Source organism: Eschrichtius robustus, chromosome 4 (genome assembly GCF_028021215.1).
Source record: "Eschrichtius robustus isolate mEscRob2 chromosome 4, mEscRob2.pri, whole genome shotgun sequence".
NCBI lineage: Eukaryota > Metazoa > Chordata > Mammalia > Artiodactyla > Eschrichtiidae > Eschrichtius > Eschrichtius robustus.
The window spans coordinates 87550735-87672630 of record NC_090827.1 but is presented as its reverse complement, the minus strand read 5'-3'; the positions used below and the strand labels follow the sequence as shown (position 1 = coordinate 87672630).

The 121896-nt window shown below is 36.5% G+C and overlaps 1 protein-coding gene across 7 annotated transcripts; it reads left to right on the top strand.

Annotated features, from left to right (window-relative positions):
• The first annotated feature begins 3349 nt into the window (after positions 1–3349).
• N4BP2 (NEDD4 binding protein 2) lies at positions 3350–84934 on the top strand. 7 transcript variants are annotated; one of them, XM_068543071.1, is made up of 21 exons: positions 3350–3645; positions 9120–9183; positions 17329–17428; positions 30479–30561; positions 32234–32573; positions 36580–37717; positions 41073–41197; positions 43796–43818; positions 48513–48589; positions 53000–53152; positions 54700–57077; positions 57703–57788; positions 58307–58352; positions 59909–60105; positions 62197–62292; positions 62895–63013; positions 71226–71364; positions 75728–75916; positions 76819–76987; positions 83402–83525; positions 84716–84934. In XM_068543071.1, exons 5-21 carry the CDS (start codon positions 32348–32350, stop codon positions 84759–84761), a joined length of 5331 nt encoding a protein of 1776 aa, XP_068399172.1. In that variant the 5' UTR covers positions 3350–3645; positions 9120–9183; positions 17329–17428; positions 30479–30561; positions 32234–32347; the 3' UTR covers positions 84762–84934. The 7 variants fall into 7 exon arrangements, with proteins under 7 accessions (XP_068399172.1, XP_068399169.1, XP_068399171.1 ...); XM_068543068.1 differs by having other exon boundaries at positions 43796–43884; XM_068543069.1 differs by lacking the exon at positions 3350–3645 and adding an exon at positions 8903–8944 and having other exon boundaries at positions 43796–43884.
• The last annotated feature ends 36962 nt before the right edge of the window (positions 84935–121896 follow it).

Genomic DNA, 121896 nt, shown 5'->3' with positions numbered 1-121896 from the left:
AAATTACTTTTTCTTCATGATTGAATCCATAATATCTGCAATTAATAACTACCATCTATTGAGCCTTTACTTTTACATGCTTTCATTATTTTAATTAATCATAAGTAGATATAATGAATGCATTAGAGAGATGAGAAAATTGAGTTTTAAAGGGCTTAATTTTCCCAAGGCCACAAGCTTGCAGCTCCTGTTGAGTGTGGTAAAGAAATCTTTTATAAAGATAAGCCCACTGATACTATTTACTTTAGATAACAGCAATATAACTCACTATCCAGTTTCTACCAGATTTAAAATTGAAAAACACAGGAGTTCCAGCATATGTTGGTTCTTACTTTCTTTTAGTAACGTTCTTGCAAAATGTTATTCTAAGTTTAATTGGGAATGAAAACAAGTATTTATCAGCCATTATGTAAAAGAGGAAAAAAATCCTGAGACAGATTTTCTTTTGATTTGCCATATGCTGTGTCATGGAGTAATGCTCATTCTTTTACTCATCAAGTGTCCAAGGAGTGTTTTGTACAAGGGTCTGAGTTTGGTAATGAGGAATACAAGACTGAATGGGAAACAGAACCTATCTTCAAGGAATTGATGATCTACTAAGGGAGATTATAAATATGTAATTAATTAAATTAAGTGGAATGCTCCAAGTCAAATTCCAAGAATAGAAATGCAAAGGTGGCATAAATTATTTTCGACTGAGAGGAAATCATACTTATGTTCTAAACATAAACAAGCATGTTTAAAATTTAGCCATTAAATAGACCGAAGATGCTTTAGACAAATATCAAGGATTTGTTTATAATAAATTACAAAATTTTATTTATTTACAAAAATCCAAGACATTTTTAAAAATGTAAATTTTATTATTTCCTTAAAGGCCAGTCTTTCATCTAAAGAAATGCCAGCGTTCATCTTATTTAAAGTGTTAAGTGGTAGCATTTTGCCATTCTACAGATTCATCTGGCATTTTAGAGAATTAAATTTTGTAACATAACCAACTGGAAGATTATAGAGAGCAGAGTGTGATCAGGAGTAGCACCTTGGTATTTAAGGTACATCAAGATACTCAATAATTCAGATATTCTTAAATTTCTTCTTTAAAATTAAAAGATACCCAATCTCAAATGAGAATGAGCATGCTAAACAATCAGTTTATCCAATGCTTTAACCTAATGCTTATGTCTCACCCTTTAAAAGATGTGTTGTACTTTTCCTATTGGCTTAGAATTTAAACCAATAGGAAGGAGGAAATCTTTATAAATATTCACAAAGAAGGCTGGCATTGTGAATGTTGAGTAAAGATTGCTTTGTTCTTCATTTGAATCTGACTTTAGAACTTTATAGTATTGATGTTTTTCTTTTATTGATATAGTAAGCAAACACTATTTTTTCTTTAAGTATTCAGCCTGGGTGATGTCTTGCTGGCTTGAAATATATTTTCCAGTGTTAAGAATACTTTATTTCTTTTTGTTCAGACCTAAGATGTGATGAATCCTTAACAATGTTCAAAGGAAAAATCAAGAATTTAAATGCCAGTTTTTATTATCATGCTGATATTATCAGCATGATAATCATTTTATTATCATGTTCATATTTCATATGAATGAAATTAATATTAACTTGCTAGATTTCTTTGAAGTTTATAATTACTAGGATTCTTTCATTACTAAAGTGGCATGTATCACTGTTATTAGTCTCTTTTAATGGCTGTTCAGAGGCAGAGATAATGTCAGGGTCTCAGCAATAGTTATTTATATCTTGAGATTCTGGGTACTTTGTTAAATCTCTGCTGCTTCAAAATTAATAAAAGCATTGATAGGGGTGTTTGTATCTTAATTTCTTAACAGGGGCTCAAGGGACTTTTAAAAATACAAAAATCATACAAAAGGAAAAAAAAAACAGACCTTTTTCTCCCGTGTTGTTGGTTTCATTAGAACATGTACCAAACCCGAAGTCTCTGCTTAAATATTTCGGGTTTCTAAAAAAACCACTAGAATGTTTTCGTGAGTTAGCGTTCCAACTAGACCTAAATGAAGATAAAAATTCACTTGCATTTTCCCCAAATTTCCACTCAGTTTATAGCAATTACTAAAACAACACTGACAGTCTGTCTCTTCGATGCAAAGGAATACTTTGTCAGGGGGCTACTTCGTTTCTCTACGAAAAACACTGATGGTGGAACAAAAAGTAATTGCAAAGGGAGGGGAACAGAGGGAGGAAAAAAACAAATAAGCATAATCACCACCCCCAGAAAGCAAGAGTGAAAAAATTCGTGTGCCTGAAAACACTGAACATTTCACGTCAGAACACAGAAAAAGCAAACAAAGGAAGGCAGAGTTTAGGAGGACAAAAAAATGGAGCAGGTTTTGGGGACGGTCTAATAACACAGTGAATGCAAAAGGGCAGAAAACCTCGCTGCTTTTTCTCGGCACCTGAAAACTGAAGCTCTAAGCGGGGCAAAGGTCAGCGCCTGCGGTTCTACGTTGCAAACGTGGTCTCGTTTTATGGTGCTTCCGCCAGCGTGTTCTGACCGCATGTCGGCGGCGCCGGTGGGACCAGGCAGCCTCGGTCCCCGCTGCGGTCGTGGCTGCCGCCGACCCCTTTGTGTCCCGGCTCCGAGGCGGCCGCGCCGTGTCCGACGCCCGAGCGCGCAGAGGGGCAGCGGGCCGCGCGCCCGGAAACCTCCCGCGGACAGCGCGGCGCGCGCGGAGGCGGGGCTCGCGCGCCGGCCGCCGCCGTGGCCTTACACGCCTCGAGTCAACAGCTCAGGCTAAGCTGAGGCCGCCTGGCTCGCCCCGCGGTCCCTCCCAACTTGCTGCTGGGACCCGCGAGCTGGCGGGCCCGCCCCGGCTCCCATTTCCTCCCCCGCCTCAACCAGCGAGTACGATCTAGTGTTTCTGTTTTGCTTTTGAAGATTGGGAGAGAGTGAAGAGGCTTATACACGGCTGTGTCTAACACGGTTACCGCGCAGCTTGTTTCGGCCGAAATTACGGGCCCCTTATTGCTACGTTCACCAGCTCAAAACGGCTCCCGCCTTCCCCGAAAACCCGACGCATTGAAAAGGGCTTGCTTCTCCGTGTGACCCCACGACAAGGAGAGGGGGAAACACGTCAGGCTTTCGGGCGAGCTTTTTTCGGGGGCGGGGAGCGGCTCAGATGCGGCAGAACCGGCCAGGCCGGGACCCGCTCTCAGTGGGGAGCGGGAGAGGCGGGAGCGCCCGCGGGCAGGGGTCGCCGGGGCCGGCCCTGCGGGGCGGGCCGACGCGCCCCAGCGGAGCTCGGGGACGAGCCAGAGGTCGTGGCCGGGAGCCGGCGTGGATGGGGGAGGCGGAGAGCAGCGATCCACCTGGGCTACGTGGCAGCCATTCCCTACTCCCCGAGACCCCTCCCCATTCGGCCGCCCACCCGCCCTCTCGCGGCTGGTTGCTGCGAGGCTGCTCTTCCCCGGCCGGACGGAGAGTGGCAGTGTCTCTCCGCCGGGCGCCCGCCGCGCGTCTTCCCCCGCGGCCAGCGCTGCTCGCCAGCCCTGCGCCGTGCCGGAGAGCCCAGTGGCGGCGGCGGGAAAGGGCTGCGGAATCGCGGCGCTGCGTCTCACACTCGACGACGCGGCCTCGGCCTCGACGCCCTCCGCCCGTTCCCGGAGCAGGTAAAGGCGGTGGGCGGCGGGGCCGGGCTGAGGGTCCGGGAGGGAAGGAATCTCGGAGTCCCTGAATCCGAGCGGAGGGCCTAAGGTAAGCGGCGGGAGGCGCTGCCACCGAAACCCCAATCCCCGAACGTGGGGGGCCGGCGCGGGCAGTCCGGCCCGCGGGCCCGGTCGCCCGGACGGAAAGGAAGTGAGGCGTCGGTGAGAGGCGGGCCATGGCGCGCCGCCCGAGGTCGGGCGAAGGCGGGGGCCGCGGCCGCTTTCCCGGCCCCCCAGTCCCTGGCGGGCCTCCAGGCCCTTGACACACCCCTCTCGCCCCCAGTAGCTTCCCTGTCAGTTCCCGCCCGGACTTGACCTCGAGGCCCTCCGAGCGCCTTCGGCTTTTCCCAGGCGGATCCTTCTTGGAACTTCGGGCCACCCTCCCGAGCACGTAGTCCTAGCAGAGCTGTTTATTTACTCACTTCCAATCCAAACACAGCCTCTCCGCACGTTCCGAGTTTGGATACTGCGGGGAGGCATTCCCGGTTCCCGGTGTCTGTGCCGCTTGGATCGTCGTCCACACCCCCTCCCCCACGGCAACTTTGATCTTCGCTGGGTCCCTCCTAGAGCCCTACCGTGATCCGGACCCTCTCCTAGAGGTCCGTGTGGAAATCCGTCTTGGGTAGAGTGAGTCACTCGACCTGGGGCAGTTTATTTCTTAAGCTCTTGGTTAAAACGTGGTGTTTTTTGTTTTTGTTTTTTTCTCTCCGAAAGAAAGCTAGAGTAATTAAAAAAAAAAAAAGTGTAAACACCCGATCGCGCTCACTGTTGGCTTTAAAGAATCTTCTTTTCGGCAACAGTCTTTAGAACTAGGATCTGATGTTTGTGGCACGGACAGGTTTGTACACATTCTCGCCATGCAGTGGTTGTAATGTCTCCATAGCACAGTTCTGACTTGAAGGTAGGATTGGCTGGTTTTTCTACTCGACATCTTTAAGCCAATCAAGAAGCGCTGCTTGCCTGGAAACTGGATAACTCAGAAAAGGTGGGGATTGGTTGAGCTCAGAGAAAAAAAATCCTGGACATGAACCTGGCTTCTCAGAAGAAACTGATTTGCAGCTGCCTCTCTTCCCCCACTTAAAAAAAAATGTTACCTTTTCATCTCAACAGCAGCCTTTTCATTCTGTTTTTATTATTTCCATACCTGTTTTTCTATCAAACGCCCAGCTCTCCTTTTAACTCATTTTAACTTTCATCCTTCAGTTTTCAATGAAAGAATCCTTAAACGGCTTAAGAAATGTAAACATCATGTTGTTTGTGTTTTGATAATAAGCGTAGTTTAATTTTCTTACGTTGTCCGTTGTTAAAGGTCAGAAATTAAATCAACAATTTTTTGTTCCTGTGCCAGAGCCTTTATTATTCAAGTGGCTGTGCTAGGATGGGGGGCTGCCGTGATGGAGATTGTGAAAAGAATAGGAAAGAAGTGGCTGCTTTTCTACATGAATGCTACACTTTAGTTCATGAAAAAAGACTAACGTATAAAACAAACAAAACCCAGGACAAATCAGCATTTAGTACTTACCAGTGTCAGTTTGTGCACCTGTTGACTTTAGTTGCTTTGAAGGGGAGAGTAAAGAGGACCGAGCACTGGACTTCATAGAAAAAGTGGGCTTAAGTTATGGAATGTTTTTTTCTTTATTAAAGTAGGCATAGTATCTGTACACCATAGAGGCTAAATAAATATTATCAATGTAGGTGCATGTTTTTTTAATACTATCTGAGGATTTTCCTTCTCTTAAAATCTCCCCTTTTTTTCTTGATTATCTATGGTTATGCACGTCTTTTGATATGTAAAGCAGTTAGAAGAGAGCTACCATCTTTGTCTTCCTTCTATTCAGCTTTTTATATGCAAACTCACATTCTAAGTCTTGGGAATAATCTTAGTGTGTCAGGTCAAACATTAAATCTTAGCAGATCACATTAAATGCCTTTAGTAGTAGTTTTATTAGGAATTAAAGAAGAGATGGAATTTTTTTTTTATATTTATCATGCCAGTCTATGAGTAAGCCAAACGTCATTAGAATTATATCTGGGGCTTCCCTGGTGGCGCAGTGGTTGAGTATCCACCTGCCAATGCAGGGGACACAGGTTCGATCCCTGGTCTGGGAAGATCCCACATGCTGCGGAGCAACTAAGCCCGTGCGCCACAACTACTGAGCCTGCGCTCTAGAGCCCGTGAGCCACAACTACTGAAGCCCGCGCGCCTAGAGCCCGTGCTCTACAACAAGAGAAGCCACCGCAATGAGAAACCCGCGCACTGCAACGAAGTGTAGCCCCTTCTCGCCACAACTAGAGGAAGCCCGCGTGCAGCAACGAAGACCCAACACAGCCAAAAATAAATTAATTAAATAAATAAAATTTTTTAAAAAAGGAATTATATCTGGACTCTTGACTTTTAATAACAATTCTTCCATCTTTTATCGGATTTTTGTAGCCATACCATTTAATTTTATAATGTTACTTTCATAATACGATATAGTATTTAGTAGAATGAATTTCCCCTATGTGTCTTTAAAATTTTTTTTTAATATATCTGCTCTATTTATTAAATTTAAGAATTAGTTTGGGAGACTGACATGAATAATATTTAATTTTTCTGTTCTGAAGCAGGGTATCTTTTAAAAATTTTTTTCTTTTGTCTTTGAATTTGTTTCTTCCGCCTGTAGTGTCTTCACTGTTCTCCGTATCCTCCTCCCCCTAAACTCTCTGCTAACCTACTTCAAGATTTAGGTGGTACATGTTGTAAAGTCTTCTTTCCTTCCTTCCCCCAGCAGAGATAATCACGTACTCATTGTATTACCTCTGAACCGTTATATACTTACTGCTATATTGAGCTACCTCCTCCCTAAAGTAACTGAGTTTCACTGAATTTTACTCAATTTTTTTTCCCCTAACACTAGTCCCAAAGCTATAGTTGTATAGGTATTAAATAAATATTGGCATGAATAAAAGAGATATTTTACTTTAACAAATATTTCTCCCAGTTACTATGTGTATGCTGATAATTCTTATATCTCCAACCCAAAGCTCTTTTCTGATAACTGACTTGTATATCATCTACCTTCATGACATGTTCATTTGTATGCTCCCACAGGTAACTCAGACTGAGCATATCCCAAACTGTAGTTATTATCAACCTTCCCTTTCCCAGCCTCAAACCAAAAATATGAAACAAACTGCGTCTTCTTTCTAGGGGAAGATTAAATGAGATAATGCATGTGTGCTAAGAATTCGGTAAATAGTAGGCGCTGCTAATAATAACTTGGCAGAAACATAGGCTATTCCTTTTCCTCTCTTTTTCGCTTCATATTCTGATTGATCACTGAGCCCTGTTGAATTCTTTCTCCTTAATATCTCTTGAATCTGTGCCTTTTCCTCTATTCCCAAGGCTAACATCCAACTCCGTGGTTAGCATCATCTCTTACCTGGATTGCCGCAATAGCCTCCCAAGTGGTTATCCCTTCTTCCAGTCTTGCCTTCCAATCCACTTTTCCCACTGTAGCCAGAGTAATTTGTCTAACACATTTAAACCTGTAACTCCCCTGCTAAAAACTTCTTTTTGTTTTTTTTTTGGCCACACCGTGTGGCTTGTGGGATCTTAGTTCCCCAACCAGGGATCAAACCTGTGCGCCCCTGCAGTGGAAGCGCAGAGTCCTAACCACTGGACTGCCAGGGAAGTCCCAAAACATTTTTTTTTGTGACTTTTCATTGCCTTCAGGATAAAATCTGAACTTTTTAAAAAAAATTTATTTATTTAATTAATTTATTTTTGGCTGCGTTGGGTCTTCGTTGCTGCGCACGGGCTTTCTCTAGTTGCAGCAAGAGGGGGCTACTCCTCGTTGCGGTGCGTGGGCTTCTCATTGCGGTGGCTTCTCTTGTCGCGGAGCATGGGCTCTAGGCGCGTGGGCTTCAGTAGTTGTGGCACGTGGGCTCAGTAGTTGTGGCTCGCGGGCTCTAGAGCGCAGGCTCAGTAGTTGTGGCACACGGGCTTAGTTGCTCCACGGCATGTGGGATCTTCCCGGACCAGGGCTCGAACCCGTGTCCCTTGTATTGGCAGGCAGATTCTTAACCACTGTGCCACCAGGGAAGTCCCTGAACTTCTTAATTTGGCTTTCAGGATCATGATCTGGCATGTTTACTTCTTCATCCTCTGTCACTTTCTCCTTTTGCCCTCAATGTGCTGCTAGTCATAAACAGTTATTTGGATTTCTCCCTCAAGATGCCACGTTTGTTAAATCTAGGCCTGAGTACAGAAGCTTTCCTCTTGTCTGGAATGCCTTCCCTAGCACCCTGCTTCCTTCCCCTTTGGTTTTGTTAGCTCATACTTACCTTTCAGGTCTCCATAGAGGTGATAACCTCTCTAGGGAAGCCAGCCCTCTACTTGTTTGCCTAGCATTCTACATTCTCATTGTAATTGCTTATTGTTATCTCACCTTGTAGTGGTTAGGGTGTAACAAAGAAAGAGGTAAATTGACTATCTTAAAAAATGATGTGAGGGACTCCCCTGGTGGTCCAGTGGTTAAAACTCCATGCTTCCACGGCATGGGGCACAGGTTTGATCCCTGGCCAGGGAACTAAGATCCTGCATGCTGCGTGGCATGGCCAAAAAAAAAAAAAAAAAAAAAAAGATGTGATTTGCATAGAGTGTATTAAAAAGGGAATTAAATAGTAATTTTGGGGTTTACCTAGTAGGGAAGAGAAAGACATTATATCTGATAGATGAAAGTTTTCTAAGTAGGAAAGGCATACTAAGTAGGTCCTTTTACAGTTTCAGTGAAGTATACCTTTACATATAATTTCCATCTTATTCAGTTTCTCCGAATATTAGTTAGAGGTTATTAGTTAGGACTTTTTGGATTGCAAATAACAAAGATACAGTTTGAAATGGCCTATGGATGGAAAAGTTACTGGTTCAATAACCATATAACAGAAAGTGTATGGATAGAGATGGCCATAAGGAGCTAAGGTGGGAACTTGCCCATAGTTAGATCCTTCCTATAAATTTTTTTTTTTTTTTTGGCTGCACCCCGCGGCACGTGGGATCTTAGTTCCCTGACCTGGGACCTGGCAGTGAAAGCGCTGAGTCTTAACCACTAGTCCTAACCACTGGCGCCATCTCTCCTACTGCAGATACGCTTCTTCACAAAGTGGGACCTGGTTCCTGGCGCACAGGCTTACCTACTTAGAGACTCATGTCAGAGGATCTACATAGAGTTGCTCACATGCCTGTCCTTTGACCAGTTCCTGCAGCTGAGGGGATGAGGTACTATGCCTAGTTCAACCTACATCATGTGATGTGCTTACTTATATAGCCAGGGGTCTATTAGCAGGAATCAGGCCTCTGGTGGAGTAGGAGAGGAGAAGGAGTTCTGGGCAGACACAAAGAATATCCATTCTAAATCTTAACCACCCTTCTGACTTTCAATTTATTTTCCTAGATATTTTATTCATGGGAAAGAGATACTCTGTATTATGGACCTGAGTATTCCAGGTACCGAAATGGTAAGTCCAGTATTTTAAAGAACTAAATTGACCTTTTGGTTTGTGCTGGCATATAACAAATATTTGTTAAGCTTTTGTTTGCTAAATAGAAACACATTGTGAGATGCTTATAGACTAGTAGTCTAAACAAATAAATACAAAGGTGCTAAGGTAGAGGTGTATCTAGGATGCAGTGGCAGCTCTGTGTAAATCAGACTTTGGGATAGTGGAAAACTTTCCTGAAAGAAAGTTAATTGAGGCAAGAAATACGGGTTGGGTGGGATGGAGTAGAGGGACTTTTGGGTAGAACATGTGTGAGGCACAGAGATGTGAGATGGGCCGGGGCCCATCTATCTAATTATTTGGGAAACAAATAATTACATACAGGAGGAGTAGAGAGTACCTGGGGAGGAGTAGAGGAAGAGGACGGTAGGGGTAGGTAAGGGGCCAAATCATAGAAGTCCTTGAATGGTTTACCAAGGAGTTGGAACTTGATCTTGAAAGCTGTGGAGTCATTGAAACATTATAAGCTGGAACTCTCAGGCTTGAAGTGCCTGTGTAACATCCAAGTGGATATGTCTGTCAGGCAGATCTCGGAGAGACAGCAGTGAGCGGTCCTGAAGAGAGATTTTAGTTCTCTGCCCAGGAGTTGAATCTGGGTAGCCTGGAAGAGAACCAGGAATCCTAGCTGCTAGACCACCAGGGGCTAGAGGCTAGAAGCAAAGAGGTCCTGACTCTTGCCCCTGTTTGAAAGCAGGAATGTTTCAAGGAGGCAAAAACTGTAAAAACCGGTACAAATTTTATTATTAGAGACACAACACAACAAGTGGGAGAGCACACAGAGAAACAGTTTGTTTATTTAAGCCTGAAGCAAGGCAGAAATATACACCTGGAGAGAAAGGGTATGAGTCTCTTCTTTAATGAGGAGGAGTGTAGTAAAGAGGTGATTTAAATCACTTATATAGGACAGTCCTTGCAGGTCTTTGTTTACTTTAGGCCAATAATCTTGTTTCTTTTTTCACATCTGACCTGTCCTAGGACTCTCCCCAGCATGGGTGCGCAACTTTTTGCTAAGGTGGATTCCACCGCAGAGGGCTGTTGGGGGTATGTCCACACTTATTATGGGGTGGCGCCCCCTCCCTTTTTTGACCCCTCAAGGAGCCTTCCTGTGCATGTGCAGACAGGGAAGTTTTTGTCATCCTCAGGAGCGGTCATCTTATCTCTTTACTTCAGCAAAGCTTAGCTCTTGCCACTAACTTTGTCCTTGGAGTGTCTAGGGAAAACAAAGCTTCAATTTTACTCCACTTGACAAACACCAGCTGTCTAGCCCAGGGGCCCATCTATCTCCTATCTCAAGGCAGTTAACTATATTGGAGTTTGGGAGAGAATTCTTGGCTGGAGTCAGAGGGACTGAAGCCATGGATTTGGATGGGCCTAGAAAAAGGTGGTGGAGCAGAAGGTTGGGAACAGAACCCAGGGTAACAATGACACTGAAAGAGTGAGCAGGAGAAAAGCAATCAATGAAGGAGACTGAGAAGGGGCAGCCAGGGAAAAACCAGTAGATGTAGGCGTCAGATTGCCTTGGATCAAGAAGTCAACAGAAAGTGGGAAGTTGAAACAATAAATTGTAAACTGCTTTTATTTTAAGGAACTGAAACTGTCTAGGAAATACTGGGAGTTTGGATAGTCTGAGTTAAGAATTCTCTTCATCTTTATCAATTGATAGTCTGAGTTAAGAATTCTCTTCATTGTTATCAATTCAGGGTGTATTGAGAAACCAAATTTCAAACAGTTTTTCCGCTACAGGAATTTGAACTTTTTAGAATTAGAATTTTTAAAGATAGGGAGGAGAGGATGGAGGCTTTTTGGAGGGTGGTAGTTGGTAGGAAAGAAGTGGCTGAATAGGACATGGATATGGTTTATGTACAATCAGTCATATTGGGGTGTGCAGAACACCTAGTAGAGTATTCTGCGTATAGTTTCTGGAGCTATAAAGATTCAGTAAATCTATTTTATCAGGAGACCTAGAGTTGATAAATGATGGTGTAATTGTAATTAAATTTATACTTCTTGGGATTTCTATTTGTGATTTTCTTTTCTGTTCTATTTCTGACTTCACCTCTCTTGAGTGAACATTTTCTTTCCCTTCTCTTACATTTGTTTTTCTTTGTAGTTAAACCCCTTATAGATTTTTTTAAAATTGTAACATATAACAAAATTTATCATCTTAACTATTTTTAAGTGAACCGTATAGTAGTGTTAATAATACAGTAAGTCCCCTACATATGAACAAGTTCCATTCTGAGAACGTGTTCATAAGTCCAACAAAGTTAGCCTGGCTACCCAACTAACACAATCGACTGTATAGTACTGTAATATAATAGATTTATAATACTTTTCACACAAATAATACATAAAAAAACAAAAAAAGTAAACATTTTTAATCTTACAGTACAGTACCTTGAAAAGTACAGTAGTACTGTACAATAGCTGGCATACAGGAGCTGGCATCGAGTGAACAGGCAAGAAGGTTTACTGACTGGAGGAGGGGGAGGAGGTGGGAGATGGTAGAGCTGAAGGATTCTCAGCAATAGGAGACAGAGGGCAAGCTGTAATTTCACTCACGCCTTACTTGATTGGACATGCGAGCACACGTTTGCATCTTTGGAAGTTCGCAACTTGAAGGTTTGTATGGAGGGGACTTACTGTATATACATGGTTAATACAACAGGTCTGTAGAACTTTTTCATCTTGCAGAACTGAAACTCTTTACCCATTGAACAACCCCGCCTCCCCCACCTCACCTCTAGCCCCTGGCATCTGTCATCCTACTTTGTAAGAGTTTGACTACTATATTTGTTTATTGAGGTATAGTTAATGGACAATATTATATGTTTCAGGTGTACAACATAGTGATTGACCATTTTTAAAGGTTATACTCCATTTATAGTTATTATAAAATATTGGTTATAGTCCCTGTGTTGCACAATATATCCTTGTAGCTTATATATATATATATATTTTTTTTTTTTTTTTTTTAACATCTTTATTGGAGTATAATTGCTTTACAATGGTGTGTCAGTTTCTGCTTTATAACAAAGTGAATCAGTTATACATATACATATGTTCCCATATCTCTTCCCTCTTGCATCTCCCTCCATCCCACCCTCCCTATCCCACCCCTCTAGGTGGTCACAAAGCACCGAGCTGATCTCCCTGTGCTATGTGGCTGCTTCCCATTACCTATCTACTTTACATGTGGTAGTGTATATACATCAATGTTACTCTCTTACTTCATCCCAGCTTACCCTTCCCACTCCCGTGTCCTCAAGTCCATTCTCTACATCTGCGTCTTTATTCCTGTCCTGCCCCTAGGTTCTTCTGACCATTTTCTGTTTTTAGATTCCATATATATGTGTTAGCATATGGCTTGTAGCTTATATTATACATAGTAGTTTGTACCTCTTAATTCCCTACACCTATCTTGCCCCTCACCCCCTTCCCTCTCCCCACCGGTAACCACAGATTTGTTTTCTATATCTGTGAATCTGTTTCTTTTTGTTATATTCATTAGCTTGTTTTATTTTTTAGATTTCACATATAAGTGGTATCATACAGTATTTGTCTTTCTCTGACTTATTTCACTTAGCATAATATCCTCCACGTTTATCCACGTTGTTGCAAATGGCAAAATTTCATTCTTCTTTATGGCTGAGTAGTATTCCATTGTGTACATCTTCTTTATCTATTCATCTGTTGATGGACACTTAGGTTACTTCCATATCTTGGCAATTGTAAATAGTGCTGCTGTGACCACTGGGGTGCATCTATCTTTTCCAATAAATGTTTTCATTTTTTCTCACATATACCCAGGAGTAGAATTGCTGGGTCATATGGTAGTTCTAGTTTTAGTTTTTTGAGAAACCTCCATACCGTTTTCCACAGTGGCTGCACCAACTTACATTCACGAGGGTTCCCTTTTTTCCACATCCTCACCAACATTTGTTATCTGTGTTTTTTTTTTTTTAATTAAAAAAAAATTATTTATTTTATTTATTTATTTTTGGCTGTGTTGAGGCAAGCGGGGGCTACTCTTTGTTGTGAAGTGCGGGCTTGTTGCAGTTGCAGAGCACGGGCTCTAGGCGTGAGGGCTTCAGTAGTTGTGGTGTACGGGCTCAATAGTTATGGCTTGTGGGCTCTAGAGCACAGGCTCAGTAGTTGTGGCACACGGGCTTACCTGCTCTGCAGCATGTGGGATCTTCCCGGACCAGGGCTCGAACCCATGTCCCCTGCATTGGCAGGCAGATTATTAACCACTGCACCACCAGGGAAGCCCCTGTGTTTTTTTTGATGATAGCCATTCTGACAGGTATGAGGTGACATCTCATTTTTTTTTTTTTAAGTCTTTATCAAATTTGTTACAATATGGCTTCTGTTTTATGTTTTGGTTTTTTGGCAGCAAGGCATGTGAGACCTTAGCTCCCTGAGCAATCAAACCCGCACCCCCCCTGCACTGAAAGGCGAAGTCTTAACCACTGGACCGTCAGGGAAGTCCCTCATGTGGTTTTAATTTGCATTTCTCTGATGATTAATGATGTTCCGTTGGCCATCTGTATGGAACTTGACTACTTTAGATGCCTCATATAAGTAGAATCATACACTATTTGTCTTTTTGTGACTGGCATATTTTACTTAGCATAATGTCCTCAAGGTTCATCTATGTTAGAGCATATGACAGGATTTCCTTCTTTTTAGAGGCTGCATAATATTTCATTATTTATATGTGTGTATGTGTATCCCACATTTTCTTTCTTTTTTTTTTCTTTTTCTTTCTTTTTCTTTCTCTTTATTTGGCTGCATCGGGTCTTAGTTGTGGTACGCAGGCTTCTCTCTAGTTGTGGCGCGCGGGCTCCAAAGTGCGAGGGCTCAGTAGTTGCGGTGCGCAGACTTAGTTGCCCTGTGACATGTGGGATCTTAGTTCCCTGACCAGGGATCGAACCCGCGTCCCCTGCATTGGAAGGCAGATTCTTAACCACTGGACCACCAGGGAAGTCCTTCCCACTTTTCTTAATCCAGTTTTCTATTGATGAACATTTAGGTTGCATGAACTTTTTTTAACATTACTTATATGTTCTTCTGTATCAACTAGTCTGCTGTCAACTCCTTGTGTGTATTTCATTTCAGTTATTGTATCTTTCAGCTCTTACTGGTTCTTTTTTATATTTTCTTGTTTCTTGTTAAAATTCTCACTGTGTTCATCTCAATTTTTTCCAAGTTCAGTTAGCATTCTTATTACTAATGCATTGAACTCTTTATCTGGTAAATTATTTGTCTGTTTCATTGGCTGTTTTTTTTTTTCCCCAGGGTTTTTTTTTTCTTATTTTTTCATTTGAAAGAAATCCCTTTGTCTTCTCATTTTGTTTAACTCACTCTGTCTCTATGAAATTAGGATACCTATCCTGGTCTTGAAGGGGTGTCCTCTGCATGTGAGTATGGGTCACATCTTCCCCCAGGGTGTGCTGGAAGCTATCACCTTGGTGTGAGGTGGGACTAGAGATTGAGAGGCTAGAACCAGAGCCAGGTGTGAACTGGGGCTTCTCCCATGTTCAGTGGCCATCACCACCCTATTATGGGCATTGTCAGGTCCCAAGGTGTTGGAGTTAGAAATCCTGAGGGTCGGGTCCTAGCTGGTCTGTTCTCTCTAAGTGTGCACTCTCCCCATGCTTGGCAATGGGGAGCAGCACTGAAGCAAGAGGAGCTGTATCGTGTGCCTGGTCCAGGCTGGGACACACGCTGGGACAGTTCTAGTATGCCAGTCACAGCTCAAGACAGCTCCCTATCCACCATCTCCATGAGCACTAGCAATGGCTGCCCTTACCCCTTTCAGTACAGTGCTGGGCCCAAGTTGGCTCTGTCCCCCAAGTGTGAGATTGCGTGGACTTTTAATTTGCCTCTACCTCTTGACTATTGTGAATAATGCTGCAGTGAACATGGGTGTGCAAATATCTCTTGGAGATCCTGTTTTCAATTCTTTTGGACGTATGCACAAAAGTGGGATTGCTATTTTTACTTTTCTGAAGAATCTCCATACCGTTTTTCATAGTAGCTGCACCGTTTTACATTCCCACCAACAGTACACAATAACTTTATTTGTTCATTTGGCTGTGTTGGGTCTTTGTTGCTGTGCGCAGGCTTTCTCTAGTTGCGGCGAGTGGAGGCTACTCTTCGTTGCGGTGCTCCGGCTTCTCATTGCGGTGCCTTCTTTTGTTGCAGAGCACGGGCTCTAGGCGTGTGGGCTCAGTAGTTGTGGCTCGCGGGCTCTAGAGTGCAGGCTCAGTAGTTGTGGCGCACGGGCTAATTTGCTCTGCAGCATGTGGGATCTTCCCGGACCAGGGACTGGACCCATGTCCACTGCATTGGCAGGTGGATTCTTAACCACTGTGCCACCAGGGAAGTCCCCACAATAACTTAAAACTTTTTTTTTTTTTTTTCCCTCAAGGTTGCTTTGGCTATTTGGGGTTCTTCTCTTGATTTTTATCCTTTAAAAAATTTTCTTTCATTTTCTTCCTTCCCTTACCACATGATTGAATTTTTCTTTTTCTTAGAACACATATGTAACCAGATATAACCTTTAAAATATGGAGTGTGCCCTGCTTTTATTAAAACTTGGTATATTTGAATTCAGAATTTCAAATTAAGGGTTGGTATTTGAATTTAAAAAGGATTTTTTACTTTGTAGAGGTAAACAAACCAGTTTACTTGAAGCATGGTACATATTAAAAATTTTATTAGCAAAATACATGGACATATATATAGAAAAGTAGACTAGTACATTGAACTCATGTAAACCCACCTCCTAGATTTAATGATTACTAATATTTTGCTACATTTGCTTTATATATTTGTATATTTCTATGTATATATAAATTTCCTGAGCGTTTTAAAAGTAAATGGTGACAAATGAGGGTTTTTTTCTTTTTGTGTACTATACATTTGTGTTATAAATGTTATATATATTTTGAACTTTGATAATTTCATTTAAGGATTTAGCTTGAAATTTACTCTTTTAAAAATTCATAAGACGTATTATCTTTGACATATCTTCCAGAAAAAGGATATTCTCCTATATAACCACAAAACCATTATCATTCCTAGCAAAATTATTAATAATTCCCTAATATATAATACTTGTACCATATTCAGATTTCTCTAATTGTTCCAAATACATCTTTTATTGCCTTTAAAAAAAATAGAAAATCTAGTCAAGAGCTACCCATTGTATCTGGCTGTCTCTTGAGTCTTTTTTAATTATAGAACTGTCTCTAACCTACCCACACCCTTTACCACCCTCCCTCCTCCTCCCCATAATATAGATTTGTTGGCTCTGTTGAGAATGTCTGACATTTTGTATTGCTGTTAGTTTCTTCATGGTCAGTATAACTTTTTCCTCTATCCCCTATATTTCATATAAACTGGGAGTGAAATTTAAAGGTGTTTCAGATTCAGGTTAAACATTTTTGGAAGAGTAGTTCATTTAGCAATGCTGTGTACTCATATTGTTTCACTTACAGGCATGTAATGTTTAGTTGTCCCACCATTTGGATGCTGTGTTTGATCACCAGGCCAAGGTGATGACAACCAGATCGTTTTATTGTAAAATTATGTTTGTCTTTTTATATCTTGCAAATAATCTGTGGCATGGTACTTTGGCACCAGGTATGTCTCTATCAACCTTTCACCTAATGATTTTAGCCTTCATTGATGATTGTTGGTGATTCTTGATCAGCTATTTAATTATGGTTTACGATATGGTAATTAGTTTTAGATCCTATTACATAGTAGTCTTCAATAAAGAAGGTTTCCCTCATCAATTAGGGCTATTTTGTTGCCTTGAAATAATGTTCTACTTAAAAGGCAGAATAAATGCTTAGTTCTTTCCCTTTATATAACCATTTCCAGAGTGTAATAGTCACCTCTAATGGCGGTGGATTAAGTCGGTCTTTTTTCTTTACTTTGTGGTTTTTCTCTTTGGAATATGATATGTATCTATATTATAAATATTGTATATATTTTGGACTTTGATTTCATTTGGGATTACTGTTTGATATAAATTTGCTTTTGTTACATATGTATATAATATATCATAATTTACATTTTTTTTAATAGTAAGAAGACATTATGTTGGATAACAGGAAGAGCTGTAGAGTTTGCAGGTGTCAACTGTGGCCTTAATAAGCACATTGATAGCATCAGTGATAGACAGATGGTAAGTTTATTAAAGTCTAGAGTGAGTATATTTTACACATAGGTTTTCAAGCTTTTATTTACATATTTGAGTGATTAAAGAAATCTCTCATAAGAAGGAAAATGTAATCACATATTTTGTTACTAGAATTTCTCAAAGAGCTTGTGGTTGCATAAAACATGCTGACCCAAGAAGTCTAAAGAACTGTATTATGGTTTTCCCATTTAATGTGTGTTTTGGTGTCTTTGCTTCTAAAATACCACTTCTCACTCCTTCATATTTTACATATTTTAGCCATCCACAAATATTTTTTGTGCACCTATTTTATGGATGGGACTATGACTAAATCCCAAATTGGAGTAGTATGTATCATAATCTGTGTTCTCAAGGAACATGGCTAATTGGGGAAATAAACACATACAGATGAAAATATGTCAGTAAAACCAACAATGTGAGAATCTAAAATATCTAAGGAAGATGAGTACTGGTAGTAAGTAATGAAGGAATATAGAAAGTGTTGAAGAATTGTAGAGAAATACACTTCCTGACATTCTTTGGCCCAAAGCTGTATACGGTTCAGCAACTGGCTTTTCCCCTTAAGAATATGTCTCAGAGATCTTTCTGGTTTCTACATTATACCTTCAACTTTTTCATAGCTGCATAGTATTCCAAAGCATGATTTTTGTTTGTTTGTTTGTTTGTTTTTTTGCCATGATTTATTTAACCATTCTTTATCAATAGTATGTCTTCAGTTATTACTTATAATAGTTCTTATGATGGGTGCATTTTAAGATTATTGGTTACCTTAATTTGGTTACATTTTCTATAAATACTGTCTTTTTTAGTGACACACCCTTTGGTACCTTGATGAGATTTAGTATCTACCTTCAGCTTATCAAGCAGTAGACTTAAAATCATCTTGTAGGTAACTTAATCCCCAGTAAAGATTGATTGTATTGGCTCTTGGTAGCAATTGTTTCTGAGAGAGATGTTTTCTGATCTTGTCTGGGATTGTGCCATGTTTGAGTCTTCTGACTTCCCTATATGTTCCTTATAGAGAGATGATTTTTGTTTTCGTTCCTTTTATGGTGGTTTTAAAGAGCTAAAATACTATTGATATATTTGATTGTTAGTATCAGTTTTCTTAGGCCTGTTATTTCTAGATGGTTGATATTGAGTATTAAATAGAATATCTTTCTTGACTGTTATAGAAATTTATTTCTAGATATTTTTCCATAAAGGTAAGTTCTTTAAAATTACTAGCCCTTATAATATATGCATGTAACAGATTTATTCATAAAATGATACAGGAAAATTTTTAAGTGTTTGGACTGTGTTGATGATGTAGTTTTTAGTAGGAAAGTTTTTTCCTGAAGTGGTGTTTATTGGTGTATCCACTTTAATGGCAGTACTGACCATTACCATACCACTGTTAGAGTTCATGTTCACTTCTACTACTATTTATAGAGTTCATGTTCACCCTGAATTTTTTTTTAATGGTTAAAAGAACATATATCCTTATCTGTTAAAAAAAAAAAAAGAACTAGAGTTAATAAGACCTCTGCTTATCATGCTGAAATATTTTAATGATAATCTGTGAGCAAGTATGTATTGGTTAGCTTCTCTCAGGTTAAAACTGAATAATAGAGGTAGAAGAGCTTGGAAAATGTGTATATGAAATTTATATATATATTCATGGTATCACTATTAATAACAATTTATATTATTTGTTTTTAGGTTCTTCATTTGAGAACCAGCCCTTTCACATTTCTCCATAATATATCAAACCTTCTTACCCATCCTAATTTCCCATATCCTTTTAGAATATTTAGGTCAGGTATGTATATGAAGAAGCTACACAAGCTTGTTTAAACTAGTGTATTAATGAGGCCTTCTTTATGGAAAAATGAAGATATATAAGATCAGGTGATAAAAGTTAAGTGTGAACATTACTTAAGTGAATAAATAGGATTGAAGTAAACTGAATCTACAGAGCGATTGGGAGGTAGTGTCAGCTATGTATGTTTTTATACTTAAGAGTTTCTTCCCTATACCGGTTGGTTACTTAAACTGCCTATATGTTTAGATCCTTTTCCATATAGGTAGGCACAATAAAAAAAGGGGTGGAAGGATATATAGTTTGCAAGCTGGAGGAAGTGTATATGGAAGTCCAAGATTCAGCTTTAATTGATAATAGTGGTTGTTTTTTCCCGTGATGATGAAAGAATGTATATATTATAGATTATTTGGAAAATGCAAAAAGTAGTTTATAAAAAGTAGATTAAAAAAGTAGTAGTTAAAAATAAAGTTACCATTACCCAGGATTTCCTCTCCAATCTAATATAGTCCAGTCCCATTTAGGTGTCTGTATAAATTATATTCAGTTTTGGGTCTTGCTTTCTTTTTTAACATAGTTTTTAAAAAAAGTCTAGTTAATATTATCCAAAATATAGTCTTTAATGGCTGTATAAAATTCCATCTTATGAATCTACAGGGATATTGTATCTAGTAGAGTCTAACAAACCTGGGTTCAGATCCCAGTTTTGCTACTTAAGAGCCTTAAGCCTGATAACTTACTTTTTCTAGTCCTTAGTTTTCTTACTTGTGAAATAGGCATAATGTTAATTACTGTTTTAAGAATTAAGTAAAATCATGATCTTAACATTCTAGCTGGCATATGTTAAGTATTTAATACATTGTACTTACCATCATCAGAAAGTTTTTTATCATTTCTTTCTCACCAAATATTTAGTTGTTTTCCATTTTTCTTTGTAAAAAGTTACAGTATTTTGAACATCTCTATATAAATATTTATGTAAATCTGTGATCATTTTTTATGATGAGTTCCTAGAAGTAGAATCAAAAAAATGGGTCAAAAAATATAAGTAACCTAAAATTTCTTGATACGTAGTCAGTGCCATTTTGCTTTTCAGAAAGGGTATACCAGTTTACACTCATCACAATGTATAAGAATTTTTATTTTACTCTAGCCTTGCTAACACTGGCTATTGTCATTTTAAAAAATTATGTTTTATTTAATAGGCAATATAAAAATGTTTTAATCCTATATTATCTCTTTTAATTTGGTTTTATTAAGGGGTTAAACTTTTTAATGTTTATTGAGTATTTCTGTTTCTTCTTAGAATTCTGTACATATTGCTTTCTTGTTCTTGGTTCTTTTTCCCTGCCTTAATCCTTTATTCATCAGACGAAATTTATTGAGTGCTTACTATGTGTTAGACATTGTTTTAGTATTGGTATTTAATTTTGATATTTACTATAGTTTAGTGATGGCAATGCAGGAGTGAACAGAATTGACAAAAACATTTTTTTTCAAAGAGCTTACTTTTAGTTTCAGGGTATACAGGCATTAAACAAAATAAACATCTAAATTATAGAGTGATAACTGCTTTGAAGCAAAAAATAATGAAAGGGAGATGGAGAGAACTCTTTGTGTGCGCACGATTTTACACTGGGTGGTTAGGGAAAGCCTCATTACAAAGGTGCCATGAGTAAAGTCTTGTAAAAAGCAAGTCAGATACATATCTGGGGGGTGGGGAGGAGTGCATTTCTGGGTATGAATCAAGTGTAAGGGCAGTGAAGCAGGAGAGTACTGGGTGAGTTTAAGAAAGAGCAAGAGGGAGAGTAGCAAGAAATGATTAGAGAGAGTTATTAGGGAACCAGACTGTTTAGGATTGTAACTAGGCCGTTTTAAGAACCTGGGCTTTTACTCTGCATGAGATGCAGAGCTATTGGAGGTTTTAAAGCAAAGGAGTGACCTGATTTGACTTATGATCTACTGATTCAATGCAGTCCCTGTCAGTGTACTGTCTGACTTTGCAGAAATTGACGAGCTGACTCTAAATTTCACATGGAAAATGCAAGGGGCCCGGAATTGCAAAACAGTCTTGGAAAAGGAGAACAAAGTTGGAAGACTCACATTTCCTAATTTTAAGACTTACTGCGAAGCACAATAATCAGGACAGTGTGATACTGGCATAAGAATAGACATATAGATGAATGAAATAGAACTGAGAGTCAAGCAGTAAACTCTTATTCTCATGGTCAGTTGATATTCAGCAAGGGTACCAAGACCATTCAATGGGGAAAGAATAGTATTTTCAACCAATGGTGATGGGACATCTGGATATCCACATGCAAAAGAATTAACTTGGACCCCTGTCTTACACCATATACAAAAATTAACTCAAAATGGATTGAAGACCTAAATGTAAGAGCTAAAACTACAAAATTCTTAGAAGAAAGCATGGCACATATCTTTGTGACCTTGGTTTAGGCAATGGTTTCTTAGATAGGACACCAAAAGTGTAAATGACAAAAAAATAAATAAATTCATCAAGATAAAAAATATGCTTCAAAGCACACCATCAAGAAATTGAAAAAGACAACCCACAGAATGGGAGAAAATATTTTATATTTGATAAAGGACTTGTATCCAGAAATATAAGGAACTCTTAAAGCTCAGTAATGTAGACAAGTAACCCTTAAATTTAAAAATGGGCAAAGGATCTGAATAGACATTTCTTCAAAGAAGATATGCGAATGCCAATAAGCACATAAGTGATGGTCAACGTTAGTTATTAGGGAAATGCAAGCTAAAGCCACAATGAGATACCATTAGGATGGCCATAGTCAAAAAGAGGGACAATAACAGGGGTTGGTGAGATTGTAGAGAAATGGGAATCCCCATACAATACTGGTAGAAATTGAAAATGGTGCAGCCACTTTGGGAAACAGTCTGGCACTTCCTCAGAAGGTTAAACATAGAGTTACCACATGATCTGAATATACATTGCATTTAGAAATGGCAAGATTTGCTGAATGATTAGACATGAGGTGTGAGGGAAAGAGGAGGCAAAAATGACTCAGTTTTTTTGGCCTCAGCAACTGGAAACTGCTCTTGCTGCAGTTGAGAGGATTGTAGTTAGGTGGGTCTGCAGTGGAGGATCAGAAGATCACTTAGACACGCTTGGCTTGAGATGTCTATTGGATACACAAAGTGGAGATGTTCAGTGGGTAGTTTGGTGTGGGTATGGAGTCAGGGAAGAGGTGCAGATTGGAAATGTAAATTAGTTAGCATTTTGTTAGTGTTTAAAGCCATGGTGAGATCACCAAAGGAGTGGGTAAGCCTGGAAACGCTCCACTGTTTCCAAATTGAGTGATGAGGAAATCCTGAGAGTGGCACTGTCCTGAGAAGAAGATAATATTGTTAAAAGGTTCTTTGGAGGAGGGATTTATCAGCTGAGTAAATGCAGCTAATAGGTCTAGACCATTAGATTTAATTTTATTTTCTCAATGTAAAGAGATCTACAGTCTGGCAACCTTGCTAAATTATCTGGGTAATCCAACAGATAATCTGTAAATTCTTTTGGATTTCATATGCACTCAATTTTAGTGTCTGTGAATAACGACGGTTCTATTTCTTCCTTTCCAATCTTTAAAACTTTTATTTCCTTTTCAAGTCTTAATGCTCTGGCCATGAGCTCTGGTACAATGTAGTTGATTATATGACTTTTCTTCTTTATTTCGTTAATATCAGGAATTGCATTGGTTGACTTTCAAATATATTTTTAAAATTAATTAATTAATTAATTTTATTTTTGGCTGTGTTGTGTCTTTGTTGCTCGCGTGGGCTTTCTCTAGATGCGGTGAGCAGGGGCTACTCTTCGTTGTGGTGCATGGGCTTCTCATTGCAGTGGCTTCTCTTGTTGTGGAGCACGGACTCTAGGCGTGCGGCCTTCAGTAGTTGCAGCGTGTGGGCTCAGTAGTTGTGGCTTGCGGGCTCTAGAGCGCAGGCTCAGTAGTTGTGGTGCACGGGCTTAGTTGCTCCGCGGCATGTGGGATCTTCCCAGACTAGGGCTCGAACCCATGTCCCCTGCATTGGCAGGCGGATTCTTAACCACTGCGCCACCAGGGAAGCCTGACTTTCAAATATTTTGACAACCATATATTCTTAAAATAAATTCAGATTAATGATGCATTATTCTTATCAGTCACTAATATAATTTTTGTATTTTATGTAACATCACTCATAATTTATGTATTACTACTTTAATATTTTGTTTAGGAATTTTGTATCTATTTTCATGAGTGAAATAGGCTTGTAATTTTTCTTTCTTTTAATAACCTTGCAGAGTTATCAGGTTATATTGATCTCATAAAATGAGTTGGGAAGTGTTTCTTCTTTTTCTAGTCTCTGGAAAAGTTTGTATAAGATTGGTATTAGATTATTTAGTGGAATTTATTTTATTTATTTATTTATTTATAAATTTACTTATTTATTTATTTTTGGCTGCGTTGGGTCTTCGTTGCTCCTTGCGGGCTTTCTCTGGTTGCGGCGAGTGGGGGCTACTCTTCACGGGCTTCTCACTGTGGTGGCTTCTCTTGTTGCAGAGCACAGGCTCTAGGTGTGTGGGCTTCAGTAGTTGTGGCATGTGGGCTCAGCAGTTGTGGCTCTCGGGCTCTAGAGTGCAGGCTCAGCAGTTGTGGCTCATGGGCTCAGCCGCTCCGCGGCATGTGGGATCTTCCCGGACCAGGGCTCAAACCCGTGTCCCCTGCATTGGCAGGCGGATTCTTAACCACTGTGCCACCAGGGAAGCCTAGAATTTATTTATTTTAAAAAACTAGAAAAAAATTTTTTTGGCCATGCCACTTGGCATGCGGGATCTTAGTTCCCAACCAGGGCTGGAACCCGAGCCCCCTGCAGTGGAAGAGTGGAGTCCTAACCACTGGACCGCCAGGGAAGTCCCTGTAGTGGAATTTATTGATGAAGCCATGTAGACCTGGAGTTTCTATATGGGAAGGTTTTAAGTTACAGATTTCATTTCTTTAATAGATACAGAAGTATCAGTTGTTTTTTTTTTTATATCTGGTATGGTATGATGTTTGTTTTTTAAAAAATAATATGTGCATTTCATTTAAAGTTTAAAATTTATGGATGTTAAATTGTTTACGATATCTTCATCTCTTTTTTTTTTTTACAACCAAGACAAAGAATTTATTCATTAATTTCAAACTAACAGGTGACAAGGAAGCAAATTTCTTCCATAAATTGTATATAGACATATACTGGACTCCTAAAGAGATGCATCAGAGTCTTAAGATAATGAGAGTCTTGTAAGACAAGATTCATCTCTTTTTTTTAAATGTCCGTGGGCTTGACATTGATGTCTCTGTTTTCATTTCTGGTATTGGTTGTTTGTGCCTTTTCTCTCTTTTTTTGATCACTCTTGCCAGTGATTTATTCTTGTGTTGTTTTTTTTTCCAGGGAACCATCTTTTGACTTTTTCGATCCTCCGTACTGTATAGTTGTTTTCTGTTTTCTCTTTGCTCTTTATTATTTCCTTCTTTCTAGTTTCTTTGGGTTTGATTTGCTGTTTTTTTCCCTCCAACTGTTTTTTGGATGCTTAGATCATTTATTTTTTTAGCCCTTCTTCTTTTCTAATATATGCATTTGTATGCTCTTCTTCTATGCGTGACTTTGTTTCTCACAAGTATGGATATGTAACATTTTTATTTGGTTAAAAATATTTTCTAATCGATAATAATTATTTTTAAAATTAATTTTAGTTAGTATGTAATCATCATGAATTCTTCTTTGATGTATAAACGTGTATTTCTTAATTTTCAAGTAATTGGGTTTTCTAATTATAATTTTGCTACTGATTTCTAGCATAATTCCATGTGTACTTGAAAATAAAGTGTATTCTGTGGTTATTGGGTCCAGTGTTGTATAGATATTAAGTCGTTATACTTATCGTATGGCTCAAATCTTTTATGGCCTTACTGTTTTTTCTCTCCCTTTTTCCGCCTCCTCCTTCTCCTCTGTGTGTCTGTGGTGGGGACCTCCTTGTTCTAATAGTTACCGAGAGAGGGCTTTCACTAGTTGAATGCAAACTTAGAATTGCTGCATCTTCCCGGTGGATTAGACCTTTTGTCTTTGACTTTTATCATTGACGTAGGTTACTGGTGTTTTAGATATGAGCAGTTGTTAGTGTAGTGGTGGAAATGGTGGGGGCAAAATCCTGTTTAAGAAGGAATGGAAGGAGAGGAATTGGAAAGAGTTGCCATTTTCCTGTAAATTTTTTTTTTTTTTTGATATACAGGTATTTTACATTTAAATGTGGCTAGATGTGTTCGTACTTCTTTTTCTTTATGACCTTCAATTTGTACTTTTCTGTATATAAAGCTTCTTAACTTCCTAAAATGGGATATTCACTTGCCCCATGGAACTTATATTCTAGAACAGTGCTGTCCAGTAGAACTTACGGAAAAGTTAACTGTGCAGTATGATAGTCATTAGCCACATGTAGCTATTTTTTTTTTTTGTGCTAATGGGCAAGTATTCATTTATTACTATGACTATTTATTTATTTATTTATGGCTGTGTTGGGTCTTCGTTTCTGTGCGAGGGCTTTCTCTAGTTGTGGCAAGTGGGGGCCACTCTTCATCGCAGTGCGCGGGCCTCTCACTATCGCGGCCTCTCTTGTTGCAGAGCACAGGCTCCAGACGCACAGGCTCAATAGTTGTGGCTCACGGGCCCAGCTGTTCCGCGGCATGTGGGATCTTCCCAGACCAGGGCTCGAACCCATGTCCCCTGCATTGGCAGGCAGATTGTTAACCACTGCACCACCAGGGAAGCCCCACATGTAGCTATTGAGCACTTGAAATGTGACTAGTGTGACTGAGGAACTGAATTTTTAATGTTACATCCTTTTTTTCAAAATTAAACTTTTTGAGATTGTAGATTCACATGCAGCTGTCATAAATAATACAGAGAAATCTCCTGTGCTCTTCACCGAGTTCCCTCAATGAAAGAAACATGTTTGCAAAACTTAGTATGGCATCACAACCAGGATATTGACATTAATACAGTCAAGATATAGAACATTTCCATCACCACAAGAGTCCCTCAAATTACCCTTTTATAGCCACACCTACTACTACCCTCTCCTTCCTCCTCCTTAACCTTTGACAAGCGCTAATCTGTTCTCTATTTCTATAATTTTGTCATTTCAAGAATGTTAAATAAGTGGGGACCATTCAGTATATAGCCTTTTGGGATTGACTTTTTGTACTCAGCATAATTCTTTGGAATTTCATCCAGGTCTTGTGTATCAATAGTGTATTTCTTTTTATTGCTGACTAATACCTCATGAATGGAAGTAACATAGTTTGTTTAACCATGTTACCCATTGAAGGGCATCTGAACTGTTTTCTAGTTTTTGGTTATAGTGAATAAAGCTGCTACAAACATTTGTGTGCAGGTTTTTGGGTGAACATAATTTTTCATTTCTTAGAGATAAGTGCCCAGAAGTGCAATTGCTTAATTGTATGGTAGTTGCAGGTTTAGTTTAAGAAACTTCCAAGCTGTTGTCCAGAGTGGCTTTACCATTTTACATTCCCATCAGCAGCATATGAGCCATCCAGTTTCTCTGCATCCTTGCCAGGATTTGGTGTTGTCATTATTCTTTATGTTAGCCAACTTAATAGATGTGTAAGTAGTATTTCATTGTAGTTTTAAATTGCATTTACTTAATGGCTAATGATGTTGAAATCTTTTATGTGCCTATTTGTCATCTGTATATCCTTTTGGTGTTATGTTTTTTTCTGTTTTTTTCCCCCCATTTTCTAACTGAATTATTTGTTATTTTTTCCCCCCTCTGATTTAATTAATCAATTTATTTATTTATTTTAAAAATTTATTTATTTTTGGCTGCGTGGGGCCTTCATTGCTGTGTGTGGACTTTCTCTAGTTGCGGCGAGCGGGGCTACTCTTTGTTGTGGTGCACGTGCGTCACATTGTGGTGGCTTCTCTTGCAGAGCATGGGCTCTAGGCACACGGGCTTCAGTAGTTGTGGTGTGTGGGCCCAGTAATTGTGGCTCGTGGGCTCTAGAGCACAGGCTCAGTAGTTGTGGCACATGGGCTTAGTTGCTGTGCGGCATGTGGGATCTTCCCAGACCAGGGATGGGACCCGTGTCCCCTGCATTGGCAGGTGGATTCTTAACCACTGTGCCACCAGGGAAATCCCTGGTTTTACTTTTGAGTTTTGATAAAGTTCTTTTATATATTTTAGATACTAGTCCTATGTTAGATACATGGTATGCAAGCATTTTCTCTCAGTCTGTCACTCTTCTTTTCATCCTCTTAACAAGGTTCTTCACAGCAAAAGTTTTAAATTTTGATGAAGTACAGTTTATCAGTTTTTCCTTTTATGGGTCATACTTTTGGTGTTTTTGCCTAGCCCTAGATCCTGGATTTTCTTCTTTTTTTTTCTAAAAGTTTTATGGTTTTATGGATTTAAGTCCTTGATCCATTTTTTTTTCTTTTTTTTACTTTTTATTTTATATTGGAGTATAGCTGATTAACAGTGTTGTGATGGTTTCAGGTGCACAGCAAAGGGACTGAGCCATACGTATACATGTATACATTCTCCCCCCAACTTCCCTCCCATCCAGGCTGCCACATAACATTGAACAGAGTACCCTCCTTGATCCATTTTGAGTTATTATTATTTTTTTTAATAAAGTGTGAGACTTAGGTCAAGGTTTATTTTTTTTATCCGTGGATGTCTACTTGCTCCAGTTCCATTTACTGAAAAGGCTGTATTTTCTCTATTGAATTGCTTTTGCACTTTTGTCAGAAGTCAGTTGGGCATATTCATGCTGGTCTATTTCTGGGTTCTCTCATCTGTTTCCAAATCTATAATCTGTTCTCAGATCTATATGCCTGTCCCTCCCCTGATACCATACAGTCTTGATAAGTTTAGCTTTATAACAAGTCTTATAATTGAGTTGACTGATTCCTCTGACTCTATTCTCTTTCAAAATTGTTTTAACTATTCTAGTTCCTTTGTCTTTCCATTTAAATTTATGAATAATCTTGTCCATATCCACAAAAAATCTTTGCTGGTGTTTTGATAGGAATTGAGTTAAACCTGTATATCAATTTGGGGAGAATTGACATCTTTACTGTATTGAGTCTAACAGCCCATGAATCCATTCATTTACATTTTTGATATTTTTCGTCATGATTTTGTATTTTTAGCATACAAGCCTTGTATATGTTTTGTTAGATTTATATCAGAATATTTCATTTTTTGGAGCATTTGTGAGTCATATTGTATTTTTAATTACAGTGCCCATGTATTCATTGGTAGAATATATAAATACAGTTGCTTTTGTGTGTTTATCTTGTATCCTGCGCTTTGCTGAACTCACTTATATGTTGGAGATTTTGTCAATTCTTTGGGATTTTCAACATAGATAGCTATGTCATCTACAAATAGGGACAGTTTTATTTTTTCCTTTTGAATCGGTATGTCTTTTATTTCCTTACCTTCTCTTACTTCACAGGCTAGAACTTCCAGCATTATCTTTAATAAGAGTGGTGAGGGTAGACATCCTCGCTTTGTTCTCAGTCTTAGGAGGAAAGCATATCGTATTTTACTATTAAATAAAATGTTATCTGTAGAGTTTTTGTAGATGCTCTTAATCAAGTTGAGGAAGTTCTCTTATATTCCTATTTTTTGGTAACTTTTATCATGAATGGGTGTTGAATTTTGTCACTTTTTTCTTCGTTCATTGATACAATTGTGGTTTTTCTTCATTATCCTGTTAATATGGGTGGGATATTGATTTTTAAACATTGAGCCAGCCTTGTATCCCTGGAATAAACCTCGCTTAATCATGGTGTATAATTCTTTTAAAATAAATTGCTGAATTCTATTTGTAATATTTTGTTAAGGATTTTTATGTCTGTATTTGGGAAGTATATGGGTTTGCAGGTTTTTGTTTTTTTTTAACTGGCTTTGTCTGATTTTGGTGTCTGGATAACAATACTGGCTTCATGAAGTGAATTAAGAAGGTTCCCTCTTCCATTTTTGGAAGAGATTATATAGGGTTAGTTAATTCTTCTTAAAAATGTTTGGTAAACTTCTCCATTGAAGGTATTTGGGCCTGGAATTTCTTTTTTGGGAATTTGTAAATTGTGAATTAAATTTCATTAAAAATCATAGAGCTTTTATCTATTTCCTGTTGGGTGAATTTGATAATTTGTGGTTTTTGAGAAATAAGTCTATTTCATAGAAGATGTCAAACTTTCACATGTACATTTGTTTGTAATATTCCCTTATTAGTCTTTTGATGTCTGCAGGGTCTGTAGTGATTGTTTTTCTGTTTCTAGTTTTATTCATTTCTTCTCTGATCTTTATTATTCCCTTTTTCCTACTGGCTTTGGGTTTATTTTGCTCTTCTTTTTCTAGGTTCTTGTGATGGGGGCTTAGATTATTGATTTGAGACTTTTCCTCTTTTCTAATGTATGCATTTAGTTATAAATTTGCTATAAATTTCTGCCATTGCTGCTTTAGCTGTGTCCTACAAATTTTGATATCGTATATTTTCATTTTTATTCATTTCCGTGTATTTTAAAATTTTCCTTGAGACTTCCTCTTTGACCCATGGATTATTTAGTATATTGCTTATGTTCCAAGTGTTTGGAGATTTTCCTGTTATCTTTTTTTATTGATTTCTAGTTTGATTACATTGTGGTCAGAGAACATACTTTCTATGATTTCAGTTCTTTTAAGTTTGTTGAGGTTTGTTTTATAGCCTAGGATATGGTCTATTTTGGTATATGTTCTTTGGGCACTTGAAAAGGATATGTATTCTGCTGTTGTTGAATGTAGTATTCTATAAATGTTGATTAGATCCTTAAAGGATGGTGTTATTGAGTTCTTCGGTATCCTTGCTGATCTTCTGTCTATTTACTCTTATTGAGAGAGGGGTATTGTAGTCTCTAACTATAATTGTGAGCTTGTCTCTTTCTCCTTTCAATTTTGTCAGTTTTTGCTTCACTTATTTAGTGGCTCTGTTGTTTGGTGCATACACATTTAGAGTTGCTATGTGTTCTTGGTAGACTGATCCTTTATAATTATATAATGTCCTCTATCTCTGCTGATTTTTTTTTTTTTGCTCTGAATTCAACTTTATCTGATATTAATATATAAAAATGTAATTTTATTTAATTTTAATTAATTTAAATTTAAATAGGCTCATGTGGCTGGTGGCTGCCATATTGACATTGCAGTCCTGGAAGATGGAGAGAGCTATGACACAATAAATTTAATTAAAAGGTAAATTTTATAGTATGTTAGAAGGTGTTAAGGGCAATGGGTGGTTAGCAGGAAAGGGAAATTGGGGCAGAGAAAGTGATATGGGTGATATGACTTTAAATTGGGTAATCAAGGAAGAAATCATTGAATGTGACACTTGGGCAAAGATTTGAAGGAGTGAGAGAGTTAGCAATGCAAATATCTTGGGGAAAAGTATATTAAAGGCCAAAAGGGAGGCGGGCCATAGTAAGAACTTTAGCTTTTACTCTGAGTGATATGGAGAGCCACTTGAGAATTTAAAGCAGACCCTGATTCATTCTGACTTATATGTTGTATGAAGATCATTCTGGCTGGTGTGTTGAAAGTAGACTGTAGGGGACAAAGGGTGGAAACAGGGAGACCATTTAGGAGACAGGAATACAGGTGAAAGATGACAGTAGCCAGACCAAATGGTTAGAGCAGGTTTTTGAGAAAATATCAGACATTTGGTTTTAGATGTGTTACATTTGAATTGTTTATTAAATAGATCCAAGTGGAGAAAGCAAGTAGATTGTCAGAGTTCTCCAGATCTATCAGCCCCTGCCCTTGTGGAGCTTACATTTTACTGGAATATGGGTAGTAAATACAATACATAAATAAAACAAATGGATGAAACATACACTATGTTAGAAGGTAAATCTTAGGGAGAAAATTCAAGTAAGGAAAAAGGGATAAGTGTTGTTGGGCGACTGACTTGCTGAGAAGGTAACAATAGAGTAATGATAGTAGTAATGATAGGAGGAAATACATCTTTTAGATACCTGGGATAATATTAGTTTAGGTAGAAGGGACCAAATGTAAAGGTTCTGAGATGGGAGCATGGCTGATGTTTGAAGAAGAAGGAGGCGAAGTATGGCTGGAGTGACATGAGCAAGGGGAAGAGGATTAGGGATGACAACACTGAAGTAAAAAGTGTCTGCGTTATAGGCCCTTTTAAGGGCTCTGGCTTTTATCCTGAATGAGATGGGAAGCTAGTGGATAGTTTAGCAGAAGAGAGGCATGATCTGACCCTGTGGTTTAACTGAGTCACTCTAGTTGTTATGACTGAAGGGGCAAGGGTGGAAGCAAGGAGATTAGTTAGAGGAGACTTTTATACTAATCCACTGTGGTAGCAGTGGAAATGGTGAGGAATGATCATATTCTGGATACATTTTGAGGGTTGCATTGACAAAATTGGCTTACTGATTGGATGTGGGTTGGACAGGAGTCAAGAATTATTCCAAGGTTTTTGACCTGAGCAGTTGGAAGGATAGAGTTGCATTAATTGAGATAGGAAAGACTAGGAAGAACAGGTGTGAAGTAGGTAATCAGGAGCTCAGTTTTGGACATGTTAAGCTTATGATGCCTATTGGACATCCAAATAGGTGTTCAGTAGACATTCTCATTATGAATACTGTTTTTTTTTTTAATGAAATAATTGTACTAAAACAGTGTACTCACTGTTCTGAAAATATATTACATTTGTTAATATCTTAATTTTTAACATGTTCAATCCTGAAAAACTTGAATATTTTGGAGAGAGAAATTGTTTGACTGCTTTTTGGCTTTGCTGCCACCAGAGTTGATGGTACTTTCTTAAATAAAGATGTCATTCCGATTTTAGACATGGAAATATAACTATAGTCTGAGTGTTTCAACTTGCTTTCTATTTTAGGTCCTATTACTGCTGGATTGTGCAAGATATTTAACCCTATTTTCTTTGAGGTATGACTTAAATATCAAACATCTTAAATAAGAGAAGGGAAACATTTTAGTTTTGGAAGTCAGAATGCCAAGGAGAAGGAAAAATCTTGGGGGAAATCCTTTTCGGAAGACTACAAACTCTAAGGAAGTTGTATCCAGTGTTGCTAGTCATGAGGAGCCAACCACTACTCTTCCTTCCATGTGTGAGACAAAAGTTGATCAGGAAGAACTCTTCACCAGTATCTCAGAGATGTTTTCTGATCTGGATCCTGATGTAGTGTATTTGATGCTTTCTGAATGTGATTTCAAAGGTGAGAAAAAGTTTAGTTTGAACCCTTTGCATCTTATAAGAAGATTTCATGTACTATGCCATGACCAGTAGTAATATAGAAAATGACTACCTTATTTCTATTTTGTTCATCATTTTTTGAATATCTGCTGCGGGCAAGGTATAAGTTGGGTATTACGAGGGATATGAAGAAGAATAAAGCTTAGCTTCTTCTTTCAAGAAATGTACAGTTCTAAGTGTAAGATGTATATGTAGATATCATATTCTATGTTTTATTTCTTTTTATCTTCCCTCTAGAACAGGTTGGCACTAATGACGTTTTGGACCGGATAATTCTTTGTTGTGCGTGGCTTTCCTGTGCATCGTAGGATGTTCAGCAGCATCTTTGGCCTGTACCCACTAGCTGCCAGTAGCACATTCCTCCCTGCTACCCCAGTTGTGACAACTAAAAATGCCTCTATATATCATCTTATGTCCCATGGGGGCAATATCATCCCCAGTTGAGAACCATTGACCTAGAATGTAAGCTCCTTAAAGACAGGGATTTAAAAAACTTTTGTTTTACTGTTGTGTCTCCAAGCCCCCAAATACCAAATGACTCAGTAGGATCTCAGTAAATATTTTTTGAGTGAAAAGGTAATTATAATTGTGGAAATGAGAGCTGATTAAGAATTGAGGCTAATAGAGTAGTGCGGTTTCAAAAAATTGGCTTTGGAGTCAAGAAAACTAGGTTGGATTTCCAGCTCCGTCACTTAACCTCTCTGGTTTCAGTTTTCTTATCTGCTAAGGAGAATAATAAGAGTATGTACCTCATAGGACTTTTTCAGTGAAGGTTGAGTTTTCGTTTTTTTGGTTTGTTTTGATAAAGTCTTCAGTATAGTAAGTTATTAATGACTTGTAATAAATTGTTTAGATGTATGTTTGTAGACATACATATCAAATTTGACTGATGAGTAAATTAAATATTGATGTTTAGTATTGCTATTGGCCATGATTAGTATAAGATAAAATTATTCTAGGTTTAGGGAGTTTTGGTAATGTGATAAACTTCCATTTTTTTTACATTCCATGGTCTGTGATGTGAGCATATCTTATCTATCCTGTTATGATACATATACAGAAAACCAGTTTTCAGCAGTCCACATGATGCTCAGAAATGATAGTGTTTACAATTTTACTTGTGGCTTCAACATTTATTTCCTAATTTTGATGTGTTTAAACTTTATTTGTTGCACATACACTAACATAGCAATGAAGAATTACAAGGAAAATATATTACCCTTACATCCTAACAAAAAACATTTCTCTTTTCCAGGATCTTCTCTACACCTTGTTCATAAATACTGATGTTTTGAGTAGTTTGAATAATAATATTGATGAAATTGTATATTCTACTTTTTAAAGTTAACCTAACATAAGCATTTTTTTCAGTGTTGGCTGCAGTCTTTATATTTATTTTTAATAGCTTTCTAATATTCCATTGGGTTGTTGTGCTTTAATTTATTTAATTATAATTAAGTTTTACATGGATAATTAATATTGCAAAGAACACCTTGGTACAAATAACCTTTTCTGTCTTTTGGCTTTTTTCTCAGTCCCAAAGTTTTATTTTCTTCTATCACAGGGTTAGGACAGTTTTTGGCTCTTGGAAACATACTGCTCAATTGCCTACTAAAGAGGTGTGCCATATGGTATCAGTGTGGGAAAGGGTGGGGTGGGGTAAATTGGGAGATTAGGATCGACATATTCACACTACTACATATAAAATAGATAACTAATAAGGATCTACTGTATTGTACAGGGAACTCTTCTCAATACTCTGTAATGACCTACATAGGAATAGAATCTAAAAAAGAGTAGATATATGTGTGTGTATAACTGATTCACTTTGCTGTGCAGCAGGAACTAACACAACATTGTAAATCAACTATACTCCAATAAAAATTAATTTAAAAAAGTAAATTTACTTTACTAAAAAAAAAAAAAAAGGGTGTGCCAATTTGTAATGACACCAGCACTGTATAAATATAGGAGTTTCATCACAGCCTTTTGAGCATTGAGTGGTATTATTTTAAGATTTTAGGAATAAGATTTTACCTTTTCTTAATGCTATTTTTTTTAAGATAAAGAGAAATGTTGAACATGTTTGTGTATGATTGTTTATTAATTCTTGTGTGAATTGTTCATGTGCTTTTCATTGTTTTATACCATTGTTTTAATTTTTTTCAACATTCTATGAAAGAACTTTTCTTTTGTGTTATATAGATATAGTTTGATCTTTTACTTATTTTTACTTAATACTGTTTTTTTCATTATATACACATTAATTTTTTTGGTTGATATTTTTCTTTTGTGATTTTCCTATTACATAGATTTTTTTCTTAGAAATACCTCTTATATTTGCTTTTTTTCCCTTTTCTTTTTTCTTTTTTCCATGTTTAGGGCTTCTAGCTTTTGTAGTATTGCTATAGTCTTCTAACTGGTCTCTCTGTCAGGCTTGCCCCCTCCAATCCCTCTTTGTTTTTCTTCTTAAGGGAACATAAATTGGGTGCTTACTAGGTGCCAGTCCTTGTGCACAGCCCTTTTTCATGGATTATCTCATTTAATCCTCACAGCAACACTATGAGGTAGGTACTTTTATTATCCACACATTGCAAATGAGAAAATCAAGGCTTAGGAAAGTTAAGTAACTCGTTCAAAGTGTTATTGCCAGCAAGTAGGGATTTAAATGTCGTTCTGACTCCTGACCAGAGCTTTTACCTACTGTGCTGTGCTGTTTCCACATTTATCTTCCATAAAACAAAACAAGATAAAACACAAAAATAATATAAAAAAGCCTCAAATTTCTGATGCTTAATAATTCTAATGGCTCTGTATTTATGTTATAAGGGAAAGAGCTCAGCATTGGAGTCAGACATACCAGTCCTGGCTCTGTCACTTACTATCTGTGTGACTTGGGCTAAGTTAATGTACTTTCTGAACTTCATTTCCTTCATCTATTTGCTAGGAATACTGTACCTCATAGTATAATTTGAAGATTCAGTGAGATGACAAAGCATCTAGCCCAAATGCTATGACAGGTAGTTTCCCTTCAAGTTCCCTTAGAAAATAAAATTGATATTTCTTACCATGAAATACAGGACCCTTCCCAATTTCCCTTTCCAGTTTTATCTCCTCTTACCCACCATACTACTGTGTACTCGCATTCCAACAAACTTCTCTTAATACCTTAAACATGCTTTGTGTTTTCAAGACTGGCTTTGCCTTTCCCTTCTGTGGCTGACAAGTTCCTTTTTGATCTTCGACTCCCAGTTCACATATTACCTTATGTGAAATCTTTCCTTACTCTCCTATAAGGCTGTTAAGGCATTTGTATATTATTAAAAGAGTGCATTATTTAACCTATATTATATTATAGTGTGATTGTCTTCTAATGTAATTATCTGTAATTGCCTCAGTTAGACTGCAAAAATCCTTTGAGTGTAGTTAAAAGCTGTCTTATTCATCTTTGTACAAAGTATGTCTGATACGTAGTACATGCTCATACGTATTTTTTGTATTAAGTGAAATTCATAGCATGGACCATATATACAAATTACATTTACTAGGAGAGTACTTAAAATACTTCATACTTAAAAGGACATGCAGTAGGTAAGTATTTGTTGAGTAAATCAACTGATTTTAGGATCTTTATAAACAACCCTAATGTATATAATTACAGATATTTTTACTTTTAATCAATAAATTCATCAGAGAATATCTACTTGATGGCAGTTCATTAGCCTAGTTTATTACTGTTTGTTTGAAAGTAACAACATTGCATGTCTTCATAATTTAAACCTTTCACTAATACAGACTGATATATTAGTAAAATATTAATTTAAGGAATGACTTGAATATTTATAAATTTCTCTGTATTTCATTCAGTGTGAATTCTAGTATAATTTTATGTGGATTTTAATTAAATTATATTTTACTGTTTTCAATACATACAGATATATTTTGTTGTCGTTCTTGTTGTTGTACAGTTGAAAATGCCATGGATTGTCTATTAGAATTATCAGCCACTGATGCTAAAATAGAAGAATCGCCTTCAAAAAGCTTCGTTGCTTCTGAGAACCAAGTAGATGCAGTGGGATGTGAAATAATGGAAAAGTGTCCTCCTGAAGAAGAGAGTGAAGATTCAAAAATGGATTCATTTTTGGACATGCAGCTAACTGAAGACTTAGATTCCTTAATACAGAATGCTTTTGAGAAATTGAACTCTTCTCCTGATGACCATGCATACTCATTTTTGCCTTTGCGAGATGTTAATAATTTTAGTAACCCCAGTGCATTTATAAATTCAGATTCAAGTAGTACAACTCCTATTCTTTCTACCCAAAATATGGATTTGAACAGTGAAAATGTAGAGAGTTCTGCCTCTACATTGAGTTCAAATTCCTTAACTTCACATTCACTTTCAAATGAGTCCAAAAGTTTTACAAAGGATAACACATTGGCATTGGAAGATTCTCTTCTCAGTAGTTCTTTAAATGTAGCAAATGACACTATGGTGGATTGTAGTAACCAAATTCAGAAAGAGCTTTTAGAATCTGCGTGTGTTGAGACTCAGTTCTCTCAAGCCCCTGTAGATCTGGATGCCAACGAACTTCAGGCTCCTTTAAACCTTACTGTGCAAAATCTGGGGCTTGGTTTACTAGGTACAGGTGGAGATCAGAAATCTTCTGTCCCTGATGTTTTTGTACCTTCTGAAGAATTCAATTTCCAGTCACACAAACATACTGAACTGCCACCAAAGGGGAAGGATGTGAATTACTGCCCAGTACTTACCCCTCTCCCTCTACTGCTGCCTCCTCCTCCCCCTCCACCAATGTGGAATCCAATGATTCCTGCTTTTGACCTCTTCCAAGGAAACCATGGCTTTGTAGCTCCTGTTGTAACCACAGCTGCACACTGGAGACCTGTCAACTATACATTTCCACCCCCGGTTATTTCTCATACTTCCCCAACAAAGGGATGGAGAAATAAAGAGGGAACAAGTGCTTATCAGGTACAAGAAACTCCAGTTTCTCAGGTTGTAAGAAAGAAGACATCATCTTATGTTGGACTAGTTCTTGTTCTTCTCAGAGGGCTTCCGGGATCAGGAAAATCTTTTTTGGCAAGGTATGAGGTTTAATTGAGTTTAAAGAAAGAGTGTAATGTGTGAACTTGAATATTTATAACAGCATGAATATGTGAAATACTTTTAGTTCATAGAGATGTTTACTAATTTTTTTTAAATTTTGTAGCTAATAGCACTGTATTCTCTAGAAGTTTTTATTGAATTCTTTCATCTCAGAATATTTTGAGAGACAGAATAGAGGAAAAAATTAAAGATGATTCCAAGATTGTGAACTTGTGAAATCAACAAATAAGTTCATGTGGAAGAGAACTAACTTGAGTGGGAGAAAGATGAACTCAGCTTTGATTATAGAGATAAAGGGCCATAATTGATTTTGGAAGTCTTATACACAAGAATTCTACTGGTAGTTGGAGATTTGGAAGTGTAGCATGTTGTTAAATAAGGTTTTAGAAATGTATGATTTGAAGAAAGAACATGGGATGAGCCACTGATAGAGAACTTCAAATTCTCAGTGATTTATTTCTTGCAAAATGCACTCTCAGTTGTTTTATCTCAAATACCCATCTATGTCCCTTTTGTAATCAAGGAATGTTGTGGATGCCTTGGTATGAGAGACTAGAGTCAAGGTTAGAGGCAGCTTTGTTGTGTTTTCAGTGGCACTTGTTAAAGAGTGCTGTTTTCAAAGTTTTCTCCTACCCCCCCTTCTTTAAATTCCAGAATATTTACATCTAATATATTTTATTTGCCAGTTTTCCCCTTTTCCTTCCAAATTTTAACTCTTTGCTCTCTTCTATTCTTAGCTGGGTCTTTTCTATTTGATCCTGGGTGTATCTAGCATTAGTGAATATGTATGTATGCCTTGATGAGCTCATTTTCAGTTGTTTTTTTAATGTCCTTTCTTAGTGTGGATTTATTTTCCAATAAATATCCACATATTCTACTCATACACTTATAAGTATATTCTTCTGTAGACATAGGCTTTCTCATTGATTTAATGACCACAAGAATAAAAAACATTTTAATTTAATATTATAGACGTTACAGTCAGTTATGATATTGCATTTTGTGAAAGATTGGAACAAAAGGTTGTACCTTAGAAGGTAATAGTGCTGTGACATTTGTTTGAAGAACTAGGTTTCAGAGGCCTTAGAGCCAGAGGCAGCTATAGTTAGAGATTGCGAAGAGAAAGAAGTGCTTGTCACAAAGTCAGAGCTTACTAATAATTTTTGAATGAATAGAGAGAAATAACTGGGAAGTACAGAGACATAGAAGCTGAGTTTTCTCAGAGAGAACAGTCCACAGTATTAAGCTAGTGTGCAAGCCCAAGGAAAATGAAAGATGAAAAACAGCTTTTGGATTTATTGGAAAGAAGGTCATGAATGGATATCTTGAAAAACAATTTTGTTGCGCTGGGAACGTGGAAGACCTTAAGACCTTAAAAAAAGCATTTATACTAAAGCAGTTAAGGGAGGGAGAGAAGTTGGGTAATAGTTGAAAAAGGGGTCCTTAAAGTGTGGTTAAGATTTTAAAAGATAGCTGAGATGTATACATGTTTAAAGGGAAAAGAGGAAGTAAAGTGTCAGAAGGGAAGACTTGGAGATAAAAGAGAAGAGGATAAATGTAGGAGTCTTAGAAAGTGGGATCAAGTGAGCATTCACCAGAATGTAAGCTCCATGAGTGCAAGAATGTTTGTTTTTATTCACTGGTGTATGCTCAGTGCTTAAAACAGTGCCTGGCACTTAGTAGATGCTAATAAAAATTAAATTCAAAAGGTATATTTTAATATGGGAAAAGAATCTAAGAAAGAGTGGATATATGTATAACTGATTCACTTTGCTGTACACCTGAAACTAACACAACATTGTAAATCAACTATACTCCAATAAAAATTAATTTAAAAGTATATTTTAACTTTAGAAATATTTTAACATGTTTTAGGAGAGGATAAATGGTGATATTTTACAAATGGTTAAGAGGGTAGCATTGTTATGTCTCTATGGATTCTGTTTGCTTAGTTTTTGCATGTATCTCAGTTATATAGAAGATAAATTCCAGAGTCAAGAAAGAGAGATGGGGGACTTCCCTGGTGGTCCAGTAGTTGAGACTCTGCGCTTCCACCGCCGGGGACACACCTTTGATCCCTGGTTGGGGAACTAAGATCCCCTGCAACCTGCGCAGCATGGCCAAAAGAAAGAGATGTCAGAAAAGCCCCACAAAACTATCTTAACTTTGTATAATTTAACAGATTAAATTAATAGTCTATTAACATTATATTTTTGGATGTTTTTGGCATACTCACTAAATTTATGGCAGTATACAAAGAGCTTCATCTACTTTTGAAGATCGGTTGAATATCAAGGTACTCACCTAATGGGAAGTGACCTTCCACTTAGAGTGGGTAAGGTAGATCAGTGTGTATCAAGTGACCAGATGAGGGGATTGCCTGTGACTGATAAGAGTTCTGAAGCATTTTCAGTTGTCTGGTTTTCTTGATAATTAAAATGTGTTAATTTTCAAACCTTTATAGTATATAAAGCAAAGTAGCCTTGCCTCAGGTCTGTATTCCTGGGAGTCAAACTTCTGCTTAGAGGATTTCTAGTGTGATTTTTTTTTAATATATATTTTATTTATTTATTTATTCTGTTTTTGGCTGCGTCATGTCTTAGTTGTGGCACACAGGATCTTTTGTTGCGGCACGTGGGCTCTTTGTTGCGGTGCACGGGCTTCTCTCTAGTTGTGGCGCATGGGCTCCAGAGCACACGGGCTCAGTAGTTGCAGCGCGCAGGTTTAGTTGCCCCTCGGCGTGTGGGATCTAAGTTCTCTGACCAGAGATCAAACCTGCATCCCATGCACTGGAAGGCGTATTCTCAACCACTGGACCACCAGGGAAGTCCCTCTAGTGTGATTTGTTTTAATAATAAAATATTTTCATTCTTTTAAATAATAATATTTGGATTTTTAAGTTGGTTTTTTAAAAAATTAATTTATTTATTTTTGGCTGTGTTGCGTCTTCTTTGCCTCACGCGGGCTCTCTCTGGTTGCGGCGAGTGGGGGCTACTCTTCATTGCGGTGCACAGGCTTCTCATTGCAGTGGCTTCTCTTTGTTGCGGAGCATGGGCTCTAGGCGCGCAGGATTCAGTAGTCATGGTGCGCGGGCTCTAGAGCACAGGCTCAGTAGTTGTGGCACACGGGCTTAGTTGCTCTGTGGCATGTGGGATATTCCTGGACCAGGGATCAGACCCGTGGCCCCTGCATTGGCAGGCGGATTCTTAACCACTGAGCCACCAGGGAAGTCCAATACTTGAATTTTTAATTCAGATTATGACCTTACAAAAATTAGGAGAGAATTTAAATAGAAGAAAGATTAATGAAAATAATTACATTTATCATTCACAGGACTTTGCAAGAGGATAATCCAAGTGGAGTCATTCTTAGTACTGATGACTATTTTTACATAAATGGACAATACCAGTTTGATGTAAAATACTTAGGAGAAGCACATGAATGGAACCAGAATCGTGGTAAGAATAGACATCAGATGATGTGTAATATTAAGAGGAATATAAAGAAAAAAATCCACTTCGTGTTTGTATTTTGAGAGACGTATAACTTTTAAAAGTTATAATTATCTTTAATTCTAAATTATAACTATATATAATATAGGTTAAATTATAACTATAACAATTCTAATGTTACATAGTAAGTGAAAGAGTTAGTCTCATAGAGTTGTTATGAGAATTAAGTTTTGTAGAATAGCTTAGAACATTGCATAACATGTTTAAGTTTTATTTAGTCAGTGGGTATCTTGTCAGAAGTAAGTCAGATTTTCTTTGCTGGTCTCTGAATAGCTCAAGATGGTTACAGTTTTCTGGCTCTGGTTCCTGTTTCCTAAAATAGAATTTGCATTGTTAATCACTAGTCTTTCCTAGATTGGCTTAATTTTTATAGAGGATAGTGTGAGTGTAAAAATGACTCTCCTCAAACTGAATCTGCAGGGAGATCATAGGTAAAACCTTAATTCTTTATTAGTGCAACTATCTATTCACTGAAGATGGTTTTATTATGAAATGTTTAGTTATGGATAGAGTTTTATATGGGAAATTCTTATTAAGACATATAGACAATATTTTACTTAGCGTTTCTTTTATGATAAATGCACTGTGAAGGCTACTCTTGAGTTTGTCATCTTTAGACATTGTTACATTTTTCTATATTCATTCTTGAACTAAATACTAAAGTGAAAACTCAGGAATACCAACACAAAAATAAACAGTGTGATGTGATGAAGAGCGATCTTGGATTTGCCAGTTACTAGCTGTGTGATCTTGTGCAAGTTATTTATATTCTCCAGGACCCAGTGTCTTCATCTGTAAAAGGGCTTAATAATACTAAACCCCCAGGATTCTTGTAAAGGTTAAATGAGAATGAAAAGTGCTTAGCTGTAGTTCAGTGTGCCCTTTCTATGACAACAACCGCAGCAATGATGATATGAAATTAATTGGCAGAACTCTTTTTTTAAAAAGCTTTATTGAATGAGATAAGAATCAAATAGTTTTTAGCATATTCAGTGTTGTACAACCATCACCACAGTCAATTTTAGAACATTTTTATCACTCCAAAAAGACCTCATACCCATTAGCAGTCACTCCTCATTTCTCACCAACTCTCTCCCAGCCCCAGGCAACTACTACTTTACTTTCTATTTCTATAGGTTTGTCTCTTCTGAACATTTCATACAAGTAGAATCATATAATATGTGGTCATTGTGAATGGCTTTCTTTCATTTAGTGTAACGTTTTCAAGGTTCATCCATGTTGTAGAAAGTATCAGTACTTTATTCTTTTTTATGGCTGAATAATACTCCATTATATGGATCTGCCACATTTTGTTTATCCATTCATTAGTTGCTGGACATTTGGGTTGTTTCCACTTTTTGGCTATTATGAATAATGTTGCTATGAACATACCTGTCTATGTCTAACCTTTTTAGTAACTGCCAAGCTATTTTCCAAAGCAGCTGCACTATTTTACATTCCCAGTAGCAGTTTATGAGGGTTCCAACTTCTCTATATCTTTACCAACACGTGTTATTATCCATCTTTTTGATTATAGCTATCCTGGTGGGTGTGAAGTGGTATCTTGTGGTTTTGATTTTCATTTTCCTCATGGCTGATGATGTTGAGCATCTTTTTGTGTGCTTGTTGGCTACTTGTTTATCTCCTTTGGAGAGCTTTCTATTCAAATCTTTTGCCATTTTTAAATTGAATTATTTGTCTTTTTATTATTGAGTTATAAGAGAGTATATAGAACTTTTAAAACTTCCAAATATTTTCCTTGTAAGGCTTATTTATTGTGGCTCATCATTAATTCCCTGAATGGTCTAATTCCTTGGGAAAAAAGGCAGTTTTATATGACAATCTCTTGCACAAGGCATATAATAATTGTTTATTTCAAATCAAGACATTTTGTTTTTTGTCATGTGTATGTGTGTTTGCCTATATTTTTTGTTTTTAGACTTTATTTTGGAATAATTTTAGATTTATGGAAAGGTTTGCAAAGGCAGTATTGAGTTTCTCTATACCCCTCACCCATTTGACCCTAATGTTAACATTTTATATAACTATGGTACATTTGTCAAGACTAAGAAATTAACATTGGTACATTACTATTAACTAAACTCCAGATTTTACTTGGATTTTAGTTTTTCTACTAAAGCCCTTTTCTGTTCCAGAATCCAGATTCTGGATTCATGGTATCCAGAATCTTATCTGGGATACCATGTTGCTTTTAGCATGATATGATATTGTTTTTAATGATAGCTTTTTCCCCATTTATTCTATTTATACATGTAACACGCACATCAAACTAAAATCAGACAGTTTTTATTTAATTTCTCTGATTATAATTTTAGTATTTATTTAGTGTTTATTATTCAACATTTCCCTATATTTTAATTTTTTATATATTCAAAAGTAGTATTTAGAAGTAGAGTTGTGAATGAAATTAGCACATATCTATGATTTTCAAATTATGAAAACAAGATCAGATTTTTAAAATAATCAAGATAATCCTTAATATTGTTACTAAAAGTGATTTCTCATTTTCTGTTTGTATTTCAGCAAAAGAAGCATTTGAAAAGAAGGTATCTCCTATAATAATAGATAATACAAATCTACAGGCATGGGAAATGAAGCCATATGTTGCTTTGGTTTGTACCATGAATTGTCATAAGTCTAATAGTGGGTTTGAAATTATTGGGGGATGTTAATTATACAAGTGAATCTCAAGCAAACAGTCCTTGGACTGTATGTAACTGAGCTTTCTCTGGTCTTTAGCAAAATGAGAAAAATAGGAATAGTTTTTCCATAAAACTAAATTTATTCAATTTTCAAATTTTGAGATTCAGTTTTTAAATTCTGAGATTGTTTTTGTTTTTTGATGTCTTTTATGAAAAGATAGTGGTATTAAATTATAATTTTATGTTTGTGTGTATTTATATGTATGTATGTGTGTGTATACACACACACACAACCATTTTCTTATTGCTTTTACTTGGCAGAATCAAAATTTGCTGGTTCTTTCTTAGTCCCCAAATTCTTTTGAAATTTTGCTACTCTGAGAAATTCAGAATTCTGTACACTCAGCTATTTTCAGTTCTCCAAATTTGCTGGATTCCTTTTTTGTCCAGCTTTGATGTCAGCTTTTTCAGGAAGTTAGCTGTCATTCACTTACTAAAAAGCTGAGTTGGGCACTCTTTCTGCTTTCCTGGCACCCTGGCTTACTTCTGTCATAGTATTAAGCACACTGTTTTTATCAGTAGGCCATGGGTTGGCTAACTTTTTTCTAGAAAGCACCAGATAGTAAATATTTTAGGTTTTGCAGGCCACAGTTTCTGTTGCATATTCTCTTTTAACACCCTTTTAAAGATAAACACACACACACACACACACACACACAAACTATTCTTAGCTCCTAGGCTGTACAAATACTGGCTGATGGGCTGAATTTGGCTCTAAGCCATCTATTTTTCTTGAGGGTAAGCCTATGATTTTTTTCATCATTGAATCTCCAGAGTATAGCACTATGCTTGGCATATAATTAATATATATTCATTGAGTAAATTGATGAGTGAAGCTTTTGTGAGTATGGGTATTGTTTGTTTTATTCCCCCAAGATTAGCATGTCTGGCACATTGAAGCGCAGTATGTTTCTTTAGTTAGTGAATATTGTACTTGCTGATTTATGTCCTTAACACATCCAACTTATACCCCCATTGCTGTGCCCAGTGCACTTGTGCTGTTTTGAAGTACAAGGTGTGATTCTTTACTTTTCTGAAGAAAATTGTGTCCTTTGAACAAGTGAGATTTTACTTCTGTGCAGGGCAGTAGAGGAACGAAGACTTGATTTTAGTGCATTGGGAGCTGAAATTCAGTTTGCTTTCTGGCCTTAGGAGTTCCTAGTTTCTAGACTAATACATTCACCACTGGGATCTGCTTCCCCCTTAACCTTACTTGACTCCTCTGTAGGTTTTTCTTAGCTTCCTGCTCTCATCTTAGAAAGTTCTTTATTTTCCTATGAAAATAGGAAAAAAAAACACTTTATTTTCCCAAGTAGAAAACAAAGAAGTCCTTGAATTATGTGTTTCTGATTTTCGTTTAGGCTTCAGCCTTCTATAATGTTTTCTTTCCCCTTTTTTATTATATAATAATTGAAAATATGAAGCTATTTTTCCAGTATTGATTCCTTGACTCTTCCCAACTCTACTTAGAAGTATAAAGGACTCCTGCTTATCATAGATGCCAAATGCTTTTGTCTTCATAAAGAAGTAGATGTAGGAATTACTGTAGAGAAGAGGATCAGTTTTTGCTTCTTTTGGTAGTAAGATAATGAAAGCTGTAGGGGAGTGTGGAATAGAGTAGAGAGAACAGTCTATTACCATCTTGACTGTCATTTACAAAAGTAGCTAAAGTAGTAAGAGATAAATAGGGAGCAGTCAAGTATGCTAAGTGGCAATTGGCAAAACGTGTGTGTGTGTGTGTATGTGTGTGTGTATGTATGTATATATATGGCAAAGCAATATTGTTCCTTGTGGGCTATCATAGAGGTTGACCTAAGTCAGAATCCTCTTAAGCAATGTAACATATTATTAAGGTTTGCCTATTGATATGGGAGTTGAAAAAGTCTTTAAATTCATAGTCTCTCTTTTTCTTTTTGTGTATGCGTGCATTTAAAATTAATTTGATCCTAACAGCTGTATGATACCCCTTTAGGTAATTAGAGACCTGGGCTATTGCCAGGCCTTGAATCATTTGTATGAAATTTGGTGCTGAGGTGAGGAGATGGAAGTGAGTAAGCTCATTACAGGGTGTTACGTCACTACCTACCTTGGTGTCTGGGTTGGTTTTTGGACTTTTCTGTCAGAATGACAGAAAATAACAATGACCACTCTTGGCATCTTGTCATAAAGCTGAGAGGATCAATAGTGGGAGGTGAGGTCAGAGATGTAATGGTGGTTGGGGAGATGGTAGGGCAGATTATGTAAGGGCTCATACATAGATCACTGTGAGGACTTTGGATTTTACCTTGTGTGACATGGAAGATACATTAGTCTGCTCAGGCTGCCATAAAAAAATGCCGTAGACTGGATAGCTTAAACAAGAGGAAATTAATTTTCTCCCAGTTCTGGAGGCTAGACGTCCCAGATCAAGGTCCAGCAGGGTCAGTTTCTGGTGAGAGTTCTCTTCCTCCCTTGCAGGTTGCCATTTTCTTGCTGTGTTCTCACATGATGGAGAGAGCAAGTTCTCCGGTGTCTCTTCTTATGAGGGCACTAATCTCAACAGATTAGGGCCCTAACCTTTTGACTTCATTTAACCCTAATTACTTCTATAAAGGTCCTATCTCCAAACACAGTCACATGGTGGGATGGCGGTTTCCACATATGGGATTTGAGGGGACACAATCATTCAGTTCATAACAGGGTTTTGAGCAGAGTAGTGACATGATCTGACTATTAAAAGGATCACTGTAGTGCAGCATTGAGAATAGACTTAGGAGTGGGAAAGAATGGAAACAGGGAGACTAGTTAGAGGGCTGTAGTGGTAAATAAAGTAAAAGATCACATGGTTCAGACCAACATGGTAGCAGTAAAGGTGATAGTAAGTAGAGATTAGATTCTGGGTATATTTTTAAAGTAGAGCCAACTGAATTTCTTGTTGTATTGATGTGGATATGAAAGAAAGAGAGGCATTAAGTATGACATCAAGGTTGGTTTTTGGCTTGTGTAACTGGAGGTTGTCATCAGTTGAGATGGAGAGGGTTCAATTCAGGTAGAATAGTTTTGTTGTTTTTTTTTGTCACACTGCACAGCATGCGGGATCTTAGTTCCCTGACTAGGGATCGAGCCGCAGAGTCTTAACCACTGGACTGCCAGGGAAGTCCCCAGGTAGAATAGTTTTGTGGTGGGTTTGAGGTAAAGAATTTCAGAAGTTTAGGTTTGACTGTGTTAAGTTTGTTTAATAGGTAATTGGATCTGTGGGTTTGGAGTTCAGGAGCAAATTCTGGGCTAACAATATATATTTGAGAGTCATTACCTAATGCATGATATTTAAAGCCAAGGAATGGCATGATAATTTCTGAGGAAGTGAGTGTGGATCAAGAGTAGAAGACCAAGGACTAAGTCTGGGCCATTCCATTGTGAGAAGAGGTCTGGGTGAAAGGGAAGGACTAACAAAAAAAACTGAGAACACCCACCCAGTTGGAGGAGTAGGAAAAGCAATAGTAATGAAAAAAGTGTAAGAAAAGAGTGATGAACTGTGACAAATGCCGCTGAGAGGCAAGAGAGTGAGAATTAACCGTAGCATTTTTCAATGTGGAAGTAATTCATGGTTTCCATGCCCAGTTTCAGTGGAGGAGCCAGTTGGAGTGGGTTTGAGAGGCTAGAAGGGGAGGAATTGGAGACAGAATATAGTTATTATTTGAGACGTTTTCCTGCACTGAGAGTAGGAAAGTGGGGAGATAGCTGTCAGGGGATGAGGGGTTAGAGTAAGGTGGGAGAAATAACTGAATGTGATGACATTGATTAAGCAGGGAGAGAAAAATTAATCATGCCTCAGAGGGGAGAGTTGCTGAACTCAGTTACCCTTGAGATAGAGAAGATGAATCTAGTGCACAAGTATAGGGCTTGGCTTTTAGATTACAGCCGTATTAGAGTTTTGAAAAATAGAATGAGCTATTATTTAGAATGGTTTTAAACTTACAAGAGTCATGCATGTATATGATAGGTATTCAAACCATAAAAAAAAATGCCTAAAGTCCTATCCCCTTAGGTAGATGCTTTTCATAGTATTTTTGAGAATCTTTCCAGAAGTTTCTATACATATACAGATGTGTGACTAATCCTTTTTTATTCAAGTGAAAATTCTGTATCTTACTTTCTTAACAATTTATATTAAGAACATTTTCTCATTAACACATATAGTATTTTTAAAACCATTGTATATATTTTCACTGTATGGCTGTATCTTCATTTCTTTAGCCAGTTCCATGTTAATAGACACTAAGTTGTTTGTATTCTTTTGCTGTTACAAATAATGGCGAACTGGCTATCCTGCTGTATGTATATTTTTGCACTCTGACGTAAGTTTTTATCAATAGCATAAATTTCTGGAAGTTCATTGCTGGATCAAAGAGACTGTGCATTTTACCAGGTGACACACTCATCAGGATTAGGTCATCTTTTAGGTTCTTTCAGTTTTAACATGCTGTGAATTTGGAAACAACGAATTAAATTTCATGAAAGTAATTATTTTAAAATGCATTTGTCTTTTTTGTGTGTAGTCTCAAAAACATAAATATAAAGTCCTTTTCCGGGAACCGGATACATGGTGGAAATTCAAACCAAAGGAACTTGCAAGGTAAAACTTGGAGTTTATCTAACATGTTTTTAATTTCATGAGAGTGATAGAAAGTCCATCTAGATTTTTTTCCCCTTGTAAATAATGAATGAAACAAAATGCATTAGATTGCGGCTTTGCCCCTTAAAAATTGATAACAAATTTTGTATTGCCTATAGGCTTTCTTTTTTCAGTTTGTGAAGAATTTGTCTTTTTGTTCCTAAATTGTTAATTAACAGTCAGAAAAATTCCAATTGTCTTATATAGTCAGTACTTTATTACTTATTAATAATATAATGTCAATATCTGAAACTAGAAGAGATTCTAGGATTTGGCAAACCTGAACTGTGTGCTACTGGCAGGAACAAATTGTTGTAGCTGCCTAGTGACTCACAATGCTGGAAGGAAGTGAGGAGGTATAAATGGAAAAGGTAGCAAATGTTCAGCTGTCCAGGTTTTTCACTACCCACTCTGCTTTCCCCCCAAGGTTATACTTTTTGCTTTGATTGTTTGACTTGGATAAAAATGTTACCTCAGGACATGGACATACAATGTATTTTGTTTTGTGCTCTGTATTCCCATAGAGATAGCCCTAAATTAATTTTGGTCAGGGTATTTTCTTCATGGTAATTTAAACTAGAGAAAGCCCACTCACAGCAACGAAGACCCAATGCAGCCAAAAAATAAATAAAATAAATAAATAAATAAATAAAACAAAAAACTTTTTATTAAAACTCTTATAGTATTCCCTTACCATTTACATCTCTGCTGCATCTATACTTTTCAATCCTAATGTGTTTATGTGTATCTTCTTTTTTTTTCTTGATTATTCTTAGCAGAGATCAGACTTTTTTTTTTTATAAATTTATTTATTTATTTGTTTTTATTTTTGGCTGTGTTGGGTCTTCGTTGCTGTGCGCGGGCTTTATCTAGTTGCGGCAAGTGGGGGCTACTCTTCATTGTGGTGCGCGGACTTCTCATTGTCGTGGTTTCTCTTGTTGCAGAGCATGGGCTCTAGGTGCGCGGGCTGCAGTAGTTGTGGCACGAGGGCTCAGTAGTTGTGGCTCGCGGGCTCTAGAGCACAGGCTCAGTAGTTGTGGCGCGTGGGCTTAGCTGCTCCATGGCATGTGGGATCTTCCCGGACCAGGGCTCGAACCCATGTCCCCTGCATTGGCAGGCGGATTCTTAACCGCTGTGCCACCAGGGAAGCCTGAGATCAGATTTTTTATTAGCCTTTTCAAATAGACATCTTTCTGCTTTGTTGATCGTTCTATTATAAGTTTGTTTTATGTTTCATTCATTTCTGCTTCTTTTATTCTACTTTCTTTCCTTTAAAAAAAAATCTATTTTGCTTTGTTTATTCTTTTTTTTTTTTGTGGCTGCATTGGGTCTTTGTTGCGGCGCGCGGGCTTCTCATTGCAGTGGCTTCTCTTGTTGGGGAGCACGGGCTCTAGGCGCATGGGCTTCAGTAGTTGTGGAATGTGGGCTCAGTAGTTGTGGCTCTTGGGCTCTACAGCACAGGCTCAGTCGTTGTAGTGCACGGGCTTAGTTGCTCCACGGCATGTGGGATCTTCCTGGACCAGGGCTTGAACCTGTCCCTTGCATCAGCAGGTGGATTCTTAACCACTGAGCCACCAGGGAAGCCCTAGGTCATTTTCTCTTATGAGCATTTAATGCTATAAATTTCCCTAAGTATCATGTTAGATGCTCCCAGAATTTTAATATATAATATCTTCTTTTTATCATTTATTTTCTAGTTTTCATTACTGTTACTTTAATTCTTTCACCCTTGGGTTGTTAAGAACTATGTTTTAAATTTTTGAACAGATGGTTTTAAAATTTATCTTTTCAAAAAAATTGGTTTTCAACTTTACTGCAGTAGGTAAGATTGTGCAGTTTGTATGATACTAATTCTCTGATATTTTTAAAGATGTGTTTTACTAGTTCATTGTCAGTTTTTTATAAATGTTCATATTTGCTTGATAAGAATGTATAACAGTTATAGTATATTAATATATCATTAAATCATGCTTATTCTTTTGCTCGCATCTGTAGCTTTACTTTTCAGAAAATTTTGCTTGATGGATTAATGTTTAAGAGAGGGATGAGAAAATGTACTATGGGAGAGGTGTTGATATCTCCCTCTATTATGTTGATTATGTCAGTTTTTCCTTATAATTCTGCCCATTTTCGCTTTAAATATACTGAGGATATTTTTTGAAGTGCATATAAGCTTAAGATTTTTATATCACTCTAATTGAACCTTTTATCCTTGTCTAGTAATTTTCTTTTATTAATATTAATTTTTGTTATAAAATCAAATTTGTCTAATATAAATAGAACTATACCAGTTCTTTTAGTTAGTATTTGAGTGTTATTTCTTTTTCTATACTTTTCCTTTCAACCTTTCAGTATCTTTGTGTTTAGGTGTATCTCTATAACCAGTATGGCTGGATTTTAAAAAATTCACTCTATCTTTGGCTTTTAATTGATAAGCTTAGTTCTTTTACAGTTATTTTGGGTATTCATATAATTGGTCTTGTTTCTTGCCGTCTCTCTCTGTACTTTTTATTTATCTAACCTTTTCTGTGATTGTTTTTTCTCCTATCACAGAAAATTATATATTTGTTTTTTTCCTCCTGTCTTGCCTTTTTTGGATTTTTTTAATTGAATGCAAATTTTCTTATTCGTTTTTTCCTTCTTTACTAATTTGGAGATCATATACACTTTTTAAACTCTTATAGTGGTTACATTAAATGTTTTATCATGCAGACTTTAAAATTAAACCATTTTCCTAGCTTTCCTCTTCACAAATACAAGGACTTTCAAACATGTTAACTCTGATACTTACCTCCCTTCCAGCTTACATGCTATGATTGTCCGGAATGTACAGATGGTGTTTGTTTTCACTCGTGTAGTTATTTGTGCTTTGTGTAGTGCTTTGTGCTTAATTTTCCTTTCATTATAGGTCTTTCATCTGAGAATTTCCTTCTGCCTGACATTCATCTTTTAGGATTTTCTTTACATTGTAGGCCAGTTTCATGTCAACCTCTTTCTTTTTTATTTTTTTCTTAAATCTGAAAATCCTTTTATTGTCCTCATTCTTATAAGATACTTTTGCTGAGTGTATATATTCTAGATAGACAGTTTCTGTTATTGATGAGGACATTTGTCTTCTGACTTCCATTATGATTGTTGTCAGGTGTAATTCTAATAGTTGGTTTCTTTGTAGATGATTAGTTTTTTAAAATTTCTAGTTGCTTTTAATATCATCTCTATCTTTGGTGAATGACAATATCAGTACTGTGTTTCTAGTTGTAGATTTCTTATTTATCTTGCTTAAGATTTTTTGGATTTGTGAGATTAGGAGATTGATGTCTTTCATCAGTTCTGGTACATTCTCAGCCATTTTTCTTTAAATTGCTTCTGTCCCACGTACTCTCTCTTCTGTTTCTGGGACTTGGATGAGATGTAGTCTAGACCTTTTTGCTCTGTCCTCTATGTCTATGTCTCTTAACCTCTCTTTCATATTTTCTATCTCTTTGCTTCTCTGTCGTCTGAAACCAGATAAGACTGAGGTATTTAAATATGAAAGCCAGATTTCCCCAGGTGGCAAATGCTAATATTAGCCCCGGGATCCAGACACTAAACGTTGGATCCAGCCTGAGATAGGAGAGTTTCAACTGGATGTTTTCATTAAGACAAGACCCTTGAAGGACTAAAGCGTACCATCTTGCCTCCTGGCAGATGCAAATTCAGATGCTGTATGAATGAAAGCACCCCCAGTTTAAGGCCTAAGGATTCCCATATATTAGATTCAACTAAGTGTGAGCTCATAAACAAAAACAAAGGAATAAGCTACCATGAATGAAAGCACAAATATAATGAACTTCATATTTGGACATCCAGAGACTTCAAATACTAGGAATTTTTTTCTTTACTTGAACTTAAAATGTGTTAAAGTGTGTGTCTGCTTTAATTCGTATGGGATCCAGTTTTATTGTAATAGGAGTGTCCTTTGGCACATCTAGTCTGCTGTACTGGCATAACTGGAAGCCTCTGTAGTGGAATTTTTTTAGTCACTAGTTAATAATTAATCAATTGAAATGATGGTCATATTCGTCTGAGTTTTTTTGGCAGAGCTTGAGAATAACTTCTTTTAAAGTTATTAAGATCTGCTGGTTTTTTCCAAGTTGATGAAGGATGTTTGGAAAAGATTGTATGGCATGATTAAGAAAATGGTAATTTAGGACATTCTGAATAAAATGAAACTTAGAATCAAATAGTTTATATTGTGTCATAATAAACCAGTTTTGATATTTTTATGTATTAGAAATGTATCATTGTTTCTCTTAACATTATATGAGCCGATTTTTTAAAAACTTAATTACCAATGTTCCTTCTACCCTTTTTTTCCCCTGGAATTTTTAGGCGTAATATTCATGGGATAAGCAAAGAAAAAATAACAAGAATGTTGGAACACTATCAACGTTTTGTTTCAGTGCCCATAATCATGAGTTCTTCAGTTCCAGAGAAAATGGAACGTATCGAGTTGTGTGCATATTCTTGTGACAGAAGTACTAGGTAGGTTAAAGTCTCTATGTACAAAAATTCAATTTAAAAATTTAATTTAAAAAAATCTGATAGTTTAGGAACTTCTAAAATCACTGCCAAATAACTTTAAAAATAAGGTAGGCATTTGTTGTTTGTAGGGTTTAGGTATAGTCTTACCTGGAGCAGGATATATATGGTTAGCAAGAGAAGTAAAAGTTTATGTGGGTGATGACATATGTGGGGGTTTCATTGTCTTCTGGTTTATGTAGGTCCATGTTTACACTATGAATACTCCTGCCTTCTTTATTTAACTTGCTGCTATTCCAGTATTTATCTGTTACCTTATCTACCCTCTATTGTTATTTTGTATATAGTCACATTACTTCTTAATTTTCTTAGGTATTAATAAAAATACTCCTTCAAGCTAGTATCGTAAAAATGTATTATGCATGGTATACTTTTACTAAGTAATAACAAGTCATAGCCTTTTGAAAGTTTGCAATTCAGGATAGTACTGATTATGTTAAAAACATTTAGGATACATAAACAATTGAATAAATAAGTGAGTAAAGAAGAGTCTTAAATATAACTAGAGGTCTGAATTGCTCACATTTTTTGATGATTAAGGATGAGAGACCCTTTTAAAAAGGAGTTGGGAAAAGAAAATTCACAAATGCTCTTTTATTGAGGAGCAGTATTGCAAAGTGGTTAAGAATATGAGCTCCCTAGCTGTATTTCCTGGCTTCAAATCCCAAAGCTTTGTAATCTTTGACAAATTATAAAATCTCTCTATACTTCGGCTCCTCATTTGCAAAATAGCAATAATAACACTTTGCTTATAAGGATCTCATAAGGATTATGAATTAATACTTGTGAAGGACTTATAATAGCATCTGATATATAGAAAACTGAATGTTAGGTGTGATTTCACTTAGGAAGGCTTCATGGGAGAGTTGGGACTTTGAGAACTCCTGCAATAAAGAAAGAAAGGAAGATGAGTTGTTAAATAAGGAAAATGCACTGAAGTTCAAAGTATAATGATTCGGCAAAAGTGCTCTGAGTCTGAAATTAACATCGAGGATGGTTTTAAAAAATTTAGCAAGTGACATCTCAAATGAGAGCTCTCCTCCCTTTCTCTCATTTCACTTAATTGTGCAGATCATGTTGGTTGACTCTTTGAGACTTTGTAAATCAATCTTAAGCATTTTCCTCTGCAGCAAATGACAGGTGGTATAGAGGCAGACCTAGTTTCACATATATTAAGCTTAAATAGGTTGGAAAGGAGCTAGGGAGGTGTCCTCTTCTGGGAACAAATTTAGAACCTTAACTTTAATATTTAATGCATAATAAACACCTTAACTGAAAATCTCTTGTTAATTATTCAATTTGAAAAAATTTGAGTGCTTCTTGTATGCCAAGCGTTGTGCTAGGTGTTGGGATTACAATAAAGCGATGTGTTCATAGTGTATTAGGGAAGGATCAAGTGTCTTGTCTTTCAGTTGAATGATTCTTTAAATCATAATATTAATGGCAACATTAAGAGATTTCCTTATAATACTTAAAAACAAATCTTACAGCCCAAGAGACAATGAAGATATTGCCTCTGAAAAAGAAGAAAATGTTTTATCCTCGTCTCTGAAGCATCCAGAGTTAATTGAAGAGAAGAAGCATGGTGTGACCAAAGAAAATTTGTTACCTGAGAACGTTACATATCTCCCTAATGCAGATTTAAACAACGGAAAAAGAGAAATAAGTGGTATGAATCCTAACATTCAGAATGCTTTCATTCAGGAAGCTCCAGACATTTATTTTTCTGATTCTGAAAGCAAAGAACTAGCAACAGACAAAAGTGAAAAAGAAGAACCAGTAGAAATGGCTCCTGAAAAAGAGTGTAGTAAAACCAATGCAGATAGTTTTGTAGAGAGAATATCACCAAGTATTTGCTATGGTGGAAGTAATCAAGAAGACTGTGGTCTTTCAAATACTGTACCACTTCAAAATGAAAAATCTTCATCTAGTGAAATGCTGGAAGAAAGAGCAGGAGTAAAGAAAAAAGCCTTTGGAAAACAAAAAAGCAAATCAACTTCAGAAAAGTTCCCAAGACAAGAGCTGCCTTTTGTTGGTGACTGGCCAGTTGATAAGTCTATCGGTCAGAGGACAAAAAGGAACCGAAAAACTGAAAAAGCTGTATCTATACAAAGTGACAAAAAGTATAATTGCCCTCAGTCACATAAAGTATTAGACAGTAGTTTATCTGTGAGTATAGATTGTATCCAGCCACGAGGATCTCCACATGAAAACGTAGAGGATGACAGCAAGTCACAGTGTGATGATGCCTCAGAATCTTTCAATAGCTGTAAATATGGTACTTATAAAAATACTGAAGAAGACTCATTCAACATTGTGGGTGACTGGCCTTCATCTGATTCTTTAGCTCAGAGAGAACACAGATCAAGAATGCCAAAGGCTGGCTTAAATGAACCCAACCTAGAATTTGGAACTAACAACAGTATGAATGAAATGTCCTTATATACAGCACGTGAGGCCTGTTGGGGCACAAGCCCTGAAGAACTAAAAACGTTGGGTAGTTCTACTCGAGGAAGTTCTGAAATGCTGCCCAATGAAATGACCTGTGAGAATAAAACTTGTCCAAGTAAAAAGATTCATAGGCAACACACATTGTCTCTTACTTTTACCAATAGTGTGCCAACTGCTCCTGGAGGAGTGGGACCACAAACTTTAGCTAAATTTCAAGAAGAAAAGACTAAAGAAGTCCCTGGAATAGAAGTAGGCAAGTGTACTCAGACTGAACCACAGGATTTTGCTCTCTTATGGAAAATAGAAAAGAATAAAATTAGTGTTTCAGATTCTCTGAGAGTATTAACAGGAAGATTAGATGGATTTAAACCGAAAGCTTTCAATATTAACACAAAATTAGATGTTCAAGAAGCAATTCCATATAGGGTAATGTATGACAAAAGCACATATGTTGAAGAAAGTGAGCTTACCAGTGCTGATGAATCTGAAAATCTAAACATTCTTTGTAAACTATTTGGATCGTTTTCATTAGAAGCCCTAAAAGACCTATATGAGAGGTGTAACAAAGATATTATTTGGGCCACAAGCCTTTTATTGGATTCTGAAACTAAATTATGTGAGGATACTGAATTTGAGAATATAAAAAAGTCATATGATGAAGCACAAATTGGGCCATTTTCTCTGGGACTGAATTTGAAGGAAATTATTAGCCAAAGAGGAAGCTTAGAGGAGTCTAATTCTTCTGTGCCAGAATTTAGCCATGGAATTGGTATCAGTAACACTAATGTACAGTCTACCTGTAATTCAGAAAAGGAAAACTTAGAGCAGGCAGAAATAAGAGCTATAACTACTGAAAAACCTGGATTAATAACAGGTATATTTCCTAATGTAGATCTCAAGAATAATAATGAAGTACTTCCTAATAGTCAGGCAGAACTTTCAGGTTTATATAATGTTAAGCAGTTTTTTCCAGGCACTCTAAAAGCTACTACCACTAAAAATGTGAGTGAAATGGAGAAGAATCCAGAAGTCACTGAGATTGGAGACAGTATACATTCTTCTTTGAATTTGTCTGATATTTTAAACTCTGTATCAAGCACTTCGGATCTTGAATTACATGAAGAACTTTATTTTACTGACTCTTTTGACATAAATAAAAGTGAAAATCTTCCAAAGGATTATGTGAAATTTCCAAACACAGAAGAATTTATGAATGAAGATGAACAGGAAGTGGAAAAAATTCTAATGGCAGGGAGTGCTTTGTCAGCTGGAGTTACTGAAGAAGATAAGACTGAGACATTGAATCCCACGCCAGTGATGGCCAAATCGCTGACCATAGACTGTCTGGAATTGGCATTACCCCCTGAACTGGCTTTTCAGCTCAATGAGTTATTTGGCCCTGTTGGTATTGATTCAGGTAAGGAAAAAGTAAATTACTTATATGTGTATCTTTGTGTAAATAGAATATAGATAGAGAGTCTAGTTCAATTTTAAAATTATTTTATGTTAATAGAAGTGTAAAAGTAATTTGTGTTGCCTACCTTATTATTTTTGACACAGTGTGTTTGTAGAAGATTTTTAAGTATATAATTTGAAGAAATAGAGAGTATTTAGATGGACTTTGTATTCATCTTGTGCATATACTGGAAGTTTTCTCTGGTATTTACCTCATACTTATTTGCACAGACACATCTTTTTGAATCCTTTGGTGCTACTCCAGATACACTTAAGGCAAGATAATTCCTTAGAGTATGCCTACTGGAAAGTCTTGACTAATGGAAATGAATATATTAAATATATTTAGTCTAATGGACATGAATAACTTAAATATATGAAACATAATATAATTGTACCTGCCAAGAAGTGTGAAAACAATGACATATTACATAAAAATATTCCAAGAGATTTAGAACTAGAAACATAGGTTAGTAATTAAAAATACAAATTAGTTTTATGATACATAAGGTAGTTGAGTATGTTTTCTGCAAATGTATAATGAGTAATGATCATATTTTCTTTTCTTTTCTTCCCCCCCTCACAAGGGTCCCTAACAGTTGAGGATTGTGTGGTTCATATAGATCTGAATCTGGCTAAAGTGATTCATGAAAAATGGAAAGAATCTGTAATGGTTGGTAGGCTTCTTTTTAAAGAAAGCTCCTTTTGTGTACATTTTGTCACCTTTGCTCTTCAATAAAATCTGTTATATGAAAGATTCTATTGAATTTTGACTTTGAGAGAGAATTAATTTTACCAGTTGACAGGTTACTGATTTTTTTTTCTCCTTCCAGTATTTTAGGTTATTTCCAGACTGGCCAAATTATATAATTAATGACGGAGCTCAATATGATTGTTGATTTTTTTTTTTTTTTAGGGAAAAAAATCATAAATAGTTTTTTACTCCTTAAAGACTTGCAGTGCTAATTAAGTTTCATAAGCAGTTTTTAAAAAATCACAGCATAAGAGCTCTATAAGTAGAAAAAATATATAGATGGAATCAATTTATAATTATATTTATCTAGTTTTATTAGATTTAGCAAGAATGATTGATAGTTTTACAGGGAAAAATGATTACTAGAGAAAAATAATACAAGCTTGTTTTCTAATGCACCCTCCTTTGCCAATCCCCTGTTCTGCCTCTGTGTTTAGGAGCGACAAAGACAAGAAGAGGTATCCTGTGGCAAATTAATGCAAGGTAAAACACATATTTTCACTTCTAATGTTCTTGTCTTGATGTTAAAACTTGGTGTGTGTGTATGAATTTTAACTCTTTTTTTTTTTTTTTTTAAGTGTTTGTTTATTTGGCTGCGCCAGGTCTTAGTTGTGGCACGCGGGATCTTCGTTGCCACATGTGGGATCTTTGTTGAGGTGTGCGGGATCTTTAGTTGCGGCGTGAGGGCTCTTTTAGTTGTGGCATGCGGGATCTAGGTCCCTGACCAGGGATCGAACCTGGGCCCCCTGCACTGGGAGCAGGCCAGGGAAGTCCCTGAATCTTAACTCATTTTAAATATACTTCCACAAAATATGTTACCCAAGAATTTTGATTTGCAAATAAAAGTTTGAACATTTAATATTGATACAAAAGAAAATAAAGCTTAAAGAAGAAAAAAGCCCCTATAATATCATTTAACTTTCAGTTAACACCTGAAAACTAACACAACATTATAAATCAACTATATTTCAATTAAAAAAAAAAAAACCAGGAGTGCTGTGGAACACCCAAGGTGTTCTCTAATGCACATAGTCAGGGTGTTTCCTGTTTATGATTTTGCTCTGAATGAAGGGAAGCTGTTGTGGTTTGAGAGCATCATTGAAATATTACTTGGTTTTTCAAATTTTTTATTGATGTTAATATAGTTAGAGCACAAAAGTCAACCTGCTTTTTGCTTACATCTGCCAAATTGAAAATAATTGATTCCAGAAGATTTCTTAGATAGCGTTGTCGTAAGTGGTTAGTGCAGGGTGGCAGACCTGTTACAGGGTCCTCCTTTTGTGCCTGAGTTCCTCCAGATGCCTCTCTTGTTCACTCCGTACTAGGACTCCAGGTTGAAGATTGTTAGAGTGAAGATTCTTAACTTTAGTTCAGACCTGTGTTGTAGCTTCAAGAGCTAAAGCTGTTTGAGAGCTAGAGGTTCCCAAAGAGTATCAGAGTTATTCAGATGACAGTATTTGCTATTTCTTCACTCTCCAGGAAATCAAAGGAGTATATCAGAATGTGTTGCTCTTAGAAAAGCTGAAATATTATACATTAAGTCTTGTTATTATGAACTTCTTAGAATGTTTAGTTCCTTCCTTATGTTGAATATCATTTGTTCCATATTTATTGTAGGCCTCCAATGGGTTACAGATTTGCAGAAATATTCATCCTTTCAGTTCTTGGAGTGGCCAAGCAGAGCTGACCAAAGCTGCTCACTTCTGGCTGGCTGCAGCTTCCTCTGTTTACCAGTGTATATGTGTGTCACTGTTTTCTCTGTGTTGATGTGATATGAAAAAGAGTGGGGAAGCATTGAGTTGATTTACAGTAATACCCAGATCATTGTTCATTTGAATATTTCTACATTTATACTTGCTTGCGATTATGTGAAGATGTATTTTGAAACTTTGAAATACAACTTGGAATATTGTATTTATAAGCAAAGAGTAAAAAATCATGTTTTCTGGGTCTCTCTGAGGTAGATGTAACTGAATGAATAATGCCTAATTTGTACATTTATTGTTGATGGTCTGACACTATTGATACTGCTTTTGTAGATCCTTCCCTGGTTGGGCGTGTTGGTCTTGATAATCCAGAACAAAAATCATCTCAGAGAACGGGCAAAAAATTACTGAAGACTTTAGCAGCACCTGAAATGCTACCCTTATTGGATCATTGGAACACTCATACTAAAAAAGTATCACTCAGAGAAATAATGTCAGAAGAAATTGCCTTACAGGAAAAGCATGATTTGGTATGAGTTAGTATAAATATTAAGCCTTTGTCTCTGACTCTAATTTAATCATATGTTTACTTTTTGATTTTCATTTGATTCTACTTTTCCTAGTCTGAAATCTGTATTTTAACCTAATTGAAGTTAATGTTAAAATTGAAAAATGTTTTAAATGTAGTTTGAAGTTGGAGGTCTTTGCTTCTGGAAAATTAGTTGATATTCTATAACAGTAAGCCAATTTATGTTAAATCTGTTGTTTTAGATTTAATTTTGCAGGTATATATATCTTATCTTTAACATTTACTTCTGTAATTTTTTAATTCTAGAAAAACGTGAAAGAAATATTTCCTTTGAAGATAATTTCATTTATAAGTTAGTAATAAGAAATGAGACTTGCTATTAAAGAATTGTCCATCTTTGAAACAAAATTTTTTTAGAGAAAAATTTTAGAAACTTATGAATCTGAAATTAAATACTCTTCTTTTTTATCTAACTTTTCAATTAAACAAGTTCAGACAGATATTTCACTTTGCTTTGAACTTAATTTTTGTTCTTTATTCAACATATCTAATTATATGAAGCCGTAAGAGAATTTGGTTTATTTTGCATTTCTTTTTCTTAACCTTTTTTGGAATTCTGAAAATTAGTATTAGAGAATTTCAGAATCAAAAGGGAAAAGACCTTAGAGGTTATTTAGTCCAATTCTCAAGGGAAAAAATTTTCTTAGTTGGTGATCTTAAAGCATTTTACCCTCTTTTTTCACTCATTTGACTGCTCAAAGGAACACCTTTGTATTGGCTGAAATACATAGAATTGGGGCATAGAAAGAATGATGGGCTTCTTCTACCTTCATATTTATTTCCCCCAGTTATCTTGTTAATTAAGTTGGAAATAAGCTACCATTACCATCTTTGCATGTTTACATAATCCAAAGAACAATCTCTTCAGTAAGATCTTATAATTTAGTGTTGTTTCAAATATCCTTCTTCAATTCACATATGTAATAAATTGGAGAAATAGATTTTCTTAAAAAATAAGGAAAGCCTAGAATTTATGCTCAAAATGGTGTGACACTTTTTGTTGAAATGCCATTTTCCTCTACTGAAACTTATCTTTATGGTTCTAACCTGCCTTTTAATCTCTTAGTATAATAATGAACAAAAAAGTTTCTTTGACTTTCCAACTTAAATTTTTTTTTTTTTCCTATCAGTGATTTTTGCTTTTCTTTCCATGGGTTTGGTAATAGAAGCTGTACTCTTCATCCTGAGGGTATTCCCCCTTAAAGCCTCAGTTAAGAGAATTTCTGGAGAAATTTCTCAGAGAATTTCCCAAAGGAGAAATATCATTTAAATTCTTTTAAAACAAAGCATATAAAATAAACATTAGGCATAATGTATGAATTGGATAATTAATTGTAACATGATTACGGTTATGAGTTTTCAGTTTATTGATGGGACCTTAGAATTTGTAGTTTAGAAACTCTATGATCTGGCAGATTGGTAGTAAATCTGATCACTGAATTTTTTAGTAAGGTCGGATTATAATGTATATCTTAAATAAGATGTGAATATTTAAAATTCTCAAGGTGGCTTGTTTTCATCACTCTTGTGATGTCTGATCAGTCCTTTTTACTGGTCAGATTGTCACCTATTGTGGTTCTTTTTTTATTGTTGTTTGGTGTTATAAATGGCCTAAATATGGTTAGGCTTCAAAACCAACAACTATTCCAGGATTTTCCTAAATTATTGTAATTTTTATATTTTCAGAGACACCTTTGAAATTTTATAGGAAGTTATTTTTCAGACATTAGGATTTTTGGAATAAACAAAAATATTACATAGTTAAATCACAATGTCAGTAAATTGTCTTAGAGTTAGAAATCACTTTAAGAATGATTACCATATTCCTCAATTAGAATTAAAATGGCACATTTTAGGAAAGCTCTTTCGGTTTGGCTATTTAAACAATCCAAATATGACTTTGAAAAAATAACAATTAGTAACAATTCTCATACAATTACTTTGGAGTAAATATGTTTGTGAAAAAATTTTTTTAATGTGAATTTTAAGATTTTCTGTCAACCTGAATTTGCAACTTATTTGTACATTGTAGTTTCTGCCCATTGAGGAGAATATGTTTTTGAGGACGTTGTTCACAGCATCACACAGTGTCCCTTTTATGAGGACCGATGGGAGAAATTTCTCTCAGGTCTCAGTACCAGAAAAAGCTGTACTTCTCCTGAGCAACTGGTTTGTTTTTATTTTATGGACACTGAGAATCTTTGTTTCCCCCTTTGCTTTGGCCACTAAGAAGCTAAGAACTGAATTTGTGGCCCACCTTTAGCAATTGTACAGGATTTTGTGGCATGCATTTATATACTAATTTTACTTGCTAGCTTTATCCTATATTCTTACCTTTATTTTCTCTACTCTCTGACTTCATTTATTTATATCCTGTTTATATATATATATCTACATCCTTTTTTGTATAATATGATTGAATGTGTTGGGTGTGTATATGTGAGAGTATATATACACATGCACACACATATATGTATATGTGTGATTGTGTGTATGTGTGTGTGTGTGTTAATGAGCAGCTTCAAATACTTAGTAAAAAATGGGATATAAATAAATTGTGCAAGAATACTTATATTACTAATTTCAGCCTTTAATCAGTGAAGAAAGTCTGTGACTGCTTTTAAATTATTAGTCTTTTTGCAATAAAATAACCATGCTTTTGGGTCAGCATAACTAGTATTGTAAATTCCATCATAAAGACGGTTTTTGTCTTTTTTTTGTTTGTTTTAGAAAAGGGAGCCGCTTATATTTGAAAAAGATTGTGCCACTAAACTAAAGGAGAAGCAGCTCTTTAAGATATTTCCAGCCATTAACCAAAATTTTCTGGTGGACATTTTCAAGGACCACAAGTGAGTGCTAGAAGGATTGTGTGTAGTTTCTGTTGTGATGTCATTGAAATCATATGTCATGCATTTTAACCTCTTATTTTTATTTTTCTGTTAACAAAAATAATATAGGTATATTATAAACCATTTAAATGCAATAATGTAGAAAGTGAGGAGTTTCTGTCAATTGGTTCATATTCCTCCTCAATTTTTTCTCATATACATACACTAATGTATGTGTGTACATGTGAACCTATTTGCTTTTGTGTCTATATAAACACAAAAATAGGTTGTGTTTTATGTACTATTTTGTAGTTTTACTGTTATTTATTTTTTCTGTCCATACTTTGTGATCTGCTCTTTTCTTTTTAAAGTCTACAGAGTATTCCATAGTATTCTTAAGTGATTTCTTAAAGTACCATAGTTTCTTTAAACATGCTCTGTTTATGGGCTTTTTGACTGTCAGAAAAGTTGGAAACCATGTTGCACTGAGCACCCTTCAACGTACATTTTTGTGTGCGTGGGTGAATGTTATTGTAGGCTAGTTCCTAAAAGTGAAATTGCTGGTCCAGAGTGTGTACATTAAATTTTTTTACAGCTAATGCCAAATTTCCTTTTAAAAGGGCTTTCCATATTAGTTATATGCACTGATAGCGTAACCTGCCCTGGATATTAAGAATCTTTTAATTTTTTGCCAGTCTGGTGCGAAAAATATTTCATTGCTGTTTAAATTTTTATTTTCCTTATTACTACTGAGGTTGAGCTTTTTTTCCATTAAATTCTTTTTATATTAATTGCTTACCCTTTGTCTGTCTTCCTTTTGGCTGTTTGTATTTCTTTCTAGATCTGTGAGAACTCTTTATATATCATGTGTAGTTATCTTTGTTAATATAGATTATAGTAATTTTTCCTGACATAGCCATATACATATTTTAATTCATGTTTTATCAGAAAGTCTTTTCCCTTATTGGTTCTGAGTTTTATCACTTTTTAAGAAAATCTGTCCTACCCCAATATTATGAAAATATATTCTGCAGTATTTTTAGTAGTTAAATTTAAAAAGTTTATCTAGCATTTTTATGTGTATGGTATGAAGTAGAGTTTAACTTAATTGTTTTTTCCAAATGATTAACTGGATGAATAGGTCACCTTTACCCACTGATATAACATATAACTACTAATATTTACTACATTCTCAAATATACGTTTTCTTTTATAGACTCTTTGATTCCATTGAGCTATTTGGTCCTAAGTTTCCACCATCTTGTTTTAATTATTGTGGTGTTGTAGTGTGTTTCGATGCTTAGTATGTTAGGAATGCTTCTGGTTTGAGTAATACATACTTTCGATCTTAATGTATTCCTTAAATTCCTATTTTAGCAAGAGTTGTTTTAAATAGATGCCTTTTTAGAATCTTTGGAGAATCCAATATAGATTTTTTTTCTTTAGTTTATTAGTATATGTCATGTCAGTCACAGTAATTTCTGGAATAAAAAAATCTTTCAGGTTTTGTTTTTTTCCTTTAATGTAGTGTCAGAATTGATTTCAGGATTTTTGTAACAGTAGTTAAATGAGATAAGTCTGTGATATCTTTGTCAGATTTTGGTTTTAGGGTTTCATTTGGTGTTTGGCTTAATAAAAGAACCTGGCAAGACTGCCATTTTTCTCTGTGCTCTGGAAAGTTTAAATAAATTAGTACCTTGAGAAATGATTAACAAAGACCTAGAAGAATTAAAGAACAAACAAAAAGAGATGACCAATACAATAACTGAAATGAAAACTACACTAGAAGGAATCAATAGCAGAATAACTGAGGCAGAAGAACGGATAAGTGACCTGGAAGACAGAATGGTGGAATTCACTGCTGCGGAACAGACTAAAGAAAAAAGAATGAAAAGAAATGAAGACAGCCTAAGAGACCTCTTAGACAATATTAAACGCAACAACATTCGCATTATAGGGGTCCCAGAAGGAGAAGAGAGAGAGAAAGGACCAGAGAAAATATTTGAAGAGATTATAGTCGAAAACTTCCCTAACATGGGAAAGGAAATAGCCACCCAAGTCCAGGAAGCGCAGAGAGTCCCATACAGAATAAACCCAAGGAGAAACACGCCGAGACACATAGTAATCAAAGTGGCAAAAATTAAAGACAAAGAAAAATTATTGAAAGCAGCAAGGGAAAAACGACAAATAACATACAAGGGAACTCCCATAAGGTTAACAGCTGATTTCTCAGCAGAAACTCTGCAAGCCAGAAGGGAGTGGCATGATATACTTAAAGTGATGAAAGGGAAGAACCTACAACCAAGATTACTCTACCCGGCAAGGATCTCATTTAGATTTGATGGAGAAATCAAAAGCTTTAGAGACAAGCAAAAGCTAAGAGAATTCAGCACCACCAAACCAGCTCTACAACAAATGCTAAAGGAACTTCTCTAAGTGGGAAACACAAGAGAAGAAAAGGACCTACAAAAACAAACCCAAAACAATTAAGAAAATGGTCATAGGAACATACATATCGATAATTACCTTAAACGTGAATGGATTAAATGCCCCAACCAAAAGACATAGACTGGCTGAATGGATACAAAAACAAGACCCATATATATGCTGTCTACAAGAGACCCACTTTAGACCTAGGGACACATACAGACTGAAAGTGAGGGGATGGAAAAAGATATTCCATGCAAATGGGAATCAAAAGAAAGCTGGAGTAGCTATACTCATATCAGATAAAATAGACTTTAAAAAAAAGAATGTTACAAGAGACAAGGAAGGACACTACATAATGATCAAGGGATCAATCCAAGAAGAAGATATAACAATTATAAATATATATGCACCCAACACAGGAGCACCTCAGTACATAAGGCAACTGCTAACAGCTATAAAAGAGGAAATTGACAGTAACACAATCATAGTGGGGGACTTTAACACCTCACTTACACCAATGGACAGATCATCCAAAATGAAAATAAATAAGGAAACAGAAGCTTTAAATGACACAATAGACCAGATAGATTTAATTGATATATATAGGACATTCCATCCAAAAACAGCAGATTACACGTTCTTCTCAAGTGCGCACGGAACATTCTCCAGGATAGATCACATCTTGGGTCACAAATCAAGCCTCAGTAAATTTAAGAAAATTGAAATCATATCAAGCATCTTTTCTGACCACAGCGCTAGGAGATTAGAAATGAATTACAGGGGAAAAAACATAAAAAAGACAAACACATGGAGGCTAAACAATACGTTACCAAATAACCAAGAGATCACTGAAGAAATCAAAGAGGAAATCAAAAAATACCTAGAGCCAAATGACAATGAAAACACGACGACCCAAAGCCTATGGGATGCAGTGAAAGCAGTTCTAAGAGGGAAGTTTATAGCTATACAAGCCTACCTAAAGAAACAAGAAAAATCTCAAGTAAACAATCTAACCTTACACCTAAAGAAACTAGAGAAAGAAGAACAAACAAAACCCAAAGTTAGCAGAAGGAAAGAAATCATAAAGATCAGAGCAGAAATAAATGAAATAGAAACAAAGAAAACAATAGCAAAGATCAATAAAACTAAAAGCTGGTTGTTTGAGAAGATAAATCTAATTGATAAGCCATTAGCCAGACTCATCAAGAAAAATAGGGAGAGGACTCAATAAAATCAGAAATGAAAAAGGAGAAGTTACAACAGACACCGCAGAAATACAAAGCATCCTAAGAGACTACTACAAGCAACTTTATGCCAATAAAATGGACAACCTGGAAGAAATGGACAAATTTTTAGAAAGGTATAACTTTCCAAGACTGAACCAGGAAGAAACAGAAAATATGAACAGACCAATCACAAGTAATGAAATTGAAACTGTGATTAAAAATCTTCCGACAAACAAAAGTCCAGGACCAGATGGCTTCACAGGTGAATTCTATCAAACATTTAGAGAAGAGCTAACACCTATCCTTCTCATACTCTTCCAAAAAATTGCAGAGGAAGGAACACTCCCAAACTCGTTCTATGAGGCCACCATCACCCTGATACCAAAACCAGACAAAGACACTACAAAAAAAGAAAATTACAGACCAATATCACTGATGAATATAGATGCAAAAATCCTCAACAAAATACTAGCAAACAGAATCCAACAACACATTAAAAGGATCATACACCACGATCAAGTGGGATTTATCCCAGGGATGCAAGGATTCTTCAATATACGCAAATCAATCAATGTGATACACCATATTAACAAATTGAAGAATAAAAACAATATGATCATCTCAATAGATGCAGAAAAAGCTTTTGACAAAATTCAACACGCATTTATGATAAAAACTCTCCAGAAAGTGGGCATAGAGGGAACCTACCTCAACATAATAAAGGCCATATATGACAAACCCACAGCAAACATCATTCTCAATGGTGAAAAACTGAAAGCATTTCCTCTAAGATCAGGAACGAGACAAGGATGTCCACTCTCACCACTATTATTCAACATAGTTCTGGAAGTCCTAGCCACGGCAATCAGAGAAGAAAAAGAAATAAAAGGAATACAAATTGGAAAAGAAGAAGTAAAACTGTCACTGTTTGCGGATGACATGATACTATACATAGAGAATCCTAAAACTGCCACCAGAAAACTGCTAGAGCTAATTAATGAATATGGTAACGTTGCAGGATACAAAATTAATGCACAAAAATCTCTTGCATTCCTATACACTAATGATGAAAAATCTGAAAGAGAAATTATGGAAACACTCCCATTTACCATTGCAACAAAAAGAATAAAATACCTAGGAATAAACCTACCTAGGGAGACAAAAGACCTGTATGCAGAAAACTGTAAGACACTGATGAAAGAAATTAAAGATGATATCAACAGATGGAGAGATATACCATGTTCTTGGACTGGAAGAATCAACATTGTGAAAATGAGTATACTACCCAAAGCAATCTACAGATTCAATGCAATCCCTATCAAATTACCAATGGCATTTTTTACGGAGCTAGAACAAATCATCTTAAAATTTGTATGGAGACACAAAAGACCCCGAATAGCCAAAGCAGTCTTGAGGGAAAAAAATGGAGCTGGAGGAATCAGACTCCCTGACTTCAGACTATACTACAAAGCTACAGTAATCAAGACAATATGGTACTGGCACAAAAACAGAAACATAGATCAATGGAACAAGATAGAAAGCCCAGAGATTAACCCACGCACCTATGGTCAACTAATCTATGACAAAGGAGGCAAAGATATACAATGGAGAAAAGACAGTCTCTTCAATAAGTGGTGCTGGGAAAACTGGACAGCTACATGTAAAAGAATGAAATTAGAATACTCCCTAACACCATACACAAAAATTTAAAAAAAAAAAAAAAATTAGTACCTTGAAGGTTCTGGGGTTGTGCCTTTTTAGGGGGAAGGTGTCTTCGCTTTTCTTTAGGGAGAAGGTCTTTTCACTATCTTGTTAGGGGTATTGCTTTATTCAGATGTTTGCTTTTTTTGCATGAGTCTTTTCTGGTAGTTTGTCTTCTAGAAAATCATCAGGTTTATTATTGTTAAGTTGTATATAATATTCTGTGGTAATTAAAAACATTATTTTGTATTTGATCATGTCCTTTTTTCCTTTCCGAATGTTTTTTTTCTATTTTCTTTGTTTTTGCTGTTTATCAGATTGGCCCTTTTAAAGAACAGGCTCTTGGTTTATTGATCAAAGTCTTTTATATTCTCTAATCATTTATTTTTGGTGATTCTTTTCTATTTTTGATGGTTCCTTTCTCTTTAAATTTGTTATGTTTTCAATTCCTTGGTTAGTTTGTTTCCTTTCAATGTTTAATAACAAATATACTTAAGGGTGTGAATTTTTTTCTGTATAATGTTTTTGATATATATGTAATGTTTTGATTTTGATATGTAGTATTTTCATTTTTTTCTAAATAATCTCTAATTCACTTTGACTTTCTCATTTATCCAAGAGTTTTATATTTTCTAAATGGTTTGATAGTTTGGTGGGGGGGTGGGGATTACTGTTTGTTTTGTTGTGTTGGGGTATAAGAATGCAGCCTGAAAGAGTCCTACTTTTTGGAAGTTGAGATTTTCTTTGTGGTTTAATACATGATCAGTTATTATAAATATTGCACAAAGTGCCTTTTTTAAAAAAATATTTATTTATATACTTATTTATTTGGCTTCTTCGGGTCTTAGTTGCGGCATGCGGGATCTTTCGTTGCAGCGTGCTGACTTCTCTCTAGTTGTGGCTCGCGGGCTGCAGACCGCGCAGGCTCAGTAGTTGCGGCATGTGGGCTTAGTTGCCCCGCGGTCTGTGGGATCTTAGTTCCCGACCAGGGATTGAACCCACGTCCCCTGCATTGGAAGGTGGATTCGCAACCACTGGACCACCAGGGAAGTCCCTGAAAGTGCTTTTGAAAAAGAATATTTTCTGCTGAGTATGCAGAGTTCTAAATATGTCACTTGAATCAAGTTTTTCATGGTATTATTTCAATCCACAACTTTTCTATTTATTTTTGCTACCTAAACAGCTGTTTTCTTAGAGTTATGTGTTAAAATATCCCAAGGCACTGGGGGTTAGGAGGGTGGTGCTGGCATATGGCAACTCTCTTCTATGGGGACCTAGGGCAATAAGCCCTGATGTGAAATTACCCAGAGTTGTGGTTCCCCAGGCAAGGTAAGGGGACTGAGTTGAGTCCTTCCTCTCGATGCTCAGAGTGATTGGTCAGTCAGGCCCCTTGGGGCAGGTATTATGGTATTAAATGATTACCTCCCTTTGTCTGGCAACAGCTGGATAATTGTCTCAGTTACCAGTAGCTTCAGTTTCACCCCTGTAAGAAGGGTAGGTTCGTTCAGTTACTGCAGTATATGCCTGCAGTGTCATCTTCCAGGGCCATGCACTGCTAACAGCACCTGTGGTGGAGACTGGCTTCCAGCCCTAGGAGTGGGCAAGCCAGGTGATTTTAAGAACTAGTTAGGATGTGGTTAATTTCTAGTAGCTTCTAGCCCCTAGAAACCCCTATTTGTTGAGCATATGTGAGGCGGCAAGATGAAAGCGCTCAAGGAGAATTGGTAGTCCCAAATGGTTCCCCTTCAAGGGTTGTCTTTAATAAATTGAAGAAGAGCAAAATATCACAGTATTTTGGATAACTATTTATCACATTTCAAAAACAGTCCTTTGTGGTCATCTCTTCATTATCTGGCCATTGGAAAAGATCAGAGGCATAAATAGTCTGAAATAATGAGCAGTATAAAATCATTTATAATTTGCTTTGGAATGAGTTTCTTTGGATACGGGGACATTAGCGTTTCAGGTGTTTGTCAAATTTTGTAGAATTTCATATTCCACATAATATAGTATCACCATGAAAATATGCCTAAATAATATAGGGGTGGGAGGTAAGGTAGTGTTTTAGTTTTTCCTTTCTATATCCCTGCTTAGAATTTCTTTGACTAGAACGCCATGGTATAAGTAAAATGTAAAATTTGACAGGATAAAAATGTCAGTTAAAGGATTTATTGTCTGTTTTTATTTATTTATTTATTTATTTATTTATTTATTTACTTATTTATTTATGTCTGTGTTGGGTCTTCGTTTCTGTGCGAGGGCTCTCTCCAGTTGAGGCAAGCGGGGGCCACTCTTCATCGCGGTGCGCGGGCCTCTCAGTATCGCGGCCTCTCTTGTTGTGGAGCACAGGCTCCAGACGCGCAGGCTCAGCAGCTGTGGTTCACGGGCCCAGTTGCTCCGCGGCATGTGGGATCTTCCCAGACCAGGGCTCGAACCCGTGTCCCCTGCACTAGCAGGCAGACTCTCAACCACTGCGCCACCAGGGAAGCCCCTATTGTCTGTTTTTGATGTTTGAAGGAAACTGAAACCATGTGTGAATCCAACAAGGGACTTAAGTATAGGTGATTAGATGAAAGAAAGATTTGTGGAAAATTTACCTGGAATAAAAGATAAGAAAATGAATTAATTATCCATATGTTACTTTTTGGTATTCATTTAAAAAATTAGTTTTTGAGAGCCTCTAACTTGACACTTTCCCTCTGTTCATTCTTGAGTCTTGAGATACACAATGAGCATTTAATTTTCATGTTTAAAACTTAGAAGTGAGCCAATTTTTCATATTCTTCTAAGATTTTGAAAGATTGCTTATGTTAATGTTTCCACATAACTTTTATTTTCATTTATTGACCTCATATTTGTACTTCAACTCTCTACAGCTATTCATTAGAACACACAGTGCAATTTCTAAATTGTGTTCTTGAAGGAGACCCTGTAAAAACGGTGGTAGCACAAGAGTTTGTTCACCAAAATGAGAATGTCACTTCTCATACTGCACAGAAGTCTAAGGAGAAGAAGGTATAGAGCTACTTAATTTTTTACAGTAATGGTAAATAATTGTGTGTGAAAATATCATTGGTTTGTTAGATAGTTTAATGATTATTTCTCACCATTTTTCATAGACTGGAAATTTAACCACCAATAGCATATTTGGTTTAGAATATCTATTTGCTCAAAATAGTGAATTTATGGCTGATTATATTTTTTTCTTTAAAGCCTTTGTGCACAACAAGCATTGGAATTTCTGTAACTTTTTATGTGTAGACTACACAGTAGAGTATGAGGCTTGATTGAATAGCAGTGGGTGTAATATGATGGGTCTTAGGGCATAAATAATATGGGTGGCAATGTTTAGCCATTTGAGAAGCTACCAAGCATTTTCCCCAAATGGCTACATTCTTTTGCATTTCCATCAGCAGTGTATGAGGGTTACAATTTCTCCACATCCTCTCTGACACTTGTTATCATCTGTCTTTTTGATTATAGCCATCCTAGTGGGTGTGAAGTTGTTTTATGGGTACTGGGATTTGTTTTAATCAGGTATGGTAAGACACCCAGAGATGGAAATGTTGTGAAGGAAGTTTATTATACTCACAGATCCCTAGAAATGGGAGGCATGGCCCAAAGCCACATGAGGAAGCACCAGGGTCAAGGAGGCAAAGGAAGTAGGGGGGAAACGTGGGCAAGAGCCTTTTTTGTGGTGTCTGCGGGAAGGACTGGGCAAGGCAGAGTAATAAGCAGGTTTAGGATGGACTAGTTTGAATAATTTCAGCAGGCTCTGGGGCATAGGAACTGTCCCTAGTCTTCTGGTACCTGGCTTCGGTGATCAGGGTATATAGATGGTGGCCAGAGAGTGAGAGCCCCATAAAGAAGGTAGTTGGGGGTATGGGCTCTAGATTGGATGGTTTGCATATATAAAGTGTTCTAGCAAGTGAGTTGTTTCCTATCTCTAGGAATTAGCTAACCCCAAGGTGGTGGGTGCTGTGTCTCCAGGGGTCAGCAAAGCCCCAGATGTCAAAGCATCAGAATACAGGAAATAAAAGACGTGGCTAATACAGAAGTGGTATCTCATTGTGACTTTGATTTGCATTTCCCTGATTACTGGTGATGTTGAGCATCTTTTCATGTGCTTATTGGCCATTTGTATATCCTCTTTGAAGAAATGTCTATTAATATCCATTACCCATTACAATTAAAAAATTCTCTAGTTGTATGAATTTTTATATAGTCTACATACAAGACCCTTATCAGACATATGACTTGCAGAATTTTTCCCGTTCCAAGGGTTGTCTTTTCACTTTTTTGATGATGTCCTTTGAAGCACAAAAGTTTTAAAAATTGATCACGTGCAATTCTTCTTTTTTCTTTTGTTGGATGTACTTTTGGTGTCATATCTAAGAAACTATTGCCTAATCCAAGGTCATGAGGATTTACACCTGAGTTTTCTTCTAAGAGTTTTATAGTTTTAGTGCTTACATTTAGAGCTTTGATCTATTTTGGGTTAATTTTTGTATATGGTGTGAGATAGGGGTCCAGGTTCATTCTCTTGCATGTGGATATCCAGTTGTCACAGCACCACTTGTTGCAAAGACTGCTTTTCCCCATTGAATTTTCTTAGCACCCTAGTTGAAAATGAATTGACTATAAATTTATCACTAGACTCTCAGTTTCATTCTGTTGATCTGTATGTCTCTCATTATGCCAGTACCGCAGTCTTGATTACTGTAGCTTTGTAGTAAGTTTTGAAATTAGGAAGTGTGAATTTTCAACTATTTTCAGGATTATTTTGTCTGTTCTGGCCCCCTTGCATTTCCATGTGAATTTTAGGATCAGCTTGTCAATTTCTGCAAAGAAGCCAGTTGGAATTTTCATGGGGATTGTGTTGAGCCTGTGGATCAATTTGAGGAGTATTACGATCTTAACAATATTGTCTTCCTATTCATGAATATGGAGTACCTTTCGATTTATTTAGCTCCTCTTAATTTCATTCAACAGTGTGTTGTAGTTTTGAGTATAAGTTTTACATGCCTTTTTAAAAATTTATTTCTAAGCATTTTAGTTTTTTTGATGCTATTATAAATGAAATTGGTTTCTTAATTTTATTTTTGGATAGTACATTGCAAATACATAGAAATACAGTTGATTTTGTATGTTAATCTTGTATTCATTTTAGGCTTTTTTTTCTTTTTTAAACAGTCCTCAATCATCCTGCTATACTTACTTATTAATAAGACCACTCAGGGATAGTGGAGCACCACTTGTGTGTTGCCTTTGTTCTTTGAATATTTCACCATCACTTAGCTGATATGTAGAACTTAGGTAATTTTGGTTTTCATGTGATCTGTTAGTGTGTACACGGAGCAGGAACCAAATGATACCACTGATGCCTGTGTTCATCATGGATAGGTGCAGTATATTATAAGATTCAGGGAGTGTACAAGATGATGATGAGACCTTCAGTGCCAAACTGGGAATGAAGATTACTTTTTCACCGGATAATAGAGCAAGGCACTCTTGGTCATTATGGCGATAGAGGAAGTGACGGGGACAAAGTGTGCTTGCTCAAAGTGGGAGATGGTTAGAAAATGTTGGAATCAGAAAAGGGATTTTGTGAGTTGTGTAAATGTTGGCCAGAACGTAAATTTGGGTAAGTTATACTGGAGATTATTCTAAGCCTTTCTCAAAAAAACGTAGGTAGGTGTCACAACACTGATAAAAATCTTTTAAGATTTGTGAGCAGAATAGTCTGTCTTTGATATCCCAGGATCCCAAGGGATCAGAGATACTAAAGGGGAGTATCATGATACCAGTAACATTTTGGTTGATCTGCTTTGTTCGAGAAACTAACATTTATTTAAAACTGTGTTTTATTAATACTACTACTTTTTCCCTTTAGCTTTTAATAAAATTTGCAAGTTTGTTACCATTGGAAATGGTTTTGGTATAATAGTACATCACGCTTTCAAGTGACACTAATTACATAAATTCTTAGGCAGCATGTATTTCACTTGGCCCTTGTTAATGAAGTTATAGTAAACCACATCACTATGAAAGGGTTGTAAAAATAAATTTTGGTTTTATTTTAAAAGAGAGTAGCTGTTTGATAAAGTATCTCTCATTATGTACTGTCTGTTTTTGGCCACGCCATGTGGCTTGCGGGATCTTGGTTCCCCCACTAGGGATTGAACCCCGGCCTCTGGCAGTGAAAGTGCCGAGTCCTAACCACTGGACCGCCAGGGAATTCCCTGTTTTTTCTTTTTTAAAAATAAGAAATGAACGGTCCCTTCCCAGAGAACCAAATGTAATTTGCATTTTTTAGTATGAACACCAACAGAGAGAGGCTTTAAAGCTATGAAATTTTTATGTCCATATTGTTAGGCACTATGGGCTTTTCAAAGGTCATAGAAAGTGTTTTTATTATCCTCTCCCTGGAAAATCTTTGATTTTATCAGGGATGCAAGCCATATACTCACAGAATATTTAAACGTTAATATGAAAGAAGCTTGTGATTATTTACTACTGAGCGTGACATAAGGATGTAGGTCCTATGAATATTCTTAGGTAAGAGAGAGCCTTGCGTTTGTTGCAAAAAATAAATTGACTGTATATTTACAGATTTTTGACTGTGGTAATGAGTTAGGAATATGGTGACGCGTTTATTTTATTCTTTTCTATTTGGTGGAGAGCGTTGAGGCATATTTGTGTAATAATTATTATTTTCATTAACCTTGTGTTTTAAATTAGAGTTAGTTTAGTTTCTTTAATTTAAGGTCCCATATGGGTAACAACTACTTGATGATATTTCAGAAAACTCAAAAAGTCAACACTACCATAGCGGCTAGTTGGTAGTCAGCTGATTGAAAACTGCCCATAAACCTCCCTATGATTTTCTACCTACTATAAGGCATGGTTACTCCACATGCTTTTCTGTTTTAACAAGAATATTATTCAATTACTTTATCAATTGGTTTTTTAAAAATATTGAAATATGACATTACTGCCTTCAGTGGTTGGACTGATCCTTTGAATGGATTTACAAACTAAAATTTGGAAAATATTGCATTAGATAAATGAGCATTATTCCTTGAATATCTTGTATTCTCTCTTTTGGCTTGATTTTTTTTTAAATTTTCATAATTTTAGAGAACTTTTTAACATCTTCTAAGATAAGAATGGTTAAAGAAGGAGTACCCTTATGTCATGAAAAGGTTAACAGTACTTGCTAAGTGCATGACTTACTAGATAGACAGTAGGGAGAGTCTGTTTTTTAAGAAGAAAGATAAAAATCAGTAGAGCCCAGTTTTCATGTACATTTTTTTGAAGGTAAAGTTTGTGCTTTCTACTTTCGTTCGTATTTTACTTATTGTGTAACACCTTAAAGGCAAAGAAATTGAAAGAGACTGAAGATATACCAAGCGAGCCATCTTTCCAGGATTTTGAGTATCCAGAGTATGATGACTACAGGGCAGAGGCTTTCCTGCACCAGCAGAAGAGGATAGAATGCTATAGCAAGGCAAAAGAAGCTTATCGGATGGGGAAGAAAAACGTTGCCACGTTTTATGCCCAGCAAGTAAAGAGGAAAATTATTTTTTCTTTGTCACTTACAACGTCTGAATAATCTTGAAGCAGATAATACTCATACTGTGACTTGATTAAGTTATTCTGGGGAATGTACATTGCATAAGTGATATAAAGTATCCTAATATCTAAGAAATGTATGGTTCTGAGAATTCCGACAGTCCATATTTTCTTTTAGGTTGGATTCTCTCATTCAGTACTGCTTCTAAACAGATACGAATTTTCTGGAGGAAAGGAAGCAGAATGTTAATATTGGCCATCCCAGGGTGGGATTACAGAGGTCTTGTGCTTTCTGTCATGCTTGAATTTTAAGTTGTGTATCACTATCATAGTCAGAAAAAGAAAGTTACATTAATATCTTTCAGGGAAGTAAAATTTCTACCTGGGCTCATTCGGCATGGTATTACAAGAAACCTGATTGATTTACTTTTTGTTTTTTGTGGTTCCATATCGCTTACTTTTTTATGATGGAGCAGAAAAAGGTGTCAAACCGGTATAACCTTGTGAGCAATAATGGCAAAAACCTTGAGGGATGACTTCAGGGGTAACTACAAGGTTTTAAAGGGTTGAGACTCGGGATTATCAAAAGATAAACCAGTGGATTCCTTCTTGAGATGTGTGTTGTTTATTTAAGTGTCCCTTTCCTATGATTTTTGGATCAGAGAATGTGTTAGAAATGATGATTTAGTAGTTTAAGAACTATGTTATTAGTCCACTGAAATTCACCTAAATTTTGGTGCATTCTTGCATATTAGCCCATTGCATTATTTAAAATTTTACATGTGTTGTTGCCTTTTTTGTTCTTCCTTTTATTTGGGGCACTATTTGTTTCCTCATTGCTTACTAAGTAGCAGATATCAAAAGTGATTACTGATGATATGTTTATAATTAAAGGGTAGTCTCCATGAGCAGAAGATGAAAGAAGCCAATCACCTTGCTGCTGTGGAGATCTTTGAGAAAGTCAATGCCTCCCTGCTGCCACAGAATGTTTTAGACCTCCATGGGCTGCATGTGGATGAGGCTATAGAACATTTGATGACAGTTTTACAGCAGAAAACTGAAGGTAGGACTACAGTCATGACAGATTTTCACAAATTCAAGGGAGTCTGAATGTGCAGGCTGAGGATATCTGTGCCACATTTATAGATGTTTGTATTAGATTCATTCTTCAAGAAAACCTTGGGAAAGAATTCTAACTGCCATGTCCATTAACATTTTTATTTTCCTGTTTCAGTTATGTTTGTATTCCTTTGTTATAATTGTCAAAGGGAGGGCATGATGTAATCTGAGATTCCTCTGGACCATTCAGGAATATAATACATCTTTGTTCAGTAGACATTTATTAAAGCTAATAGATACTTATTAGATGTCAGTTGCTCAACAGATGTTTAATAAAATGCAGAAGTAAATTAGGTGATAGGATTTTTATAGAATTATCATAAAGGCAGGATTTCTGAGTGTTTGCATTATGGTGGTATGCCCTTCTCCCTTTCTGCTTGTATTTTGTCTTTGCGGGTCAGTAGGAATGCTACTGCCTGCCTCTTACAATCAATATCATGTACTTTATATACGTTAAAGTATCTTGTTGGTTTATCATCTTGTTTCCTTTTCATCACCAGATGGTAGCACTTGGGAAAATTCAGTCTGTTGTAGTACTCTAATACTAGGGAGTCATCTCCTCTTAGCACTACTAGGATATTTTTGAATTCTCAACTTGGCTCTCTCTTTGTCTTACATTTTATTGTGGAGACATGGAATCCATGCCTCAGTTATTACCCTGTGGTTCCATAATACTGCTCTGTCATTGATAGCTGTATTGTTCTGGTTAATTAATTTACATATATTTTAGAAAGTTTTATACTATATGTTATATAGGTTTATCAGTTCAGCACATATAGGTTTTACAGTTCAGTTGTAATTAAATGCTTGATTAAATATAATTGATATAAAAAGTTTATCATGAAAACCACTGAAAAACCATTGAAAAAGTTGCGAGTAAAATAACGAACACCTGTACCCATGAATGTAAGTAACAAGTGATAACATTTTACTATATGTGCTTCATATATATATATATATATATTTTTTGTTCCTCCCTTAGCATTATCCCCAATCCTTTTCTCTTTCTTCTCTCCCTTTCTGATGGAAATCAACATCCTTCAGTTTGGTCTGCATCATTCTGGCCAGTTTTGAAAATACCTTTACTACGTGTATTGTACATTCGTCCATAATTGGTCTATAGTATCCTTTTTGTGAGTTTTAAAAAATGAACATACATGGTGTCACACTATATCATCAGCCAAGCCACTTATTTTATTTTTACCCAATACAGTTTTCAAGATCTACTCATCTAGACTGATTGAGTTTTTTTTTTTATTATAACTGCTGTGTAGTATTGTGTGACCTTATCATAATGTATCCATCCCTCTATTGATGGACGTTTAATTATAATGTTGCAGTGAGCTTTATTTTGCATATCAACATGTGTACTCTTATCACTATCCTTTTTCCTAGCTTTTTATATTGAAAAATTAAAAACCTGCAGAGAAGTTGAAAGAATTGTACAATATACATATTGTACAAATTTTGTACAATATATGATTTGTACATATATCCTTTACCTAGATTGATCAGTCGTCAACATTTGGCCATATTTGTTTATCTCTCTAGAATTTCTTTCTGCTGAACCATTTGAGAATAAGTCTCATTAAACATTGTGGTGCTTTACTTTCGCATACCTCAGCATGTTTATCTCTTGAGGACAAATTCATTCTCCTACATAATCACAATACATTATCACTTTTACGATATTTAACATTGTTATAATGATGTTGTCTAATATACAGGCCATATTCAGATTTTTCCAGTTATATGGAAATGTCCTGTGTAGCTGTGCCATGTTCCACCCCCAATCCAGGATCTAGTCATGCATCATATGTTCTAGTTGATTGTCCCAAATCTGTAGCCTCCTATAATATAGAAGACTTCCTCAGTCTGTTTTTTGTTTTCCATGTTATTGACATTTTTAAAGACTCCACGCCAGTTGTTTGGTAGATTGCCCTACAATTTTAATTTGTCTGATTGTTTCTTCATGATTAGATTCAGTTTAAAATTTTCTTGGTGAAAATACTGCATAGGAGATGTTAGGTCATCCTTGGTGAACTAATCAAGAGACATATATGGTCAGTTTGCCCCAGTATTGGTGGTGTTAAGTTTGATTTCTTAGCTTAATGTGGGACTCTACCATATCAGATTTTGCTTTGTAAATATACCTTTTCTCCCTTTGTAATCAATTAGTAAATTTTGGTGATTGATACTTTGTGACTGTGTGAATAACTGTTCTCATTTTGCCTAATGATTGTAGCATCCACAGATGATCCTTGTCTGAATCAATTATTATATTGGTGGTTACATAATGGTGTTTTAAAAAAAATTTATTAATTTATTAATTTTTAAAAATTTATTTATTTTTGGCTGTGTTGGGTCTTCGTTGTTGCACGTGGGCTTTCTCTAGTTGCGGTGGCTTCTCTTGTTGCAGAGCACTGGCTGTAGGCACGCGGGCTTCAGTAGTTGTGGCATGCGGGCTCTGTAGTTGTGGCTCACGGGCTCTAGAGCACAGGCTCAGTGGTTGTGGTGCACGGGCTTAGTTGCTCCGCGGCATGTGGGATCTTCCAGGACCAGGGATCAAACCCATGTCCCCTGCATTGGCAGGAGGATTCTTAACCACCGCGCTACCAGGGAAGTTCTCATAATGGTGTTTTATAATTTGTGTTCCTTCTCTGTTTATTAGCAGACATTCTTTGATAAAGTAGAGGATCCCCCTCCCCCAGTTGTTTTTTAAATAGAATTTTGAAAATCTTGGAGAAAGAACTAGAAAACAACAACAATAAAGATTAGAAAAGAGAAAATTTAAGAGCGGTTTAAATACATTATTTAATCTGGAGAAAAGAAAAGCAGAAGTATTATATGGAAGTATTATAAGGGAATATTTTGTCTATAGAGGATGAGTAAATCATTTACTCAATAAAATTTGATTATCTTCTATATTCTAGACATCAGGGATAAAGCAGTGAAAAAGGCACACAATCTCTGTCTTTATGGAGTTTGCCGTCTAGTAGGATAGATGACATTGAATAAATAGTTACATAAATGGTTAGCATTGTGATAAGAAAGTACACGTTGCTATGTTTCATTTAGCATAAATTCCCAGATCCCTACATAATTGTTCCTTGTCCTGTCTCTACATTCTCATCTCGTGTTTTGCTTCTTCTCCTTTTCTTTATGTTTATCTACATTATCATTTGTTGACCTCCAGATTAAATTAGGCTCCCTATTGAAAGCCTCTCATAGTACTCCTCTGTATCACAGTACTTATAAAAAGCTTGCTGTATAATTGATTATTAAATGTCCATCTTTTTGGCCAAGAATTGAGTCAGTGATGATTATTGAATCATTATTGTATATTGAACCTTTCATTCACCACTTTAAAAAACTTTTGAATAAATGACTGAATAAAGGGTAGGTACTCCTCTCATTTTATAGATAAGGAAACTGATGGTATAAATAGTTTAATAAAGTGGAAAATAATAAGTGTCGGTAAGGATATAGAGAATTGGAACCCTCATATATTGCTGGTGGGAATGTTAAATGGTACAACCACTGTGGAAAAGGTTGACATTCCTTGAAAGGTTAAACACAGAGCTACCATATGACCCAGCAGTTCTGCTCCTAGGTTTGTACACGAGAGAACTGAAAACACAATTCATCCACACAAAAGCTGGTACACGAATGTTCATAATAGTCAAAAGGTAGAAACAACCCAAATCTATCAACTGGTGAATGGACAAAATGTGGTATATCCATACAATGGAATATAATTCAGCCATAAAAAGGAATGAAATGCTGATACGTGCTACAACATGGATGAACCTTGTAAACATTATGCAGTGTGAAAGAAGCCAGATACAAAGGGCCACATATTACATGATTTCCATTTATTGTACATGAAATGTCTAGAATGGGCAGATCAATAGAAACAGAAAGTACATTAATGTTTGCTGGGACTGGAAAGGGGGGGATGGAGATTGACTGCTAACAGGAACAGAATTTCTTTTTGAGATGATGGAATGTTCTGGAATTAGATCGTGTTGATGGTTACACAACATTGTAATAATGTAATAAAAACTACTGAATTGTACATTTTAAAATCATGAATTTTATGTTAGGTGAATTTTATCTCAATAGAAAAAATTATGAGAATAAAAGTGTTAAATAATTTGTGTAAGGTGATACTGGATCAGACCCAAGATACAAACCCTTTTTGGAAGCCAAAGCCCATCTTGTGCTGCTACCTGTGGTAGCCTGTAGTTACTGACATCACCAGCAGATGGTAGTATTGTTGAATAGAAATGTGTCCAGGGGAAAAATCTGTGGCTCTGCCCCGCATTGCTTTTAGTCATAAAAGATGATTGTCAAAATTGGGGATGAATTTAAAAAAAAAAAAGATATCTGACCCTTTTGTGTCTTCTTATTGAAATATACACCACTACTACTCATGAAGCTTCTTTTGCCCCCAAATAACCAGAAACAGGTAAAGCCTTTAGATCTGACTACTACTTTATACAGATTTATAGGGAACAGAGGAACATGTTAGATGGCACCATGGGGATACAGTCAGCAAAATCCAGACTGTAAATATCTAGGATAAATGATCTCATTTTTTCCACAAATTGTAAAAAATAAAGATAAGAAAAGAAAGCTCACGCACACACACACACACACACACAGGGGGAAGGAGAACCTTTAGATTAAAAGTTAAGAAATATATCAACCAAATACAATGCGTGGACTTGTTTCAACCCTGATTCAAACAAATCACAGTAAAAACATTTTTTTGAGACTACTGGGGGACATTTTTAGCCATTTTTAGAAACATATTAAGGAACTATTTTTAACTTTGTACCATATGATGGTGACATTGTGGTTATGTTTTTTTTAAAGAGTCCTTTTTGAATACATACTAAAATATTTACAGGTGAAATGATAAGAAATCTGAGATATGCTTAAGAATCAGTTTAAAAAGGTGATAAGCAAGATTAACCTGAAATTTGGGAACCTAAGCATATTATATTAATTCATTCAATAAACATCCTCTGACACCCTACTTTGAGGCATGTGAGAACATTTTCAGAGCAGTGAGTAAACTGTTGAAAGGTGAAATGCTGTAAATAACTGACTTAACTGATGAGAGGAGCGGCAGTGAAGGAGTGATGAGAGCTGAATTATGGTTAGTTGAGAGATTTTTTTTTAAAGTAAGCATTTATTTATATACATAAAGAACAATGCACAAATAATTATTGTATAGCGTAAAAACTTTTTACAAAGTGAATACCCATGTATAGCCATCACCCAGAGAGAGTTGAATTTTGAACAAAATGTTGCTTGAAGTTATGGAGGTGGATCTTAAGCAAAGAAGGAATTATAAATGCAGGAGCAACATATCCACTAAAATTCTAGTCCAAATATTGCCCTGGAGATACGAGACTCGAAAAACAATCTGTTTGTGGATCTGATGGAGTCTTAGGGCAACTTACTGAGCAGAATATGGAATGTTTATGTGCATATGTATTTTATGCTAAAGGTCAAAACTTGTGCTATTTATAACAGGAACAAGTATCTATTGAATTATTAAATCAAACTCCTATTATTAACAGGGTTTTTTTGTTATTTTATTGTAGCTATTACTGACTTTCAGGATTTATATACTTGATTTTCACAAGGTCATTTCCAAAGCAGGAGCTGTGGTCTTTTAAGAGTCTCAGGTTCATTCGATATTTTAAAATCATCTGTTTGGAAGAGTTTCTTAAGTTAATAATTGATTATCTTTAGCAGTAAGACTGCAGTCCATGCTATAATTAGTGGATTTGCTAATGGCTGTTCCTGAGGATGATATTCTATAAAGCAGTTGCCTTATACCCCATTTTATTGATAAGGAAATAGGCACAGATAGGCTAAGTAATTGTCCATGGTCCTATCACACAGTCATTTAGTGGCAGAGCTGCTAATCAGACCAAAGCTGGGTGGCTTCAGAGTAATAGAGTTGTTGTAAAGATTCTTAGTTAATAAATATAAGTCACTTAAAGCAGTGCCTGACTCCATGTGTATAATAATTGTTAAGTATCATTAATATTATTGTTGTCATCATTATTTCAGAGAGAAATTCTGATAGTACATGGAAATCTCTCTCCCTATAGGAGAAGTCCCACTTAAGTCTTTAGGTGGATGAGTTGCTAGGAAGCTTCCATACTTAAGGTGCAGATGAAACAGTACATTTAAAAACATTAATTTGGGGATTTTTGAAGTGATAAATCTCTAAATCCTCATGAAAATTATTTCATACGTGTTTGAGTAAAGGTTTGTTTTCTGTTGAGAAGGTAAGATAGATCAGTTTTAACGGTTCCAATTCCTGTTGTAACAGAATTTAAGCAGAATGGTGGTAAGCCCTATCTCTCTGTGATTACGGGGAGAGGAAACCACAGCCAGGGAGGAGTTGCTCGCATCAAACCAGCTGTCATTAAATACCTCACAAGCCATAGCTTCAGGTGAGTATAGATTTCTGTTATCGATAATGGCAGTTGCCCATATGCAGATGGTAAACACTAATAGTTTGCTCAGAACAATTTGTTAAAATAGTTAACTAAATTTAGCCATCTGAATCTAGCCATAAATTCATGACTAGATTATGATATATAACATTCCTTTCTAGATTTATGATGTCCACTAAACCAGAAATGAAAGAAAAATGTTTGTTGTTGAAGTAATCATTCGACAAAACTATTTCTATCATAAATTAAAAATCTAAAAGAAAATAAGTATATTTGTGTTTTTTTGATAATGTATCATTCAAGGTAGTTAGATTATACATATCATAGTTTAAGGTTGCTGTTTAATTAATTCCTTTGAAAAGAAATAACATGTCTGTGGATTTTGGAAGGAGTTGGAGCTTCTGCTAAAATGTGGTTATAATTTGGATGTATTTAAGCATTAGTGGAAATCTCCAGTCAGTTACGAATTTATACATCTTTATAAATTAAGTGCCATTATTGATCTTAGCTGGCAAACATGAAATGTCCTTTTTCATTAAGTGGTTATGAGGAATCTAAGTACCCTCCTTCCCTTACTTCTAGTTTCAATGAGTGTAGCATATTTTGTTTATGTCATGTAATAAAATGTTGGCTATATTATAGAAAATGGTAGCGTTAATTCTGAGCATGAAAATAGATGACATTTTAGAGTTACTTTTGCAAAAGGAGTAGTTAGACCAGAACATTATCATGTTGGGATTAATGATCTGTTTTAGAGACATGTTTCTTTAAATTTCACAGTGAGGGAGTTGAAAGCATTTCATGGCCTGATGAATCAGACTTACCTATTAGAGATTTCTTGGTACTGTTACAATGAATAGAAATAATGTAATGCAGACATCGTCTTATCCTTCATACAGCGTGCTGTTGTTCATGAGGGTCAAATTCAGGCTTGAGAATTTTTAAAAATCTTAAATTGTAATAACTACTAAATTAGGAGTAACCCCCAGCCTTAGTCATGTATTTATGTTGAAAATGGATTAAAAGGAACATAAGCATAGATATTAGTCCTGGATTTAACTTAAAGGAGAGTATTTTGATAGTGAATATTATGTTTACCATAGGCACTTGAATTGATTACAAGATTATGTTTCTTAATCAGTTTGAAATTCTTATCTTTAAAATAACTCTTTTTTTCATTTCTGCAGGTTCTCTGAAATTAAACCTGGGTGCTTGAAAGTCATGCTAAAGTAAAATAAATGTCCTTGACTTAAAAATGTGAAGGTTTGTAGGTTAAAATTAGTTTTATTTGCAGTAATTTAGTCAACTGTACTGTAAATGTGTGTTTTATTAGAAGTAATGTCCAGTTATAAAACGGAAAAACACTATGTTTTTCAAAATTCAAGAGAAGTTTAATTTTTTTACTGAATCACATGCCAAATATGTTGTCTATTAAAAGTATTAAAGAGAATTTTTACTGATTACAAAATATCTAAGAAAATTATCAGCTGCAGTTTTAAAGATTGAAATGCTCTGATTCTTTCTCAGACAGAAAATGTAACCTTTATATTAATTGTTGTTTGACATTTAGTAAAGTCTTAAAGGCTTCTATGAGAGGTATTTAAAGTGCTTTGAGACCTGGTTCATGCCCTTCAAAGGCTTGTATTTAAAAAAGAAGAAGTACTAGTACCAGCAGTAATGAAAGAAAGGAGATCTAACAAAAACACTTGAGTGCTTTTTGATTTCAAAACAATACAAAAAAAATCATTTTGCCGTATCCTACAGGAAGGAAGACATGCTGTTGCACTTTCTTCTGCTTTGTATATGATCGTGATCTCTTACCTTTTGTTCCTTTGTTCTGTGTGTGTACATTTTCTAGGAGTAAAGTTGGAGTCTGAGATTATATTGCAGTTTTATACCTTCCATAGGCAGGCAAGTTTTCAGAGAAGGAGAAATGGTTAGATATCTACCAAGTGCTGCTGTCTTATAAAACTGCTTCTAGTCTTATAGAACTGTCTGTGTAAGTGGTATTGAAGACAGTACTAAAGAGCTATATTTTGTATTTGAGGCATGTAATTTCTAAACTACAGTAGGTCAAAATCCTATTAACTTAAATAGATATAGAAAACATTTTTGATATAAAAGAAATTCTTACAATTTAAAAGTTTTTTACCTTTATTTTTAAAAAGAACCAACTTTCTGAAAGGAAACTTTCATTGACTTCTGTTTTTTGGTAAGCTAAAAAGTCCTGTTAGTATGTCAGTTATAATTTCCTTTACACAAGTTTAGTGTGGCGAAGTATAATTTTCCAATGTGAGACACTGGCTTAAATAAATTTGACTTTGGATATGAAGGATATTTTCAACATATGTAATTTTAGCAAACAATTGTATTGCTTTTTGATAAGCTTAAAAAATTATTTGGATCAGGAATGATAGGATTGAGCTATTACTGAAAGAATCCTGAATTTCAGAATGGTTTCCCAAAAGAACAGACATTTTAATGAAAATGAAATTCAAAAAATGTTTTTATATAACATGAAAGCATGCTTATAAAAGAAGAGCCATATCATTGAATTTATTTCCACAAAAATAAAAATATATGTTTATTACTTAGAAATAGTGACTGATATTGAAGTATTATTCACATTTGTTATGTTTGTGGTAATTTGTTAAAAAAAAGAAAAGAATGCCAACAGTTTGGCATTATGTTTTTTGTGATGTCTAGAAGAATTGTATACACTAAAAATAAAGCAGTTCCTTTCAGCAACTTATTATAAAACTACAACTGTTAATGAAATAAAATCTTTCTGTGTATAAATTGATACGATTTAAGAAATGTGAATAACAATACTAAAACCTAGAATTATTCTAGTGTGTGCAGCTGCATACTCATTTTCTGTGTTTTTATATCTCCTTACGCAGTTTTAAAAAAACAGCATTTTTGAGCACTTCAGCTAGACTTATTTCAGTATTATTTGTTATAATTATGATTGATGCGGGAGCAGTCAAAAAGAACAAGAGGTGGGGTATTTTGTGGGCAGAAACCAAATGAAAGAACCTATGTTTTGCACTGTATCAACTCTAATTTTATGCTTTATTTCGGTAAATCTAGGGTATTTCTTCTTAATCATCATTCATAAACATATAGGCAAATTTTGAGCATCATAAATGTTTTTATGAAGTTGTTTAGTACCAAACTGCCTCCTACCACACTATGTAGCATAGTTTAACCAACACATAATTATGAAAGAAAATTTTATAATTGCCCCTTTCTTGTTTTGCCTATTTCTAAATCCTGTATGCCAAAGGTAAACAGAGTTTGAGGATTATCAAATTTTTCTCTTTTGCCCATTTCTAAATCCTGTGCGTCAAAACTAATGATAATGTGGGGATTATCAAAGTTTTCACGTATGTATTGGTATATTTGTGCTAATATATGGCTTATTAGAATGGCTCTTTGCAAAGTTATTAATATTTTAAAAGTATAACACTTCTGTAATTTGGCAGAGTTTAGTAACAGTTATATTCTTTGAATAGTCTCTTACCAGTATGTACCAGGGGAAAAAGAGAACTAATGTGGAAACCACAGGGAAAGTGGGGTTGGACTGAGGGGACTCTTAACAGTATTTCCAGCTATTCATTTCCTTCCTTCAACAGGAGAATGGAAGCATGTTGTCTTACATTTATTGGCTGTTCATATATCTCTATATTGTTTTCAAGTTGAGGTTTCTTCAATTTATTAGTGTTTCAATACTACTTGCAATTCTAAGGCCTTTAAATGTAGGACATATTGTATAGTAGAAATCCTGACTTTAAAGTGTCTTGTGTATTATAACACATTTTGAGAAGAAAAGCTAAATAATTCTGTTGGATTGTTTCCAATCCTTTATATTGGTCTTTTTCTTTTTAAATTCAAGTGTTTTGTATGCTTAGAAAAAGGACATGTATAAAAGCAAGATTGGTTATTTCTAAGCTGGAAATTGGAAACTTTGAAACTCAGGAAATTGCTCTGACAATGTTTTAACTGCTCTCAATGTAAGATAATGACAAAATGTATAAAAAAGACACAGAAATAATGTGTGCTGTTTTTTCCAAGTGCTTTTTCTAAGTGCTTTTCCATTGTGCAATTGAGGTGAAGTTTGATAATTTTTCTGTGTAGTGGTTAAATATTGCTTATTTTTATTTACATGGTAAAGAAAACAGATTTAAATGTTTGCGTGGCCAAAAAAAATTGTCATTTAAAAGGTAAAGTAAGTTTGTGTAGAATGTATGTTAATGGTGCTTATTTTTAAAATGTAATTCAAGTTTACAGTGTTACTTAATGTCTCTTTGCAGAATTTATTAGAGAAATAAGGCTAGAATACATCTACATCCCGAAGAGCTTTTTATAACTTCACATTACATGATGATGAATTTTATTATTTTCCTTAAAGTTGAGCAATTGAATTTTATGGCCCAAATGATGAACCCTGATTAACAAATGATTGAATTAACCATGAGACTTCTCATTAAAATATATTGCAGCTGTCAGTTGGAGAATATATTATAAAATTTTCAGATAGTATATAAGAAACAAAATACTTTTATTTGTACTATAAAGAAAATGTAATTTTGCTCTTAACTCTGTACTTTTTTATTGAAAATGTTTTATAATTTTGCTTTTAAAATTTCTTATGAAATCATATGAAAATTACATACTTAATTTAATAAAATACTTTAACCACTGTCTAGTGTGAGGATATCCTTCATTTGATGTGGTAGGGTTAGTGGTTTAAATATTAAAATATATGTGTATGTGTAACTTTGTAATTTCAAGGGAAAAGGGTCAAAAAATTTTCATTTTTGTACTGCACCTTTTATTCTAGTTTAAATTATTTTGCTATAGCAAATAGGGGTCTACTTTTGAACCAGGTAAATGGGTTAGCTAGGTTTATCTTTTCATAACCTTATATCTTTTGACTGATGTCAAAATTAAGAATTGCATCTCTAAAGCATTCAAGTAATACTTTAATTAATATTAAAGACCTTTGAACTTTATTCACCTCCAAAGCAGAATAATTTACTCATTTAGCAAGGACTTAAAAATATTTATTCAACAAACATTTATTGAGCATTTGTTACTAGGGATACAAAGTGAGATAGACAGAGCTTGTATCCACAGGTATCTTACAGTCTCATCAACTATTTTGTGTATAGTGATTTATATGGTGGAACATTTTTCATATACATTATATTTTAAGACTCAAGAGAATTTTATTACATAGGTGTGTTACAAAAGCTTAGACTGATTTGCCTAGTTAGTGACGGAGGTAAGACTTCAACTTAGATTCTCTGACTCCTAGTATAGAGCAACAGCATTTGTCATAACAGTAAAAATAATTACTGAAAAAGAGATAATATCCTATTGTGCCCAACTGAGAGAGATGTGGCTCCACAGTATATGTCTATGAAAGTCTGTCGTTTATAAATCTGCCTTCCTCCTTTATCCAGGGGAAGCTGGTATTATGGATTTTCCCAATGGCAAAGATAAAAAAGTTCATTTTTCTCTTAGTTTAAAATTCAGAGATACAGAGAATCCAGGACTGATGGGCATGCTCCTTTCCACTTTTTTTGGGGATCTAGGATCCTTTTAGCTCACCACTCTACCATATCCAAGGTGTGGTTCTCATTTTCCTAAAGCAGTGTGGGTGGCTACAGCTCTGATCATTGCATCTACGTTCTGTTGGAGGGAAGACAAAGAAGGGAGCAATAGGCAAGTGCCATGATCTTTTATAGAAGAATTATGGAAGTTGCCACAGGGCACTTCCACTTACATCTCATTGGCCAGAACTCAGTCATGTGGTCACATCTAGCTGCAAGAGAGGCTGGGAAATTGTCTTTATTTCAGACTGCCAAATATTCAGCTAAAATTTGGGCATTCTCTTGGAGGAAAGAGAATGTATATTAGGGGAATGAAGAGCGGTTTCTGCCACATCATTTTTGATTACTGAATGCAAGTAATGTGAAAATTAGTTCTTACATGTTTATTCAACAGATCTTTGTTGATGACTACTATGTGCTAGGAATAATAAAAAAGAAATCACAGTTGTATGTATTTAAACTTAAATATTCAAATAGTAACCAACATGGCTGATGGAATGGGTTTTCAGTTGATGATTTAACTGCTAGTGGGATCACTTTTAATCTAATAACTCAGTTGTGGCAACTAGATTAAGTACATAAGTTATTTCTAGTGATACTGCTTAATATATTTGCATAGTGACTTCTGTGTTTTCTTAAACACTCATTAATCACATCCATGTGTACAAGCAGTACTTGGTACAAGTGATGTAAAGCTAAATAAACTGGGGTAGGGAGATGTAAACATGTAAATGTCCTAAGAACTAGAAGCTGTGTATAAAGAATTGTGGAAGCACTGTGGGGAATAAGTAATTCTTTTTGGAGGTGGTAAACTTGAACTTTGCTCTCTTGATTGAATTTTTAAGTGACTTTTTGTAGGGAAAAGATTAAACACTGCAAATTTATGGCTTTTGTACATGTATAACCATACAATTGTACCTTTCATAGGTTCTGGAACGCTTCTCTGGGTAATCTCAATTTAAATTTAATTTTGTGACTGGTGTAAGACAGTGGTCCAATTTCATTCTTTTGCATGTGACTATCCAGGTTTCCTAACACCATTTATTGACGAGAGTATCTGTTTCCCCTTGAGTATTCTTGGCTCCCTTGTCAGATGTTAGTGGGTTTATTTCTGGGCTCTCTGTTGTGTTCTGTTGGTCTGTGTCTGTTTTGATGATTGCTATAGCTTTGTACTGTAGTTTTAAATCAGGAAGTGTGATGCCTCCAGCTTTGTTCTTTCTCAAGATTGCTTTGGCTATTCAGGATCTTTTGTGGTTCCATACAAATTTGAGGATTGTTTGTTCTGTTTCTGTGAAAAATGCCACTGGAATTTTGATAGGGATTGCAATGAATCTATAGATGGTTTTGGGTAGTATGGACATTTTAATGTTAACTCTTCTGATCAATGAGCATGAGATAATTTTTCCACTTATTTGTGTCTTCAGTTTTCTTTCATCAACCTCTTATAGTTTTCAGTGTACATATCTTTCACTTCCTTGGTTACATTTATTCCTAAGTATTTTATTGTTTTTGATGCTATTGTAAATGGGGTTGTTTCCTTTATTTCTTTATCAGATGGTTCATTGTTAGTGTATAGAAACACAACTGCTTTTTGTATGTTGATTTTGTATCTTGTAGCTTTACTGAATTCTTTTATTAGTTCTAACAGTTTTTGTTGGTGTGTTTAGGCTTTTCTATATTAAGATTATATGATCTGCAAACAGACAGTTTAACTTCTTCCTTTCAAATTTGGTTGCCTTTTATTTCTTTTTCTTGAATAATTGCTCTAGCTAAGATTTCAGTACCGTGTTGGGTAGGAGTGGTAAGAGCAGGCACCGTTGTCTTGTTCTTGATTGTAGAGGAAAGGCTTTCAGCCTGTCACCATTGAGCATGATGAGTCACCTTGGCTTCAGTTTTCAAAGTCTCATTGGGAAGCAGTGAGAAAAGACAATGGCCAGCAAACCTGGAGGCTAAGAGACACCCCATAAATATAGCACCTGAAGGGGCTTCACCCTTAGTGGGGATGAATCAGAAGTAATTTTTCCCTTCTCCCCCTTCCCACTGCCAAAAGACTGCAAGGACTCAGTCTTTTGGACTGCAAAAGACTCAGTTGCCTTGGCACTGAGCAGAACAAGAGACCAAAAAAAAAAAAATCATAAAAACTTAAAACCACTACTGGCCCTCACAGATTAGCAGCCCAAAGACACATGACCTAGGTAGTCCAAAAAACTTCAATGAATTGAGTTTGAAGAGGTTCCAGCCTGATAATGCCACCATTAGCTGCCTGGCAGAGGCAAATGCACATCTTCTCAGGGAGAATACACCTTCATCTTGGTGGATTAAAAAAAAAAAAAATCCCACAAGTTATTTCCAAGGAAAACAAGCAGTTTATAATAAAAAAAATAACCAAGCATACAAGGAACTAATTCACCGAGAGTGCCAACTAGTAGAGATAAGAGAGCAGAAACAGACATGTAAAAACTGTCTTCATTGTCAACAATAGATTAAAATATAATCATAAAAGATATATCCTATGTTCTTAATGACCATATATGCAGAAATCCTAACAAAACACTACAAAAACAAATCCAGTGATATATAAAAAGGATAATATATCACAACTAAGTGGGTTTTACAAGGATATAATTTACCACAGTAACAGAAGGGGAGAAAAAAGGAAAAAAATCATATGGTTAACTTGCTAGATATGGGAAAAGTATTTGATAAAATTCAACACCTATCATGGTAAAATACTTCAGATAATTAAGAATAGAATGGAATTACTTTAGTCTGATAAAGAATATTTAAAAATCACAACCATATTTAAAGGTAAAATATGGAAATCTTGCCTCCTGAGATCAGGAAACTAGATCTATATGAATTAAAATCAAACTGGATTCCTACCTAAACATATACATAGGTGGGCTCCAGAAGGATTAATGATTCAATTGTGACAGGTGAAGCTATAAAATTGTGTCATCAATTTTAAGAATCACGATTTATTATTTCTGAAAATGGGATGAGCCTTACCATAGATTTTTTACAAATTGCCATTGGCCGTTTTTTCCCACAATTAAACATCTCTGATATCAGTATGCATCTTCATATACTGCGTCTGAGATTTCATTAAATATGAAAAAGAGTTTTGGAAAACATCTTTGTCACGTAGGGATGGGGAGGAATTTAAAACACCTAGAAACAAAAGCCATAAGGCAAAACTGTGATGCATTTGATAACAAAATTAAGGTTTTCTGCCCAATGAAGAACATCATGAGTGACAATAGAAAATATTTGCAATGTCTGAGGGACAAGGAACTAGTTTCTAAATATAGAGGAACTCTGGTAAAAATAAATCTAATAGGAAAATGGTCAAAGAATATGGTAAGGCCGTTTACAGAAGGGGACACTCTAAAAGCCAGCAAGCCAATAAACAGATGCTCAAGTTTATTCCTAATAAGAGAAATACAATTAAAATAAAAATGAGGTATTCTCTCACACTTATTAGTCTGGCATAATGGAAACCTGGACAATGCTACATGTTACTCTCATGCACTACTGATGAGAGACCTGGAGAGCATTCTCGTAGTGCTTAGTTGAGTTTAAATGTTTATATATCCTATGGCACAGCAGTTGTACTGCTTGGGGGTGTATCCCTAAGGAATTTCTACACAAGTTCACAAGGATGCAGGAAATTGGAGGTAATTTAGGTTTTCATTACTGGGAGAATGTGAAGGTGGTGGATAATACACTATTGAGTACTGTGAAGGAGTTAGAATGGGTAATGATGTACACACAGCAATGTGGATAAATCTTAAAAACAGTGCTGTGTGGGAAAAAAAGATATATAGCACAATACTATTTATGTAAATTAAAAATACATACAAAACAACAATGCATGTTTTACAACACATAACAATGATACACATGCAAATACAAAGTTTGCCTGGGGGTGAGGAAAGGATATGGAAATGAGGAAGGCAGCAAAAAAGGAATAAATCAATAAAATGTAGGGGCCTTACACAGAACAAAGGTGATAGTTGCCATGAACTAGGGAGAATGACTAACTCAACCCTCTGCTATGAAATCCGCTAAATAAATAACTTGGTGGTGTTGGGGGGAGGCCAAAGTCTGCTTGTTTCTAGAAACTGATGCTTAGACATGCTTTAGTTTGGTTTGGGTTATCTTTGCCCAACTTCTGCTAATGCTAAAATTGCATGGTAGGGCCAATGGTTACAGTAATTGAGATCTTCTGAAAAAATACCTGGAATTGTTCTTGTTCTGTTAACTGAACCCTGACTAATAATACAATGAGGTTGCTAAAATTGCTTAGCCAGGTTAGTAAAATGAAGTAAAGAAGAGGTTATCCAGAATCTTAAGCTATTTAAATCTTACTGGAAACGGCAAGCTTCCCAGAAACAATGTAGACAGTAAATAGTGTATCTCTTGGGAGACCTGTGCTTGGCCGTAGCAGTCAGAAATGAAAACAGATTTTTTGGGTAGTTAGACACATGTTGTAATTTTGAGCAAACAGTTCTGGAAGCCATTATCCAAATGGCCTTTGGGAGGTTTCCGACTATCAGCTTTATATAAGCTAAAATCAACAGTCTAAGAAGCTCAGACTTAGACAGTTTATCAAGAGAAAAGGAAGACACGTTTTACCTGGGCTGTCGTAATAAGCTAATGAATTGGCTTCTCTTTAGATGGATCGTGGTAATACTACCTCTTTGGAGTACAGTTAATTAAAAGATCAATTGGGTAATACTGTTACGAAAGATTTCCTGCCTTTGATGGGTCAGGTTGTTTATCCCCATTAACTGTATAGTTGTGGTCCCATCTGATTGAATGCAGAATATTATGTTTTTGTTTTGGGTTTTTTTTAGTGGCTTCTACTATCCCAGAAAGGTATCTAATACATAGAACCAGTTGCTCAAAAATCAGTGGAAATCACCTTATATTGTCAAAAACAAAACCAAATTCAACCTAAATCTGACCAAGCCTATAGATCCAACACGCAATTTGTAGGAATTACAGAAGACAGAGGAATATGTTAACACCGTGGGATGCAATCATCAAAATACAGACTGTGGGAAACTCTAACAACACAGTTTCTTCAAAAATTACAAAGAGAAGAAAATGAAAAAACCACAAATGGAAAGGGAACCTATACACTGAGATTTAAGAGGCATATTAGCCAACTGCAATTTGCAGTCCTTATTTGGGTGCTGGTTCAGAAAAAAAAACTATGAAAACTTTTATGACAATAACAAGACAATTGGCAATGTGAAGATTGATTGGTTACTTAATTATATGAAAGAACTTTTTTGTCTTTCTCTAGGGATGATGATACTGTGGTTGCATTAGGAAAACCCAGTCTTGCTTCTTGTGTGTTTCTTTTCTGTGTGTCTCCTTTGCTATTCACACAGAACATTTCACTTCTGGTCACCAAGTGTGTGGTTTTTGCCCACACCAAGCAATTGTCTGTGACACCAGTGGGTGTTCTACAATTCAACTCAATTTGACACTATCTACCCAGAGCTAGAATCAGATTCCACAGGTTAAGGGCTCAGTCTCACAAGACTTACCCGCCCCCTCCCCCCGACTTCAGATGACAATCACAAGTAGTAGGTCCCCAGGTTACCCACAACTTTTTTTTATTAATAAATTTATTTATTTATTTATCTTTGGCTGTGTTGGGTCCTCGTGGCTGCGTGCGGGCTTTCTCTAGTTGCGGCGAGCGGGGGCTACTCTCTGTTGCAGTGCGCAGGCTTCTCCCTGCGGTGGCTTCTCTTGTTGCGGAGCATGGGCTCTAGGTGCGTGGGCTCAGTAGTTGTGGCTCGTGGGCTCTAGAGCGCAGGCTCCGTAGTTGTGGTGCACAGACTTAGCTGCTCCGTGGCATGTGGGATCTTCCCAGACCAGGGCTCAAACCCGTGTCCCCTGCATTGGCAGGTGGATTCTTAACCAGTGTGCCACCAGGGAAGCCCCTACCCACACTTTTGTCTGACCTGGCTACATATTGGAGGTTCTCACGACCCTCTCCTCAATTTCAATTAATTTGCTGGAGTGGCTCACTGAACTCAGTGGCTCACTGAAGCACTTCCTTATGTCTACTAGGTTATTAAAGAACATGGTAAAGGATACAGATGAACAACCATGAAGAAATACATAGGGCAAGGTCTGGGAGGGTCCTGAGCTCAGGAACTTCTGTCCCTGTGGAGTTGGGGTGTATCACCCTTCTGGTGTGGAGGTGTTCACCCACCTGGAAGCTCTCTGAGCCCCATTGTATTGGGATTTTATGGAGGCTTCCTCACATGGGCATGATGAATTTTTTTATTTTTTTCTTTATTTTTGGCTGTGTTGGGTCTTCATTGCTGCGCACGGGCTTTCTCTAGTTGTGGGGCTACTCTTAGTTGCGGTGTGTGGACTTACTACTGCGGTGGCTTCTCTTGTTGCGGAGCACGGGCTCTAGGCACGTGGGCTTCAGTAGTTGCAGCACGCAGGCTCAGTAGTTGTGGCACATGGGCTCTAGAGCACAGGCTCAGTAGTTGTGGCACACGGTCTCAGTTGCTTTGTGGCATGTGGGATCTTCCCAGACCAGGTATTGAACCCATGTCCCCTGCATTGGCAGGCAGATTCCCAACTACCACGCCACCAGGGAAGTCCCTGGGCATGATAAATTTTAAACTCTGTTTCCATCCCCTCTCGCCTCTCTGGAGGATAAGGGGTGGGACTGAAAATTCCAAGCTTCTAATCATGACTTGGTCTTTCTGATGACCCGCCCCCATCCAGGAGGCCACCCAGAGTCACCTCAGTAGAATAAAAGATTCTCCTAGTGCTCTTATCACTTAGGAATTTATAGAGCTTTTAGGAGCCCTGTGTCAGGGACAGGGTCAAAGACAAATATTAGAATAAGAGATGCCCCTCATGTTCTTATCACTTAGGAAATTACAAGGGTTTCAAGAGCTCTGTGCCAGGAACCAGGGGCAAAGACCAATATATATTTTCCAATCTCGCAGTGGTTGTATTTTTTTAAAGAGTCTTTGCTTTTTGGAAAAAAGATACATATTTACATAAAATGATAATGATGTCTGGGATTTGCTTGAAAATAAGATAAATTGGGTGGGGGTACTTATGAAATAAGATTGGCCTAAGTTGGTAAATGTTCAAGCTGGGGATTCATTATTCTATAATGCCTACTTTTGAAAGTATTTAAAACTCTATAATAAAAAATATATTTTAAAAAGTTGGTAGAAGAGCTGAAGAAGTGGATTCTAGACTTGGCTCTGGGAATGACTTCCAGAATACAGCAGAATTAACCTGCCATAGTAGCTGCCACCTCTGTCATTATTAAAAGATGGGCAATCAGGAGGCTACTATGACTTACTCTCAGCATACCCAGAGCTTGTGACTAGACACTAGAAAAATATTGCCGAAAACCCTGGCATCTCCATAACCTGACTTTTTGACGCAATGAGCAATAGCAGTAGATAGATGGCCTCCAACTTATTTCCGCCTCCCAAATCTCGTAAGAGTATATCTAACTGGTGGAAATTATTTTATATCCAGATTTTTACCTGCAAGAGGGGTCTAGGAAATGTAGTTTTAAACTTTCCAGCCTCTACAATACAAAAAGTCTCATTAGAAGAAAGTGGAGCTGGGGGATGAATTATCAAATGTCCATATTTACAACGCTTATGGTACTTGTCAAATCAGGCACTAGAAATAAACTAGATTGATGCATTTATCACAAAAGCCTTGCATGTCAACTAAGGTATGTAGAGGTATGCCAGGGGTTACCACAAGCCCAGGATAAACTTAGCGTATCTTTTAGAAGCATTAATTTTACTCAATGGCAAATAATGAACATTATTATTTAATGTACCTTATTTGTATATTAAAACAAAAATGGATAAATTGTGGAGAAGAATGGAAAGTTGCCTTAATTTAAAAAATATAACAGTAGGGTTCAGACGCAAGGGGGAGGAGATATGTATAGGTATAACTGATTCACTTTGTTATAAAGCAGAAACTAACACACCATTGTAAAGCAATTATACTCCAATAAAGATGCTAAAAAAAAAAACAGTAGGGTTCAAAGAGATTAATCTTTAGGCTATTTACCTGGACTCTTTCCCCAGAGTAGTCTCTCAAACTTTAGCATACACAATAATCATCCACAAAATGCTCAGTTAAAATACAGATTTTTGCATTCCTTCAGATTTCCTGAAACAATTTCAGGAGGAAATTGGAGAGAACCTTTTTTCTTGATGACATCAATGAGCCACTGAATCAACCCTGGAACCGATCTTAACCACCTTGTTATGGGAGACAACATAGGTTGGCTGGGTTTTCTGTTATAGCTGAAAGCATCCTAATGGACATACACCAAAATGTTTTCTTTATTTGCATGGTCCCCATCCTTCACACTGATAGGATGTGACTCAACACAGCCCCATGTTGAGGAAAGATTTATAAGGATTATTCTTATAAATAAGAAGAATCTCTCATCTCTCTACTTGGTGCAAAACAGCAGCTTTTATCTGCTGTTTTGCACCAAGTAGAGAGATAAGATGGATGGGGTCATTGGGAGGACCTGAGAGGATTGTGGGAAATGAACAGTTCCTCAGGTCTTTCTGAAAGAATTCTTTGCAGTGGGATTTCACTGTTATGTTAGAAGTGACTCTTTCCTGTTCATTTTTCCATCTGAATATATGAAAACCAATGAAATATACTTTAAAAATCACCTACTATTTTGAATTATCTCAGTTTCCCTGTGTGTATAAACAATGGGGAATATTTTTTTAAACATACTTGTCTGAGTACATTTATTTTTATTTTATTTATTTATTTATTTTTTGGCTGCATTGGGTCTTCGTTGCTGCACGCGGGCTTCTCTTCTTTGGAGCACGGGCTCTAGGTGCATGGGCTTCAGTAGTTGTGGCACACGGGCTCAGCAGTTGTGGCTTGCGGGCTCTAGAGCGCAGGCTCAGTAGATGTGGTGCATGGGCTTAGTTGCTCCACAGCATGTGGGATCTTCCTGGACCAAGGATCAAACCCATGTCCCCTGCATTGGCAGGCGGATTCTTAACCACTGCACCACTACAGAATTTCACAATGGAGACTTAATGGCACTATCTTGAATCTCTTTGTTAAGACTCAGAAGCAGGGGGAGCTGTATAGTAAGAAGTTCTCACTGTCTTTTTAAGGTCTGGGCTAAGTTTTTCTTTTCATTGTTCTGTCTTAGGTAAAATTAATTTCTTCCTTTTAAAAATAATGTCTGGCATGTGGTTACTTAGGAATCTGTTTTTAAAGGACCTTATTAATTTTTTATTACACTCGTGAAATGAAATCATTCTAGAATTTCTGAATATACTTTCTTCCTTGGCCCTTATATTTCTTGGTTCCTGTCCTTGGAGTCATGTTAACAGTTTTGGGTCATATGCCTGTGATTTCACCATAAACAAACTCAGATCTTTTTAGAAAGCAGGCAGGATATAAATAAATACATCTATGTGTTTAAGGGAAAAAGAAGCAAGGTGCAAAATGGTACTTATGATCCCATTTGTGTTTTTTGAAAAGGATTTATATAGATAAATCCACTTATATACTATACATCTCTTTCTGTGTACACACACACGAATGCAAACCCACGAATAGAGTGAACAGAATAGATCCTGGGTCTTTAATGACTCAGCCTCAGAGCGTATCGTGTTCAGAAGACAGTAAAAATAATTCTAATCTTTATTTGTATTTCTCAAAGAACTTACAAGAAGCACTAGTATTTTATATAACTTGTGTTATGTAACTTGTATGAACACCTCTTTAAGTCTGCATTCCCACACAGTCTTTCTGTCTCCCACTCTCTCATATCCTGTAGATACCCCAAAGCCTCTGCCCCATAGTTCTTACTCTCTCTTTCACCAAAACCCTCCCTGATATCTTTGCCAGTGCTAGGCCTCATCTATTACCCCTCCTTTCTTTCCTTTTCCTTTTTTTTCTCCACATGGTGAATAGGCCTGGGCCTTTATTTATTTATTTGGTTGCACCAGGCCTTAGTTGCGGCAGACAGGCTCCTTAGTTGTAGCTTGCAGGCTCCTTAGTTGTGGCTTACCGGCTCCTTAGTTGTGGCATGCGAACTCTTAGTTGCAGCATGCGTGTGGGATCTAGTTCACTGACCAGGGATCGAACCCGGGACCCTGCATTGGGAGCGCAGAGTCTTAATCACTGGACCACCAGGGAAGTCCCGATGCATATTTTAAAATACAGTGAAAATGTCATACTTGATAGAGTGAATTATCTAGTGTGTAACTTATATGTATATTATTATACTTCACTTTAGGCTGCTTTACCAAATGTTATACTTAGATAATTTAGCTGATATCTGTGATGATCCAATATTATCAGGAAAAGCATTAATATACCTTTTTAAACTCTCAAATGGATACTTTCACAGCTAGGAGAAGAGGGGGAGGGCAGATCCAGGAGATCTAATATGTAAGTGAATTACAAGGGAAAAGCCAAATTTAATAGATGTAAATTTTCCTGAGCTGAATGAAGACTTGAATTTGCAGGTACAGCAAGTTCTAGGCAGGATTGATGAGAAAAGGCATGCACTTAAACATATTCTGACAGAATTCCTGAATCTCAAGGCTGAAGAGAAAAACCTTAAAAATTTCTAGACAGAAATAAGGAATTATTTACAAATGGAAAAGAATCAGACTGGCATCAGACAGTGGAATAATGTCTACACCTTTTGAGAGAAAAAAGATGTAACCCTAGAGGTCTCTTTCCAACCTAGCATTATTCACTGGCCAGGGTGAAAGGGATGCAGAAATGTAAGGATACCAAGAATATATCACTCATATGCCCCATCCAAGGAAACTATAAAAAAAGGACTCTAACTAAACAACAAGTCAATGAGAATAGAGATCTCAAGAAAGGAGAAGGTGAAGTAGAAAGGAAAAAATGGTGAGTGAACAGTGAGCTTTGCAGTAAACATGGATAATGATGGATTGGATGGGAATGTGTACTGCATATGTTCAATAAATAGCCTTCAGATAAATGAGACTCACCTAATGAGAGCCTGGAAGTAAAAGTTGTAAAATTTCTCAGCAGAACCCAAGAGGTGGGGTTGGGGGAAGGGAAGTGGAAATTAAAAGCATTCTAAAAGTATTATTTTATTGAGATGGAGGGAAAGTATCAAGAAATAGACTAACGTGGTGGAGAAATAGTATCTTTTCAAAGACTAGTAAAATATGCATTTGGTGATGCACATTAAAAAAAGAAGATAACCACTAGTGGAATGGGAAAGAATAATATCATCTTGAAATTAGTAAGGGGAAAAGGGGATAAATTGTGACTTGATTATACTAGTAAACACAAATTAAAGGAAAAAGGGAAATTAATGAAGTAAATTCAATAGAAAGCATAAGCAAGAGAGAAGAAATAAATCAAGAATATTAGTGATTATATTAAATGCAAATGAGCTCAATGTTCCTATCAAAAGACAGAGACTGTCACATTAGATTAAAAACTAACCCAGCTATATGTTGTGTACAAGAAGCACACTTTATGTAATAAAGAATTATTTTAAAATAGATTGGAAAAGCACATAATGCAAATAAATTAAAACTAGGAGAGGAAATATTAATATCAGACAAAGTGATAGTGAACAGGAAGAAGAAGAACATTGCCTATAAAAGATGTAACATATGAAGATATGCATCAAACAATACAATAGCTGAATATTGTAAGGGACATATTTGTACGGACAACTAAATACATGTAAGGACAACTGCATTAAAATAAAATTAGAGTAGTTTTTTATTATACCTTTTTCAGAACTAGACAGATCTAGTAGATCAAAATATTAAGAAAGACCATATAAAGACTAATATAATCAACATATATACATTATTAAATAGGTACAGTATCTTACATTCTTCAGAGAATAATATATATTTCCAAATGGCCATTTACTCTATATGAAAAGTGGCCATAAACTTTGCCACACACACACACACACACACAAAACCAATAAGAAAATTTTACAGTAGAGATTTTTACAGGTCACATTATCTGATTAAATTGGAAGTAAATTAATTAAATTTTTAAAAGATAATTTAATCAATTATTTGAAATTTAATACTGCCATCCTGTGATCATTTTACAATATACAGGTCAAATCACTGTGTTGTACCCCTGAAACTAATGTAATATTGTATGCCAATTATACCTCAATAAAAAATATTAAAACAGAAAAAATTCCATCCAAAAAAAAAAAAAGAAGACTACCCTCCTAAATAATCTTTGCATCAAATTAGAAACTAAAATTGAAATTGTAAACTCTCTAAAGTGAGAAAGGAAAATCCAACAAAACCAAATCTACAAGACCCAATGAAAGCTGTATGCAAAGATTAGAAATACAAGAACTCAATATTCATCTTAAAAAAATTAGAAAAAGAACCAAGAAGACAGTAGAAGAGGGAATTAATAAAAAAGAAAGACTTAATTTGATGAAATGTGGAAAATGGTAGAAAAGAAAAATAAATCAAAAGCACTCCTCCCCCACCTCCCACCCAAAGATAAACCCCTTATGAACCAGAGGGTAAAAAAAAAAAAAAAACAAAAACCTAGTAAAACTAAAATACACATTTAACTTAGCAATTCTACTCAATAATTCTTATGGAAATAAGAACATAAATCTCAAGCTATATTACATATTCAAGGATGTTTATTTAGTAATGTTCATAGTGACCAAAACTGAAAGCAAAGTGCCCTTGCAAAGGTAATGCTTGAATAAGCTGTGTTATAGCCATGCTGTAGAAACATATAGAGCCATAGAAAGGATGACTTAATCCTTTTCCAGTTATCCATTGCTATGTAACAAAGTTCTCCAAAACTGTTACTGATGTAAAACAACAATTTTATTATGCTCATGGATTCGGTGGGATTTGGACAAGGCACAGCAGAGATTACAAGCACAATTGAGATGGTTTGTTCTCTGTGGTGTCTGAGGCCTCATACAGAAGACAAGAAAGCTGAGGGTGACTTGATGGAAGGGATCTGGAATTTTCTGAAGGCTCATTCACTCACACGTTCGGCAGTTTGGCTGTTGGCTGAGACTTCAGCTAGAACTGTCGTCTGTGAGAATTTCTACACATGGGTTCCCTGTGTAGCCTGGTTCCTTCACAACCTGGTGCTGATTAAGAGAGAGAGAGACAGGGAAACAGGGAGACAGGGAGAGAAAGAAAAAGAAGAAGAAGAAAGAGAAATGGGTGGAAGATGTGTCATGTTTTCTAACCTAGTCTTAGAAGTCACAGAGCATCACTTTTGCCACATTCTATTTGTTCAGACAGTCACAGGCACAGCTGGTTCAAGAGGAGGGGAAATAGACTCCACATTTTTATTGGACAGTGGCAAGGTCCTGGAAGAGCATGTGGAACCAGACATATTGTTGTGGCTATTTTTTGGAAAATACAGTCTTCCATAGATCCTTACCAGTTAGGGCATCCCATGATGTATTGTTAAGCAAACAAACAATAAAATCAGAAAAGGGTATATAATATAACTATTTTTGTAAAACAGTTAATGGCAACTCCAATATGTATATATTTATGATTATATGAACAGGAAGAAGGCTACGTAAAGATAAACAGTAGGTAGTTAACTTCAGTTGAGGAGCTAGAAAGAAGGCAGAGGTAAACAAGAAGAAAAAAGTACGCTTATATCTACCTACATACATACAAATATAAGAAAGTGCCAGTAGTAGCGATAAAAATTTGGAGAGTAAGGACTTCCCTGGTGGCACAGTGGTTAAGATTCCGCCTGCCAATGTGGGGCACACGGGGTTCGATCCCTGGTCGGGGAAGATCTCACATGCCGCGGAGCAACTAAGCCCGTGCGCCACAACTACTGAGCCTGCACTCTAGAGCCCGTGCTCTGCAACAAGAGAAGCCACCGCAATGAGAAGCCCGCACACCACAACGAAGAGTAGCCCCCGCTCGCCGCAACTAGAGAAAGCCCGCACGCAGCAACGAAGACCCAACACAGCCAAAAATAAATTTAAAAAAGAAAAAAGAAATTTGGAGAGTGGGCTTGGCAATGTTAAATGTGCATGTGGGTTCTGAAGAAAAAATTTAGAACAGTGGAAAGGTCTGTGACATGGACCAGATGTCGTAAGTTTCACAAACAGCATTGTTTCGATGGAGCTCTTATAATTAAGTAAGATTGGGGAATTTCCAATTTTATTGCCTATGTTAACAGAAATAGGCAATAACAGACTTGAGTCAAAGTGATCACCCTGTTGTCATCAGGGAAGATAGTTTTGATTTTCTTGAAAAAGAAGTTTCTTCTCAGATTTTATATTTGCTCTGCTATTATTTTAATAAGAATATTGTATTAGTGTAATCTTTGACCTCTGAGGTCAATGTCTGAATAGTTACATCCACTTTATGGTTTCAAAACTTTTAAGTCTAACTAGTTATAAATGATAGTGGAAGGATTACTTTCTGATGTCTAAATGTTGCATTCTCCTTGGAGTATCAGTCTTGTTTTTTGTTTTTGTATTCACTTCACTATGTGTGATTAAGTGATGTATCTGCACTTGTTAGCACTTACATGCTCATTGATTGTCCATACATTTCTTTCCTTCCTTTGCTTGCTTGTTTTTGGGTTTTCTCCTAATCACTAGTACTCTGAAGAGGCTGGGGCAAGGAAAAGAGTCTGAACATAAACCTAAGGACTGTTGCTTTGCACGGACTTCTTGTCTAAGGCTTGTTTGCATGAGGCTGAAATCAGCGTTGAAGTGTTAAGTCAGCCAAGGAGTTCACTAACATTCCAGAACCACCTAGAGTCAAAGAGACCAGTGACCTCTGAGATTGTGGGTGACTGTCTTCCCCTTAATCCTTTTAGCAATGGATTCTCTCCCCAGTGGTAGCAATAATTCAGGATCGAGTATGATATATTTGAGGACCTTATTACAACTTTACCACTAGGGGTCAGAAATTAGCCCATGAATCCTGCACAGTTTCACCAAGAGTATGCTAGCTGATAATGCTTTATGTATTTTTCCTTTGTTTCCTACTTATGACGAGTCTCAGAACACTAATCAGATAGCTTTGAGGTTTAAAGGGAACCCCTGTAACTTTTTTACACCAAACTTTAGTAACTGGATTACTTGGAGTCTTTACTCTAATCCACCCTCAATCATTAACTTAAAATTTTTTTTTGGCCTACTCACTATACACACTTACCATCCCAACATAAGAGTTCATTGTGGTAATATAAAGATTACAGATAAAATAAAAAATGAACTAGGTAGACGTCTAATAAGGAGCTCAGCAGACCTCATCAATTTTTGTGCCCTAATTAGAAATTGTCAACTACATATATTTTTTCAGCTGTATCTTTTTGGCCAGATGCTACCAAATGAGATCATTTCCTGTTCAATAGCTATGCTGAGTTATGCATTAACTTAAATGATTGAGTTAATGTGTCATGGGTCATTTAAGACAGTGTAACTGTATTTCAAATATCCTCTTGTTCAATGATGTTTCTCCTACTTTGTTTCCTCTTTGGTGTTTGGAAAAGGATTGAAACTAGGAAACAAATGATATGAAATATATATTTTACATGTTTACACTTGAGAGATTTAATTGTTTTTGGGAACTTGTTTGAGAATTCAGTTTTCATATTTCGGTGAACTCAGATTGGCATGTTTTATTTAATGGTGTCCACTTTAATGATCCTATCAGTTATGTTGGGGTTTGGTAGAGGCGTTTTGATGTGTTTGGCCAATCTTGCTGGGTTGCGTATTTAAAGGACTTGCTTCCACTTTTCTCCGTCTGTCTTCTGCCCTTGGCTAAGCCCTCCAGAATGAAGTGCTAGAACATGTTATCATCGTCCTTGTTTGCTGTGGGCCTCGCCCTGCTGCCAGGAACTAGGTAGGAAAATAGGATCCAAGCTGCAGGAGAAGGCTGCCAGCCCCCTTGGTGCGATGAGAGTGCTGTCTTGTACCTCACCTTTTGCTGCTGTGATTGGTGTCCCTGCTGCTTTTGCTCCCAGGGATAATGCTGGATGCTAGTCCCCATGCAACATGGCCGGAGAAGCAGTTCAAGGCTGCCTGATGACGTTTGGGTTTAGCTTTGGATTATCGCCTAAGATGTGGCAGGGTATCATGGGTTGAACTGTATTCTCCCAAAATTCATACTTCGAAGTTCTAACCCCCAGTATCTCACAATGTGATCACTGAGTTAAAATGGTGTCCTTTGGGTGGTCCCTAATCTAGTACACTGTATCCTTATAAAAAGGTAAAGTTGGACACAGAGATATGCAAAGAGGAAATATAATACAAAGAAACACAGGGAGTAGAGGGACATCTACAACTAAGAAGAGCGGGGCCTGGAACAGACCCTTCCCTCACAGCCTCAGAAGAAATCAACCCTGCTGACACCTTGATCTTGGACTTCTAGCCTCCAGACCAGTGAGACAATACATTTCTGCTGTTTAAGCCACCCAGTCTGTGGTCCTTTGTTATGGCAGCCCTAGCAAACTAATATAGTGGGTTTAGATCAGTTCAACTCAGCTGTGTTTGTTTAAGTCTCTGAGAGTGACCATTTCACTACAACCTTCCCAACAATATATACTGTAGTCTCCCAATATCCAGCACATGGCCTGTATTAATGTTTGATGACGAAATGAACAAAAGATTATATTGAATCTATGATGTTTCAAAGCTAAGAACTTTTTTGTCTTTTTGCAAAAGCACCACCCAGTTTTCCCTGTAGGTGTCTCTGGGAGCAGGTCCAGTTGACACTTCCCTGATGCTGTTTGCTCCTCCAACTCCCCATCCCAGTCACCACCTATGTCTAGTTCTGCGCTCACCATCAGCAGAGAACATCCCTTGCAATCAGGCCAACTTTCCCTTGAGCCCCTCATCTCCTCAGAGGGGCTGGTCTAGGAAACCTGTCTGTTATACCACCTCAGTAGATTGCTCAGATCCTGGATGTGAGCAAATCCACAACCCAAAGTTGCAAAAGGAGGTTGACTGTCCTAACTCCTGGACCTCTCTGGAAGATACCCTATGACGACAAAGAGTCCTTGCTTAGAATACAGCTAGATGAGGACTCGATGTGATCTCTGCCATGTTAGGTACTGTGGGGATATGGAATAGGAGGAAACACAATAGGACACATAATTACTATACTACAAGTAGCATTATGATAAATACTATGGGGAAGAGGCTATAGGGAAACATAAAGAAGTTTACTTTGACTGGGACAGCCTGGAAGGGGTTCATGGAAGATGGAGCACCTAAGCAGGGTTTTGTGGATGGAGATGGAGGTAAATGTGCTCTGTGCAAGGAGAAAATGTATACAAGGGCTCAAAGTGATGATCAGGATATTCCCAACAACACCTTCCCTTGAAAAGTGAGCCTGAAAACAGGATGACATTCAGTGGGAATACATCAGTGTGAGTGGACCAGTTAGTTATAATTAAATTGTGTTCTCACTGCATGGTGCCTGGGCCTGACTCCTGTTAAATGTTTTGAATATCATTCCTACTAGTAAACCAACAGTATTTCTTTTTCTCTGTGTTGTAACTTCTTCCTCTCCTCTCCTTTCCTTTCCTCCCTTCCCCTACCCTTTTCTTCTTTCTTTTTTTTTTCCAGAACTGATTTCAAGAAATAGAAGGTACAGATTTGAACTTTTTACCCATAAATGTTCCTTGATTTACTTATGATTATAAAAGCAATAAAGCTTGTGAGAAAAACACTAAAAAAAAAGAAAAAAGAATTTAAAAACTCTCTATTAATCCTATTCAACACAAAAAGACTGCTAGCATTTTGGTGATTTTCCTCTGCCAACTTTCTGCTTTGTATATAAATTAAATATTTAAATAGCTGAGATCATACCTTGCATATATTTTTGTATCCTGCGTTTTACAATGAAAGTTAAACCATGCATCTTTTCTTATGGTATTAAAGGTCATGATAATAGTTATGAACATACTCAGTAGTATGGATTACTGTAACATAATTTATTTTCCTGTTTTTGGACATTCAAGCTGATCAAAGTTTTCATCATTAATAATGTATGTGATGAACATCTGTCTCCACTTCTGATTATTTCCAAAACTAGATTCCTAGATTCCTTTGAATCTTTTATTATCTCCTCTCTTCTTTGATTAAATCATTGTTTATCATTCCAGGAGTGGAGAGTGTATAATTTCAACAACAAAAAAACCTTCTCAAGGTGATTCTGATAGGCATACCTTACCTCTCCCCCAACTCCAGTTAAGAACTGCAGGATTATGGCAATGAAATCACTCCATGGTGTCTGAAGAAAATAGGATGATAGGAACATAATGAAGACCCCAATAACTGTGACATGTCTTTTTTCACGGAGTTAACTTTAATTATTCAAGCTCCCTGTGTTTGCCTCTAGACTTCGAAGTCAAAGCTGATGTCACCAACAGCCAGCTCTATTCTACCTTCTAGAATTTTCCTCCAGCAGGGGAGGAGGAGACCTGGGGCAGTGCCCCATGGAAGCTCAACTTTGAAAACAGAATTTGCACAGTATTTTGAACTTGAGGTGTTTATGAAAGGAAACGGTTAACTAGGTTCTTTGTGGGATTTTAGGTGATCTGCTATGCAGAGAGGAGGAAGGGAGGAAAAGAGGTAGTTCTTCCTTGCTTTGCTTTTTAAGACTTCTTGCTCAACTAGAGCACAGACTTAGTGTGAGGATATCTGACTTTTTAATATCAGACAAATTATCTCATTATCTGTCATCTGAGCCCTCATTTGTATTGTGTAGGATTCTGGATCTCCTTAAGGCTGCTTCCAGTTCTGTCATTTTGTTCCGCAGTCATCTTGCACCCAGGCCTTTTTTTGTAAGAGCCGGTCTTACTTTTATAAATCATATGTAGCCTAGATGTCTGTTGGGGTCACCCTGTCTTTTGAAATTCAAATAAAATTGCCACAACTAAATGTTTTTATTATGAAATGAGAGTAACTGAAAAGAGGCTGAGCATTTAACTTAAGCAACTTAAGAGAACAAAGAACAAAATAAATCAAAGAAAGTAACAGGAGGGTGAATTGTTTACTCAGAAATGAGTACAGGGACTTCCCTGGTGGTGCAGCAGTTAAGGGTCCGCCTGCCAATGCAGGGGACACGGGTTCGATGCCTGGTCCGGGAGGATCGCACATGCCGCGGAGCAGCTAAGACCGTGTGCCACAACTACTGAGCCTGTGCTCTAGAGCCCACGAGCCACAACTACTGAGCCCACGTGCCACAACTACTGAAGCCTGCAAGCCTAGAGCCCGTGCTCTGCAACAAGAGAAGCCACCGCAGTAAGCCTGCGTGCCGCAACGAAGAGTAGCCCCCGCTCGCCGCAACTAGAGAAAGCCCGTGCACAACAACAAAGACCCAATGCAGCCAAAAATAAATAAATAAATTTATTAAAAAAAAAAAAAAAAAAAAAGAAATGAGTACAGTGGAAAAGCAGTCTACCTTTCTGTCACCTGTCAGTGTCAATACAAATGAAATAGGTAAAATCAGAAATGAATGAATTAGAAAATAAAAATATAGCAGGAGTTGGTAAGTAAAACCAAAAGCTGTTCCTCAAGATATATAAGTGCTATAGAGAGAAGCCTGGCAAGACTCACCAAGAAAAAGAAAAGAAAAAATAATTCAGATTTAGGCATGATACTCACAAATATGGAAGAGATAAAGGAATTACAAGAAAAATTAATAGTACCTGGTAGTCGGGCAGCATGTGCATTTTTGGTAGATTTCAGTGATTATTAACAAAACACGGGCTCACTTTATCATTGTAAAATCAATGAACAAACTTGATCTTTACAATTTGTAACAAGGACAATGATCAAGCTCTCCAGATAACATAAAGTTGCCCAAGGCTAAAGAAAGTTTTTGAAAGGTTTGCACACAGGGTCACCCCGGATACTTGCTCAACGTATAAGCTAAATATATAGGAAACAACCTTCCTTTGAATGTTAACGGCACATTTGCCTCAGATGGGATGACAGGTTTGTGCAGCTGCTGTTTGAGAGCCCTGCCTGTCAGGGCAAGACTCATAGTTGAAACATCTAATTCCTACCTTAGGCTCTTCTATTTGCTTCTTCTAACTTGTTGAGCTTTTGCAGCTGGTACTTCTATTTGATTTGTGTGTGGCATTCTGACTTTCTCATTTGCAGTCTTCAGTTTTCTGTCTGTCTTCATTTGCAGAGTTTCATTGTACTGATCCAGGCAGGTGGCAAAAGGTTAAGACCATTTATAAGGATTAGATGCATTCTGGAGCATTTATTTATGGGACATATCAGATATTAAATAAAACATTTTGGAAAACTCCTGCCATTAAGACGCAGCAAAATAATGGTAGCTAACGTTTATTGAAACTTTCTATGTTGCAAGGGATGTTCTAAACACCTGGTATGTACTAACTCATTTAATCCTCACAAAGCCCTATGAAGTACAGATGCTAGTATTATCCCCATTTAATAGTCGAAGTAACCAAGGCACATAGAAGTTAAATAACTTTCCTGAGTTTACACAGCATAATCAGGATTTGAAATCGGGCAGGCTGGTACAAAGGACTGTACTCTTAACTATTACATTATTGCCATGTAATTTTGAAAGAATTTTAAATCATAATTATAGGAAAATATTGTTTACATTTTGGAGTGGTAAATAGTCTAATCAATCTCAGAAATTAAAAACTTGGACACAGCAAAAGTCACCATGAACAAAATTAAAAGACAAATAACAGACCTAGAGATATTTTTGTAAAATATATATAAATTATTGATATCTTTAACATATAAATAATTTTTCTAAATCAATATGAAAACAATAAATAATTCAATAGAGAAAAATGGGCAGAGGATATAAATATACATTTCAGAGAATAAATAGAAGTGACCAGTAAATATGTGAAAAGATGTTGAATCTCACTAATTAATTAGCACGATATCACTTTTCAGCTGACAAAAACTAAAAAGATTTATAATACCTAGTGTGGTGAGAGTGTAAGCAAATAGGTGCTCTCATTCATCACTGGCAGACTTCTCTGGAATGTAATTTGATAATATCTGCTACAATAAAAAATACATCTCTTCAGAAACCTTGCAAAGTCTCTTCCTGTCATTTATTCCACAGGAATACTTAATTGCTCATGCACAACTGCATTAAAGTGTTACATTGTTTTGTACAAGTACAGCACTTGCAATAGCAAAAAAGTCAATTTACATCAACATGGACTAGTTAAATTAATTATGGTACTTCCATATGATGGAATACTATGCTGTTATTAAAGGATGGGGTTAACCTATCTGAAAATATGTCCATGGCACATTGATTGGTTAAAATAAAATAAAACAAAAATATGTTGCAAAGCAAATGTCAAGCATGACTATTTCTGGTGTAAAGAAAAATGATATGCAAAATATATGTAAACATGTCATTAAAACATGCTAATATATGCAAAATATTGGTTCTAAAAATCATTCCATATTGAATGGGAAGCATAGCATTTATACCTATTTTTCTGGGAATTTGGGGAAGCTTATGCTTAATATAAGCTCTAATTTCCAGCTTCCACTGAATGAACAGCCTTTTAGTGTTTCATTCTCTCTTGACCCCTTTCCCTTGATTTTCCAAAAAACCTGCTCACACCAGGCTACTGTGTATACAGGATTTTTACTGAGAATTTGGTGGTAACATTAGGGAATTACATTGTAGCAGAGTACACTAGGTGACTTAATATTTAATATTAGTCATCTTTATTCTTAAAACTTCTTTAGCCAAATCTGCACCCCCATCCTCTCCCCCAAATAGTCATTGGTGGCCCTAACTTCTCACCATATTGCTAGCCCTGCCATCCCCCCACCCCTGCCCTTCTTCAGCCTTCTGTTTTCTTTTGCGCCAGCCCCAAACCTCCAACTTTCTGTTCATGTCTTCTGGATAGTAATTCGATGATATTGTTGTCACCCCTCTTCTAAAAGCATTTTTGTCAGTAGCTTATCTCATAAATTAATATATCAGGGACTTCCCTGGTGGCGCAGTGGTTAAGAATCCACCTGCCAATGCAGGGGACACGGGTTCGATCCCTGGTCTGGAAAGATCAAACATGCCGCGGAGCAACTCAGCCCGTGAGCCACAACTACTGAAGCCCGTGCGCCTAGAGCCCGTGCTCTGCAACAAGAGAAGCCACCGCAGTGAGAAGCTGGCGCGCCGCAACGAAGAGTAGCCCCCGCTCGCTGCAACTAGAGAAAGCCCGCGCGCAGCAACGAAGACCCAACACAGCCAAAAATAAATAAATTAATTAAAAAAGAAATTAATGTATCAATTAGGACTAGGTTAGGTTGTGTGTGACAGAAAACTCAAGAACAGTAGTGGGATAGGCAAGATAGGAGTCTATTTCTCCCTTTTGTGAAGATGAAACCCAGAGGCAGGCGCTCCAGGGCTGGTGTGGCAGTGACCGGCTCATCGGGGACCCAGCCTTCTCGTTCTTCCAAGCTCAGCTCGCGGCTTTCATTGATTTCGTGGTGCAGGTGGGCTGATCAAACTTAAGCATCTAAGAAGGAAAGGACAAAAAGAGCACCCCTCTTCCTATATGTCCTAGCCTTCCGTTCAGCTGGAGGTTGCCCACACCTCAGTAGCCAGAACAAAGCCACATAACTACGTCCAGATGAAAGGAAGGCTAGGACAGGTAGCCTTTATCTTGGGCTGTAGTGTGCTCAGTTGAAAATTATTTTCTATTATTGAAGAGGGGGATTGAGGGGAATAACCAGCAGTCTCTGCCACATCTGGTATTGTTTACCTTGCACAAAAGGAAAGGCTTTTCAGGTACGAGTGTTCACTGTGCCTGGAACAGAACATGTAGTAAGGGATGGGACTAGAAAAGTAGGCAGGGGCCATGTGACGAAGGGCTTTGAAAGTCAAGCTGGGAAGTTTGAGTTTGGCAATAGGGAGCCAAACATATTCTTATACTTAGTGTAAATTCTTTCAGGGATTTGTACTGCCATACCTCATTTTATTGCACTTCATTTTATTGTGCTTCCCAGATACTGCATTTTTTTTTACAAATTGGAGGTTTGTGGCAACCCCGCAACAAGCTAGACTATCGGCGTCTGTTTTCCAATCCAACAGCATTTGCTTCCTTCATGTGTCTGTGTCACATTTTGGTAATTCTAGCAATATTTCAAACTTTTCATTATTATTATATTTGTTACGGTGATCTGTGATCTTTGATGTTACTACTATGACATGCTGAAGGCTTGGATGATGGTTAGTATTTTTTAGTAAAAGTGTATTTTTAAATTAAGCTATGTACATTGTTTTTTTAGACATAACGCTGCTGCCCACTTAATAGACTACAGTATAGTGTAAACATAACTTTTATATGCACTGGGAAACCAACAAATGTGTGTGACTAGCTTTATTGCAACATTCACTTTATTGTGGGGGTCTGGAACCAAACCTGCAATATCTCCAAGGTATTCCTGTTTGTATGAGTTACTTTATTTTATATTGTTTAACGTAAAGATTATAATCTATGAGGCCCAGTATTTAGAAAACAGGGGAATGGATAAAAACAATCTATGGGCAACTCTATCCCCCTAAGACAATTCCTGTTAGTGGTTTGGGTTTGTTTCTTCACAATCTTTGAAAACATTGTTGTAATCATAGTGCATGTACAATCCCAAGTCCTGTTTTTCTTTTTTCTTTTTCTTCCCCACATAATCTTACATCATGTGGCCACATGATTTTCCTACATATTATTTTTAAATAACTGTATAATATCCCAGTAAAATAATCTACCTAACCATTTCTTTTTATTTTCAGCTTTATTGAGACATATATGACAAATAATATTGTGTATACTTAACCATTTCTTTATGACATTCTACACTGTTAGCCATTTAGGTTGGGTATCGGCTAATTTTTTTTTTTGCTAAATTTTTTCAATTTCAAATTTTTTTTTTTTTTTTGGCTGTGTTGGGTCTTTGTTGCTATGCACGGGCTTTCTCTAGGTGCAGCGAGCGGAGGCTACTCATTGTTGCAGTGCGTGGGCTTATTGCGGTGGCTTCTCTTGTTGCGGAGCATGGGCTCTAGGCGTGCGGGCTTCAGTAGTTGTGGCACGTGGGTTCAGTAGTTGTGGCTCACGGGCTCTAGAGTGCAGGCTTAGTAGTTGTGGCTCACGGACTTAGTTGCTCTGTGGCATGTGGCATCTTCCCGGACCAGGGCTCAAACCCGTGTCCCCTGTATTGGCAGGTGGATTCTTAACCACTGTGCCACCAGGGAAGCCCCAATTTCAAATTTTTTTGTTTCAACTTTTTTCAATTTCAAATTTTTGTTATATGTTACTACATCGTTAGAAGACATTCAGTTGCAAGTATTAGAATAACAAACTGTGGCTTAGATAATACCTGCATTTCATTATCTCACATAATAAAAATTATGGCGAGTGGGTCAACAGTGTTCTGGCTCTGTGCCTCTGCAGGTTTCTGGGCTTTCCCGTGTGTCCTGAGATGACCGCTTTAGTCATCAGAACATCGCATTCTCATATGACAACAGTCAAAGCATGAAAGGAAGGCAGGTGTTTTTTGATGTCTCTCACTGATCTAACCGGTGAAGAATACCTTTCCCAGGAACACCCAAGAAGACTTTCCTGAATATTTCATTGAGTGGAACTGGGTCACATGGCTACCCATAGCTGCAAGGGAAGCTGGGAAGCCGGGAACCCGAAGAGTCTCTTTCACTACCTTAGACTGGGCATCATGATTCATCCCCTGATTTGGGACACTTTGCCTATCACCAGACAGAGATTCTTTTTAGCAAGGAAGAAGAAATGACTTTTGGGAAGGTAGACATTCAAGTTAACAGTTAAACATTGGGACTTACTGCAGACACAAAGAAAACCACAGAAATGGTTTTTCAGGTTAAGTTCTCAAAAACCTGCCCTATATCGCTACATGGGCTAGAAGAGAGAACCAGATCTTCAGAATATGGCACTGTGATTTCATGTTACTTTTTTTAAAAATTGAAACCACGTATACCTTTTTTTTCAAATAAAAAATTCCCAGCAAACCAAAAAACTGAAGCGAAACCACATGCATTAGAGAATCACTGACGAGAATAAACTGTATGTTTAGAGCACTTTATTAAAAATACCTGGTAATGTTTGTTTGACTGATTATAGAGTTAATCCTTACTGTTAGCTAAACATTTGCAGAATACAAAAAATCAGAGAAAAATAAATGAAAAATTATCTCCAATTTCACCATTCAGAGATAATCACCATTACTGTTTGATATAATTACTTTTAGTCTTTCAGACATGAATAATTTTTTTCATATAAAATTAGGATTTTATTGTACAGATCCTTTATTTTTGTATCTTATTCTTTATACTAATAAATCTATGACCATTTAAAAATAACGGATTTTCTGCATTTTTTGCATGTCTCTCTTCAGTGTGTATCTCTTATCATGTTTTAATGAATCAATTGGGAAAAGTAATTTGTTTTCTGCAGGGAAAATGCTATAGAGGTAAATTGATCTAGAGAGTTCTCTCACTAACTGGCTGTGTGGCCTTATATAAGTTGCTTAACCTTTTTAAGTTTCAGTTTTCTCATTTATAAAATGAAGTTGCTGAGAATAATAATAATACTTGTTTTGCTATTTTACAGTGATCTTGTGAGGGCCAAATACACTAATATACATAAAAGTACTTTGTAAGTTGTAAATTGAATCTGAAACATAAAAATTCAAAGTTAGAAGAAAACTTAGTATTTTAATATTTTTCTTCCAAAGCATTAAAAAAAACCTCATTATTTTATATTTAGAAGATTACTTTAAAAGGCAGGAATTATAGAGAGCAAAACAATCTTACTTTATGTTTTGAATAATAAATATACCATAGAGATAGCTTTGTCCAAAATTATAAAAAAAATTTTGTTTCTGATAAATATTTAAGAACTTAAATTTTTTTTTGGAAAAAATGTTTTAATAGAAATTTTGTCTTTTAAAAGGTTTATGTGGTTAAAAAAAAGTAAAGGGTAACCAACATTTTGTCATTGGACATTGAAATTGTTTTCATTTGTCTCTACATTAAATAAAATGCACTGAACAGCCTTGGAAATAAATCTATGTATGGGTGTCTTATTGTTTGTGAAGATAAATTACATGAAGGAGATTGGCTGAGACCAAAGAATTCACCATATTTAAGGGATGTTTTTGTGAGACAATTTATAATTTATATTTATACTCATATGTGTGTATCTATGTACTACTATACACTACTCATGTGAATTTAAATGGCATGAAGGTATATAGGTTTATGTATTTGTGTATGTATTTATAGACACATATACACATAGGTATTTTTATACATATACATATTAATATCTATATCTATAAACATGATAGAATTTAAATTCACATGAGTAGTGTATAACAATCCTCATTTCTTCATACTACCCCCATCCTGATTATTAACTTTTTACTTACTTTTAATAACTGATGATATTATAAAAAAAAGTAAAGGGAATAGACATTTGTTTATGACTAACCTTGAAGTTTTATGTATCATTTTAAATGTCATTTAAACAGAAAGATTAAATGTCATTTAAACAGAAAGATTAAAAGAAAATTAAGGAAAATTTACAAAAATACTCCCTTTTCTCCTAAATGATTAAAAAATGCACAACTATAATAATTTAGGTAATAGTAATCATAAGAAAACAGCAGATTTAATTTGAAACCAAATCTTGCAATCGTTGACTGCCCTTGTCACAAACATGTTTACCTCTAATAAGCACCAAGCATTTCCCACTACCTCTTTCTTTTTGAGCTCAGACACTGAATAAATTTCCCAGAAACCTCACTTTTATTTCTGAGTACTCCTTTATCTTTCCCAGAAGATAAAGCTACTAGATAGCCTAGGATCTTTCCCAGCTATGATTTCCATTTTAAGGGAAATTTAAGATTGGATTTTTAAGAGGTTTAATGCAATAGCTGCTGGAATCTCTTGTTTTTGAAGTCTGTGTGGAAGTGGAATTTGCATCTGGTTGGAATCATCTAAATGTGACCCAGTATAGGCTGAGCGATGAAGATGACTTTGCAAGGTTCAGCTATGGTTCAGTGATTCTATTCTGAGAATCAACTGCTATAAAATCACTGGTTGTTACGCAAAACATATTGCCACTGAAGCAGTAACAAGCGTTTATGGAGGAAACAGGTAGACTTGCTCAATGCAGTTAAAAAAAACCCTATAATTTTCTATCTGGCTTACATAGGTGTTAATATAGAAAATTTGGGAAATACAGAAAATGAAAATGTAAAAATTACTGGTGTCCTGTCACCTAGAGGTTACCTCTATTAACATTTGCATATGTATATATAATAACAAGTTAAATTCAAATTCAAGTTTTGTCCTGTTTTTTTTTACTTAACGGTATATTGTGTGCACATTTCCATGTCATTAAGTATTTTTTGATTTATAGTGAGTTGAAATTGCCTGCCTCTTAGGAATGAGTCACCATCAGCAAAGAGATGAAATCAGTGCCTTCTAGAAGAAAGTAGTTGCCTCTACTGCCTACACCTGCCTCTCTTTCATTGCACCCATAACTATTTTTCTAATAAGCAATGCCAACTGGTGTCAAGTCTCAGCTGGATGACATGATGTTTTGTTTTGTTTTGTTTTGTTTTGACCTATGGGATGAAGTGCAATTTATAAATACTCTAAGTACAAACTTTCGCACAGATGTTTCAAGCTAGTTCTTTCCATGAAGGTTGCATCAGTAATAAAGTGAATGGAATTCATAATTTTACTTAGTAGACTCAACATTTATCATTTAAGCAAGTGGGTATTTCCAACATAGGAAGTTAACTGGTAAGGAAGAAGGGCTATGCTCCTCTGAGTCTGGCTTCCCAAAGCTCAGGCCACATTATTCCAGGTTTGCCAACAGGTGAAATATAAATTTTCTATTGAAGTAAACACCGGCTTAAGAAGTATGCTACTTTCTGGTAAGCTTAAAGAGATACTGAGCTGATTTTTTTAACCATGTTTAATATTGTAAACAGAACCTTAAAAAACAAACCAACAAAAAACAACTACATGCATCCAAGGACAAAAATCTACACACATTCCTGGCATTTGTGCAAAAAATTTTAAAAACTGCTATATGAAAGTAAAACACCACTGGTCATCTTATTTTCGACTCAGAACATACCCTGACTTCCTTGTGTTGGTTATATATTCCTATAAGATGTATTTTATTCATTTAAGAGAGCTACCTGTTCAGATTATGAACTGACAAGTCATATAAATTCTAGTTTCATGTGATTTTCAGAAGATAGTGCCTCGTCTCTTCTATAAATCAGTATATGTCTGTAATAGCTTCCAGAACTTTATTCAGGAGAGCATATGAAAGCCATTTTTACACATGTCCTTCAATTGTCAGCACAGCTATTCAGTAATGGGTGAAATTCCTTTTTTTTTCTTTTTTTTTTTTTGTTCTTTGTCTTTTTATTTATTTTTGGCTGTGTTGGGTCTTCGTTGCTGCGCGCGGGCTTTCTCTAGTTGCAGCGAGCGGGGGCTACTCTTTGTTGCGGTGCACGGGCTTCTCATTGCAGTGGCTTCTCTTGTTGTGGAGCACAGGCTCTAGGTGCACGGGCTTCAGTAGTTGTGGCATGTGGGCTCAGTAGTTGTGGCGCACGGGCTTAGTTGCTCCGTGGCATGTGGGATCTTCCCGAACCAGGGCTCGAACCCATGTCCCCTGCACTGGTAGGCGGATTCTTAACCACTGCGCCACCAGGGAAGTCCTGAAGTTCCTCTTGCTTATTGGTATAGTGGCAATAGCTAACAAAAAGTGCATCTAAAAACAAAATATCTGAATTCCCTGGCGGTCCAGTGGTTAGGACTCCACACTTCCACTGCAGGGGGCACAGGTTCAATCCCTGGTCAGGGAACTAAGATCCCTCATGCCACACAGTGTGGCAAAAACAAAAACAAAAAAACCCATAAGAAACAAAACCCAAAAGTGTCTAAAATTCATGCCTATACACTGAGTCATCTTAGGAAAAAAAGACAAAAAAGGGGCAAAGAACTATTCTTAAAACGTGCAAAGAAAGAAACAAGATATTTTTTGGATGAAAGTACTGACAGCTTTTGAAGTTTAAAATCAATCTTCGGGGCTACCCTGGTGGCGCAGTGGGTAATAATCTGCCTGCCAACGCAGGGGACACAGGTTTGATCCCTGGTCCAGGAAGATCCCACATGCCACGGAGCAACTAAGCTTGTGTGCCACAACTACTGAGCCTGTGCTCTAGAGCCCGCGAGCCACAACTACTGCAGCCCGGGCACCTAGAGCCCATGCTCTGCAACGAGAGAAGCCACCACAATGAGCAGCCCGCGCACCGCAAAGAAGAGTAGCCCCTGATCGCCGCAACTAGAGAAAGCCCACACGCAGCAATGAAGACCCAATGCAGTCAAAAAATAAAACAAAAAACAAAACAAAACAAAAAACTGTTGAGACAATCAACATATGACTTAGAATCCTATGCATGATGTGTAAGCTTGTATGACTTTATTCAACCAGAATCTGGCACTGGCAAAGCTTCTCAAGTTCTGAAATATAACAGTTGTTATTTAAAGTGGGGGTAGGAATGGAGGGAAAAAACTCCAGAAGGCAAAAGTCCAAAACAGGAGTAGCTATTAATAGACACCATGTATTGAGTGTCTGCTATATTCCAAGGACTATGCAGCCATTTTACAAAACCCTTCCCAGGTAGATGTAATTATACCTATTTCCCAGATGGGAAGATCAAGGCCTCATTCTTGCTAGTAAGTGGAGCTGGGATTTGAATCTTGCTTTGTCCAAATCCAAATTTATAATTCTCCAAAATTTCAGATTGTCTTTGGGTACAAGCTTCAACCCGTTCCCTCCAGAACTGTGCTGGAGATCTGTTATTTTGTAAAGATGGCAAGTTAACACTCACTGGGCCCTGCCTTTTAACTGAAACGTCTGCAACCCCCCCTCTGAGCAGGTGTGCTGAGTTGCAGTTACCCTGTGATGTTTGTGCCCAAAGCGAAGATCCTTATCAAGGCAACGAGTAAAATACGGATGCGAGAAGAAGCAGTGATGGCTTTCTTCTTTTTTAAACAAATCAGAATTTCTACATCAGAGAGGATCTTGTACGCAGTGCAGGAGTCCCCTGGAAGTTCATGCACTTGACCCAAAGATGCTACTCTTATTCACATTACATTTCAAACTCCTCACCTGGATTTGCTCTCAGAGCCTGAGGCACAGTCTTTCAAATTTCTTCAGTGATAGCCAGTCTTTGTCCTTTTGGGGTGGATTTGATTTTGGGAGACAGCCCTTTGGAGCTACCTCCAGTGAATAAGGTAGGTGACCAAGCCAGATTATATTTTGAGTCAAAAACAAGTTGTGAATAGAATGCTGCACTACTGGTTTTCTTTTGTAGTGTATTAAGCTGTCTCCGAAGGTTCTAAAAATGTTCTGAAAGTGCTTTGCCTGATGTCTGCAGGGTTGGAAAAGTACATTAACTAACCAGGGACTGCTTTGAAGGGTAACAGGCGTTTGACAACATTAGCTCTGCTCTGACACTTAAAAAAGTTACACCACAGCTTGAATGATTACCTTGGGTGCTATCATCTTTTGCAACAAGACCCTGCATTATTATGAATTATGGCTCTGCAATAAAAAGAACCAGGATGTAAATGTTTGCTCGATAAACACAGTTATACAGGGCAAACAAACCAGGATTAAAATGGCAGTTGAGAATCCTGAGAACCTGGCATTCACTGAAACAAAAAGCAATACATTATGTTACATTAAAACAGTTAAAGAGAAAATAGATGATGAGAATCACAGCCAGGGAAATGATGTTTTTATAGCTATGGCTATAAGAGGGAAGCTGGAAGATGTTTGAAATGATACTCTGATCTGGTTAGGGAGGCTGTTGTTTCTAATGAATTAAAATGCATAAGGAGGAAATCATTCATGTGATTTCTAGCCTGTGGCATTTCTAGGATATTTTAATATTTAGAATTTTAAAGTGTTTTATATGAGTGTATTTTTACACTGAAAGTGATACTTCAGAGTTAAGCTCTTTCTCTTATGAAGAGCTAATATTTTACACTCCCCATCATAAAATCTCTCAATCAGAAGGAATGCGTGTTTTGGTTTAATACAGTTATCACTTAGTGGGGAGCTGAGTAAAAATAATTACGGTCTGACTAATGCCCTAGGTTTGAAACTCAAAACATTCAGACAGAGTTTTAGTACATATCTCCCATCTTCAGAACCCACTGAAATATTTTATTTTATTAGGTGGCATATTGTGAATGAGGGTCTGTGCAAACGTTAAAAGCCACTTACGAAATTGAAATCATTTCACTTAATACTTTAACAGTAAGAAGAAGCGGGAGGCATCTTTACTAACCCAGGGTAAAAATAATTTAGTAAATGATTGATATCACAGGGTTTCCAAGGTTTACTATCCATTACAATTACCCTTGCCATTAAGAGTTCTCTGTGGTATAGATGGCAGAGACCTTTGCAATGGGCAAGAATACCACTTACGTGTGAGTTCAGAGTACACAGACAGTCGTTATATTATTTCAAAACCCTCGCTAGAAGAGGTCCTCGTTCTTAGGAGACTGTTCAAGAGGAAATAAGCTGCTGGTCTGCTGTATCAGAGGACATTTCAAACGAAGGTGTTTTTGAGAAAGCAAGTCTTGACCTTTAGCGGATTGTGTTTGCTGGAGAACCTCCGAGGAGGGCTGCTCAGGAGAGAGAAAATGGACCTGTGGCTAAGGCTAGGCTGCCTCTCTGTTCCCAAAGCAGCCCAGCTCTCCCCCTTGGGGACCAGCAGAGTGAACAGTCACAATGGATGGACGGGGTGAATCTTTGTTCTGCTTTTGGGGCCATGTGGTTTCATGAAAATTGTTTAGCCAGCTGAGGTCTCCTTGGCTGTAAAATATATAGTTAAGAATGATTACCACGTAAGGCTGTTGTGAGGGTCAGATGAGAGAATCAATCCATGGGTCAGCAAGTGGTTCTTTCGTAGCTGACTAGTTAGTGCCTGAGATGCACCAGTGAGCAAGGCCAGGCCCTGGGCCTCAAGGGCCTCTGAGCTGGACATGACAGGGCTATTTGGTGAGTGCTTGGCAGGGTTAAGAGGAGGTGTTGTGGGAGCTCATGGGAGGGCACTAGCCTGGCTCACAGTGGGTTGTGAGATTGTTACGGAAGGCTTCCTGAATATGGCTTATAACAAGGGGCTGGATTCTATAGGGAGCTCCACACCCATCGTTTCCTTCCTTCCCACCACTGAATCCCCAGGATTTCCCCTCACTTCTGTCCCAAGGCTGGACTATGTAGTATTAGAACTGACACACCCAGAGGTTTGCATATGTGTGTGTGTGTGTGAAAGCGTGTAGTGTGTACATGTATTTTAGGTTATTTTCTACATCTCCGTCCCCACTACCCCTGTCTGTTAAAAGAATGAGAGAGACAGAGAGAGAGATTTCCAGAAAAGGGAGAAGGTTAGATAGCTGTCTCCCAACCTTCTCCAACCCTCATCCAGAAAATCCCCTCTTAGATTAAAATATATGTGAAGACTAGAGGTGTGTAAAGGCAACAGGAAAAACCATTTCTCAGTGTCAGGGGCAGGAGGCAGCACAAAGCCTGACTCCACCTACATCTAAAACTACAGTTACATACAC

Excerpts from the sequence above, each read along its gene's own strand:
- N4BP2 (XM_068543070.1), top strand. The coding sequence starts at position 32,348 with ATGCCAAGGAGAAGGAAAAATCTTGGGGGAAATCCTTTTCGGAAGACT. Across the intron at positions 53,153-54,699 it reads TCTTGTGACAGAAGTACTAG|CCCAAGAGACAATGAAGATA; the intron begins GTAGGTTAAAGT and ends CAAATCTTACAG. Across the intron at positions 63,014-71,225 it reads GACATTTTCAAGGACCACAA|CTATTCATTAGAACACACAG; the intron begins GTGAGTGCTAGA and ends AACTCTCTACAG.